This window comes from Dryobates pubescens, chromosome 11 (assembly GCF_014839835.1).
Source record: "Dryobates pubescens isolate bDryPub1 chromosome 11, bDryPub1.pri, whole genome shotgun sequence".
NCBI lineage: Eukaryota > Metazoa > Chordata > Aves > Piciformes > Picidae > Dryobates > Dryobates pubescens.
This window is the reverse complement of record NC_071622.1, coordinates 6,196,375-6,336,246: the sequence shown is the minus strand read 5'-3', so window position 1 is coordinate 6,336,246 and position 139,872 is coordinate 6,196,375. Positions and strand designations below refer to the sequence as shown.

Sequence of the window (139,872 nt, the reverse complement as noted above, 5' to 3'; positions counted from 1 at the left end):
GAGTCACATGGGAGAAGGGAAGAGGTCCAAGGGGCAGGCTTAGGGCAGAAGGGATGTGTTATTGTGAAGGCAGCATTTATCTGCTCTGGAGGAAGGAAGTGTGGGGGGGCTGGCTCCACTTCTGAGGGCAGGTGCATAGCTGAATTTATCAAGGGGAAGGAAACAGGGAAGGAAGTGAGCCCGGAGCGCGGGCCGGCTCCATCAGACCTCACGGGTGTGCATGGAAAGAGGCCCAACATGGCAAGGCAGCTTCCAGAGCTGGGCAGGACACAGCTCTGCTGGGGGGTGGGTGCAGTGAGCCTCCTGCAAGCCCCCCTGCAGCTGCAGCACCAGGCCAGGCTCCTCCTGGCCACACCATGCCCTGTGCAGTGAGCCTCCTGCAAGCCCCCCTGCAGCTGCAGCACCAGGCCAGGCTCCTCCTGGCCACACCATGCCCTGTGCAATGAGCCTCCTGCAAGCCCCCCTGCAGCTGCAGCACCGGGCCAGGCTCCTCCTGGCCACACCATGCCCTGTGCAGTGAGCCTCCTGCAAGCCCCCCTGCAGCTGCAGCACCGGGCCAGGCTCCTCCTGGCCACACCATGCCCTGTGCAGTGAGCCTCCTGCAAGCCCCCCTGCAGCTGCAGCACCAGGCCAGGCTCCTCCTGGCCACACCATGCCCTGTGCAGTGAGCCTCCTGTAAGCCCCCCTGCAGCTGCAGCACTGAGCCAGGCTCCTCCTGGCCACACCATGCCCTGTGCAGTGAGCCTCCTGCAAGCCCCCCTGCAGCTACAGCTCTGGGCCAGGCTCCTCCTGGCCATACCATGCCCTGTGCAGTGAGCCTCCTGCAAGCCCCCCTGCAGCTGCAGCACCGGGCCAGGCTCCTCCTGGCCACACCATGCCCTGTGCAGTGAGCCTCCTGCAAGCCCCCCTGCAGCTGCAGCACTGGGCCAGGCTCCTCCTGGCCACACCATGCCCTGTGCAGTGAGCCTCCTGCAAGCCCCCCTGCAGCTGCAGCACTGGGCCAGGCTCCTCCTGGCCACACCATGCACCTCACAGGCCTTCAGACTCCATGTGACAGCGGGATGCCTGTGCCCAGGCAGGGTCTGAAAGCTGTGCATGCCTGTGCAGACCACAGGACACAGCCAAAGGAGCAGTGGGTTTGCTCTGGTTATTCTCAGAGAGGTAATGGACGTGCCCAGAAAACTTTGCCTCGGCTTTGCAGTGTCAGGAACAGCCATCCCCCATCTCTGCTCCACCAAGCCCTACACAAGCTCAGAGGGAGGGAGGGAGAACTTCCTCAACCATGGATACTGGAGTCTTACCATTTTCTAAGGTACAGGGCAGGAAAAAAACCCCAGGCACAGATGACTAAAAGCACCAGAGTCAGCATCAGCAGTGAGGGGAAGAACATCACAGAACCACAGAATCAACAAGGTTGGAAAAGACCTCAAGGATCATCAAGTCCAACCTGTCACCCAACACCTCAGGACTACTAAACCATGGCACCAAGTGCCAATCCCCTCTTGAACACCTCCAGGGATGGTGACTCCACCACCTCCCTGGGCAGCACATTCCAATGGCTAACGACTCTCTCTGTAAAGAACTTTCACATCATCCTTCAGTCTCCACATCCCTGGCCCTGGGCTCTCCTCCAGCTGCAGGCAGACCACAGACACAATGGAGGGAAGAAAGTGGCTCCGAGAGAAGAGAGGAGAGAGAGAGGAGAGAGAGAGGAGAGGGAGAGGAGAGGGAGAGGAGAGGGAGAGGAGAGGGAGAGGAGAGGAGAGGGAGAGGAGAGGGAGAGGAGAGGGAGAGGAGAGGGAGAGGAGAGGGAGAGGAGAGGGAGAGGAGAGGGAGAGGAGAGGGAGAGGAGAGGGAGAGGAGAGGGAGAGGAGAGGGAGAGGAGAGGGAGAGGAGAGGGAGAGGAGAGGGAGAGGAGAGGGAGAGGAGAGGGAGAGGAGAGGGAGAGGAGAGGGAGAGGAGAGGGAGAGGAGAGGGAGAGGAGAGGGAGAGGAGAGGGAGAGGAGAGGGAGAGGAGAGGAAACAGAAACAGGTTGGAAGAGACCTTTGAATCATGGAGTCCAACCTATCACCCAACACCATCTAATCAACTAAACCATGGCACCAAGCACCCCATCCAGTCTCTTCCTAAACACCTCCAGGGATGGTGACTCCACCACCTCCCTGGGCAGCACATCCCAATGGCCAATCTCTCTTTCTATGAAGAACTTCTTCCTAACCTCCAGCCTAAACCTCCCCTGGCGCAGCTTGAGACTGTGTCCTCTTGTTCTGGTGCCAGCCCATGCTTCAGCCATGAAGTCCTTGCTGCAGAATGCTGCAGGGGCAGAAGCCTACTTAGGACCACGGGGAGGACTTGGGCTTCTCCATGAACATGGCCACTTGAGGGCTACTAGAGACAGATGCATCCAGCTGAGGAAGCCCCTGGCCCACAAATGGCTGGCAATCAGCAAAGTGGCCTGGAAAACTATTGCAGGACGTTTGCCCTCCCCAGGACAGCTCATCTTGGACACTAAGTCTAACTCACTGCAGCCCACCACATTGTCAACCTTATAGGAGCAGCCTGGGCACGTAAAGGTTTCTTTTTCCTCGGACAAAACTCATCCCAAGCTCACAAAGCTGATCAGAGAGGCTCACACAAGCTGTGTGCGCGCTGCTGGCTGCAGAACAAGCAGGCAAACCTTCCCTCTAGTGGCTGCAGGGCACAGGAGTCTCCCAGGGATCTTCTCTCCCCCCTGCCAAGACTAACAGGGTTATTTTCACTAGCCCTTGGGCTCCACACAGACCCTAAGTGCATCAAATCTCACAACCCCAGTGTGATTTTTCTCTGTGTGTGTGTGGTTTAAACCTGGCACAGCTGGCAGTTTGCACAAAACTACAGACAGACCCAGGGGGCTGTGTCTCCTCTGCCCATCCCCACAGCCAGCCCATGCTGAGGCTGTGACAGGCAGCCAGCAGTGCAGTGTGTGCCCAAGCACAACCTAGACACTGGGGAAGCCACACAGCCATGGAACACCACTGGCCTATTTCTGCAGCCAGGAAGGTTTTGTGGGGCAAATCAATCAGATGAGTGACTCCCTGCAGCAGCAATCGTTCCATGGGAGGGCAGATCAGGCCTAGAGTCTCTCTTGGGCCTTTTTATCATGGGGCTTTGTCCTTGTTTCAGCCAGATCACCACCACAGCAGCAGACCTGGGTGTGCTGTTCAGGTCCTAACTGTAGCAACAAGCACACACATTAGCAGAGGTGCCTCCAAAGTGCTCAAAGTTTCCACTTTTCCACTTACAAACTGACATTCACAGTGTCAAACCTGCACCTTACTGCTGGCCCACAAACCATTGAAGCAGCTCTGCTTTCCAAGACCAAAATGCTTTGGTTTGAAGATGCAGCATCTCAGACTAGCAGGCCATCTGCTCTTACAATCTGTATTCCTGCATGGCATACATACAGAGCACACAGGAGGAAATAGCTGTCTGAAGCCTCCAGGCTCACAAGAGCACTTCACTGGGGCAGTGTATCAGACTGGGGCAGTCCATCAGGCTGGGGCAGTCCATCAGGCTGGGGCAGTCCATCAGGCTGGGGCAGTCCATCAGGCTGGGGCAGTCCACCAGGCTGGGGCAGTCCATCAGGCTGGCTTCCTGGAGAAAACACAGCAGTACCACCTCCTGGAGCTGCAGCAAACCCCAACCCCAGCAGCAGATCTGGGAATACCACCCAGGGGAGATGTGGAACTTCCAGGTTTCTTAACCCTCTGTTATCTCCCTGCCATTGCACAGTGCTTGGCTCCTTGGGGTGATGTAATCCAGCACCAGAGCATTGCTACAAGTCAGTCACTTCTGTGCCAAGTCATCTCATCCCACCCCACACTGGGGTTAACATGTAGAATAGAACAGAAATAACCAGGTTGGAAAAGAACTTCTAGATCAAGTCCAACCTATCATCCAACACCATCTAATCAACTAAACCATGGCACCAAGCACCCCATCAAGTCTCCTCCTGAACACCTCCAGGGATGGGGACTCCACCACCTCCCTGGGCAGCACATTCCAATGGCCAATCTCTCTTTCTGGGAAGAATTTCTTCCTAACATCCAGCCTAAACCTCCCCTGGCACAGCTTGAGACTGTGTCCTCTTGTTCTGCTGCTGCTTGCCTGGGAGAAGAGACCAACCCCCACCTGGCTACAACCATCTTTCAGGTAGCTGTAGAGAGCAATAAGGTCTCCCCTGAGCCTCCTCTTCTCCAGGCTAAGCAACCCCAGCTCCCTCAGCCTCTCCTCACAGGGCTGTGCTCCAAACCCCTCCCCAGCTTTGTTGCCCTTCTCTGGACACCTTCCAGCAACTCAACATCTTTCCTAAACTGAGGGGCCCAGAACTGGACACAGGACTCAAGGTGTGGCCTCACCAGTGCTAAGTACAGAATGACCTCCCTGCTCCTGCTGGCCACACTGTTTCTGATCCAGGCCAGGATGCCATTGGCCTTCTTGGCCACCTGGGCACACTGCTGGCTCATGTTCAGCCTACTTTCAACCAGTACCCCCAGGTCCCTGTCAGCCTGGCTGCTCTCCAGCCACTCTGACCCCAGCCTGTAGCACTGCATGGGGTTGTTGTGGCCAATGTGTAGAACCTGGCACTTAGATGTGTTCAGTCTCATGCCCTTGGACTCTGCCCATCCACCCAGCCTGGCAAGGTCCCTCTGCAGAGCTCTCCTACCCTCTCAACTCCTGCCCCCAGCTTGGTGTCATCTGCAAATTTACTGATGACTGACTCAATCCCCTCATCCAGATCATCAGTAATGATATTGAACAGGATGGGGCCCAGCACTGACCTCTGGGGGACACCACTGGTGCCTGGCTGCCAGCTGGATATGGCACCAAAGGAAATGACTGTACCTGCAGAAACAAGCCCTTGCTCCCTTCATCAGTCCATGCCACCTCTGTCAGGATCAGAAAATGCTCCCTTTTGCCAAATGGCTCCAGGCTGTATGATCAATGTGCACTGTTCAGTTCCAGTCTTACTTAGAAATTGTTCCAATGCATGGAACAATGTTTCCCTTTTCTTGACTTTGCCATTTCTTCCTGCCTGAAACCCCTGGAGAAGCTCCTGCCTTGGGATTAATCACATGATGGATTGAAAAGTACAGGTAGTGACTGCTCCAGCATAACTCCAGAAACCCTGACCTTTCAAACTCAGAAACAGGGGCTGAGGTGCAGATTTGGAGGGCTTGCATTTCATTACTCATCCAGGGATGTTACATTATAGCTGTGTTACAAGAATGAATATGGTAACTTCGACTTCTTTGAAGCAGGAAGCAAATAATGAATCAAAACTACCCTTATTTCAGCTAAGAGAAAATGATAAATGGAGCACAAAGGCTATAAAGGGAGAAAGGCTCTTTAATAAAGGTGATTTGCTGCTCAGATTCTGAGAGCTCTAGCTACATCTCCTCCCATCAGTCCCCCGCTACGCACACGCTCGCAGAGCCTACACAATGGGAAACAAAAAGAAGGCATTACCAGGGAACATAACCATCTCCTTACAAAGCTCTGGGAGAAGATGTGCCTCTGCTGAAAGCATCTTCTCATTCCCTGAACAAGCAGGAGCTCACACCCAGCGTACCTCGAGTCCTGTGTCCAGTTCGGGGCCCCTCAGGTTAGGAAAGATGTTGAGCTGCTGGAAGGTGTCCAGAGAAGGGCAACAAAGCTGGGGAGGGGTTGGGAGCACAGCCCTCTGAGGAGAGGCTGAGGGAGCTGGGGTTGCTTAGCCTGGAAAAGAGGAGGCTCAGGGGAGACCTTCTTGCTCTCTACAACTATTCTATGTTGGAACAAAAATAGAAATGGGTAAACTCAGACTGGATGTTAGGGAGAAGTTTTTCCCCATGAGACACTGGCACAGGTTGCCCAGGGAGGTGGTGGAAGCCTCATCCCTGGAGGTTTTGAAGGCCAGGCTGGACGTGGCTCTGAGCAGGCTGATGTAGTGTGAGGTGTCCCTGCCCATGGCAGGGGGGTTGGAACTGGCTGATCCTTGAGGTCCCTTCCAACCCTGACAATTCTATCCTTCTGTGACAGTGCCTTTCCTGAAATGGCAACAAGAGCTATTTTCTATCCCTTCATACACACCCTGTGCAGAGCTGGCTGACTAGATACCAGTCTGAAAAAAAACCAGAAAAATCAGTTTTATAAAGCAAAACTACAGAACAATAAAGCAGTGTTCATAACCCAAGACAGCAAGAAGCCAAAATTACTAAGTCAATTCAGAAGGACACAATTCCCAGAACAGAAGTCACCCTGGTTTTTAATCCTGAATAAAGCACAGCCCACAGGTTCCTACATCTGCCTGAGGAACCTCACACTAAATAACACACAGGAGTCTGTTTATGGCCATCAGTGCTACTCTTTTTTCCTTGATGGACAAGGCTGTACAAATTCCACACAGATGACAAAAAAGCACTGGACCATGCAATTATAATGGGGGAGGGCACTGAAGAAGTGTTTACTGAGAAGAAATATTGATTGCTCTCCATCTCCTGATGCCACCACAGCCCATTACACAGCTCCCCTCCTGCCCATTTATTTCAGCTCCCATAAGCACAGCATGCAGCAGGAAGTTACAGGATGGGCAAACTGCCCATTCTGGTAGAGTTAGCCTGAAAGTACAGGGCTCCATTTAGGGTAATTCATTACTCTTGTTTAAAAGGCCCAAGCCCTCATCTTACATCAGGGCCAGGCAGGCTTGGCTATCACACCCCGAGGAGGTCTCCAGATCCTTCCTGTAGCCAAACTGAAACAAGAGGCAGGAAAACATCTGCCTGCTGCTGGCTCTCTTCACCTGCAAGCCAGGCTCTAGGACTTGTCAGAAGCCTGACTGGGCCTCAGTTCTCTTCCAAGCCCACTTTGCTCAAGCTCTGCTATGACTGCCATGTATTTGAACTCGCTGGATCTGTGGTTGAAGGTCTCCACTAGCTCATAGGTCTCGGAACGCTCCGTCGCGTAGAAGAGCGGAACCTGATTCGCCAAGCACTGCGCCTCGTGGACCACCTGGGAGTTAAAACAAAGACAGTGTTGCCATGAGTTTTTGTTCTGAGTTTCTCTCCTGGTTTGAGGCTGGACAGATCCTCTGCTGCCCCTGAGAGAGGGGCAAAACAACGACACTCACACCAATGGATTGCAGGTGATGGAAAGCTTACACGGAAGAGCACTTCAGCGGTTTACAGTGGTGAAGAATCCCAAAGCGTACAGAGTCCCTCACAGCACACCCAAAGGCCTCCAACACTTCCCTTCTCCCCACCTGAGGGTATACCCAAAACCCCCAGGGCTTTTTCTTTCCCCTCACCCCCCCCTTGGCTAGTCTCAGCCTGTCCAGGCCTGAGACTGCACCCCTCCACACCTCTCCTTTCTCCTCATGGCGTTAGGGGCCTTGAGATACTCCCTGACCATTACCCCACAGGAGCAGAGAGGGAAGAGAGAGGAAGAGAATGACTTTGCAGATGGACTTAAGGGCACAGGACTTATGGGTATGAAATAAGCTGTTTCCTATGTCCACCTACTGGGCTGGACACTTGGGACACCAGGGGTGTAACTTACAACAGGAGGCACCCAGCCTGAAGTGCCAGAGTTTCCCACTGAAAAAGGCTCTTCAGCAGCTGAAAGGCTGCAAGTGCTGCCCACTGAGTGACTCAATTCCAAGTCACCTTAGTTTGACCAATCTCTTAAAAACCACCTCCCTCTCCCTCCTGCCCCACTTCAGGATGCTTGGTTGCATGGTTTAGTTGATTGGGTAGTGTTGGGTGATAGGTTGGACACAATGATCTTGAAGGTCTCTTCCAACCTGGTTTATTCTATTCTATTCTATTCTATTCTATTCTATTCTATTCTATTCTATTCTATTCTATTCTATTCTATTCTATTCTATTCTATTCTATTCTATTCTATTCTAAATTCAATACTGTTTCAGAAGTGGTATAAGGAGGTCAGTTAGAGGTGGGATGCTTAGTTATCTGGTTCCACCAGTATAATCCCTGCTGCTCTTAGTCCTAGCACCAGGCTATTCCAGACATGCAAACAGCAGCACACCCACACAGAGAAAGCAGCAAAGGCAGGCAGAATCCCAGCACACAGCTCTGGAGGGCTCCTGACTTTGACAAGTGGTAACAAGCTTCAAAACTTGCTGGCAGGTGTCAACAGCTTTCATTCAAACTTGATTCCATTCCATTCTTTCTCTCACAACAACAAACTACAATACCCAAGGTAAGAATTCAGTGTATGCAGTGTGAGAACAAAAGAACAAACTGCAACAGCCAAAGTAAGACTTAAACTACAACAAAGGATTCAAGGATGCACAAGCTGACATCACCAGCCAGCCAAAGTACTGATTGTTCCCTCCTAGCTTTCCTTAGTATTAAGTAGATTAGGTTTCATGAAGCCCAGGAAGATTCCCCCTTCTTTGGGGAACTGCCTTTTGAAGGCTTCAGTTTGGCTTTAAGTCAAAACTGAAGGTGAAGTTGCAGCAGCAAAGGAAGGAAGCTAATGAGCAGATTTCTCTTACCAGGAACTTGGAGTCCATTTCTGCTGTCATGAGGACTATCCCTTTTTCCTGCTGCAGCTCAGGGTAATGGTACAAGACCAACTGGCTAGGAGCAGTTTCACCTTGGGTCTGAATGAGAAAAAGAAGCCTGTCAGTAGCCCATAAAGAGTTTCAGCTCTACTGCAGATTTGGCAGCTTGATTGCAACACTCTTCAGTATTAACTGCTATGGAAGCAGTCATTTTGGAGGGCTTAAGGGTCAGTTCTGATTAAAAGCTCATTATTCCTTGTATTTACATAAAACAAGGGAACTGGAGGGTTAGGCTGGGCTTTTCCTTAAGACCATTTTACATCTGAAAGATCCCAGAGTTTCCAGCAAGATGTTTCACCTTACAGTACCCACTGGGATTTGGCAGAAAAAGATCTAAAAAGCTTGGCTCTTGCCTTTGTTTTGTGACTAGTTGACTTCTGCCTCACTCTCCTTTACACTGGAGAGACACTTAATGCTTGTACATACATATGAGCCAGCAGTGTGCCCAGCTGGCCAAGAAAGCCAATGGCATCCTGGCCTGCATCAGGAATAGTGTGGCCAGCAGGAGCAGGGAAGTCATTGTGCCCCTGTACACAGCACTGGTTAGGCCACACCTTGAGTCCTGTGTCCAGTTCTGGGCCCCTCAGTTTAGGAAAGATGTTGACTTGCTGGAAGGTGTCCAGAGAAGGGCAACAAAGCTGGGGAGGGGTTTGGAGCACAGCCCTGTAAGGAGAGGCTGAGGGAGCTGGGGTTGCTTAGCCTGGAGAAGAGGAGGCTCAAAGGGAGACCTGATTGCTGTCTACAACTACCTGAAGGGAGGTTGTAGCCAGGTGGGGGTTGGTCTCTTCTCCCAGGCAAGCAGCAGCAGAACAAGAGGACACAGTCTCAAGCTGTGCCAGGGGAGGTTTAGACTGGATGTTAGGAAGAAATTCTTCATAGAGAGTGATTTGCCATTGGAATGTGCAGCCCAGGGAGGTGGTGGAGTCACCACCACTCACTGGAGGTGTTTAGAAGGAGACTTGATGGGGTGCTTGGTGCCATGGTTTAGTTGATTAGATGGTGTTGGATGATAGGTTGGACTCGATCTCAAAGGTCTCTTCCAACCTGGTCTGGTCTAGTCTAATTTACCCATAATTAAGAATCAAAGGGTTGGAAGGGACCTCAAGGATCACCTAGTTCCAACCCCCCTGCCATGGGCAGGGACACCTCACACTGCATCAGGTTGCTCAGAGCCACATCCAGCCTGGATCAGAGTTTATGGTTAATGAGAGCTCTTAGCTGCTAATTCAAATTAAGATAGACAACCTGGTTATGAAACCATCTAGCAAACAACACACATACTGCAAGATGCTGACATCTCTATCTGTACATTTCTAGATCCTAAGCCATTTTTGGACTTGAGTTTAACCACTCACCTGAATGTTTATTAGGGAAGTAAAGTGCAACTCTGTTCCTGACCATTGCCCCACAAAGAACTCATAGCCTTCTTTTCTTGGCAAAGCATATAAAAACTGCAGAGAAATGAGATAAAAAACACAATTGTCCCTTTTACAGCATAAAATGATGCTTATGACATAGTGGCCTGCAGCACAAACCACAAGAGGGAAAAACAAGAGTTTCTTTGCCCCACAAGGAGTGATAGCAGAGCAGAAACCCCACTTCAAAGCAGGTCATAAACTGGCATTGCTGCATCACTATTATTTCATTAGCAAATATGTTGGCACATATTTGTAGCAGTACTGTATAAGACAGACAAGGGGAAGGATGGGACAGCACAGAACATTCAGACTCTTGACAGTTATTCACTTCACAGAATCACAAAGGTTGGAAGAGACCTCAAAGACCATCAAGTCTAACCTGTTACCACAGACCTCATGACTAGACCATGGCACCAAGTGCCACGTCCAATCCCCTCTTGAACACCTCCAGGGATGGTGACTCCACCACCTCCCTGGGCAGCACATTCCAATGGCTAATGACTCTCTGTAAAGAACTTTCTCCTCACCTTGAGCCTAAACCTCCCCTGGAGCAGCTTGAGACTGTGTCCTCTTGTTCTGGTGCTGGTTGCCTGGAAGAAGAGACCAACTCCCTCCTGGCTACAACCTCTCTTCAGGTAGTTGTAGAGAGCAAAAAGGTCTCCCCTGAGCCTCCTCTTCTCCCGGCTAAGCAGCCCCAGCTCCCTCAGCCTCTCCTCACAGGGCTGTGCTCAAGGCCTCTCCCCAGCCTTGTTGCCCTTCTCTGGACATGTTCAAGTGTCTCAATGTCCTTCTTAAACTGAGGGGCCCAGAACTGGACACAGGACTCAAGGTGTGGCCTAACCAATGCAGAGTACAGGGGCACAATGACCTCCCTGCTCCTGCTAGCCACACTATTCCTAATGCAGGCCAGGATGCCATTGGCCCTCTTGGCCACCTGGGCACACTGCTGGCTCATGTTTAGGCAGCTATCAATCAGCACCCCCGGGTCCCTCTCCGTTTGGCAGCTCTCAGCCACTCTGACCCCAGCCTGTAGCTCTGCATGGGGTTGCCGTGGCCAAAGTGCAGCACCCAGCACTTGGACTTGTTGATTGCCATCCTGTTGGACTCTGCGCCTCTGTCCAGTCAGTCAAGGTCCCTCTGCAGAGCCCTTCTGCCCTCTAACAGATCAACTCCTGCCCCCAGCTTGGTGTCATCTGCAAATCTGCTGATGACTGACTCAATCCCCTCATCCAGATCATCACTTCTGGAAAACTAACAGCAGAAATGGGCAAATAGAAGGCAAGAGGCATTCAGAGTATTTTCATGTGTATTTCCACAACAGGCAGCAAGCATTTTTTTTCCCTCCAGAGATTTGCAGTCTCTTGGCTCTGTAGGCTAAGGACTTGTTTGTTTTCCCACATGGAAGGAAAGGAAAACATAGGAGCAGAAAAAGCATGCAGCACACCTGACTAAATGCCAAGGAACTGTACAGAAATGCACTTGAAGCTATAAATCCAAGCTCCAAGAAGCTCTATTTGAGCTTGCTCTTTGGCAAGTGAAACACACAGGACCAAGCCACCAATTCCTTAAAGCCTCCCATTCAGATCTAAAAACTACACCCCACTGCCCCTTCCCTCCCATCACAGCTGTTGAATTGTAATGCTCTGCAACAGAACTTACACAACTCAGTTGTGCAGTGCATGCTAGAGAGTCTTTGACAGCACACACTCCCTTACAAGACAGTGATGGATTGGCACAGTGCAGTACCTGCCTAGTATGGCTTCCATGCCAACAGCTCATGGTAGCTTACCAGTCTTCCCCCATCACAGATCACACCAGTGTGGTGAAGAAAGCACAGCCATGCACATTTATGATGAGGAACAGCAGGCCAAGAGAGAAGGGCAATGAGGCTGGGGAGAGGCCTCGAGCACAAGCCCTATGAGGAGAGCCTGAGGGAGCTGGGGTTGTTTAGCCTGGAGAAGAGGAGGCTCAGGGAAATCTTATTGCTGCCTACAACTACCTGAAGGGAGGTAGTAGCCAGGAGGGGGTTGGTCTCTTCCAGGTAACCAGAACCAGAACAAGAGGACACAGTCACAAACTGAGCCAGGGGAGGTTTAGGCTCGAGGTGAGGAGAAAGTTCTTCCCAGAGAGAGTTGTTAGCCATTGGAATGTGCTGCCCAGGGAGGTGGTGGAGTCACTGTCCCTGGAGATGTTCAAGGGGGAACTGGATGTGGCACTTGGTGCCATGGTTTAGTAGTCATGAGGTCTGTGGTGACAGGTTGGACTTGATGATCTTTGAGGTCTTTTCCAACCTTATTGATTCTATGACAAGGCTCAGCATTTTCTGTGGGCAGAACCCAAACGTACTGATCCCCTGTTTTTCCTTTCATAGAATCATAGAATCAACCAGGTTGGAAAAGACCTCAGAGATCATCAAGTCCAACCTATTACCCAATACTTAACTTTCAAATACTGCTGCCTGTCTCCACTGACAGTAAAGAAACAAAAAGAAAGGGGAGGATGGGGTGCTTGGTGCCATGGTTTAGTTGATTAGTTGTTGGATGATAGGTTGCACTCAATGATCTTGAAGGTCTCTTCCAACCTGGTTAATTCTATTCTATTCTATTCAACCATTAAGGCAAGGATGCTTTAACTAACAAGGAGATATATGTGGGAACATCATTGAAGCTGGCCTAACTCACTTCCCATCCCAGCACTGCAGAGGAGAGACTTAACCACAAGACATCAATTAATGGAAAACAAAGGCACGTAGCAACCCTGTTCCCTGGGAGACACTGTGCTCTCATTTCTGAGCCCTACATCTAGGTATCCAATAGCTAGGTCAGACTGTGCAATACATATGAAAAGCCATTGCTTTTATCTGATAACAAGTCTGAATACAGGAGGGTCAAAGGTGGATGAATTAGACTTTGAAGAGGAGAAATACAGCACAGCTACGCGTTACGCACTGCGAGGCTCTGCCATACATACCGATGGACAGCTCTGGGCTCTCTTCCACATTAGATCAAACTTCTTTGCCTTTGGGGAAGGAGAAAAAGAAATTTCAGTTTTCACAGCACAACTGTGGATGCAGTTATTTCATAATCATTAACCAGTGCAGGGTACAACTTCCATCTACAGAAGGTCTCACTGTGGGAACAGCTAACAAGTGCACGGAACGCTGCGTTTCCTTTCCCAGTCCCATTTGCTGTTTCCAAGGTGCAGCAGCAAGCTCCCTGGATTGAAAGCTTTATTCCCTGGAGGCCCAACATTTCAGGCTTACACTAAATCCCTTGTCAGCAATAGCTCCACTGGGTCATGCAGTGTCAACAGCTGAGCAAGATGACGTATCTCTGGCCCCAACCTGTGGATTTTGCATCACAGTCATCTGTTCTTCAGTAGTAAAATGCAGCCTAGATATTCACTGTAACCACAGCCTTAGGTTTATATGAAACCCATAAACTTATTTGGTCATGGCTGATGAAACCTGGCAATCTCATTCATGTGTTCCCTTGTGTGTCCCCAAGCCTTTTGCCTGCTCTTCTCTTCCCAGCACCACGTTATTAGTCCCTACTCTGAGGTGTTTGGGAAAGAAAACATATGCCCTTCATCAACATGAAATTCCCCCATGAGTGCTTTGGAGCACTGAAGAATTATGTGAGGCCCTTCTTCCAGCCAAAGAAATCTTCTGGCAAAGGACATTTTTTTTTAACCCCCCCCTGATGACACCATGGACTACCTCCTAATGTGCTTAGGATTTGGTTTGCATTCAAGCCTTCGAATCTTCCAAAGCTCTTTTAAAACTGTGCACCGAAGAACAGTGCCAGCCCCACTAATGCAAGGCCTCCATCATTTGAACTGGAGTCCCTGGCTGTGGCCCTCTGCTACAGCAAATGTGCAATTTCAAACTATTTTCACAGCCTCCACACCACTGGGAAAACTGAAACACGAAGCTGCTTGACTTCAAACCCCATGGCGTCACTTCCAGAGCATCCAGCGCCTCACACGTTTCCAATACTGCCTCCCACTGACTTCCACTGGCAGCTCAAAGGGTCAAGTACAATTGCAAACCAGACCCTGGATCTAAATGAAGTGTCAAGAGCTCAAGGAACACACTGGTTGTGCTCAGCTGTGAAAAGAGAGTTGTAAGAGAGCCACAATCACACAGGGACTCTGAGACAAAGAAGAGAAAGAAATCCCAAAAGCAGGAACAACTCCTTCAAGCCTAATACACATTAACAACAATTAACAGCTGGTAAAGCCATCAGGAATGGGAAGCATGATCTTATCACAGGAAGCACCACACACTCTCTCAATGAAAGGGAGCACTGCCAATAATTTCAGAGGTACCAAAGTCAGAAGTGATTAGCCACGTGCAAGTTATGAGCCAAGCGCTCTACTACTGCCACATGAAACTGGGGTGAGCAGTCTGTGCTGCAGGGCACAGGGGGAAGAAATGAGAAACCCTGAGGAAAAAATGGTGTGAAAATACAAACACAAAGGGACCTTGACAGGCTGGATAGATGGGCAGAGTCCAAGGGCATGAGATTGAACACATCTAAGTGCTGGGTTCTACACATTGGCCACAATAACCCCATGCAGTGCTACAGGCTGGGGTCAGAGCAGCTGGAGAGTGGCCAGGCAGAAAGGGACCTGGGGGTACTGGTTGATAGTAGGCTGAACATGAGCCAGCAGTGTGCCCAGGTGGCCAAGAAGGCCAAAGGCATCCTGGCCTGGATCAGGAATGGTGTGGCCAGCAGGAGCAGAGAGGTCATTCTGCCCCTGTACTCAGCACTTGTTAGGCCACACCTTGAGTCCTGTGTCCAGTTCTGAGCCCCTCAGTTTAGGAAAGATGTTGAGCTGCTGGAAGGTGTCCAGAGAAGGGCAACAAAGCTGGGGAGGGGTTTGGAGCACAGCCCTGTGAGGAGAGGCTGAAGGAGCTGGGGTTGCTTAGCCTGGAGAAGAGGAGGCTCAGGGGGACCTTATTGCTGTCTACAACTACCTGAAGGGAGGTTGTAGCCAGGTGGGGGTTGGTCTCTTCTCCCAGGCACCCAGCAGCAGAACAAGAGGACACAGTCTCAAGCTGTGCCAGGGGAGGTTTAAGCTGGATGTTAGGAAGAAATTCTTCCCAGAAAGAGATTGGCCATTGCAATGTGCTGCCCAGGGAGGTGGTGGGAGTCACCGTCACTGGAAGTGTTTAGGAAGAGACTGGCTGAGGCACTTGGTGCCATGGTTTAGTTGATTAGGTGGTGTTGGGTGATAGGTTGGACTCGATGATCTCAAAGATCTTTTCCAACCTGGTTAATTCTATTCTATTCTTAATGCTTCCTCAATACAACCTAGGGCCCTGCAAGCAGTACTGAGTATTCCCAATAAAAAATGCCTGGGAATTCAAGCCAGGAGTGCAGAAAACAAGTACTGGCTTCACTGAGACTGATGTGAGTGAGGAAAAAAAAATGGGATAAATACTTTTGGAAACAAAAAGTCTTTATCTGGGACAACAGAATCACTCAGTCCAGAAGGAAAGTTTGCTCTTGAAACCAGATTTTCCTTCAATGATTGCTTGCAAAAGTAACAGAACCACAGTTAGAAAGGAAAACTTTGCACACTGGCCTATCCAATGTGTAACTAGAGAACTACTCACAGGAATAACAGCATAAACTGTATCCTTTGCAGAGAAGTATTGATTCCAAATCTGTAGGAAACAAAGGAGATGAGACACAGTTCAAATCCAGCACCTAGCAAGACTACTAAAGGCTTTAAAAGTAAGTCAACTTGTCAACTAACAGCTGCAAGCACTTTGAGAAACCGTTATTTAGTCAAGCCTGATTGGCTTGGCTGCTAATGAAACTCATTTCCCCTAAGGTTCCAAAGTGCTTGTACCAAATGACAGCCTCCAGCCACGTAACAGACATGAGCTGTGGGCTCAGAGGTGCCTCAAGATTCACTATGCATCTGCTTACATTTATCCTAACAATCATGCTCATGATTTCTAGAGGGCCTGAGCTGTTGTTTGGTTGGGGTTTGTTGGTGTTTTGGGGTGTTTTTTGAGAACATGCAAAACATGTTCAATGCAAGGCAAGACTTACTGTAATGCTCCTCTGTGTCCACAACCCCTTTCTTCACCACAGCAGGATTGATGGTAGGCTGAACATGAGCCTGCAGTGTGCCCAGGCAGCCAGGAGGGCCAATGGCATCCTGGCCTGCATCAGGAACAGTGTGGCCAGCAGAAGCAGGGAGGTCATTCTGCCCCTGTACACTGCACTGGTTAGGCCACACCTCAAGTACTATGTCCAGTTCTGGGCTCCTTAGTTTAGGAAGGAGGTTGACTTGCTGGAACGAGTCCAGAGAAGGGCAACAAAGTTGGTGAGGGGCTTGGAACACAAGCCCTACAAGGAGAGGCTGAGGGAGCTGGGGTTGCTTAGCCTGGAGAAGAGGAGACTCAGGGGTGACCTTATTGCTCTCTACAACTACCTGAATGGAGGTTGTAGACAGGCAGAGGTTGGTCTCTTCTCCCAGGCTACCAGTACCAGAACAAGAGGACACAGTCTCAGACTGCACCAGGGGAGGTTTAGGCTGGAGGTTAGGAGGAAGTTCTACACAGAGAGAGTGATTGCCCATTGGAATGGGCTGCCTGGGGAGGTGGTGGAGTCACCATCACTGGAGGTGTTCAGGAGGAGACTTGATAGGGTGTTTGGTGCCATGGTTTAGTTGATTAGGTGGTGTTGGATGATAGGTTGGACGCAATGATCGTGAAGGTCTCTTCCAACCTGGTTAATTCTATTCTATTCTATTCTATTCTAATTCTAGGATGGCAACATCTACATGAAAACTCCCAAGTCCTTAATAAATGGACAAACACAGGTGAAAACCCAGAGTTCAGGACTTTTTCAGATGCTCTTCCCCAGTCCCTCATGAATAATGAGAATTGGCAGTATGAAACAGAAACAGAGGAACTCAAAGGTAACTCCTGAGTTACCAAATAAACTCCCTGCTACAACAGGTCACACATCATCCTCTGCAGAGCACATAACCACCTCTGTAAGTCTTGAGCTGTCAGGAAAGTAACTGGATTTCTGCTCTTTAAGTTGTGCCAGAAGGCTCCTTCAGGTATGCCTCTCCCTTTAAATTATCTGTTTCTTGGCATCCAGTCTGATAAGGAAAAAAGCTATCCAGGTCTGACTCCAGCTGCATCAGAAATGTGCAACAGATGTGACTTATTACTACATTTAAGGGAATAAAGTGCAAAGCCAAGCAGGTATTAGGAGAGAGGAACTTGATTCACACTGTTCTTCAAGCAAATAAAACAGTTCCACCCACCTCCTTCTTCCCCTAACCAACTTTAGTACGAGTTCAGAGGCACCTGAATGACAAATAACACAAACAGAGGTACAAGGTGGCAAAAGCTTTGGGTTTATTCCTGCAAAACAGATGGAGCATTATCCATATAAGCTACTGCTAGGATTTCCTTTCACCTGGCTCCAAACCTGACAGGAGCCTGCTAATGTAAATTCAACTGCCACACATGAAATGCCAACAGTAAGAACTACAGTAGAGACAGCTTCTAAGTAATCAAGTCTGGTCTGGTCTATTCTATTCTATTCTATTCTACTCTACTCTATTCTACTCTACTCTACTCTATTCTATTCTACTCTACTCTACTCTATTCTATTCTAGATGTATTGTTTAACAAGGGGGTACAACCTGGGTTGACTTCCCTGTATGGAGTACACTTTAACCTCCACCACTGCCATGCATGGGAATATGTTTTCTATACACAGCCACAGCCATGGGATTTTTCAGTCTAAGTCAAGATTCCCACCCTCACAGGCAGATTACTACACTAAGCAGAGCTGTGGAGCAAACTTTGTTCTATTTAAATGCATCACCTGTTTTATCTCCTCTGCTGATTTCTCTTTCACCATCTCAACATTAAGAATTGAATCAAGGGTCTGCAAGAGAAAGCAAAAGGAATCTGGCATGATGACAGTTCTCTGAGTCACATGGGAATCGAGGGTGAATGGATGCAATTATGTAGAACACAGTCAAGCTAGAGGAACTTAATTCAATTTACAGTGTGACTTAGTCCTCCTAATTGCCAAAGAAGCCAGTAAATCACAAGCAGCAACACACTGAGAAGTGGCTTCACACACTGAGGCAGAACAGAGGCCATTCTGTCAGGACACAGACCAGCCTTTGCTCCAGTTGTGCAGATCTCTGCTGAAGCTGCATGAGGTGCTGCAGCCTTTCACCTTCAGCCATCTGACACATGCTCTGTTGGCAGATATACACAGAACGCCTGCCAAGATACAAGACTGTGAAAGAGACCAGAAACATTCTCTTGTCCCCCTGCTGGCTGATCGTTAGAAATGTATTTATGTGCTGTTCAGGCTGCTTAATTCTTCCCATTTATTACCACGAGCACTTGGTACAGATCTAACTAGCAGGAACTTCCAGGGTCTAAGAGAGAAAGGACAGGATAATAAAACCAGAGTGCCAGAAGGTTTAGGACTGAACATGATCCCAACAGTAAATAAAACCATTGCACTCAAGTGTAGCATAAGGAACATTAATTTTATGCCAGGAAGGCCTTGGCTGAAGCACTCATAGCTGCAATATGTTAGTTTATATCCTTGATTCATGAGCACATCCTCTCCCTAACACTTAAATTTATAACCCTTACCTTATCCTTTGTGAATCCTCCCTTTGATGTCTTTGTGCCCAAGCCTTCTGCCTAGAAGAAAATATTCTTTAGTTTTTATAGCTGATGCTTCCATGCCATTTATTTGCCTTTCTTGCCATACATAACACACTTGCTGACAGAAACCTCAAGATACTTGATTGCTGCAGGGAGTTTCTAATAGATTATTGACTGAGAAATGCAAACAAGATGAGCAACAATGCAAATTAATACTTTCTGGCCTTGAAGGCCAGGAGGAGTCTCAGGGGAGACCTCATGCTCTCTACAACTACCTGAAGGGAGGTTGTAGCCAGGAGGGGGTTGGTCTCTTCTCCCAGGCAACCAGCACCAGAACAAGAGGACACAGTCTCAAGCTGCACCAGGGGAAGTTTAGGCCGGAGGTGAGGAGGAAGTTCTTCCCAGAAAGAGTTGTTGGCCATTGGGATGTGCTGCCCAGGGAGGTGGTGGAGTCACCATCCCTGGAGGTGTTCAAAAAGGGATTGGACATGGCACTTGAAGCCATGGTTTAGTTAGTCCTGAGGTGTTGGGTGACAGGTTGGACTTGATGATCTCTGAGGTCTTTTCCAACCTCACTGATTCTATGATTCTATGAAATTTAGAGGTAAAAGCAAACTACTATGCATGTTGGATCTAGTATTACCAAGCACTTTTCTTGCACTAAACCATTCTAAATGCAATATCATGTCACTCCATCTGGCCAAACTAATCTGCAACTAATAAAAGCCTTAAGACCTCAAGTACAGAGTTTGCAGTATATTAAAAAGGAAAAGAAAGGCTAAATACTACACTACTACTACTACAAAATACCAAACAAGACTTTTAGCCAACTATTAGCCCCAAATTCTGGGGCTCTTCATCAATCATAGACTCACAGACTCAATAAGGTTGGAAAAGACCTCAGAGATCATCCAGTGCAACCTATCACCCAACACCTCATGACTACTAAACCATGGCACCAAGTGCCACATCCAGTCCCTTTTTGAACACCTCCAGTGATGGTGACTCCACCACCTCCCTGGGCAGCCCATTCCAATGGCCAATCACTCTTTCTGGGAGGAACTTTCTCCTCACCTCCAGCCTAAAGTTCCCCTGGTGCCTCAACAGGGACACTGTATGTTTGTAGCATTATGCTGATCCTACATAACTGGCATCATAGCTTTAATATATGTGAATTACAAAGACCATAAATATGCCTTGCCTTTTCCTCCATGCACCTGATAAACTCTCCTTGTTTGGAGCGTCCCACGGGCTGCTTTTTCACCTCACTTCTTTTTTCCATCCGGGACTCAAACACCTCTGGACTGGATCTGAATCGGAAAAGGGAGGTTGCCATACCGGGTGATTAACACAGTCCTGCCTTTTTAACTGTTTGGTGGGGTGCTCCCTTAAAAACCAAAACATGTTTTACGAGTAAAACTCTTTATCAAGCTGATCAAGTCGGGAGAGGGCTTTCTCGTTTTGTCTTTGCCAACTCCATGTGAATGTCAAGGCAGTGTTTGGCCTAAACCAAGTGCACAAACCGAAAAATTACCTCCCTACGCCCAGAAGTGCCCAGCTCCCCGTCTCCCCCAAAGGCAGCCCCCACCACCACCGCCAGCCACCCTCCTGCCCCGTTCGTCCCCGCCAGGGCCCGGCGCTCCCCTGCCCGCAGCACCTCCGCAGCTCCTGGATCTTGTGCCGGTACTTCCCGTAGAAAGGGTTCTCCTCCAGCGCCGCTTCCCCCGAGCCCTGCCCCGGCCCCGGCCCGGCCAGCTCCCGGCACGGCGGGGCCAGCAGCCCCAGCGGGCGGAGAGCGGCACGGCTCCGCAGGGCCGCCCCCAGGCCCCAGGCCTGCAGCAGCGGCGCCGCCATGGCTCCCGCCTCCCCCCGCGGTCCGCCCGCCACAACGCTCCGCCCGCCGCCCCGGCCCCGCCGCCCCGTTCCGCCCCCGCAATGAAACGGCCGCCAGGCGCAGTGGGGAAAGCGAACTTTTATTGAGATCAATGTTACATGGTGAAAAGCGTGGAGGGCCGTAGCCGAAACCCGGCGGAGCAGCGAAGCACAATGCGCGGCCAGCACGCTGCGGGCTCAGCTCTCTGTAAGGGTCAGTAACCGAACCGAGACGCGCACTGGTCCCCACAGAGGTCACCCAAACCCCACAAACACAGGCTGAAAGCAAACCCAGAACCACAGCACAAGAGCCTGGGCCCCCTGTTTCATCGTGTTCTGAATTCAGACATGTTTCTCCGAAGACTCGCCACCCCAGAAGGCACAAGAAGCACACAGCCTCCTCAGGTCTGCCTCCAACCGCCCCTCTGGCACCCAACACTCTGCAGGTGTGAGCCACAGCGGAGAGCAGGTCCTGGCAGGTGTCTCTACTACATTCGCGGCTCTTACGCCCTCTACCACCTGCAGCATCACTAAAACCTAAAGCCAGCGTGAGGGCTTTCGCAAGCATGGGGGACGGAGACCAGCAGCAGAGCAGGCACACACCACGATCAGCTACCCTTGGCCAGACAGCAGCCACTGGGCTCAGGGACGATTGGCTTTTGTTAACTTGACAGCACAAGCTCATCCTACAACAGCAGCTGCTACAGCAATTACCGGTCAACTATGCTCTGGACATGCAAATTAAGCAGCACCAATGCACAGCCATGCCCCAGCGCCAGTTCCTGACCAGCTTGGCTCCCTGGCCACAGGCAGAGGACACGGGTGGCTGGAGCAGTACACGCTGTCTCTAAGCTGACAGTTTCACTACTGCTGTGGAAGAGCCTTCTGAAAACAAAGCAAGACTGCAACAAAACAAACCACCAACAGATTCACCTGACGATACAAGCATCCCTTGAACGTGAAGGTCAGTTAAATTCCATACAAATTAAACTTCCAAAAATATTTTGCAAACTCTGGCATACAGCTATGATACAGTATGTACACATCAAATACCAGAATGGTTACATTTTATTGCTCTCTTTTTCTTTTTTTTTTATAAACTTTTCTCTTTTATTTGGTTAAGGAGTTATACAGTAGTGTATAAAAGGGTGTGGGAAGTGGCAAGAAGCAGGTGTTGGCTTCTTGGCCTCTCAAAAAGCCAAGGTTGGTTGGTTTGGTTTTGGAAGTTCTACGATGTCAAAAGTCACATCCAAAGCATTTTCCTATTGGGTTATGGCTGCATTACCCAAACAGGACAGAAGAGCAACAGTGAAAGGAAGCCTAGGCAATGGGTAACAGGGTTCCATTTTGTACCTGTCTTCACCGATTCATACTTCCAGGATACCACCACTGAAAAGCACATCCAGCCTAAAGTTGTAGAAAAGTCAACAATTCTGAACCAAGCTCTGCCTAAGCTGATGTTTCATCAAGGTGGGCAACTTTTCACTGATCAGACAAAAAGCTCCCAACAAGATCAGTGGTATCTGGGAGAAAAATCATCCAACTTGGCCCGGATCTAGCCTGCAAGTGAACTCCTTCTGAAAAAGTCACCATCTACCATCCAGAAAGTTACAAACACACTCAATGTTTAGATCCACCAGAATAAGGAAATCCTCTCTAGTAAGGAAGCCTCACTTACAAAGCACATGGTCAACAGAGAATGACAAATGGGATTGCACACTCCTGTCCTGCTTTTCAGATCCCTCTGTTGGTGGGAGTACAAAAGTTGCAAGTGCCGAGAGGTGATCATGTTCCTATTAGTAAACAGCCCACAGGTCTACTCTCAGCCTACCCCATCCACTCACACTCCTACAGACCAGGAGCTTAACTCAGAACACTTCAGGGTGACCCAGACAATCATGGGTGAAAGGAACTGGCAACACCAGCAGCCCTGTTCAAAAGATCTCCAGTGACTAGTCAGTGACACCACCGGTACATCACCGAGTGCATCCGAGGCAAAAAACCAAATCAGGTGCTGCTCAGCAGGCTGCATTGTAGACTTTTACATTTCAAGCACCTGCTAAAAGTGAGTCAATACTTCATTTTATAGTTAAAAACCAAAACCAAACCCAGAGGGGCTCATCTCACAAAATGCAATATAGCAAAGCTAAAAGAATGCTGAAGTGAAAACCCAAGCACTTGGTAGATAATTGCTCCTGTAGGCTCATGACACAGAAATCCTAACATAGATGGCCATGATTTACCACTCTTGCTTTCCTCTGACTGAGTCTGAATTAATTCCTGGGTGTACTTAGTGAAAGTCAGGAATTTAGCTGAACCTCTTCACCACCCCTTTCAGGCTCAGCCTGTCACTAGCCACAGCTTAGTACCAACACAGCCCCTGACACAATCTTCCCCTTAAATAGGCATAATTCACTGTATCTCAAATATTTACAAGCAGAAGCAGCCCATCTTTACAAGATAGATTTGGGGTTTGTTTTCCCCCCCCCTTCTGCTCTACATAAAGTGCAGCTCTCTAATTTAAGGCAAATTTCAGTGAAATATAAAAAACCATAGTTTTATTTTAGTATGTACACATCTTAAATTAAAAACAAGGACTCCTCTGAAAAGGAAAGAAGCCATGAGAGGAAAATGTTTTCCAAGTTTGGGGCATTTTCTGGATTTTCCCACAGTTCCCAACACTATGCCCTAGTGACATATCCATTGGTAAATCTCTCTCCACTAAATGCAAATGAAAATAAAACCCAGAGGTGGCCACATGTGTGCACAGCAGTTTAGCTCCAAAGATCAGTAACACACTGGGAAAGTGCAGACTTAAGTTTTTCATGCCCCACAGTTTTCCTTCAGCTACAGCAGCATCCATCCATCTCACACTCCTAGATATGTATCCTAGACACCTAAAGCTAATCTCAGTTCTTGCAGTGAGTACTTCTCATCTCCATCTGTGTCAAATTCCTTCAAGCTCTGTGACTCTGGGGCTGCAGAGCCAAGCAGCTGTTGAAGATCCTCATAGGATAGTTTTCCATCAGCATCTTCAGCTGCTCTTTCAAACAAACTCTGAAGATCTGCAAAGAGAACAAGGATTGAAAAGGAGGTCCTTTGAGAACACAGGAGCAGCCTATAAGCTGCTCTTCCAGTTTTACTGCACTGTGTCTCACTACCTAGCAAAGCATCCCCCCCAAGTGTGCAATTTGTCACAAGCCATCAACAACCTTTTGGGAATAAAAGCAGCACCAACATTTCTGGGTTAAATTACAAAAAAGAGTAATCTCTTGTTTCTGGCCACAACTAATGGCCTGTTCTACAACCACTAACTGCATACAGCTGTAGTTATCCTCCAGAAAAGCAAACTCTGAATGGAGCACAGATGACATGAAGGGCTAATCACTTCCTGCTGCAAGAGTGTTGCCCTTCTGTAGCTGAAGAGATTGAACAGCAGGATCCAGAAACACACACTCATGTGACAAGGCTGTGTTCTCTTAAAAAACCAAAACAAACAGCAAACAAGCACAAACCCAAACAAGAAAACAAAACACAGGAGAAAAGGGATAAAAATAAAACCCAAACATACACACACCTGCTTCATAGTCCTTCAGCACCCTAATTCTGCCCTTCACTTCCCTTACAGTCTCTGGGATATAATATTTGCTGAGTGAGGAACTGGCTGGAGAATGGTGGTGAATGGTGCCACATCCAGCTGGCAGCCAGGCACTAGTGGTGTCCCACTGGAATCAGTGCTGGGCCCCACCCTGTTCAGTATCTTTATTGATGATCTGGATGAGGGGATTGAGTCAGTCATCAGCAAATTTGCAGATGACACCAAGTTGGGGGCAGGTGTTGATCTTTTAGAGGGTAGAAGGGCTCTCCAGAGGGACCTTGACAGAGGGGCAGAGTCCAACATGATGACATTCAACAAGTCCAAGTGCCGGGTGCTGCGCTTTAGCCACAACAACCCCATGCAGAGCTACAGGCTGGGGTTGGAGCAGCTAGAGGAGCCAGGCAGAAAGGGACTTGGGGGTACTGACAGCTGGCTGAACATGAGCCAGCAGTGTGCCCAGGTGGCCAATGGCATCCTGGCCTGTATCAGGAATAGTGTGGCCAGCAGGAGCAGGGAGGTCATTGTACTCAGCATTGGTTAGGCCACACCTTGAGTCCTGTGTCCAGTTCTGGGGCCCTCAGGTTAGGAAAGATGTTGAGACACTTGAATGTGTCCAGAGAAGGGCAACAAGGCTGGGGAGGGCTTGGGAGCACAGCCCTGTGAGGAGAGGCTGAGGGAGCTGGGGTTGTTTAGCCTGGAGAAGAGGAGGCTCAGGGGAGACCTTATTGCTGTCTACAGCTACCTGAAGGGAGGTTGCAGCCAGGAGGGGGTTGGTCTCTTCTCCCAGGCAACCAGCACCAGAACAAGAGGACACAGTCTCAAGCTGTGCCAGGGGAAGATTAAGCTGGAGATGAGGAGAAAGTTCTTCACAGAGAGAGTTGTTAGCCATTGGAATGTGCTGCCCAGGGAGGTGGTGGAGTCACCATCCCTGGAGGTGTTCAAGAGGGGACTGGTCATGGCACTTGGTGCCATGGTTTGGTAGTCATGAGGTGTTGGGTGACAGCTTGGCCTTGATGATCTTTGAGGCCCTTTTCCAACCTTATTGATTCTATGCTATGATATTTCAGCACTCAAAAAACTTACAGTTGATTTACAATGCATACTCCTGTTTCCATACCAGTTTCTTTTCTATCACATGGTAGCTATTCCCTCCTTTTAGGTGTTTGGGGGAGGGAGGGGGTTGGTGGTTGGGTTGGGTTGCCTTTTGTTATTCTTTGTCTCTCTTTGGGTTTTTTGTTTGCTTGCTTTTAATTGCAGCTCCCCCTCTTTTTCAGAACACCCAGAAACAGCAGCATAACTGATTAGACTTCTTAGCATTGACATGAACTAGTCAGAAAAAGACAAGGTCAGCCCAGAAAGGACATACCTTTGATGCTGGAAATTCCTGGTAAGGACAGATGTCTCTGCTGTCTGTCACTCTCTATGCTGCCATCAGCTGACCTTGATGTCACTCTTAAAAGGTCTGTGGGCTTTGCTGTAGCATTCAGACTACTTTCAACTGTTACAAAACAATTTCTCTTAGTCCTAGTAATTACAATTAGCAAAACCAACCCAAAACCAATTTCAACCCCCCCTACATTTATGTTATTCTTTTTTTTCTTGCATCATAGATGCCATAGGAGACAAGAATGCTGCAAAAATCATTTCAGTGTTGTCCCCTCTTATCAATAACTGCAAGGACAGAAGGAAGGAAACTTTTGTCTCCTTTGTTTTTTTTAACCAGTCATTCAGCTTTAATCTTGCATGCTGTACTAAGGTGCATTTGAAAGCCCCACATAAAGGCTACCTTGGAAGTGCTTTCTACTTCCTGGTCCTGAAAGTGCTGAGCAAGCCTTTAGTAAGCTAATTACACCTGCCCACCAGGCCTGCTTTTTCCTCTGACAAGTTTACCTCCCTCAACAGCAATGTCTACACTTCCAAGTTGCTGCTCAGCACATTAACAGCAAGCTCAGTTCTACTGAAATTAAGCATTTCAAATCTTCTCCTCAGCACTAACTGAATACATAGAGCAGAAGTGCAGAACTGAGACAAGTCACCAGAAATGCAGAGCCTTCCTCTATATGATTCTTGGGTTTTGAAGACAAAGATTAGAATAGATGTTCCAGGGTATAAATAATTACAGGTTTCTCCTGTATGCTTCATAGGCATATAATAGGGAATGGATTAAAGCTTGAGGAGGATAGATTTAGACTGGGCATTATGAGGAAATTCTTTACAGACACTGGAACAGGTTGCTCATGGATGCCCCCTCCCTGGAGGTGTTCAAGGCCAGGCTGGATGAGGCCTTAAGCAACCTGGTCTAGTGGAAGGTGTCCCTGCCCATGGCAACAGGGTTGGAACTAGATGATCATTAAGGTCCCTTCCAACCACACAACCAAAATCATTCTGTGAATCCATGAAACACAAGCTGGTGATACATGTGACTCTCCCCCTCTACTCTGCTCTGGTGAGACCCCACCTGGAGTACTGTGTCCAGTTCTGGAGCCCTTATCACAGGAAGGATCTGGAGGTGCTGGAAGATGTCCAGAGAAGGGCCACAAGGATGAGCAGAGGGCTGGAGCACCTCTCCTATGAGGACAGACTGAGGGAGCTGGGGCTGTTCAGTCTGGAGAAGGCCCTGAGGAGACCTAACTGTGGCCTTCCAGTATCTGAAGGGAGCCTACAAGAAAACTGGGGAGGGACTTTTGAGGGTGTCAAGGAGTGACAGGACTAGGGGGAATGGTAAAAAAATAGAAATGGATAGATTCAGATTGGATGTTAGGAAGAAGTTCTTCCCCATGAGGGTGGTGAGACGCAGGAACAGGTTGCCCAGGGAGGTGGTGGAAGCCTCATCCCTGGAGGTTTTTAAGGCCAGGCTGGATGTGGCTCTGAGCAACCTGATCTAGTGTGAGGTGTCCCTGCCCATGGCAGGGGGGTTGGAACTAGATGATCCTTGAGGTCCCTTCCAACCCAAAGACTTCTATGATTCTATGTGAATCCTGCTACACACATGGAAAGCTGCCTTCAAACTCTTGTAGCCAGGTTCAGAGCCACCAGTTTCCTACCACTTTAACTGAAGTAATTTTCACCACAATCATGGAGGAACAGTCCACATTTCCCACCTGCAGGAGTGACCCTTCGAGTTACACAGGGAACCTTCAGGTTGATGGACTACTATTATACAGCATTCTTACCATTCTTTGATGTCTCAGTGGGTCTGTCATTTACTGGCTTGCCTGGGAGAGCACTCATCATCTGAAGCTTCTCTCTTAGTTTTGATACCTGAGAATCTCTAGTTTCTGTTTCCTGCAGAGGTAGGAAAAAAAAAACAAACACCACCCAAATTCTTCAAAAGCACCCCTTCAAGAGATGGAGGAATCAGGAAAAAGTAGCCATTTAAAATACCAAAGTACAGATGTTGGTCAGTTAGAGGGCAGAAGGGCTCTGCAGAGGGACCTCGACCGACTGGGCAGAGTCCAACAGGATGGCATTCAACAAGTCCAAGTGCTGGGTGCTGCACTTTGGCCACAGCAACCCCATGCAGAGCTACAGGCTGGGGTCAGAGTGGCTGGAGAGCAGCCAGGCAGAAAAGGACCTGGGGGTACTGGTTTATAGTAGGCTGAACATGAACCAGCAGTGTGCCCAGGTGGCCAAGAAGGCCAATGGCATCCTGGCCTGCATCAGGAATAGTGTGGCCAGCAGGAGCAGGGAGGTCATTCTGCCCCTGTACTCAGTACTGGTTAGGCCACACCTTGAGTCCTGTGTCCAGTTCTGGACCCCTCAGTTTAGGAAAGATGTTGAGTTGCTGGAAGGTGTCCAGAGAAGGGCAACAAAGCTGGGGAGGGGTTTGGAGCACAGCCCTGTGAGGAGAGGCTGAGGGAGCTGGGGTTGCTTAGCCTGGAGAAGAGGAGGCTCAGGGGAGACCTCCTTGCTATCTACAACTACCTGAAGGGAGGTTGTAGCCAGGTGGGGGTTGGTCTCTTGTCCCAAGCAATCAGCATCAGAACAAGAGGACACAGTCTCCAGCTGTGGCAGGGGAAGTTTAGGCTGGAGGTGACTGAAAGAGTTGTTAGCCATTGGAATGTGCTGCCCAGGGAGGTGGTGGAGTCACCATCCCTGTTGCCATGGTCTAGTCATGAGGTCTGTGGTGACAGGTTGGACTCGATGATCCTTGAGGTCTCTTCCAACCTTACTGATACTGTGATACTTTTGTGTGACCTGGGAGAACTCCAGGCTGATCAAAGGTTTAAAATGTTAAGACTTGAAAATTTAAAACAACCCCCCCCAAACATATAAATAAAACCCCTCAAAACAATCTATGGAAAGGCCTAAGGAATAAATTTGCATGGTCTGTAAGACAAGCAGCACATCAGCACCTCAACCTGCCAAGGAAGGAACTGTTTTGCAGACACTGATTTCCTTAATCCAAACAAGCAGGATGCTGGAAAACTCATAACATAAAACCAGTCAAACATACCTGGAGCAAACAGGAACACATTAATTGAATTGCATCATTGTTTCAAATGTTTGCCTGCAGTACAGTCAACTACCTTAGTGCAGGAGCCACTGTATCTCTGTCCAAGTCAATCCAGCACATTTTTAATGAGGAGGAAATTCTGTTAGCTCCAAAATGTATGCAAGAATTAGTTTCTTATCTGGTTAGCTCAGTTAATTCAAGGTCAACTCCGTCCAGCACAGCTGTTGCTCAGAGAGACTGAAACAGACAGACTGAAAAAGACAGAACTGAACTGACTAAGATTCAAACTGAACTAAAGCTAACATTTAAGGTTGCATTCTACCAAGGAAATTAGTTTAGACTTCTCTTTGTTTTCATTCTTCCACCAAAAACATTCAGCCAGAGTGTTCCAGCAACTGTCCCTTCCTTAGAGGCACAGCCTAAAACTGTCACAGCTCCTTTGCTCCTTTTCTGAGTAGGTTCCAGGTGCTAGGTTGAATTCACATCAATCCAAGCCCAGAACTGACAGCGTGGCCACTTCATTCCCCTGCCTGCTTTCCAGGAGAAGAACACTAATCTCAGCAGCACTGCCTCCTATCTTCAGCCCACAACTGGCCATTCAGTGTTAAAATCACTCACAGCTGTTCATCAACTCATTACCAAGAGGCAGCTCTCATCAATTCCCTTGACTGGAATAGAATTAACCAGGTTGGAAGAGACCTTTGAGATCCAGCAGTGCAGAGTTCCTCTAAATCAGCCCAAGTTTCCCACCTGAATAAAAGCCATAACACATCTGTGGTATGAATCCACAACAGTTGGGCTAGCTTTGCTGAGAGCATGCCAATGGCTGCTCAAATGACCTGGCTGACACAGTTCCCTTTGGCCCCAGCAGACAATGTTCTGCATTTCTTCAGATTCTTTCAGCTCCACCACAAAGGATGTTGCTGCAGCTCTGTTATGTTATCCCACATGTAGTCAGAATGGCAAGACTAAACTTTTCTTCCATCCTGATTTGACTTCCTGTCCCCTAAATGGGAATGGATAAACTGTTGTTCTGCTCTGGACTTTTAAAAGGGGGGAAAAAATTCAATCCATCAGATTAGCCTGCTTGCAGACCTCTCCTCAATTAAGTCTCAATTCCAACATGGTTATACAGACAATTCCATGCTCCAGCACACCACTACTATTTGTGTTTCCTTTACCTCCAGTTCTTCATTTGGATTAGTTTCATTATCCAGTTGATCTTCATGTCCCTGTTTTGCAGAGGGAGGTAGATCATTCCCCTACAGGGAAAGAAAAATGAGGGAGAACCAAGTTTATTCATGTGCTTATTATCTTCTGCAATAGCTTCTTTCCTTCACATTTGGCAGGCATGGAGCAGGGGTGGAGGGAAAGAAATGGGAAGAAATGCAAACTAGAATCACAGTATCACTAAGGTTGGAAGAGACCTCGAGGATCATCGAGTCCAACCTGTCACCACAGACCTCATGACTAGACCATGGCACCAAGTGCCACGTCCAGTCTCCTCTTGAACACCTAAATAAACATGGAGACAGGGACTGACATGATTTACCACAGCAGCATCAACATGATCCTTATTGCTAAACACACAGAAGCTGTTCTCACAGACCTGCCCCAGTATGACATACAGAAAGCACTGGAAAGATTTACAAACATATTTAGCCTTTCCCCACCACCACCACCTTTGCCTTTGTGCTTTTTAACATGTAAAGTACTGCTGAACAATCCAGAGGCCCACCAAACTCCTCAGTGGTCTGAACAGACCCATGCCAGAAGGCCTTACTAAAACACAGTTCTGAATCCTATCCCATCTCATTAAGCAGTAACTCAAGTCTTAACTATCAGTGTTTTGTAGATGCTGCAGGGAGGAAATGAGTACATCAGAGAGACTCTTAACACTGGTCATCTCTTCAGGAAGATGGAACAAATTCCAGCCTTTGAAAATGTAACTGTTTCATGTTTAGAATAGAATTAACCAGGTTGGAAAAGACCTCAGAGATCATTGAGTCCAACCTATCACCCAACACCATCTAATAATCAACTAAACAATGGTACAAAGTGCCTCATCCAGTCTCCTCTTAAACACTTCCAGTGATGGTGGCTCCACCACCTCCCTGGGCAGCACATTCCAATGGCAAATCACTCTTTCTGGGAAGAACTTCTTCCTAACATCCAGGCTAAACCTCCCCTGGCACAGCTTGAGACTGTGTCCTCTTGTTCTGGTGCTGCTTGCCTGGGAGAAGAGACCAACCCCCACCTGGCTGCAACCTTCCTTCAGGGAGTTGTAGACAGCAAGGTGGTCTCCCCTGAGCCTCCTCCTCTCCAGGCTAAACAACCCCAGCTCCCTCAGCCTCTCCTCACAGGACTGTGCTCCAAACCCCTCCCCAGCTTTGTTGCCCTTCTCTGGACACATTCCAGCAACTCAACATCTTTCCTAAACTGAGAAGCCCAGAACTGGACACAGGACTCAAGGTGTGGCTTAACCAGTGCTGAGTACAGGGGCACAATGACCTCCCTGCTCCTGCTAGCCACACTATTCCTGATACAGGCCACCTGGGCACACTGCTGGCTCATGTTCAGCCTACTATCAACCAGTACCCCCAGGTCCCTTTCTGCCTGGCTGCTCTCCAGCCACTCTGCCTCCAGCCTGTAGCTCTGCATGGCGTTGTTGTGGCCAGTGTGCAGAACCCAGCACCTGGATGTGTTCAATCTCATGCCCTTGGACTCTGACCATCTGTCCAGCCTGGCAAGGTCCCTCTGCAGAGCTCTCTTACCCTCTAACAGATCAACTCCTGCCCTGAGCTTGCTGTCATCTGCAAATTTACTGCTGACAAACTCAACCCCCTCATCCAGATCATCAATAAAGATATTGAACAGGATGGGGCCCAGCACTGATCCCTGGGGCACACCACTGGTGCCTGGCTGCCAGCTGGCTGTGGCACCATTCCCCACCACTCTCTGGGCTCAGCCTTCCAGCCAGTTCCTAACCCAGCTCAGAGAGCTGCTGTCCAAGCCAGGGGCTGACAGTTTCATCCTGACATTTCCTACAGTTAGGGTTGAAAAGCTCTACCTGTGGTGTATACAAAATATTGAAACTACTAGCCTGAGGAGGCATCCTTGGTCAAAAAAAATAGACTTACCTCACTGCTAGACAAGTTCTCTCTTTTCTCCAGGTAACTGCCAGCAAGGGGAGAGTTTTCTAACCGTGTAACCCGCCGGCTAAGGTTGCCAAGGGCTGAATCCACATTTAGAAGCCTGATGTCATTCAACCTGTGGTACCCCACTGCAGTGTTATTTAGCTCTTCCAAAGCTGCTTGCAGTGACTGGTTGTCCTGAAATACAAAACCAGCTCGTGTCAGTTCACTTAACTTCCGCAGCACTCCTGCTATGAACAGCACAGCGACTCAGCCAGCTGAACTGGGCAGACTTCAGGCCTGGCTCTCCACTGAAACCACTGACAACATTCAGCTGGAAGCTTCCAGAAAGGTTACTTTAGCTTTCAAAGTTTGAAACAAATTATTCCTCAGGGCTAACCTCTTTGCTGCTAAGGTAAGCACTTCAGCTGTGCCAGCGAGCACAGAAAGCCTATTCATCTCATTTCCCAGGGCAAGCTTAGTAACCACACCGATTCTTTTGACCAAGAAAACAGCTACTAGTCCTGTTTATGCACAAGAGTCAGTTTTTTCACAAGGATACTGACCATCTCAAATGCAAATAAATGCAGTCACAGAATCAATAAGGTTGGAAGAGACCTCAAAGATCATCGAGTCCAACCTGTCACCCAACACCTCATGACTACTAAACCACGGCACCAAGTGCCACATCCAGTCCCCTCTTGAACACCTCCAGGGATGGGGACTCCACCACCTCCCTGGGCAGCACATTCCAACGGCTAACAATTCTCTCAGTGAAGAGCTTTGTCCTCACCTCCAGCCTAAACTTCCCCTGGTGTAGCTGGAGACTGTGTCCTCTTGTTCTGGTGCTGGTTACCTGGGAGGAGACCAACCCCTACCTGGCTACAACCACCCTTCAGGTAGGTGTAGACAGCAATAAGGTCACCCCTCAGCCTCCTCTTCTCCAGGCTAAGCAACCCCAACTCCCTCAGCGTCTCCTCACAGGGCTGTGCTCAAGGCCTCTCCCCAGCCTCATTGCCCTTCTCTGGACATGTTCAAGAGTCTCAAAGCCCTTCTTAAACTGAGGGGCCCAGAACTGGACACAGGACTCAAGGTGTGGCCTAACCAGTGCTGAGTACTCCATTCTAACCCTTCAGCTGAACACGTCCACTCCATCTCTTATTTTTCTGGTTGTTGAATCCCTGCTTTCCACACCTCAAATACACTGAGGGTGACTCAATACTTGCCACTCCCAAATTTGCTCAGCCAGGCAAGTACCTGCTGTAAAATCCACTTCATAAATAATCTATAGCTCCTTTCCATTTACATGAACAAAGTACACCCAGAATTTGCCAGATGTTCATTTCAGTCTTTTTACTCTTCATACAATCAATAAGGTTGGAAAAGGCCTCAGAGATCATCAATTCCAACTTACCACCCAACACCTCATGACTAACTAAACCATGGCTTCAAGTACCACATTCAATCCTGCTTTGAATACCTCCACAGATGGGAACTCCACCACCTCCCTGGGCAGCACATTCCAATGGCCAATCTCTCTTTCTGGGAAGAACTTTCTCCTCACCTCCAGCCTAAAGCTCCTAAGCTGGTGCAGTTTGAGACTGTGTCCTCTTGGTCTGGTGCTGGTTGCCTGGGAGAAGAGACCAACCCCCACCCGGCTACAACCTCCTTTCAAGTAGTTGTAGAGAGCAACAAGGTCTCCCCTGAGCCTCCTCTTCTCCAGGCTAAACAACCCCAGCTCCCTCAGCCACTCCTCACAGGGCTGTGCTCATGGCCCCTCCCCAGCCTCGTTGCCCTTCTCTGGACACCTTCAAGAGTCTCAATGTCCTTCCTAAACTGAGGGGCCCAGAACTGGACACAGGACTCAAGGTGTGGCCTAACCAGTGCTGAGTACAGGGGCAGAATGACCTCCCTGCTCCTGCTGGCTACACTATTCCTGATGCAGGCCAGGATGCCATTGGCCTTCTTGGCCACCTGGGCACACTGCTGGCTCATGTTCAGCCTACTACCAACCAGTACCCCCAGGTTCCTTTCTGCCTGGCTGCTCTCCAGTTACTCTGACCCCAGCCTGTAGCTCTGCATGGGGCTGTTGTGGCCAGTGTGTAGAACCCAGCACTTGGATGTGTTCAATCTCATGCCCTTGGACTCTGCCCATCTGTCCAGCCTGGCAAGGTGCCTCTGCAGAGCTCTCCTACCCTCTAACAGATCAACTCCTGCCCCCAGCTTGCTGTCATCTGCAAATTTACTGATGATGGACTCAACCCCCTCATCCAGATCATCAATGAAGATATTGAACAGCATGGGGCCCAGCACTGATCCCTGCTGGCTCCCGTTCAGCCTACTCTTAACCAGTACCCCCAGGTCCCTTTCTTCCTGGCTGCCAGTTAGAAGACAAAACACCCTCAAACTGGGATGCTTTCCTGTTAGCACATACATAGGAACAGCAAAATTATCATCTGTTTTGTTCTGCAGGATGGTATCTGTGCTGTCTGGACAAAAGCCACACTTGTTTGTACACTGCAGTACTGCAACACACACCAACAGCTACCTATCAGTGATATCTGCACCCATATTCATTATGCAAGGGAGAAAAATACCTTGTTGCAATTTTCTGTCTGGTTGGTCTCAGTTCTTGGCACAAGAGTGGAGGGCAGTGAAGGTATCTGTTTTAATTCCTTCTAAGGGCAAAAGCAGAAAATTATGTTAGCAAATGCTTGCAAAAAAAACCCAACCCAAACTAAGCTTCTAATAACTGGCAGGCTGTAGCTAAAGATGTTGTGCTGCAATTAGTCACTCATGTCTGTGGTGCATGCAGAATTTTAACTAAGCTAATACAGTGTTTTCTCTCTCAAACACACAAGGTCCCAATTTGGTTTAATGAAACCCTCCTAATTAGCTCTTTTCCCCTTAATGAAGTGTTATGGTACACATTTCCCTGCTACCACACACACTGCCACAGCTGCAACGTTCCTGTAGCACCCACTAACTGAACCAAGTCTTATCATGGGGCTACTTTAGATCTGTTCTGTATTGTTACTGAGCTGAAAATCTGTAATTATTGCCTCAGTTTGTTAACCCCCAAGGGGGAGGTCAGTAGAAGTCCAGTGAGTACTTCCTGGTAAAACTGGTCAGTAATTTCCCCCTCATGTGCATCCTCAACTGTCTCAACACTTCCACATTCACAATCCTAAGACAGTGCAGAGGAGCCATAAGCAGTAACCTGCACCACACAGAAGCAGAGATGCTCAAAGCTCCAAGTCTGTGTAGCAGGAAGCAAAAATCTGCAGAATAAGAAGTCTAGTAGGACCCAAAGTTCTGGCTGCAGAGAAATACATACTTGGCACTATATAGAATAGAAAAGAATTTACCAGGCTGCAAAAGACCTTCAAGATCATCAGGACCAACCTATCACCCAACACCATCTCATCAACTAAACCATGGCACTAAGTGCCTCATCCAGTCTCCTCCTAAACACCTCCAGTGATGGTGACTCCACCACCTTCCTGGACAGCACATTCCAGTGGCCAATCTCTCTTTCTGGGAAGAACTTTCTCACCTCAAGCCTAAATCTCCCCTGTCACATCTTGAGACTGTGTCCTCTTTTCTTCTGGTGCTGGTTGCCTGGGAGAAGAGACCAACCCCCACCTGGCTACAACCTCCCTTCAGGTAGTAGTAGACAGCAAGAAGGTCTCCCCTGAGCCTCCTCTTCTCCAGGCTAAGCAACCCCAGCCCCCTCAGCCTCTCCTCACAGGGCTGTGCTCCAAAACCCTCCCCAGTTTTGTTGCCCTTCTCTGGACACCTTCCAGCAACTCAACATCTTTCCTAAACTGAGGGGCCCAGAACTGGACACAGGACTCAAGGTGTGGCCTAACCAGTGATGAGTAAAGGGCAGAATGACCTCCCTGCTCCTGCTGGCCACACTGTTCCTGATGCAGACCAGGATGCCATTGGCCTTCTTGGCCACCTGGGCACACTGCTGGCTCATGTTCAGCCAGCTGTTAATCAGCACCCCCAGGTCCCTCTCTGGGAGCTCTCCAGCCACTCTGACCCCAGCCTGTAGCACTGCATGGGGTTGTTGTGGTCAATGTGCAGAACCTGGCACTTAGATGTGTTCAATCTCATGCCCTTGGACTCTGCCCATCTGTCCAACCTGGCAAGGTCCCTCTGCAGAGCTCTCCTACCCTCTAACAGATCAACTCCTGCCCCCAGCTTGCTGTCATCTGCAAATTTCCTGCTGATGGACTCAATCCCCTCATCCAGATCATTAATAAAGATACTGAACAGGATGGGGCCCAGCACTGATCCCTGGGGGTCACCACTAGTGAAGATAGCAGTTGCCACAGGAATGAGAAGATAACCTTATTCTTGAAACTTCAGAAGTATTTCAAAGGCATAAAGCAGAACTCCAAGCAGCTCTTAAACTTGCTCCACATTATGCAGGTCACTCTGAAAATGCAATATTTAAGCAGTACATTTTCTTACCACATCATTCTGGAGTGTTTCTATGGATTTCTTGTACTCTTCAATGGCTGTCTGTATGCTTTCAACATCATGAGACACACTGGTAAGCGTGCTGCCTATGTTTGCTACAGTCTGGAATGAAGAAGATGGCAAAAAAAAACCCCACATAAATCTCAGTCCTCCTCAAACTGCACCTTCCCAAAGAGTCAATCTGCTCAACAATGTTTTGTCAGTGGAACTGTAGGCAGGCTGCACACAAATGTCAAGGATTCAGAACTTCCTCTGCAGACAAAACTGCCAAGTTGTACCCATTGCATCTCCAGGCCAATAACCAAAGCCAGCCTCTGCACAATGAGACCTGAGACACAAGATACCGAACGCAGAATTAACCAGGTTGGAAAGGACCTTTGAGATCATCGAGTCCAACCTATCACCCAACACCTTCTCATCCAGTCTCTTTTTAAACACTTCCAGTGATGGTGACTCCACCACCCCACTGCACAACACATTCCAATGGCCAATCACTCTTTCTGTGAAGAATTTCTTTCTAACATCCAGCCTAAACCTCCCCTGGTGCAGCTTGAGACTGTGTCCTCTTGTTCTGGTGCTGCTTGCCTGAGAGAAAAGACCAACCCCCACCTGGCTACAGCCTCCCTTCAGGTAGCTGTAGAGAGCAAGAAGGTCTCCCCTGAGCCTCCTCTTCTCCAGGCTAAGCAACTCCAGCTCTCTCAGCCTCTCCTCACAGGGCTGTGCTCCAAACCCCTCCCCAGCTTTGTTGCCCTTCTCTGGACACATTCCAGCAACTCAACATCTTTCTAAACTGAGGGGCCCAGAACTGGACACAGGACTCAAGGTGTGGCCTAACCAGTGCTGAGTACAGGGGCACAATGACTTCCCGTTCCCAACCCCGCTGGCCAAGCTAGATAACCCAAATGATGGGCCTGCTGGGCCCACTCCCTAAGCAATACAAATGTTCTGGCATTAACTGAAATAAAAGTCAGATCCTGATATGAAGAGATCTTCCCTTCTCTCCACATGGAGCATTGGTGTTGAACACAGGAGTGCTGACATCACTGACTTTAGGCTGCTTCTTCAGGGCTACCCATCAGACATGACACACATTGTGTAACTAGCCTCCCAAAGGCTGCAGGTTAGATTGCCAAGCAAGTGCTGCCTTTTTTAATATGAAAGAACAGCTCTGAAGCATCAAGAAAGCCCCCATGAATTCTGTTAAGTGCAGTCACAGCACAGCCTTTGCTCCTGACTACTCCTCTCGTCCTTCCCTTGCCTTCACCTGTCTGAACTTCCCGTGTCCTCAGCTCTAACTTTAGAAAGGAACTCCTCTGTAAAGCTGCAATGGTGCTTTAGCAGCTGGCACCACAGCACCTATCAGTCAGGCTGACAGCTGGGATGTCCTCAAAGACTCATGGAAGTTAGAGTAAGAGGGCAGAAAATAGCTCTATGCTTCTCATTCCACTTTTAGAATAGAATAGAATTAACCAGGTTGGAAAAGACCTTTGAGATCATCGAGTCCAACCTATCACCCAACACCATCTCATCAACTAAACCATGGCACCAAGCACCCCATCCAGTCTCTTCCTAAACACCTCCAGTGATGGTGACTCCACCACCTCCCTGGGCAACACATTCCAATGGTCAATCACTCTTTCTATGAAGAACTTCTTCCTAACATCCAGCCTAAACCTGCCCTGGCACAGCTTGAGACTGTGTCCTCTTGTTCTGGTGCTGGCTGCCTGGCAGAAGAGACCAACCCCCATCTGGCCACAACCTCTCTTCAGGTAGTTTTGGACAGTTTAATAGTTTCTTCAATTATTAAAACAAACAGAAGCCATCTAAAAATCCCCTTTTCCCATGATCCTGCTATGCTCAAAAGCTCTGAAGGATCTGGAGGTGCTGGAAGGTGTCCAGAGAAAGGCCATGAGGATGATCAGAGGGCTGGAGCTCCTCTCCTATGAGGACAGACTGAGGAAGTTGGGGCTGTTCAGTCTGGAGAAGAGAAGGCTCTGAGGAGACCTAGTTGTGGCCTTCCAGTATGTGAAGAGGGCTACAAGAAAGCTGGAGAGGAACTTTTTAGGGTGTCAGGTAGTGATAGGACTAGGGGCAAGGAAAGAAAAATAGAAATGGGTAGATTCAGACTGGATGTTAGGAAGAAGTTTTTCTCCATGAGGGTGGTGAGACACTGGCACAGGTTGCCCAGGGAGGTGGTGGAAGCTTCATCCCTGGAGGTTTTTAAGGCCAGGCTGGATGTGGCTCTGAGCAGGCTGATCTAGTGTGAGGTGTCCCTGCCCATGGCAGGGAGGTTGGAACTAGATGATCCTTGAAGTCCCTTCCAACCCTAACAATTCAATGATTCTGAAGGCACTGACATGACCTTCTTGCTACCCAGACTATATCCAAACAAATAGAAATGCTGCTCCAGCTCTTCATTTTGCATGATTAGATGGTGTTGGGCGATAGGTTGGACTCGACGACCTCAAAGGTCTTTTCCAACCTGGTTAATTCTATTCTATTCTATGTCTGAACACAGGTTCAGTAACATCTCTCTGTTCTCCAGGACCTCACAAGACCTTTAGGTTATCCAGGGAGGCTGTGGATGCCTCCTCTCTGTGGGTGTTCAAGGCCAGGTTGGAAGAGGCCTTAAGCAGCCAAGTCTAGTTGAGAGACATTCCTGGCAACGGTGGGGAGGTTGAATTAGGTATCTCTAAGGTCCCTTCCAACCTAATCTATTCTATGATTCCCTGGTTTTACTGTATCAACCTTCCAAAACATAAAGCCAAGCAAGACCACATCCAGAAAGTAGTGGAAACAGATGCCACATCTAACTTAACTTACTTAGACTCAACAGCAGAGACTGGAAAGAACTCCAAAGTTCCCAAGATCTTTGATTTTTGTGATACAGGATGGGGCCTTGCTGCTCAGCAGACTGCTGAAAGCCCTAACACTTTGTCTTAACAGACCAAAGGCAGCAAGGTGACAAGATTTCCCTGTATGTTACATATACACATAAAGAAAGCAGGTGCAGGTTCCAGACTAGGTATTGCCTTCAGACTTCTGCTATGACACAGTAAAAATGCAGCATGCTAACAACAGTAAACTACAAAGAGCTTTGCACTCCTCCCAGAAAAAGAAATCCAAGCATCCTGACCAGCCAAACCACACTAATTGCTTTGCATATGACTGGTGATTATACCTTCATTTTGTAGGGGAGCAAATGAGAAGTGGAAACCCATAAAAGCCACAAAGGCTGGGCTGACACGAGGTGTGAGCCTGCGAGGGGTGCTCCTTGCTAAATAAGCAGAACTGCTGGGGAAGACACAGGGAAGTTTCAACAAGCCATTCTTCTTTGCCAGGCAAACAAGACAGTTCTTTAGTAAAAGACTGCTCAGCCAAAGCATAGAATAAGACACTTTCTTAACACAAGTCACTTCAGATGAGCTCTACTGGGTTGCAGAAACATCTGTCAAGGGACTGTCAGAAACCCATCCCAGTGCAATTCAGATTTTTCCACTCATGTAATGACCACCAAGAAAGCTCCCATGCTAATGTTTTTGGGCCCACTGCTCCCAAGTTAGACTCCTACCAGTCTCAAGAATGTAAGTGGAGGTGCAGAATGATACCCTGCTCAAGGTGAGGAAGTTTTCCAGAAAGCAATCCAAGTTCTTTGCCAATTACAGAAGCTAAACAAACCACCTCTGTGCAAGCACAAGTTGTGTAACTACAGCAGGACTCCTTGCAAGTGTTTTAAATCAGATTAAGATTAGCAATCTGAAGGAAACTAACCAGAAAGGTCAGATCCAAGGTAAAGGAGTGCTAACATAATACAAAGGCATCTCCAGAAAGGGACAAAACAAGACCTTCAAGTCATTCATCTCTCATACACTGTCATAGGATCATACAACACCAACTATATGAAGTCCAGATTCAGAACAAGAGAAGCACCTACTCCTCACATGTAATTCAGGTAACTCCTGCTGGCACCTGCTGTCTCCAAGAGCCCAGCTGCAGCACAGAACACATTTAGCCATAGCCACATTTACAGTACTTGCCTTCTGAAGCTTCTCTACTGTAAGAGGAAGAGAAATCAGATCAGAAGCAGACTTGATGTTGTTTTTGAGATGATTTACTGTTGAGGTCAACAGCAATATCTAAAACCAAAGAAGAGTATTTACAATTAGTCAACATAATCCCAACTCTGGCTTTCTCCAACACCAAGGACTTAACTTCTAACAAAAAACAAACCCATAAGGCAAGACAAAAATTATACATGCACCCAGAAAGGAAGCACACCTCTCTCTGGGTTACAAGTCCAGCTAGGCTGCATTAAAAATATCTGGCCTCTTGCAAGAGAAGCAAGGGCTTTATTACTTAACTGAATGAAAGCAATAGAAGCCCCTTCTTTTCAATAAGGTAGCCTCTGCCCATCTTATAGTCATACACTTGGAGAGAGAGGCTGTTACCCAAGAAAGACTTAAAAAAACCTGTGTAAGCAGCACTTACATGGAAGAAAACAGTCATCCCCTTCTGTATTTAGCAATCAAACTTGCCTGGTAAAACCCAGCAAGGCCATGCAACATCTGCAGGGGAGTGATGGGCAAAGAAGTTGCACCTATCACCCAAACCTCCTGCTAACTGAAGTGAAGCAGTGACAATGTAGAAAGAGCAGGTTAGCCCAGGGTGGTGGTTTTAGGCTGTGCCTTTACAAATTTTCACAGATCTTGACCAGAAAGTAGCAAAATGTTAAGTAAATCACTGTTGGGTGTAAACAGAAAAATTATGATAGCTCTTAACAATCCCATTGGAACAGATAAAGGACTTAAAACAGGTTGTACCAAACAGTCTCTCTCTCTTCTTTTCACTTCTTTGCTCTGGGAGAGATTAACTTGCTTCTGCTTGACCTTGGCTGCGTTGCTTTGGCTAAGTCTAACAAAAGCTCTCTCTGCTCCTTTCTCTTGTCCCTTTTGTGTATGAAGGGGTAAAGGGGGGGAGGGGGCAGAGGAAGAAGCTATTAGCTTCCCCTGGTCTTTGGCCAGGGGAGGTTCTTGTGCTGTTTATTAATTGTAAATACCTGTAAATATTGTAAATCCTGTATTATTTTGTACATATTCATTGCATGGCATTGTAGATTGTAGTTTTGCTTGTAAATGCAGCTTCCATTTGCTTCCAGCTGAGCTGGTCTGGCAAAGTTAACGTTGTGAGGGGGGATTTCCAACCCACCACACTCAAGTTCTGTCAACTGTTTGACCCAGACAGCAAGGAACTCAGAGGGTCTTCAGGATTACCTATTCATTCCAGCTAAGATATTGTCAAAACACCCAAACCAACATACAAACAACTACATGCCAGTCATTAACTACTAACACTATCCCCTTAAAATCAGTCTGTAGCCACCAGTAGTCAAAATGAAGAAAATGAATTTATTCTCACATTTGACTACAAAAGGTAGAGGATAAAACTCACTCCATCTGGTGAAGATAAAAAACAATGTTGTTTTGCAAGCTGAGGAAATAGGCAAAGTACTGCTTTTACATTAGGACAACACTGATCAGCTGGTGTGCAACCTTTACTTCCACAGCTGTGAATACTGGCTGAAAGAATTCCCAGAAGCCTATCCCAACAATACATGGAAAAATACCAGTAACTCAATTTGGATCACCAGAAGAGCTGCTTCAGACTCTAACCATACCCTGCAGTGACTCGAGGGTCTGCAGTAACCATGTGCAAGTATCTTTAGCATCAAGATGAAGATGATAGCAATTTAAAACAAGCACCTAAGTATCTGTGGATAATGCATACTGTCAGATGCCAAAGACAAGCCAAACTTTCAAACATATTTGTGTGCCCCATCAAGCACTTAACCAGTGTGTTGGACTGAAGAAAAAACAATGTGAGCATGCACTTCAGTACCCTTAAAAATGGAACCCAAAGTACCAGCTTCAGGGAAGATTCCCCACACACACCTCTTGACATCACTGCCTGTGAGCAGCTCTGAACATTGTTACCCTCCAAGGCAAGAATTTCAGTTAAGAGCCTTGCTGGAAGCTCTGTTTGAAGCATGAGTTAATGCAGCAGCTGAGGAATGAGCTTTCTGTTAAGTGGCTTAGCTGCAGCCACGTAAACAGGGCTAAGATTTACACCAGCTCAGATTCCAAGTGTGCATTATAATGCAGATTTCATATTCACAAGATACCAGTACTTCACTTGGAGCTACATCAACTTGCACTGATTCAGGTGACTCTCTTCCACACCTATGAAACATTTTCAAATGCTCTCAGGAGTCTGAAATGCCAAATCATAAACATCAGGGTTCTTTGACAGGAATATTAAGAACTGCACAGTCCTCAGGTTCTTCCAGGTTCTGCATTCAGCCTTTCCACCAGCTGCATAATTTCTCCTCTTTGCAATCAGTCTCCAGCCCAACTGGAGATGCTCAAAGCTTCTTTATTTTGCTTACACTCTATTTTAGCTTTCACTTTTTAAAGTTCAGCCTGTGGTCACAGAAGTCCCCAGCTGAAAGCTCAACGCTGCACTTGAAGTCAATTTCTTTGCAAACTCAAATCTGAACGGCCTCATTTTCTGCTTCTCAAAACCAAGCACTGCTCCTTCTCACCTGTTTGTTGATCTCTGTGATATTTATCCAAATCTTACTTAGTCCCAGCTCTCCAGTCTCAATTTGTTCTAGCTGCTTTTGCTTCTGCACCAAATCTTCATTCAGCTTAGGTATTTCTTGGAAGGATGTCTTTTGATTGGATTCCACTGAAGAAATGAAATGATAAATTAAATTTGGGTTGAAAACCAAAACCAAAGCACAAAGCAAACAAACAAACAAATCACAAACAAACAAAACAAAGCAAAAACCACCCAACAAAACTCCAGGTAGACGACACTGAAAAGCAGCAAACAAATTGCAAGCAGCAGCTTCTCCAGTTAGTGAAAGAAGGCAATAACAGTTGCAACATATGGGTTTATTGCCAATTCAGGATTAAATGTTTGCTCCAAATGACAGCTCTTTTTGTGTTTTAAGAGTACTAACATCTGCAGAGAGGACCCAGAGGGACCATACTAAATTTAACACTTTGCAATAGTACTGTTATTCTGGGAAGCCTCAGCAGATCTTTATTTGGTGAGGTTATTTTGCACTACTTCCACAGAGGCACATGAAAGAGTAATGAGACTGGGAGCAAGAGCTGCCAACAGCACCAGGGCAAAGGAAGCACCTGAAATGAACCTCAGTGCCCTTTTCAAGCCTGACAACGAAGTAAATTCCCATGAGATTAACGTGGTAACAGTTGCTCCATGTGACAGAAAGACAGCTGAAAACAGATTACACACCAGCATCTGTTGGTAAACAAATCAGTAAACAAGGTCCTTTGAAATCAAGTCAATTATTACTGCCATTAATACTACAGGGAGAGGAAATGTGCAGCTCAAACCAACACCAGTCAGCCTCAGAAATGCAGCTCTACCAGGTCTGCAGTGACTAAGCTGTTTAGCTGCAAGCGCCATTAGGCAAGCCCAAATCCCTAGGCCTACGAAACAAGCAGAGGTTTGGAGATGACAGCTCTCCAAAACCTGCACCTCCACCCTGGAACTGGAATGCTCCACAACAAACTGCCATAGCTCAGGCCAGACTGCCAAGAGCAGTGGGACCTACGTGGTATGCAGCTGGCAGCTCCCAGAGCAAATTCCCACATGTGACGCATCTGGTCGGATGGGGAAGCCTTCAGGAGTGCTTCATGCTCATGGAGTGCGAATGCCCAAAGAACACAACTGGATTGCCCTTGCATCTTCAAAACCCACTTCACTTTTCTTGAAGCAAGTCCTAGAACTCATTGCTTGGTACAGAGTAATCTGCATTGATCACCCAAGCCCCAAGCATGGCTTTTGGTTAAGAGCGAGCCTGAAAGGTGTATTTTAGCCAAGGTGTATTTCAGTTGTGTGCTTGACGCAAACAGTTTACACTGAATCTGATGTTCCAGAGAGTCTTGTAGGTAAATTATCTCCTGTTCTGCCACTCCCATTGCATACAGTGAAACTCCAGTTAGTTTTTAACAGTGCTAGGAAAGTGAAGCACTGTATGCACTCTTATCACTGCTAACAATTGAAGGAAAACACCACAATGACTTCCCCTTATCCAAACACTCAGCTCGAAAGACGTCTTCATTTGCAAAAAGCACTGATAACCATACTCCATTTGTGCAAAGCATGGCAGAACATCAACAAAGATCACCACAGGAATCTGTTCTCATATGGGGGGGGAAAAAAAGTCTGGCTGAAGAATCAGGAGGAACTTGCTGAAGGACAGACTGATCCCATGCCCTGTATTCTCCCTTCATCCACCTCTCTTGCCGAAGCGCAATGTTACCTCGCAGAACCAGGTTATTCTTACTGTCTGCTTTTGACTTGTTTTTCATGCTGTGCCTCATTATGAGGCTCCCATGCAGCTTCTAGGCATGCTATTACAGTGGCAAGAAAATCTGAGACTCTCTTATCACTAGATGAAGTATCACTTTTCCACCAGAACCATTAAGCAGAAAACAAGCACATCTGTAAAGCCCAGATGGTAAGCCGAAACAGAACAACTGCTTTAACAAAGAGGTCTGTGTTGAACAGGAGGGATGAAACTGAACTGCACCAAAGCCAGCAACTGTTGTCACCATGCAAAGCTTTGACTGTCAGTGCATACTTAAAGCAGACCAGTCCATGAAGAGCAGCAGTGTCAATCACAGCACAGAAACAGTGACTGCAGAGCTGTTGTGTGTGCTCACTGCCACAAAGCAGCACCTGTAACTGAAGCTATCCTCTGTTACCAGTGGCCACAGCAGTTACAGCTAACTTTCAGAGTTCAGTATCACTTAAAAGTCTCTGACTCCCAGCCAGCCAGTAGATTCTACCTTGGCAGACAACTCACCACCCCACAGAAGAGCTACATACCTGAACACCAACAGCAAAGAATATCTGCACACATTTCCTCAGTATCTCTTCCACCACAAGCAAATGAAACCCTCTGCTTACCTCCAGCCCTAAAAGCTTCTTAATTTTTGAGCTGATTTTACTGGCCTTATTTTTAAGGTCATCTTCATGTCTTGGGCACAGAAATTCTAAGACAAGGACCAAAGCTATGGGACAAAGTCAACAGCAGTGCTTTTCAGGCAAGACATAACTATCTAGCTTTCTTGAAGCAACTAAAGACTATCTGAATGCTTAAGCTCCACTCACACAGCTCCTCAGCTTATTCTTGCCTTTTTCAATATATAAGACTCTGAACACTACTGAAGTAAGAGACCAAAACATACCTTGTGTCCAGAGATGAGGTACAGAGAACTGAGAGCATAACCTCACCATCTGTTACATCTCAGCACTACGGAAGTTTTAATACTGAAATGTTACATGGACAAGGGGAAACCTGAGACCTACAAGCAAAATGCTTCACATACTCCCTACCTCCAAGTATTAAATATGATGTAATTCCACACCATATGCAACACAGCATAGAAGTTGAACAAGTCAATACAAGCAAGATAAACATTGAGAGGATATGAAGACATAATACTGAAGCAACATTCAAACTGCAATAACACTGTGGCAAGTATTAGAGGTTTTTGAAAGAGCTCAAGACATGAACACTGTTTTCCATTCACTTTATTTAAGGGATGCATCTAAATCCCCTAGACTGCCTTTACAGGGCTGATCATAACTTTTTCATTCTAAATAGGGGCCTTCTTCAGAACAAGGCACTCCCAAGTCAGCAGCTTTCTAAATGTATGTGCAAGCAACCACAGACACACCTAGTCCAGTGCTCCTGCACCTCAGAAGACACACAGCAGGCATATAACATTTGCCTTAGATTCACCCAGCTTCCAAGAGTTTTTAGCTCAGAGGAGTCCTCATTTCAGGAGCAGTTTGTCTACTCAGTGCTCTCAGACCTTGAATAAGCAGGCAATTAAAGCTCTTCACATTGCCCAAAGCAAACATGAAACAGTGGAGCTACATTTATACTTACTAGTTCGAAACTTTTCCTTTATTACATCGAGATCCTCCTTGAGAGCCACCTGCATCCAGACTAAGCCAACACAGGCCACCACACAGGCAGCCAGAATGACAAATGCACATAAGGGGTAACAGAATTTGCAGCATCGTAGATAATCTCCCCTGGGTAAAACAAGCACACACAAAAAAAACCCCAGATTGTGAACATGTAACAGTACCTAGAAAAGTCTGATTTTAAATGCTGTTCTATCAAAGTGAGGGATGCTGAAGGCACAGCACACGCTTTGGCTGACAAGAGCTAGCAAAAAGCTTGGCCAGGCATAAATGTGGCAATACACTGAGCTCAGAGCTGTTACTCTCTGATCAGTTTATCCTCAGGAGGCACATCTAGCATACTTAAGGGCAGCTGTCAGGTTTTGCTTACTGACATTTCCTGCTCTGCTCACATAAACTTGTTAGGAACATCTGCTGGGTAGCTCAGAAAGCAGGCTTCGAGGAAGGGCATTATCATAACATTAGGACAAATACTTCAGACTATCCTAAACTGCACGAGTCTCAGTTTTTCTGCTGCATGCCCACTTTCAGTACTTCTCAAAGACACGTTAATAATTCTGTTACTTAAAAGTGTATTTACTACCAAAAGCACATCACGTCCACAAGAAAACCAGTACTGTGTCAGCTCGCTGATATAGGACTGTGCCATGCTGAACACACACAGAGACAGGCAGCTGCCCTCGAGCTGCTCCAAGGACTTCAGTTTCGGCAGGTGTAGCAGACAAACCAAAAAGTAAAACGCCACAGGATGGCTCAGATCTGCTTCTGCCGCCAGCCAGGAGACCTGTTGGATCAGGCATAGCGCAACTCCAGCTCTTTCCTGGCAGTTCCCACCGCCCCACTACCGCGAAGCTGGCCCGCTCCAGGCATCGCAGCCCCTCCAGCTCCGTTCCCGAGACTGGCGCTGAGGTGACGGGCTCCCGCGGCGGCCCGAAGCCAGAGCCCAAAGCGGGTAGGACCAGGCAGGGGACTCGGCGGCAGTCTGGGGGAACTCACTTGCCGCAGCGGGTCCGCGCTCCAGCGAACTCGTCTTCCTCCGAGCTGGACTCGGAGTCGGAGGCGGGCGGCTCGGTGCGCAGCAGCCGGTGGCCGGAGCCCTTCTTGGCGGGCTTCTTCCTGCGGCCGTCGGCGGCCAAGCCAATAAGGGCGTTCAGCTCCTTCCGCTTCTTCATCCTCTTGTGGGCCGGCGGCGCGGCCGGCGGCTGGCTCCCGCCTCTCTCCTCTTCCTCTGCCGCCGCCAGCGCGCCCGGGCTTGCCAGCCTGCGGCCCGGCCGCGGCTACAGGCGCTCCGCGGGGCCGCGGCCGCTGCTATCCGGCCGGCCCCGCGGCGGCACGCCCGGCCCCGCTCCCTCCACCCGCCCCGCCCGCGCCATGGCTGCTCCCGGCCCCGCGGCGGCACACCCCCACCACCTGCCAGCAAGACACGCTCCCATTGGGCAGTGCCGGGCCGCCCCGCTCGGGGCTTAAAGGCCCAGGTGCGCCCGCCACGGAGGTCTGTGAACACCCTTGAGAACACGGGTTCGAGTCCTGCTAGCGGCGGGTCAGACGAGTGGTGAAGGTGACAGCCAGAAGCGGCTACCAAGGGGCCAGGGATCTGGCCTGTTAGTGGTGCCTGACTCTACAGTTACCCTCTGTCCCCTCTTGAGAAGCAGGCTCAGCGAGAGCCGTTGCTCCTAGAGATAACGGTGGCAAGGAAGCGATGTCGCCCGGCAGTTGCCCGTCCTCTGCCTGCCGCAGAGCTGCCGCGTTACCCAGGCTCAGGGCTTGCGGGGCACCACACGGCCAGCCCGGTGATGGAGTCATTGCCCTCTCTGCGGAGGAGACGTTGTCCCGGCCGCTTTTAAGATTCGGTGTAAAATGACAGGTCGCTCAGGAAGCCGGCAGCGGGACGGGAAGGACGAGGGGAGCTGCCAGCCGGCATGGCAATGGAAGGAGGCGGCGGCGAAGCTTTGAGAGGCAGGAATATGTGATGAAAGACCGCAGGGTGAAAAAGCCCAGGGTATGCCTGTTCCCTCCTTCAGCCTTGTGTGCCCTAAAAGCCTAAAGTGCTGCGTGTAAAGGAGCGCTATTCCCAAACGCCAGCTTCCCGGGGCCGCCGGGGTGGTCGTTACATACCCTCGCTCAGACAAACTCGTTTATTTTTCCTTCGCTAAAAGCCCCGATCACGCTCAGCCTTTGCCGCTGTCCCCGGTGGCAGGGGGCCGCGGGGTATGCGCGCACCCCTCCATCCGTGCCAAGGCCGTTCGGCGCAGGCAGGGGATCGCGGGGCCGGCACCCGGCGGGTGCCGCTCCACCGGCGGTGGGGCCGTGCTCACGGCTCTTCCCTCCCCAGCTCGGTCACATCCCCGACGGCGCCTGCGGCCTCCGGTGCGAGGGAAGCCGGTGCGGGGAAGACGGGCAGGCACCAGCTTGGAGCCCGTTCGGCGGTGCATTTCCCGAGGCCCCGCGGGATGCTCCCCTCCCAACAAGCGCTGCCGTGATTTGGCAGCCGCTCGGACTCTCAACCTGCCTCTCCGCCCTGCATTGGCTGAGCGCGGCCGCTGCCCGCCCGGGCGGGGACACAAGCCTCGCCTGAACCCGCCGGCAGCCGCCAGTCGCTGCTTCACTGCTGGTAGAGATGAAGCTCTTGTGGCTGGGCGTGGATGTTTCCCGGGTGCTGCACTTGGCGGCCGTCTTTTGCCTGACCTGCGTGCTGCTGAAGGCCATCCAGCTGTTCCACCGGCGGCGGGAGCTGATCCGGGCGCTGGCCGATTTCCCCGGCTACCCGACACACTGGCTCTTCGGCCACGTCCACGAGGTAGGGCAAGAGCCGGGTCTGTCTGGCCTGGGGGGAAGGAGGGACTGAGGGAAGCAATTGCCCTGCCTTGATGGAATGATGCTGATGGGAGTTGTCCCTGTGGTCCAGAAGAATTGCTGCTTCTGGTCTCCAAGGAAAGGTGGCCATCATTTTCCTCAGCCGTGCAGACTTCTTCCACAGCACAGGAAGGACATGGACCTGCTGGAGTGGGTCCAGAGGAGGGCCACAAAAGTGGTCAGAGGGTTGGAACACCTCTATTCTGAAGAAAGTGAGTGTTGGGGCTGATTAGCCTGGAGTAAGCTCTGAGGAAACCTTATTGCATCTTTTCAGTACTTAAAGGGGGCCTGCTGCAACAGGACAGGGTTTTGAACTAAGAGGGGGGAGATTCAGTCTTGATATAAGGAAGGCATTTTTTACAATGAGGGCTGTGAAACGCTGCAAGAGAATGCCCAGAGAGGTGGTTTTCATCCCTGAAAACATTAAAGATCAGGTTGGACAGAGCTCTGAGCAACCGGATGTGGTTGGAGAGAGCCCTACTCCCTACAAGGCAATTGGACTAGATGACCTTTAAAGCCCCCCTACAACCCAAAACATGCTATGATTCTTGTGATGCCTAGAGAAGAGCACATACAGGATGCTGCAGGATGCAGAGGAGGTGGTAACTGACTCGCAAGAAAGCGATACTGTAACTTAGAGTGGGCAAGGTTGTCCTAGGGTACGGCTCGGCATTGGTATTGGAGGCAGCAGAGCTGCACTGCTCTATCTTGGGGCTCCCATGAAAGTCAGGGCACAGCTGCCACAGCTGTCCTTGCGATACTGAATAGATGGACGCTGCTCCCAGCATCTGGAGGCACCTTCCCTCAAGGCTAGGTTGGACAGGTCTTTGAGTAGTATGATCTAGTGGATGGTGTCTCTGCCCATGGCAGGGGATTTGGAACTGGATCATCTTCAAGGTCGCTTCCAACCCAAACCATTCTGTGATTCTTTCCCTCCCCAGCTTGCACCAGTTCATGGCCAGGCGAGCAAGACAGGACACTGATCATATTGTGTCATGTTTAAGACATAAACCACAAGCCAGGTATCCCATCTGGCACAGGCAGCATGGATCTTTTTGAGGTAGCATTAAAGCCACAGCTACCTGAACATATGTACCTAAGCAAGCTTGTTCTAGGCACTTGTGGCACGGATAATTGTTTCCCAAGGTCTGCTTATGCCCACACAGATTGGCATGGCTGCCTTTGCAAGAGGATTTGCAGCAGCAGCTTCATGAGGAGTAACTGAGCTACCTGATGTGAAAGGCTTTTTTGTGCATGCTCAAGTTGACTTCAAATCACCCTGACCTGTCCTGGGCTCTGCTGATGCCAGATCTGTGATGCATTAAGTAACTAGTACTCTGAAAAGTAGCTGGCAAATCTGGAGGGGACCTCCTATGCCTTGTCTCTGTACCGTGGCAGCCCCAGTTCTGCTGCAGTGGATGGGACAGGCAGTCTTTTGGCAGTGTAAGCGTGAATGTGGGCCAGTTCAGGGCTTTGTTGTGCTGCCAATTAGACTTTAAAACTGTAACGAAATAAAGTATGTTTTCTTGTTTGTCAGCTGTGACGACTTAGCCTGGAATGGTATTTTAACTGTTTGTGCCAGCCACCAGCTCCCATCATGGCTAGGTTGTCCACAACTTGACTTTTCCCTCAGACAGTAATTTTTTTGGGAGGAATTCCTGGTTTGCCAATTGAATCACTGACTGAATTCCTTGGAGCCCAGCAGTTCATTGAGCCGGTGAGGAAACTGGCAGTGCTCTGAGCACATGCTGAATACAGAGTTTACTTGAACCTCCCAAGAGGACACAAGAGCTGTGTTCAGGGACATCACTGACATTTCCTCTTCTGCTGATTTTAAGAGATTCTCAGTTTTGATGCAGGTCAGTTTAATATCCCAAATGTATTTGTCATGCTTTGGGAACGTGTCACTTTCTGTTGAAACATTCTCAGGTATTAATCTTTGCTTATCCAAATCACTTTGTAGTATTAGATTAGGATATCAAGAGAAGTTGTGTAGAGCTGTTCAGTCTCACTGCAGCACCATGACTTACTTAAAACCACAAGCTGGCCAAACTGACTTCCCATGGCCACAGTCAGTGGGAAGTAGAGGACAGCAGAGGTCCCTGCGCTGCGGCCACAGGAAGATATCAGTCCCCTGCTTTGCCTGCATCTACCCTGCAGCTGCTGGTGGAGGGGAGCTAGCCTGGTTCTCACAGCATGGCACAGCTTGGTACTCAGATTTCAGCCCCTCTGTCTTCTATTTCATTTGCTATTATTGTGTAGTCTTCAAAAGCACCTTTAAGCTCCTCTACCCAGATGCTTTTAGTGTTGGATCCATTTCAAAACTTGCATTTCATGGTGAGATCACACAGTTTCCTTTCTTCCTTAGACTCGAGCTGGGGCTGTACTTTTCTTTCAAGCCCCCAAGGGAGGAAGAAGTAGAAGTGATGGAACTAGATAATCCTTGAGGTGCCTTCCAACCCTGACAATTCTATGATTCTATGACTTTCAGGCAGAGGCTGGTAGAGGGAGCCTTGGTTAAGAAGTTTTCTGTTCCTGTTCCTCCACAGCCCACAGAACTTTACACCCTGTGCCCCGGGAGTGCTCAGCACAACAGGTAGAGGTTACTCACCTTGTGGGTAACCTCTCGTCTCAAGATAAACCCATCCCACTGCAGGGCTGGGTCTTGATAGCACAAGACCAGGCACTCCAAAAGCAAGGTTGGATGCAAAGGCTTCTAGTGTTGGGACTTCTGCCAGCAAGGCTTGCTCAGCATCTCCCAATTACTTCCATTTATGTTTTCTGTGGTTTCACGATGGGAGGGAGCACAAGCAGATCTAGCTTCCACATGTTTGAGTGTTGCTAAAGGCGCTATGCTAAGCCACACTTCTGCTGGCATTGCCAAAGAGGTGGCTGCTGAAGAGAGCTGCCTCCTTTCACCCCAACACATGATCCCTACATCCAGAGAAATCAGTAGTTCTCTGTGATAAATCCAAACCTTGAACTTGAGCAAGAGAAGTTCAGAGATCACTTTCTAATGTAAATGATAACTGAATGTGGTTTGATGCTACACAGGGCATGCTGCAGGTACCCCTCTGGCTCACGGGGAAGGGAGGGTCAGTCCTGTGGCACAGAGCCCAGCTGTGCCCATGCACAGCCTGCAAAGACCCTGGCAGACACCCTCTGGCTCCTGAGCATCCTCTGACATGGTGACAATTTGAGTACAAGCCATCTCCCGAGTTGAGAAACAGCAGCCAAACAAAAGGTTGAGCTGAGCACCAAAGTGATTGAGCAAACATTCAGCAGATTCATTCAGTAGGGTGACCTGGACTTTGTGGCTGATCTCTGCAGATGTTGTTGCACTTCAAATCATCTCCCAGGTTGAGAAACAGCAGCCAGACAAAAGGTAGAGCTGAGCACCAAAGTGATTGAGCAAACATTCAGTTGATTCATCCAGTAGGGTGTCTTGGGCTTGGTGGCTGATCTCTGCAGATGCTGTTGAACCTCAAGCTTCATGTCAGAGTAGCCACAGCCATGCCAGCCCTAGCTCACCAAAATCCTTCCTCTTGCATATTCTGTCAGAGTAGTTTCTGTTCAAAGGAAAGGGAATTCTTACACAGTTCTGCCTTCATGATTTTTTTTTCTCTGCCTCTGTGACTTTGAATCTTTCCACTGACCTTTCCACTTGTTCTTTAAGAGTTATTGCCTGTTTAATATGCAACAAATCTGGCCATACAGGCAATAAAACAGTGATCACTTTTGAAGGGTGAACCCTCCAGTGATGCTAACATGAAATGATGCTCACTTTACTCCTCAGCATGCAGCTTCCAGGGACTGGAGAGGAACCTTGCTGGGAGCACCAGCTCTTCTTCACCTATTGAATTCAATTCCTGGAAATCAGCAAAGTCTTAATGTAATGATATTAACCAGTGTCCCCTCCTCTGTACACTCCATGTGGCCCAGGTTTTCTGGTCAGGAGGCATGGTTGCACTGGAGCAGACACAGCAGCAATGCCATTGGCTGCCGTGAAAGTGCTGCTGTATTTTCCCGTGGCTGCAGGGTGCTGATTGCTCAGCCATGTGCAAGTGAGAGCAAATCTGCATGCCACAGAATGCAGATGCCATCTGGGGCAAACCTGAGATGTCTTTGAGGTGGCCATGTAAAAAGACTAGGCAGCATACATGCACTGATAGGCTTGATCACTGTTTCTAAGGGCGTTCTCCATGGCTAGGGTCAGTTCATAAGGAAGAATTGTTTTATAGGAGGTTTAAAAGTAACAAGCATCTCTGCTTCTCATGCTCTGCAAACACAGAGGGACAACATCTTGTTTCCAGTCACCTGGTTCTGTGATGCAGAGAGATCTCTGAGCTTCTCTGATGTTTTGTGGGGGTTGGTCTCTTCTCCCAGGCAACCAGCACCAAAGCAAGAGGGCACAATCTCAAACTGTGCCAGGGGAGGTTTAGGCTGGATGTTAGGAAGAAGTTCTTCATAGAAAGAGTCATTGGCTATTGGAATGGGCTGCCCAGGGAGGTGGTGGAGTCACCATCACTGGAGGTGTTTAGAAAGAGACTGGATGGGGTGCTTGGTGCCATGGTTTAGTTGATTCGATGGTGTTGGATGGATGGTTGGACTCAATAATCTCAAAGGTCTCATCCAACCTGGTTAATTCTATTCTATTCTATTCTATTCTATTCTATTCTATTCTATTCTATTCTATTCTTCTCTTCTTTTTTGAGACAATAGTTTGGGAGAAGATTTATTTTTCCTTTTGAATCTAAGTGTTCTTTCTCTTTTTGCTTCACCCTCTGACCACAGTTTCTCAAGGAGGAAGAGATGCTGGACAAGGTGGAGGTCTGGGCACAGAAGTACCAAAACGCTCACCCTCTCTGGTTGGGGAATTTCTCAGCCTTCCTGGTTGTCACCCATCCTGACTATGCCAAGGCTGTGTTGGGCAGAGGAGGTGAGGAGATGATCCCTTCAGTTGTGGAGCCTGCAGATTTGCCACACCAGCTTAAAACTTCACAGCAAGGCAGGGTTTCACAGAGAGACTGCCTTGCAGAAATCATCTAAAGGCATGGAGAAACACCTCTCCTTCATGCCATGCTTCAGGCACAGGGCTATGGGGCTGACTGGGGACCCTCCAAATCTGGCAAAGCACACTTGAAAAGTGATCTTCTCGGTGCCTGACCCCAGCTGGAAGGTTTGTTTTTCTCAGCTCAGACCCCTGACTCCTACTGCTGAGGCGCATGTTCAGTGCACCCAGACAGAAAGGGGCTAAATGGCACTCTCTGGGAGGGTTAATCATTTGTCACACAGCACAGACTTTGGTCTACCAGTTCATTGCAGTCTGGGCATCTGCTTTTATATGTGTTTCTTGCACCTGGGCCAAACAATGTGGCTTTCTTGTGAATTATTGATGAATCTGTAGGGATGCCACCAGTTCTGCTTCATACCCAACCAAAAGTGAGAGCCCAGAGGGAGCTTTCAAGTGCAAACTAGGGCTTTGATGCCAATGAAACAGTTACCATTTAATTTTCTCTTTATTAATGATTTTTTTTACAGATCCCAAGGATAATGTGAGCTATAAACACCTTGTCCCATGGATTGGTATGTATCTGCAGGGCTTTGCCTACCAGGGATGATTCTAAAGTTAGTCAAGAGCATGCTAGAAATAAACATCATTGTGCTTGTTCCCTAATGCAGTTAGAGCTAAAAGCTTCCTGAAATGATTATGTTTCTTGGAAAATGTGCCAGATAATGCTAGTTTTGTGAGTCAAGGAAAGAAAATTCAGACATAGTCACACATACAAACGAGAGCCACTTACACATCTCTATAGAGCAAAGGGTGATGATGGAGGAGCTCAGATTCAGTGGAGGACTGGTGAAAAATGTGTCTGCTGAGCTGAACTTCTTGGCTCCAGCATTGTTGCTGTTTCCTTCTGGAGGCAGTGCTGTGTCACTTTGATGAGCAGGGCTCTGCTCAGCCCTGGGAGCCCTGAAGCTGACAGCAGCACCTGGAAACTTTCTCTCACAGAATCTCAAGACAGCAGATTTAATCACGCTCCTTGCGGGCAGAGGCTACGTCTGCAGGCAGGGGAAAGCAGGAGGCTGCTTGTGCCCAGAGAAAACCTGCCTTGCCTGTGTTTCCCCAGGGAGAGGGTTGCTGATCTTACATGGGCCAAAATGGCACCAGCATCGGAAACTCCTGACTCCAGGGTTTCATTACGACGTCCTGAAGCCATACGTGGCCCTGATGGCAGAGTCAACTACCGTGATGCTGGTAGGACTGATGCTCCTTTCTCTGTCCTGTTTTCTTTTCCCTGATCCTGTCTGGTTAGTAGATAAACCCTGGAGCAGGGTTTTCCTGCAGTGCCCTTACTCACAACCTGGTAATTTTAAGAGCAGGCTGTGCCTTAGTGGTCGAGGTTTTCCAGCCACCACAAATCCCTGCCCACAGACTGGAAGGAATGAGCAGATTGAGTCTCCCCACAGGGACTATGTCTCTGATAATGCTTTGGGCTCTGTGGCTAAGATTTGAGGATTAGGCTGTCCCCAGACTGTGCATAACAGCAGTCCCAACTACAGCTTCTTCTAGAAGAAGAACTGAAGGAAACAAAGGTTCATGATAAATCCTGGAAATACATAGGCTTGAGCAGAGCTATACTCTGACCTAAGATTAAAGGGTATCATTTCTGTCAACATACCCTTGACTGGATTGCAATATCTTCCTTGCCTAATACACAGTGAAACTACACTGTTCTCCCATGCATCAGTGCTGGGATTGATGGAAACCAGTGCAAATTACAGGTGAGAGGCACTGGCCTTTATGCACATGGAGCAGCAGCAGCCTGGGTGTCAGATCTATTCCTTCTTCTTTGCCTCCTTCAGTCCAATTTCCCCAGCAGCTTCACATGGATCCTGGGTGTCCTCCTTCCCACCATCCCAGGAAGCAGCCAGGAGCTAGGGGCTGGAGATCTAGGAGAGCTTTTGCAATGTACACTGGTGCCTGGCAGCTTACAGTTCCTTGCAGGCAATACAGAGTGCCTATTATGGGCACCCATGCCACCAGGTGGCAATCATTGTACATGCTAAGGACATAAGTCTGTCCCTATGAGCCTAGTTTCCCAGCCTGTTTTCTTGTTGTTTCTTGTTGTGAGAGTTCAGATGTGACTGTGTTCCTCCATCTCCTCCCTTTCTCAGCTTTTGAGCCCTCTGGTTCCTTACAGCTATGAAGGGACAGAGGATTCAATATGTCTTTTAGGCAAGAGAGACACTACAGCTTGTCTAGGGATCCCTTATGGAAAATGCTGAACAAGAGCTCCTGTATTATATGCTGGAAAAACATGGTGGGAGAGAGATCATGGGATGGAAGCTTGCATCTTAGACACCAAAGGGACAGAACTATATGTGCTTGTGAGAGACAGACAGCAAACACAGTCAGTGAAGCTGCTCTTTTGCAGGAAACACACTGCACCCTAAGAAATGCTTTGGTAACATGTCCCCTCCCCCAGCAACACACCAATCCTGGGCTTTTCTAGGGTGCTTTTGCCCCAGGATAGGTTGTACCAGGGCTCACCACTGCCAGGGTTTGAGAGTAGCAGTTGCCTGAGGCAAATCTTGTATTAGTCCTCCCTCTCATGATATCCCTCCTCCAGGATTCTGACAGCAACTGAGAGGTCCTTTCCTGTTTTCCATTCCTCTGAGCTGAGCACTCAGTAACCAGAAGGTGAGCACAGACACAGAGAAAACTGTTCCATGCCTTCTCATCTCTGTTTCCTTTGCACCCTAGGACAAGTGGGAGCAGCAGGTTACAGAGGGGAAACCAGTGGAGCTCTTCGAGCATGTTAGCTTGATGACTCTTGATATCATCATGAAGTGTGCCTTTAGTTATCACAGCAACTGCCAGACCAACAGGTCAGTGCTGGCTGCTCCAAACCCCTGGCAGAAAGTTTGCAGCTCCCAAGGGAAGCAGGCAAATTGCTTGTCATGATACTCCCAAAGTTACAAACTTCCACCCTTCCCTACTCCCCAGGGAAAACATCTACATCCAGGCTGTCTATGACCTCTGCCTCATGGTGCACCAGCGCCTCCGCATCTTCCCATACCACAATGACATCATCTACTGGCTCAGCCCCCATGGATATCGGTTCAGGAAGGCCTGCCAGCTCGCTCATGACCACACAGGTATTCCCTGCCTTAATCCTTCCCCAAAGCTGTTGAGTGGGTTGGGTGATGGTTGACCAGAGGCAGCTGAGTTACCTCTTGCCAAAGCAGTGATGCCACCTGGAGGCTTGGAGCCAGGCTCCAAGCAGAGTGTCAGCTTGCAGCAAACGGTCCAATCTAGGCATGAAGCAAGCTCCTGGGTTTTAAACTGGATTAACAGAGAGGTTCCCTTCTGGGAACCCTGCTGTTAAATGACCAGAGACCAGTGAGAAAAGAGATGGGTGCTGCATGCAACATCAACACAGATTGAACACATCTAAGTGCCAGGTTCTACACATTGGCCACAACAACCCCATGCAGTGCTACAGGCTGGGCTCAGAGTGGCTGGAGAGCAGCCAGGCAGAAAGGGACATGGGGGTGCTGGTTGATAGTAGGCTGAACATGAGCCAGCAGTGTGCCCAGGTGGCCTAGAAGGCCAATGGCATCCTGGCCTGAATCAGGAACAGTGTGGCCAGCAGGAGCAGGGAAGTCATTCTGCTCCTGCACTCAGCACTGGTTAGGCCACACCTTGAGTCCTGTGTCCAGTTCTGGGCCCCTCAGGTTAGGAAAGATGTTGAGTTGCTGGAAGGTGTCCAGAGAAGGGAAACAAAGCTGGGGAGGGGTCTGGAGCACAGCCCTGTGAGGAGAGGCTGAGGGAACTGGGGTTGCTTAGCCTGGAGAAGGGGAGGCTCAGGGGAGACCTTATTGCTCTCTACAACTAACTGAAGGGAGGTTGTAGCCAGGTGGGGGTTGGTCTCTTCTCCCATGCAACCAGCACCAGAACAAGAGGACACAGTCTCAAGCTGTGCCAGGGGAGGTTTAGGCTGGATGTTAGGAAGAAGTTCTTCATAGAGAGAGTGATTGGCCATTGGAATGTGCTGCCCAGGGAGGTGGTGGAGTCACCATCCCTGGAGTGTTTAGGAAGAGACTGGATGGGGTGCTTGGTGCCATGGTTTAGTTGATTAGGTGGTGTTGGGTGATAGGTTGGACTTGATGATCTCAAAGGTCTTTTCCAACCTGGTCTATTCTATTCTATTCTATTCCATTCCATTCCACTCCACTCCATTCCACTCCACTCCATTCCACTCCACTCCATTCCACTCCACTCCATTCCACTCCACTCCATTCCACAGTCCTGGTATGACTTTATGTTGGAGGATTGGGCAGAACAGGCTGAGGAGTCTTTGTCCTGGACAAAGAAGTTTGCAGAACAGGATGGCAATGTCTGTGGCATTTGTTGCCATGGTGCTGGAGAAGCCAAACTGTCTGGGATGCAGAACCAGGTGTCATTGCGTGGTAATAAACTGAGAAGTGGTCACTCCCTTTGAATGAGCTTTGCTTTGGCAGAACAATCCTGCAGCTCATCATCTCCTGTCCCTGCTGAACCCCTAACTCTTTCTTCCCCAGACAAGGTGATCCAAGAGCGAAAGGAGTCCTTTAAAGACGAACGGGAGTTTGAAAAGATCCAGAAGAAGAGACATTTGGACTTCCTGGACATTCTGCTGTGTGCCAAAGTGAGTGCTGAAGAGCAGGTGTGTGGCAGGGCAGCTGGCTGCAAAAACCAGTCAGTGTTGTCAGGGCTGCCTCAAACCACCAGAGATCCTCAGGCCTGAACAAGGCGTTAAACAAAGTTAGCCCAGTCCTGCCCACTAGAAGAGGAGCCAAGGTGATCCACTCTTCCATCACTGAAATGTTGGTAGCATCTGTTGGGGAATACATCATGCTGAAGGATTTCATAGTCCTGGTGGTTTAATATTGGGGGAGTGGGGGGGGGGGATAAAGGGCTTTAGAAGTGAAGGCAAAATGGTTTTGAATTCAGCCTGAACAGAGACTGATTTTGTTTATTGATATTCTAGGGGCATCACCACCCCACTCTGCAACAGCTGAAAGAATATAATGGTCCCTCCTGGGACATTATGTATTTTTTATCTATCTATCTGTCTATCTATCTATCTATCTATCTATCTATCTATCTATCTATCTATCCATCTGTCTGTTTATCTATCTATCTATCTATCTATCTATCTATCCATCCATCCATCCATCTATCTGTCTGCTTAAGTATCATAGTATCAGTCAGGGTTGGAAGGGACCACAAGGATCATCTAGTTCCAACCCCCCTGCCATGGGCAGGGACACCCCACACTAGATCAGGCTGGCCAGAGCCTCATCCAGCCTGGTCTTAAACACCTCCAGGGATGGGGCCCCAACCACCTCCCTGGACAACCCATTCCAGGGCTTCACCACTCTCATGGTGAAGAACTTCTTCCTCATATCCAGTCTGAATCTCCCCACCTCCAGCTTCATTCCATTCCCACTAGTCCTATCATTACCTGATATCCTGTGAAGTCCCTCCCCAGCCTTCTTGTAGGCCCCCTTCAGATACTGGAAGGCCACAATTAGGTCACCTCAGAGCCTTCTCTTCTCCAGACTGAACAGCCCCAGCTCCTTCAGCCTGTCCCCGTAGGAGAGGTCTATCTATCTATCTATCTATCTATCTATCTATCTATCTGTCTATCTATCTATCTATCTTTCTATCTATCTACCTGTATATCTACCTGTATATCTAATCTCTCTCTCTCTCTCTCTCTCTCTCTCTCTCTATCTATCTCCAAACCTACCTATCTATCTATCTTGTCTATCTATGGACCATTATAATATATATATATATAATCTACTGTATAGGAAGAGATACCTAAAATACAATATAAATATAATGTATATAATAATATAAACTAGTATATGTTCCATATATAACCTAATTATAATGTATAGATAATCTATATTACCTGCATGATGCATATTATCTGTATTTTTCTGTATATAGAGTGTATTATTTGTGTGTGTATATGTATATGTATGGGCTACTGAAAATGTCTCTGGACTCTTAGGATGAGAATGGAGCTGGACTGTCTGATGAGGACCTGCGTGCTGAGGTGGACACATTCATGTTTGAGGGCCATGACACCACAGCCAGTGGGGTCTCCTGGCTCTTGTACTGCCTGGCATCACACCCAGAGCACCAGGCACGGTGCCGGGAGGAGATCCAGGGGATCCTGGGGGACCGGAAGACACTTCAGTGGTAAAGTTGCACATTTCCTCAGCTGGTAACTTCTTCCCCTTGTTGCTGGTATTTCTAAGTGAGCAACATCTTCAAGGCTCAAAAGCTGGGCTGCTAAAGGACTGATTGCTGCATGCGTGGGGACTGGATAGGATGGAGTAGATATTGCATCCTTCCACTAAATCTGCCTCCCTGCCCTTCAGGGCTCCTATTGCCAGGACAGACACAAGAGAAAACCACCTCAGCCCAGAAGAGATGTGCTGGATGCTATGCCAAGATCTGGGCCAAATACTGCCTTCTGGTCTCTCCTGTTTTCTCATCACAGGACATTGTAGTCTCCGTTTTTTGCCTTTTGCTGTCACTTTGCACTTGATCTTGTTCAAGTATTAGAATAGAATAGAATAGAATAGAATAGAATAGAATAGAATAGAATAGAATAGAATAGAATAGAATAGAATAGAATAGAATAGGATAGGATAGGATTAACCAGGTTGGAAAAGACCTTTGAGATCATTGTGTCCAACCTATCACCCAACACCATCTAATCAACTAAACCATAGCACCAAGTGCCCCAACCAGTCTCTTCCTAAACACCTCCAGTGACGGTGACCCCAGCACCTCCCTGGGCAGCACATTCCAATGGCAAGTCACTCCTATGAAGAGCTTCTTCCTAACATCCAGCCTAAACCTCCCCTGGTGCAGCTTGAGGCTGTGTCCTCTTGTTTTGGTGCTGGTTGCCTGGGAGAAGAGACCAACCCCCACCTGTTAAGTTTGTGCCAAGGTGCCCTGGGGTCCCCAGCTCGCAGCTGCCTGTGGTTGATGTCATGGGTCCCTGTGTATGCCCCAGGTGGGCCGGACTGGGTTAACTTTGTTCAGTCCATGCCCAGGAGGCTGCTGGCCATGGGACAAGGGGGCTCCCTGGCACAGGACAATGTGGGGAGCATGGGATTCAGCCAGCCTCTGTCCTGGCAGGGAGGACCTGGGCAAGATGACTTACAGCACCATGTGCATCAAGGAGAGCCTTCGCCTTTACCCACCAGTGCCTGGCGTGTCCCGGCAGCTCAGCAAACCAATCACCTTCCCTGACGGACGCACCTTGCCAGAAGGTCTGTAAGCCCCATTCCCACTTCACAAAGCTGTACTCATGGACATCTCGCTGCCTGTGGCAGAGCAAAGGCAACAGCCCTGCTTCTGTGACTTGCTTCTTGCCAGCACAGACTGTCAGAGAGCACCGTGCAGGTACTGACATCCCACTGATAAACTGAGGTCTGGGCTGGATGGTGGCATCCCTGCGACATCCTTCCTGCCACCACTGCTACAGGGCAGCTATGCCAAAAGCCTCTTGTCATCCTGGCCAAACACAAGCTCATGGTTCACTCAGTGTGGCAGACTTCAGGCATAAGGAGATGGGAACCATTCCCATCCTGACTTGCAGCATGGCAGTTGGCCTGAGCTGCACCATTCTTTCTCTGATTTGGCAAAGCAGGCAGCAACATGCTGATGGTGATGGTGCCTTCCTTGTGTGTTCCACCTTTGGCCTGTTTAGAACTAAGCAAATGGAGAATGTTTAGTTTCCTCTGGAGCAAAACTCTCACTGTTTTCCAGCTGGTAAATGATGATTTAGGAAGACCTTTGTATGAGCACACTGCAGCCTTCTCTTTAATTTCTTTGTCACTGAGCCCTTTTCTCCTGCTTGATTTCTTCACAGGCAGTAACATTGCAATAAGCATTTATGCCATACACAGAAACCCTGAAGTATGGAAAGACCCTTCGGTGAGTTCTTGGGTTTTTTGGCCCTTCTTGTATTTTCTCTGCTTTATGCTGTGCCTCTTCCAATGTCCCCTTCACCTGTTTGCAGGAGAGCACAGCCCCCTCTCGCTTCCAAATGCCTTTGCCTGTGGGAATCTCCACGGGAACTGACTGCCTTGTGTTAGTGTCAACCAACTGTGGCACAGGGCAGCCAGACAGCAGCATTAGGGCTGGGTGCTGCCCAAATAAAGTGCTGAAGAGCTTGTATGAGTAGAGTAGAGTAGAGTAGAGTAGAGTAGAGTAGAATAGAATAGAATAGAATAGAATTAACCAGGTTGGAAAATACCTTCATAGAATCATACAATCAATAAGGCTGGAAAAGACCTCAAAGATCATCAGGTCCAATCTATCATCCAACACCACTGAATCAACTAAACCATGGTGCCAAGCACCCTATCAAGTCTCTTCCTAAACATGGTATCGCAGTATCACCAGGGCTGGAAGAGACCTCAAGGATCATCGAGTCCAACCTGTCACCACAGGCCTCATGACTAGACCATGGCACCAAGTGCCACGTCCAATCCCCTCTTGAACACCACCAGGGATGGTGACTCCACCACCTCCCTGGGCAGCACATTCCAATGGCAAATCACTCTATGAAGAACTTCTTCCTAACCTCCCCTGGTGCAGGGAGTGCCCTCTTGTTCTGGTGCTGGTTGCCTGGGAGAAGAGGCCAACCCCCACCTTCCCTTCAGGTAGTTGTAGGGAGCAATAAGGTCTCCCCTGAGCCTCCTCTTCTCCAGGCTAAGCAACCCCAGCTCCCTCAGCCTCTCCTCCCAGGGCTGTGCTCCAGACCCCTCCCCAGCTTTGTTGCCCTTCTCTGGACACCTTCCAGCAGCTCAACATCTTTCCTAAACTGAGGGCCCCAGAACTGGACACAGGACTCAAGGTGTGGCCTAACCAGTGCTGAGCACAGGAGCAGAATGACTTCCCTGTTCCTGCTGGCCACACTGTTCCTGATCCAGGCCACCTTGGCACACTGATGGCTCACGTTCAGCCTACTACCAACCAGTACCCCCAAGTCCCTTTCCACCTGGCTGCTCTCCAGCCACTCTGACCCCAGCCTGTAGCACTGCATGGGGCTGTTGTGGCCAGTGTGTAGAACCCAGCACTTACATGTGTTAAACCTCATACCATTGGTCTCTGCCCATCTGTCCAGCCTGTCAAAGTCCCTCTGCAGAGCAATCCTACCCTCCAGCAGATCAACTCCTGCCCCCAGCTTGGTGTCATCTGCAATTTTACTGATGATAGACTCAATCCTCTCATCCAGATCCTCAATAAAGATATTGAACAGGATGTGGCCCAACACTGATCCCTGGGGGGGCACCACTAATGACTGTGATTTATCATTTTTGCTCAGCACACAGGTGGAGAACTGAATCCCACCTCCCCAGATTTCCTCATATCTGTGTCTGGTTTATCCTGGCAAGCCCATTGCCAGGTTCAGTGTAAAGCAAGGCAGTTTAGTGTTTGAGTTTCAGCCCATCTCAAAATGAATGCTCTCTCCAGTCTGGCTTTTCAGGAATGATGGGGTGTCATGTTTCTGGAGGTACTGTGTTCCATAAGTAATCACATGCTCCTCGTTTCCAGGTTTTTGACCCTTGCCGGTTTTCCCCAGAGAACATCTCTGGCAGACACTCTCATGCCTTCCTGCCTTTTTCTGCTGGATTGAGGTAAAGTGTATTGAATGCTGAAGGAGCAGGGAGGAGAGAAAATACATGTCTCTGGGAACTGCTCAGCCCAGGAATTGTGTGCTGCTTTCATAACTCTTGTCAGGGAAGCACTCACAGAGTCCCTTCAGAAACCACTCCCTGAAGCCCTGGCCCTGCAGCCTTAAAAACACACTACTGTGCCCCAGAGGGGCTGTGATACCAGCAAGCAAAATGGGAAGGAAACAACACTTGGCCCTTCATGAGGACAGGCAACGGGGTCCCAAATCTGCAGAGCATCTTCCTGGCATCACAGGGGGAGGCTGCAGCATCCTGGGCTCACCTGCTTTACTCCCCTCTCATTCCCCGCCCTTTGATTCCCCCTTCTCCCCTTCTCCCAGTCCTGTCCTTCACCCTCTGCTCACCCTGCCAAGGCATACACAATGAAGACCCTCCTGCTTGGAGAGCTACAGCCTTGACTCTGCTGACCTCTCCTTTGGCTTCCTCATCTTCCCTCCCCCTCCATGCTCATACCCCAGAGTCCACCTGCTCAGCCCACGCCCCTGCTTTTGCCACCCAAAAAGCTGCCTGGAGGCCCCAGAGCTGCGGAGGGTTGTGTGCCCACGCGAGATGGCTGGGAGCCAGCTGTGGAGATTTCCTGTGCCCAGCACTGAGAGCAGGTGGCTGAGCTGCTCTGTTTTACCCCCAGGAACTGCATCGGGCAGCAGTTCGCCATGAACGAGATGAAGGTGGCTCTGGCCCTGACCCTGCTCCGCTTTGAGCTCTCGGCCGACCCCAGCAAGCCTCCCTGCAAGATACCTCGGATCATCCTTCGCTCCAAGAATGGGATTCACTTGCACCTGAAGAGAATCCGCTGAAGCTGGAAAACACCCTGCCTTTGCCAGAGGGGGGAACAGAGCAGATGACAGGACAGTGTTTCTCTGGGGCAAAAGGTGCAGGGCAGGGGTTGGGGATGAGGATTTCTGTGCTGCTTCCACCAACTGAAAGCCCAGGTAGCCTGGATGGCATTGCACAGACCTGTTGCCATCTGCTCAGCAAGCATTGGTCTCAGAACAGCTGGGCATGGCCATGCCTCTTTGCTGGTGGTCCTCTTGCCCTGTTGTAAGAGCTGGCTTGGCCTGGGAACATCTGCAGGCCCCGCCAGCTTCCTCCTTGCCAAAGCCTGCCTTCACACTCATGTCCTGGCTGAATCCATGACTGTCCCCAGCCATGCTCTGTCATCAGCACCTTCCTCAGTGCCTAGAGGTCAGCCCTTCCAGCAGGGACAGCCTGTGGCAGACCTCTGTCTCTCTTCTCACACTCAAATGTGTCTCTGTTTTGTTGAAAGCACTGATTCCAGTTTGGGCTCTGAAATTCTGCCTAAACTGCACTAGAGCCTGTAATTTTTCTGTTAATAAACCTGTAATTATTGCTGTAACAGCAGCTGCATTGGTTTTTATTACTGGTGCTGGCTTGCTTCTATCCCAGTTCCTCCCAAGGCCTCTTGGTAATTAGGATATGTGCTTTGTTATCAGCAAACTGTTACAAGTTCTGAGATAAAAGTGATTAACTCTTTCTCTTCAATCCCCACAATCACTCACACCTCCTCTAATTAGAGCTGTACCCACAGCTACCACCAAGCCCCCTACACCCCTCTCCTGTGTCCTCTCCACTGTGCCAGCACATCCAGCTGCCATCAATAAAACCTGCCTGCCATGGGGTGCTCATTTAGCCAAGCAGCTTTGAGAAGACACATCCAAGAGCCAGCTTCGCCTCCAATCTCCATACCTCATGGTGCCCCAGCCACCCAAGCCTCACACAAGCAAAACCTCCAGCTGCCCTGAAGTAGCTGTTATGATTCAGTATCAAGGTTCCACCTCAACAGAAAGGGGGGAACTTCTTTACTGTAAGGGTCACAGAGCACTGGAACAGGCTCCCCAGAGAGGTTGTGGAGTCTCCTTCTCTGGAGACTCTCAAGGCCCATCTGGACGTGTTCTTCTGTGACCTGAGCTAGATTGTGTGGTCCTGCTCTGGCAGGGGGGTTGGACTCGAGGCCACACCTTGAGTACTGTGTCCAGTTCTGGGCCCCTCCATTTAAGAAGGTCATTGAGACACTTGACCATGTCCAGAGAAGGGCAGCAAGGCTGGTGACAGGACTCCAGCACAAGTCCTATGAGGAAAGGCTGAGGGAGCTGGGGTTGTTTAGCCTGGGGAAGAGGAGGCTCAGGGGAGACCTTATTGCTGTCTCCAACTATCTGAAGGGAGGTTGTAGCCAGGTGGGGGTTGGTCTCTGGAGGTGAGGAGAAAGTTCTTCCCAGAAAGAGTAATTGGCCATTGGAATGTGCTGCCCACGGAGGTGGTGGAGTCCCTGTCCCTGGAGGTGTTCAAAAAGGGACTGGACATGGCCCTTGAAGCCATGGTTTAGTTAGTCATGAGGTATTGGGTGATAGGTTGGACTTGATGATCTTTGAGGTCTTTTCCAACCTGGTTGATTCTATGATCTTTTTGGGTCCCTTCCAACCCCTGTGACCATCCAATTTTGGAACAAATGGTGAAAGAAAGCAGCCACCTGCCTGCATAGGTCTCAAGAAGGACACAGCTGCATCACCCAGCTTCACTCTGAACTGAGTTACAACTTTGACAAGCCTGAGTACACATAAAATACCAAAGTATTTCCATCCTGACGTGGATTTGTATCCACAGCTTGTGATGAGAAAAGCTTGGGGTCGCTCTCTATCCTGGAATAAGTGAAAGGGAAACAATGATTTATCTCCAGGAGTAAAGCAGCAAATGCACCTGGCTCCAAGCTGCTCAGTCACAGACTCTAGTGATGTGGATAATTGCCAGCTTCCTCAGTTATTTTCAATTGTCTTTCAGGGTCACTGAGTAAAAACTCATTGGGGAAAAGATGCAAACTCCCCTCCCCTCGGTTATGAAACATACCAGGGGTGATGTCAATATTCCCATGCAGACCCCCTGTCATCCTTGTATCCTGAAGAGACCCAGTGTGGTGGAGCTCAGCACAGGAGAGCCCAGCAGAGAGCTGTCACAGCGAGAGCAGGAGGGCTGTGCATGAAGCACATATGGAAATGGCTGTGTAGGAAAGCACTAGAAGGAATAACACAATCAAAGACTGATAAAACAGCCTCTATTGGTGACCAAGGACACAAGTGGCAGCAGTAAAACTGATAAGTGGTGTTTATATGAAGGCAAATGGCTCCATGCCAAGAAGGCCATACCACAGATGGCTCCCCAGCAAGAGACCTGTGCTCTGATTGTGATAAGATGGATCAAGGTTGTCCCACCTGCCATTTCTCTCCCTGCCTTTCATGGACTGTAATCCCTTAACTTAGCATCTCAAGTGAGACCTGAGCTATAGAATGGAATGGAATGGAATGGAATGGAATGGAATGGAATGGAATGGAATGGAATAGCATAGAATAGAATAGAATAGAATAGAATAGAATTGAATTGAATTGAATTGAATTGAATTGAATTGAATTGAATTGAATTGAATTGAATTGAATTGAATTGAATTAACCAGGTTGGAAAATACCTTTGAGATCATTAAATCCAACCTACCATCCAACACCTATCATCAAACTTGCTGTTCCTTTGAAAGCCAGGACCTTTTGGAGGTAAAGTTTTCCAGGAAGAAAAATGTTTTCTGAAGGAAAAAACAAACCCAGGACCATTCTGAACCCCATATTCTAATCTGAGTGGTGATGCTCCTCTCCTTCTTTGTCATGAACTCCATCAAAACAACAATCTGAGGATTTGAGGAAGGGATCTTTTGAAGACACATTTAAGCTCATGCATAAAAGCAGTCCTTGTCAAGTGGCAGCTCAGTCAGCACACAGCCTTCATGGTTGCCCTTACTTATAGACATAAGCCACTTCCTTAGCAAAGCAGTTTGCCATGTGCTTTCTTTTCTTTTCTTTTCTTTTCTTTTCTTTTCTTTTCTTTTCTTTTCTTTTCTTTTCTTTTCTTTTCTTTTCTTTTCTTTTCTTTTCTTTTCTTTTCTTTTCTTTTCTTTTCTTTTCTTTTCTTTTCTTTTCTTTTCTTTTCTTTTCTTTTCTTTTCTTTTCTTTTCTTTTCTTTTCTTTTCTTTTTTCTTTTCTTTTCTTTTTTCTTCTTTTCTTTTCCTCTTCTTTTCTTTTCCCCTTCTCTTCTTTTTCCCTTATCTTCTTTTCTTTTCCTCTTCTCTTCTCTTCTGTCTCTATTTCTGCCCTTCAGCAGTAGGCGTTTTGCCTATGCCAGAAAAACTGAATCCCACTTCAACTTATTTTTTTTGCTTCCAAGTTAATCCAATTTATTTTGGCCTGAGTCAGCTCCTCTCAAAGAGCTGGGAAGATCGACACGACGAGGCAGCACCGGCTTGCAGGGGATGCTTGCTGGGGCTGCAGCTGCTCAGGCAGATGCCCACATGCTCCAGCTGTTTGTCCCTTCTTTGAACACAAGGTGCAGCTCTTGAGTCGAAAGCAGAGGTGTCCAGGTCTTGGAGAGAGACAGGGCATGCTTATTAAAATGTAAAATAACGTTGAGATAGAACAGAACAGAATAGAACAGAACAGAACAGAATAGAACAGAACAGAACAGAATAGAATAGAATAGGGTAGGGTAGGGTAGGATAGGATAGGATAGGATAGGATAGGATAGGATAGGATAGGATAGGATAGGATAGGATAGGATAGGATAGGATAGGATAGAATAGGATAGACCAGGTTGGAAGAGACCTTTGAGATCACCGCATCCAACCCATCATCCAACACCATCTAATCAACTAAACCATGGCACCAAGCACCCCATCCAGTCTCGTCCTAAACGCCTCCAGAGATGGTGACTCCACCACCCCCCTGGGCAGCACATTCCAATGGCCAATCACTCTTTCTGGGAAGAATTTTCTCCTCACCTCCAGCCTAAACCTCCCCTGGTACAGCTTGAGACTGTGCCCTCTTGTCCCAGGCTGGTTGCCTGGGAGAAGAGACCAACCTCCACCTGGCTACAACCTCCCTTCAGTTAGTTGTAGAGAGTAATAAGGTCTCCCCTGAGCCTCCCCTTCTCCAGGCTAAGCAACCCCAGCTCCCTCAGCCTCTCCTCATAGGGCTTGTGTTCCAAACCCCTCCCCAGCTTTGTTGCCCTTCTCTGGACGCCTTCCAGCATTTCAACATCTTTCCTAACCTGAGGGGCCCAGAACTGGACACAGGACTCAAGGTGTGGCCTAACCAGTGTTGAACTTTAGTGTGCAAATGTGAAAGATTAAAGCATGAACTGATGAGCAAGAGCACAAAGCTGAAATCGTGGTCTGCCTACTGAAAGGGGGTAGGTAAAAAAAGGACTTGAATTAGGGCAACTTGGAACAGTCTTCATGTAAACAAATGACAGCTGCTAAACTGCACTGAGGTAGACACAGATTACAGAGCATTAAGCACTTCCTAAGGTCTCTTAAGACCTAACACAGGTCACTGGAGGTGTTTAGAAAGAGACTGGATGGGGTGCTCAGTGCCATGGTTTAGATGGTGTTGGGTGATAGGTTGGACTCAATGATCTCAAAGGTCTCTTCCAACCTGGTTAATTCTATTCTATTTTAGTCTATAGGTTGCCTGGAGTATCTGCATTTGAACTTTAAAGAGCAGTTCATCACTTTTGCTGCATAATCCAAAAGCCTAAATAAGGCAATGAATGTGGTTTCTGGCTACAGCAGGGTACCCCTGGTTTCATTTCTGGGAGCAGACTGAATCAGGGGTAGAGGAAAAGCTGCACTGCTGCTGTCCCAACTGGGTCATCTAATATTTGAATGCTCCTGGCCCCAGAACCAGCCTGTTTGCTCCTGCCTTCACCCTGCTCACCCACTGGCCACTTCTAGGTTTCACTAAAAGTCTGCCTCTACATATCTAAAGAGGAAAAGTGTCCTGCAGCATTCCCATCCTACTCTCTGTGGTGTACCTGTGGTTTTTTGGCACAGGAAGGGAGCAGATCCTGCTTCCCCCTCAGTCTCACACCCAAACCCAACACCAGATCCACACACTAAGTTTTCCTTGGTGCTAACACCCTCTGAGGTGAGGAACTGAAGTGACACTCTTCTAAACAGCACCACCCATAATAGCCCAGCTCCCAAGTCTCCCTGAGCCACACGGGCCAGCACTGCATGCCAGGCCAGACACCGATGTCCTGCATCCCATATCCCATGTCCTGCATCATGCATCTCACATCCTGCATCATCCCATATCCCACATCTTGTATCCTGCATCCCATATGTCATATCCTGTATCCTGCCTCCAACATCCTGCATCATCCCACATTCCTCATCTTCAATAGCTGCTCTGGTTTTGAACTGGAAAGCTGGGCTGAGGCTGCAACAGGGTTTCTGGGGTGACTGTGTCCCAGTGCCAGAGCAAGGCAGGTCTTTACAAAACCCTAATTTCTGAGAGCACCTTCCCACAGTTACTTTTGCCCTCTTAGATAGTAGAGACCTGGTCATGAGGGATGTGTAACTCAGCAATAAAGCCAGTATCACAGTATCACTAAGGTTGGAAGAGACCTTGAGGATCATCGTGTCCAACCTGACAGGGCAAGATGCAGAGAGGTGACCTCGTTCTTTAATCCTTCCCTACTTTGTGCAGAAATTGCATTGATGATGAACTGATGATGAACTGTCCTTGGAGTGCCTGATTCAGACTTTCAGCCATGGTTTAGTTAGTCATAAGGTGTTAGGTAATAGGTTGGACTCGGTGTTATCTGAGGTCTTTTCCAGCCTGGTTGTTTCTATGATTCTGTGATAACTAAATTACCATGAACTCCTGAGAGGAGTCATGTGGGGCATACGAGGGTAAGGCTTTGTTTCCATCAAACAAATCTTGCTGTCTGCAGCTACCTGAAGGGAGGTTGTAGCCAGGTGGTGGTTGGTCTCTTCTCCCAGGCAACCAGCACCAGAACAAGAGGACACAGTCTCAAACTGTGCCAGGGGAAGTTTAAGCTTGAGCTGAAGAGAAAGTTCTTCACAGAGAGAGTTGTTAGCCATTGGAATGTGCTGCCCAGGGAGGTGGTGGAGTCACCATCCCTGGAGGTCTTCAAGAGGGGATTGGATGTGGCACTTGGTTTAGTAGTCATGAGGTGTTGGGTGGCAGGTTGGACTTGATGATCTTTGAGGTCTTTTCCTACCTTATTGATTCTACGATTCTGTGATCTTGGATGTTTCTGATTGCCACAGCTGAGGCATTTCAGAAGGGCAAAGACAGCAGTTGTTCCTTTCTTCACAGAGCCAGACATAATACCTGCACAACAACATCCCAGTCACACAAAGGGCACCTGTCCACAGCAGCCTGGTGGTGGTGCTTCCCCACAAACTGCCAAGCATGACAGGAGCAACAAGAACCAGCAGCGAGAGCAGCTTGGTGATGTGGTCCTCATGCAGATCCACAGCACACTGCAGGCAAACTCTTTATCAGATGGTGCCAGCAATTTTCATCTAAACCCCACAGGGATTTCACACTGGAAGCTGCCTGTGAATTCAATAAGCACTGCAATATATTTGCAAGACAGCTGTATTAAATGCTTCCAGACAGAAATTCATCCTCATGACATGTGTGGTCAGATGAGATCCAGGCAGCTCACATTACTCTGCAACACTTGCTGGGCTCTTGCCATGATTTCCTCATATATCATGTCTTTGGAAGCTTGAAAGGGTTTTGTTTTGTTTTGCTTTGCTCTTTTGGCATTACAGCCCCATTTCATCCATCAGCACTAAGCACTGCAGGAACACACAGGGACAGATGGGCCAGGACTCTTCTTCCTCTCTGAATAAACATAAGCACAACTGGAGAAAGCAGCTGCTGCAGGGTCACTCCCTGGGGCAAAGCACCAATTTGCCACCTAACTTTCACCTGCTCAGTAAACCAGTTCCTCTGCAATGAATGCCAACAGTTAGAGTTAAATCAGTGAGGAAGATCCCCTCCTTCTCCTGTTTAGGTGCCTCAATGAAGTGGAGAAATTCCCAAGACCCTAAAAGCAACATCCACAGCCTGATGTGTCCGTGGTTGTGATACAAATGGGAACTCAGTGTAATAGGTTTTCTCATCTGTGGCCTGACCTGCCATGGCATACACTGCCAACATGTGGGCATTCACAGCATCGAGCCAACCATGCCAGAGGCTCTTTGCTAACACTTGTCAACCTTCCAAGCACCCTTTAACCCATAGCTGTAGTTTTGCCAGCCCCAGATGTCCACAAAGTCAAGTCAAGCTTCTGTTCACACTGCTAACCTCCCTAGACCTCTCTGATAAGCAGAAGAACCTTGCAGCTTGCTGGAATGTGTCCAGAGAAGAGCAACAAAGCTGGGGAGAGGTTTGGAGCACAAGCCCTATGAGGAGAGGCTGAGGGAGCTGGGGTTGTTTAGCCTGGAGAAGAGGAGGCTCAGGGGAGACCTTATTGATGTCCACAACTACCTGAAGGGAGGTTGTAGCCAAGTAGGGGTTGGTCTCTTCTCCTAGGCAACCAACACCAGAACAAGAGGACACAGTCTCAAGCTGTGCCAGGGGAAGTTTAGGCTGGAGGTGAGGAGAAAGTTCTTCCCAGAAAGAGTGATTGGCCATTGGAATGTGCTGCCCAGGGAGGTGGTGGAGTCACCATCCCTGGAGGTGTTCAAAACAGGATTGGATGTGGAACGTGAAGCCATGGTTTAGTTAGTCATGAGGTATCACAGTATCACAGTATCACAGTATAACTAAGGTTGGAAGAGACCCCAAGGATCATCAAGTCTAACCTGTCCCAACAGACCTCACAACTAGACCATGGCACCAAGTGCCACGTCCAATCTCCCCTTGAACACCTCCAGGGACGGCGACTCCACCACCTCCCTGGGCAGCACATTCCAATGACGAATGACTCTCTCAGTGAAGAACTTTTTCCTCACCTCGAGTCTAAACCTCCCCTGGCACAGCTTGAGAGGTGTTAGGTATTAGGTAATAGGTTGGACTTGATGATCTCTGGGGTCTTTTCCAACCTGGTTGATTCTATCATTCTATGATTCTATGAAATGCCCTCAGGCATGTGGCATATTACTGTGAGTTTCCAAGAAGGATTAAGAGCTCAGAGAAGTTACATGCAAGGTTTTCAGGTGAAAGGGGAGCTGCTTTAACAACACTTCTTCCTGAGGAGTGCCCTGCACCACACCTGAACTTCCCTGTCATCTGTTCATTTTTCTCTCATGGGGTGCAGGATGAGTCCAGGTGCCACAGCTGAGGACCTTCCCGTACTGCACTCACATCTCACGACCTTCAACTCGTTTCCCCAGAGCAATACATCACAATGGTTGAACAGTAGCAACAATCCCTCACCTGCTGCCAGATACTCCTTGAGTCTGAAACAGAAGTGGTACTTTGTGTACCTACAGCTTTGTCTTTGTGATTATTAATTAACTTATAGGCCACAAGCCAGATGAGGGGAAAGTTAACTAATTTCACTCACTTTCAGGCCTGGAATCACATAATTCCCATGCAGTGAGTCTCCTAAGACTTTTTCTTGTCTTTTTTTTTCTGTCTGAAAAGGTCACTTTTTTTTTGTTGCTGGAGCTGTGAAGATTCCCTTCAGCCAACAATCTCCATGTCTCTATTGCTATAAAAAGGGTAGACCTGGGCAATGGACATCAAATGAACAGTAAGGTTTATTCAGTAAAATGGTTCTACTAATAGAAAACATCAGTGGCCATGTCATAATGTAGACTAGAAACTAAAGGAGAATGATCAACCATCAGAAGGCCTTTGTCTCAGAGATCATAGAATTGTTAGGCTTGGAAGGGACCTCAAGGATCATCTAGTTCCAACCCCCCTGCCATGGGCAAGGACACCTCACACTAGATCAGGTTGCTCAGAGCCACATCCAGCCTGGCCTTCAAAACACCCTAAAAAGTCCCTCCCGAGCTTTCTTGTAGCCCACTTCAGATACTGGAAGGCCACAATTAGGTCTCCTCAGAGTCTTCTCTTCTCCAGACTGAACAGCCCCAACTCCCTCAGTCTGTTCTCATAGCAGAGGGGCTCCAGCCCTCTGCTCATCCTCGTGGCCCTTCTCTGGACACCTTCCAGCATCTCCAGGTCCTTCCAGTAATAGGGGCTCCAGAACTGGACGCAGTACTCCAGGTGGGGTCTCAGCAGAATGGAGCAGAGGGGGAGAATCATCTCCCTCGAGCTGCTGGCTCTGCTTCTCTTGATGCAGCCTAGGATGTGATTGGCTTTCTGGGCTGCAAGTGCACACTGCTGACTCATGTTGAGCTTCTCATCCACCACATAATTCAGCATCCCCTGTGTAGTGGCCCATCAGACTACCATGTTCAGCAGCTGATAACCCATTTGATGCTCATAACATCCCAACACCCAAAAAGAGAAATCATTCTAGCACATGTTACTCACATTATGACTGGAAGTTACCCATATGCAAAGTTCCAGTCCAAGTCCTCCACCACCACCACAATTCTCTCCAAGCCATTCCAGGACTCTCTGCCTACAGAATGTGAGCCCAGGTGACCAGCAGGATCTGTTCAGGGATTGCTAGAAGGGGTTCTACCCGAGGTTCAACTAAGCACTGTGATGAAGACATAACTGTGGTGATGTGGGGCCTTCCCTGGAGGATAGTGAGATGCCACATAGACAGGGAAAGGAAGACTAATCAAGCTGTAGAGGGAACATGACCTTACCATAATGCCTCACCATCAGGTTAAACATACTCTCCATCCTGCTGCAGCTCATTTTATTGCTCTGCTGCTCTTCCTCTCTTTGCCTGGCACCAAAGCCAGTTCAGGTTGGATGGCTGCTTCTTGTGAGATGTGTCCTCCACTCTTTTGGGCAGTTCTTGCTGTAATAATCTCTATAACATACAACTCAAATCATGGGTTAGCTCCATTACAATCTCCAGCCCTGGTGCCTTTGGGCCAGATTATCAGGTTTAATATCACACTGAACTCCTCCTCTTGATTCCAGCCTGACCAGCCACAAAGGGTTCTTGCTATAGTAATTCCCCTAGTGTGCAACTTAAACTCCAGGTTACAGCAATTTAAAGGTACAACACACTTGTCTATAGAAGGATCTCTTGGAGAACAGCATTAGTGTGTGCTCATAGGGCTATGGGCCTTATCTTGATACCAGTTCAGTGGCTCTGTGTGTGTTGCAGTCACTCAGAGCATTTCTTTTACAGCTGGAGGCAGCTGGATCCATCCAGAACATGTGCTGGGCAGAGATGGGCTCTTTGTTCCTCACTTCATGCAGGCAGATGAATGCCTTCCAGACCTGAATCCTAGAGCCTAAGCCTGGCAGCTTCTCACCTTGTTCCTTCTATCATTTCATCCACAGGAGCAACAGAACAAGAGGACACAGTCTCAAGTTGCACCGGGGGAGGTTTAAGCTGGATGTTAGGAAGAAATTCTTCACAGAAAGAGAGACTGGCCATTGGAATGTGCTGCCCAGGGAGGTGGTGGAGTCACCATCAGTGGAGGTGTTTAGGAGGAGACTGGAGGAGACACATGGTGCCATGGTTTAGTTGATTCAGTGGTGTTGGGTGATAGGCTGGACTGGATGATCTCAAAGGTCTTTACCAACCTGGTTAATTCTATTCTATAAAGATAAATTGTTGGCATGGATACCTGTGAGTGGTTTCACTCTATTCTGGGGTGTATGGGCCTTGAAAGAAAGCAGCAGATACATACTGGCTGTTCATTAACTAGCTATTTCTGTTTACAAGCTGTGGGTCAAAGTTAAATGGTGAATCCAAGCAGCAGGCAATCAGGTTGCCACCCAAGATAACATGTTGCACAATATGATGTTCCTGCTCCTTTAAATTGCTGCCAGCAGAGCTTCACCAGGATCACCTCCAGTGAGAGCAGGAGAGAGAGGATTTTTACCTGCACCTGCTCCCCTTTAAGCACAAGCACAGGAGCAGCAGAAGAGGAGCAGGCAGCGTCAGGCATCCTGGACACACAGCCAGCATGGCTTCTCTGCTGGACAACATAGCCAGACCTTCTGCTATTGTTTTGCAGCTGTCTGCGGTGCTTGGTGTCATTTTTGTGCTCCTGAAGGTGGCACAGTTCTACCAGGAGAGGAAGAAAATCGCCAAAGCGATGGAGGCGTTCCCTGGTCCCCCAAAACACTGGCTCTATGGACACAATCACCTGGTAAGAAGGGAGCTGGGCTCAGTCAGGGTGGGTTTTTCACAGCCAATGTTCAAGATACCAGGCAGGATCCGAGAGGGCTTTGGATGGGGTGTGCACATCTCCTGCTCATGTTGCCTTTTACAGGAGCTGACCTCTTCGCACAGGGAGCTCCAAGGATTTTGTAGGGCAGGCAGAAAGGGTGCCTGGGTATGAGCTGGAGATCATTCTGGGGGGGAATGAAAAATAAGAGACATGTTGCTTGGGATCATGTGCTTAAACATGGAATCAGGTGATTTCTGGGACTTACACATGATGTGTTCCTGTGTGACCTGTGCTAGATTCTATGGTCCTGCTCTGACAGGGGGGGTGGACTCAAAGGTCTTGGACTGCATCAGAAATAGTGTGGCCAGCAGGAGCAGGGAAGTCATTCTGCCCCTGTACTCAGCACTGGTTAGGCTGCACCTTGAGTCCTGTGTCCAGTTCTGGGCTCCTCAAGTTAAGAAGGACATTGAGACTCTTGAACATGTCCAGAGAAGGGCAGCGAGGCTGGGGGGAGGTTTGGAGCACAGCCCTATGAGGAGAGGCTGAGGGAGCTGGGGTTGCTTAGCCTGGAGAAGAGGAGGCTCAGGGGAGACCTTATTGCTGTCTACAGCTACCTGAAGGGAGGTCGTAGCCAGGAGGGGGTTGGTCTCTTCTTGCAGGCAAGCAGCACCAGAACAAGAGGACACAGTCTCAAGCTGCCCCAGGGGAGGTTTAGGCTGGACGTTAGGAAGAAATTCTTCCCAGCCAGAGAGATTGGCCATTGGAATGTGCTGCCCAGGGAGGTGGTGCTGCTTGCCTGGGAGAAGAGACCAGCCCCTGCCTGTCTACGACCGCCCTTCAAGTAGTTGTAGAGAGCAATGAGGTCTCCCCTGAGCCTCCTCTTCTCCAGGCTAAGCAACCCCAGCTCCTTCAGCCTCTCTTCATAGGGCTTGTGCTCCAAACCCCTCAGCAACTTTGTTGCCCTTCTCTGGAGTGTGTTATTTGCTGATTGTAAATATCTGCTCAATATTGTAAATCCTGTCTATTTTGTACATATTCATTGCATTCCATTGTAGAGTGTGGGTTTGCTTGTAAATAACAGCTTCCATTAGCTTCCAACCGAGCTGGTGTGGCAAAGTTAATGTTGTGGGGGGAAATCTCAACCCACCACACTCTTTCTCTGTGTAAATTCAGTCCCTTCTTTATTGTCATTGCAGGTAGCTGCTGATAAAATATTAGAACAGTTTGTGTCATGGGCAGAAGAATACCCCTATGCCTTTGCCAGATGGTTTGGACCAGTCATGCCTGTTCTAGTAGTCCACCATCCTGAGTATGCCAAAACTGTACTTGGACAAACAGGTGAGTGCCTACAGCTCGTTTTGGGAAGTCATGATCCTGACAATTCCCTAGGGAGGGAAAGGAAAAGGAAAAGGGAAAGGGAAAAAAAGGAAAAGAAGAGAAAGGAAATTCTTCCCAGCAAGAGAGATTGGCCATTGGAATGTGCTGCCCAGGGAGATGGTGGAGTCACCATCACTGGAAGTGTTTAAAAAGAGGCTGGATGAGGCACTTAGTGCCATGGTTTAATTGATGAGATGGTGTTGGGTGATAGGTTGGACTTGATGATCTCTGAGTTCTTTGCCAACCTGGTTAATTCTGTATCCCATGTATGCTCTGTTCCACAGATAGCAAGCCCAGCTTTCCCTACAATTTCATAGTTCCCTGGATTGGTAAGTCATTCTCTTCTGTTATTCCTTTCAGCTGTGTTGCACATTTCACAGCAGCTTCTCTTTTGCCTTCTATTCTAAAACCAGAGCTTTTAAATGAGAGAGTTTGAGTGTCAGCATTAGTACCAGTGGTGCTACCAGTACCTGGTTGTGGAGCACATCAGGTGGCTTTGCCCTGGATCACACACCCTGCCCTACTGAATACTATTGTGGATAACTGGAGTGAGATACACTAAGGACAGGGAAGTTCATGGCTTACACACAGCTTTGTGGTAGCCATAGTTTAGTAGTCATGAGGTCTTGGGTGACAGGTTGGACTTGATGTTCTTTGAGATCTCTTCCAACCTTATTGATTCTGTGATTCTATGATTCCAGTGTCCTGCTAACAACAGTCATTGCTGCACAAGGCACCCATGTATTTCATTTAGGGCAGAAAATTCCACCTGAGAGAGCAAGTCCTGTGTCTTTGCCATAATAGGTTTGGTTTGAGGGTAGATTAGGTGTGCTCAGCCAGCTGCAATGAAGGACATGTAGGCATGCTTGTCCTCCATCCAAAGAACACTGAAGTGAGGGGCCTCAGAGAAGCTGGAGAGAAGGCTCCATCACCAACTCTTCCTTCTCCTAGACCCTGTATGCTTGTCCATTCCTGGCCAAAAGAAGTAGTAAAGCTGCCAGAGATGTGATTGGAGTCTGGAGGAGCTGATTGCACTTCTGCTGTTTGTGTCTCCAGGGAAGGGGCTGTTGATCTTGAATGGAGCCAAATGGTTCCAGCACCGGAAGATGCTCACCCCAGCCTTTCACTATGATGTGCTGAAACCTTATGTACACATGGTGTCAGATTCAGTCAAAGTGATGCTGGTAAGGATCACCTCTCCTACTAGTTTTACCTGTCAACCATGCACCTGCAAAAATAACCATGTCTGGGAATGACTGGTGGAAAGATGCTGGACTTAGATGGTTTAGTTGGTTGGTTGGTTGGATGATAGGTTGGACACAATGATCTTGAGGGTCTCTTCCAACCTGGTTTATTCTACTCTACTCTACTCTACTCTACTCTACTCTACTTTACTCTACTCTACTATATTCTAGTCTAGTCTAGTCTAGTCTATTCTAGTCTATTCTCTAGAGTTTCACCAAATGTTTTGGGTAATTTTGAAGCTCTGAAACTGCTCCCCTCACCATCCTCTGGCCATTCCACTTTTTCTTTCATTTATCTGCTTGCCAGTAAAATCAACCACTGCTAGAATGTCCTTTCCTAGCCCACTAATGGTAAATCCAGAAAGAGAAATGTATAGAAGAGTTTGATTACATTCACTGAACCTACAGTGAAAAGATAGTAATTAGCAGTGTGGATCTGGTAAGAGGGACAGGAAAATATGACCTGGTCATATGGCTTCATAGTCTATCCTTCATTACCTCTGTTTCCCATACTAGGATAAGTGGGAAAAGAAGAGCACAGAGTCAGTAGAGATCTTTCAGGATGTTAGCTTGATGACACTGGACAGCATCATGAAATGTGCCTTCAGTTGTAAGAGCAACTGTCAGACTCAGAGGTCAGTGCCTGAGCTCTCAAATTCTGCTTTCAGATTCAGGAGCAAGTGCTCCTGTTTCCCCACTTAGGTTGCTAACACCCCCTTGGTCTCCTTACAGCAACTCAGACTCTTACATCCAAGCTGTTTTTGATCTGAGCCGCCTCACGAGTGACAGGGTGCGGAATTTCACTTACAAGGATGTCTTCTATGACCTGACTGGCAAGGGCCGTGAGTTTCAGGAGGCCTGCAAGGTGGCCCATATCCACACAGGTATTTTCCCCCAGCCCTGTCTCCCAGTGTCTCCCCCACTTGCATCTGGAGCAGCTCAGAGCGGGGTTGCAGCATGCACTGGACAGAGTTAGGCTTTAAATGAACTCCAACCTGCTGACTGAGTAGATGTGGCAGTTTTAGGCTATGCCTTTAAAATTTAGATGCAGCTTTTGAGCAGAAAAGTAGAAAAATATAAACAAGTCACTATTGGGTGTAAAAAGGAAAACCAAAAGATTATTCTAAACAAATTCATTGGATGGAAGTCTGGGGTAAAAAGAAGCTGCATCAACAACCCTTCACATTTCACTTCCATTCCCATTCCTTTCCTTTTCTCCGGCTTGGCTGCTCTGCTCCACTCAGGAGATAATAACGCTTCTGGCTGGCCTTGAGAAAGATAAACTAACCTGTTTTTCTCTCAACATCTCTCTTTTTTCTCTTTGGTACAAAAGGGAAGGGGGAGGAGGCTTGGGGTGGGCAGTGGAGCAGCCTCCCTGGTCGCTGGGGGAACCAGAGGGAGGCCATGGGGGTTTCCATGTTATTTTCTAATTGTAAATATCTGCATAATATTGTAAACACTGTATATTTTGTACATACTCATTGCATTCCATTGGTAAGTGTAGCTTTTGCTTTCATTTGCTTCTAACTGAGTTAGTCTGGCTGGAGTTAGTGCTGGATGGGAAAATTCAACCCATTACACAAAATCATCGGTGCCCAACGTGGGGCTCGAACCCATGACCCTGAGAGCCCTGAGTCAGTACACAAGTGCATGAGGTCTCTGACGTGGCAGGGTGCATCTAACTGAGCTCTATTCTATGCAGATAAGGTCATAAAAGAAAGAAAGATGTTGCTCAGCAATGAGAAGGAACTTGACAAGATCCAGAAGAAGAGACACCTGGATTTTCTGGACATTCTTCTTTGTGTCAAGGTGAATGTTTGAAACTGCTTCATCAGTTCTGGGCCTCTCCATTATAAGAACCATGGCTTCAAGTGTCACATCCAATCCTGTTTTGAACACCTCCAGGGACAGGGACTCCACCACCTCCCTGGCCAGCACATTCCAATGGCCAATCACTCTTTCTGGGAAGAACTTCTTCCTAACATCCAGCCTAAACCTCCCCTGGCACAGCTTGAGACTGTGTCCTCTTGTTCTGGTGCTGGTTGCCTGGGAGAAGAGACCAACCCCCACCTGGCTACAACCTCCCTTCAGTTAGTTGCAGAGAGCAAGGAGGTCTCCTCTGAGCCTCCTCTTCTCCAGGCTAAGCAACCCCAGCTCCCTCAGGCTCTCCTCACAGGGCTTGTGCTCGAGACCTCTCCCCACCCTCGTTGCCCTTTCCTGGACATGTCCAAGAGTCTCAATGTCCTTCTTAAATTGAGGAGCTCAGAACTGGACACAGGACTCAAGGTGTGGCCTAATCAGTGCTGAGTACAGGGCAGAATGACTGCCCTGCTCCTGCTGGCCACACTATTCCTGATGTAGGCCAGGATGCCATTTGCCTTCTTGGCCACCTGGGCACACTGCTGGATCATGTATTCAGATGCTCTGGCCAGAAGCTGCCATTTGGTGTTCAGGTCTGAGACAGTCTGTGCTCATTCTCACTTTCTGGAGCCACTTCTTTCTTTTGTGTCTCCATCTAATCCAAAAGTTGTTAGAACCAAACTACTGAAAAACATGACAAGGACCCTTGATACAGGATCAAAAAGCGTGTCCTTCTAGAGGTCTGGGATCTATATCCACAGAATCAGAGAATCATAGAATTGTTAGGGTTGGAAGGGACATCAAGGGTCATCTAGTTCCAAACCCTCTTGCCATGGGCAGGGACACCTCACACTACATCAGGTTGCCCAGAGCCACATCCAGCCTGGCCTTAAAAACCTCCATGTCTGAGGCTTCCACCACCTCCCTGGGCAACCTGTTCCAGTGTCTCACCACCCTCATGGGGAAGAACTTCTTCCTAACATCCAATCTGAATCTATCCATTTCTAGTTTTTTCCCATTCCCCCTAGTCCTATCACTCCCTGACACCCTAAAATGTCCCTCCCCAGCTTTCTTGTAGGCCCCCTTCAGAAGCCCAACTCTGGAGCTGCTGACTGCAAAGTCAGCAATCAGTGGGTTTGACTGTTCTCACATGTATTGGATGTGCTTTCTACTGGCTTGCTTCCTGACGTACAGGGAAATACAAGAGATCCCAAACTGGATCCTCCTTCATCAGCATCTGGGGTTGTTTTTGTGCCCAGCAGAGCGAGTCCAATCGGGGTGCACTTGCAAATGAAATGCTCTTTTCCTTCGTAGGATGCAAATGGAGTTGGGCTATCCGATGAGGATCTGCGGGCCGAGGTGGACACATTCATGTTTGCTGGCCATGATACCACAGCCAGTGGGATCTCCTGGCTCTTCTATTGCCTGGCAATGCATCCAGAGTACCAGCAACAGTGCAAGCAGGAGATCCAGGAGATTTTGGGAGACCGCGATACCGTGGAGTGGTAAGCTAGGGCTTCGTACTCTTTTTCTTTGAACCCTTCTCACTCATCCTGGGAAGGGTACTTCACCCACTGGTGTGGTGGGTTGAAAGTTTCCCCCCAACATTAACTTTGCCAGGCCAGCTCAGCTGGAAGCAAATGAAAGCTGTATTTACAGGCAAAACTAAAATCTGCAGTGGAATGCAGTGATTATGTATTATATTCACTGCATTCTGTATTACATGTAGACGTTATTGCTGTCTGCAGACCATATTGCTGTCTACAGACCTTACTGCTGTCTATAACTACCTGGAGGTTGCAGCCAGATGGGAGCTGGTCTCTTCTCCCAGGCAAGCAGCACCAGAACAAGAGGACACAGTCTCAAGCTGTGCCAGGGGAGGTTTAGGCTGGATGTTAGGAAGAACTTCTTCATAGAAAGATTAATTGGCCATTGGAATGTGCTGTCCAGGGAGGTGGTGGAGTCAGCATCACTGGGAGTGTTTAGGAGGAGACTGGATGGGGCACTTGGTGCCATGGTTTAGCTGATTAGACGGTGTTGGGCGATAGGTTGGACTTGATGATCTCAAAGGCCTCTTCCAACCTGGTTAATTCTATTCTGTTGCACAAATAGACAGTATTTACAATATTTACAATTGACAAACAGCACAAGAACCCCTCTGGTCAAGCATCAGGGGAAGCTACTAGCTGCTCCTTTTTCTGCCCCCACAACCCCCTGGTACAAAAGAGAGAGAGAGGAGCAGTGAAAGTTGCTGTTAGACTTAGCCAAAACAATGCAGCCAAGATCAAGCAGAAGCAAGTTAGTATCTCTCTAGAGTTGGGGAGAGGAGAGGAGACTCAAGGAGAGGAGAGGGAGACTCGAGGAGAGGAGAGGGAGACTCGAGGAGAGGAGAGGGAGAGGAGAGGGAGAGGAGAGGGAGAGGAGAGGGAGAGGAGAGGGAGAGGAGAGGGAGAGGAGAGGGAGAGGAGAGGAGAGGAGAGGAGAGGAGAGGAGAGGAGAGGAGAGGAGAAGAGAGGAGAGGAGAGGAGAGGAGAGGAGAGGAGAGGAGAGGAGAGGAGAGGAGAGGAGAGGAGAGGAGAGGAGAGGAGAGGAGAGGAGAGGTGTTTGGGTACAACCAGTCTTATGGCAGATACCTCTCCAACTGAATTGGTTAGAATTATCTCTGGTTTTCCTTTTCACACCCAACAGTGACTTACTTACATTTTACTACTTTTCTGCTCAAGATCTGTGAAAAAATTGTAAAGGCATAGCCTGAAACTACCACACCCCTTACATTACCTCTGCACAGGGGCATGCTGCTTTCCACGTAGCGCAGGGAGAACTAGCAGGAAGAAAAGCCCCAACAGGAGATGGAAGACATTGTAGTCTAGCCCACCCTTTGCTAGTGTCCTCATTGCTGCCACTGAAACACAGGCTGACCCTGTGGGGTTGTTTTTTTTCCAGGGAGGACCTTGGGAAGATGACTTACTGCACAATGTGCATCAAAGAGAGCCTGCGCCTGTTCCCGCCGGTCCCTGCCGTCTCCCGGCACGTCTCCAAACCCCTCACGTTTTTCGACGGACGCAGCTTGCCAGCAGGTCGGTTGAGTTCACTCATCCTTCACACTGCTGTGCAGGACAAGCTGGGCATCCTTGCTAGGGCTGTGCAGAGTGGCCGGTGGGGAATTCCGACTACTCTGGCCTGCACAGTGCCCTCACAGCACTTCCAGGAAGGTGGCTGGAAAGTGTTGAACACATCCAAGTTCTACACATTGGCCACAACAACCCCATGCAGTGCCACAGGCTGGGGACAGAGTGGCTGGAGAGCAGCCAGGCAGAGAGGGACCTGGGGGTACTGGTTGATAGTAGGCTGAACATGAGCCAGCAGTGTGCCCAGGTGGCCTAGAAGGCCAATGGCATCCTGGCCTGCATCAGGAATAGTGTGGCCAGCAGGAACAGGGAAGTCATTGTGCCCTGTACTCAGCACTGGATAGGCCACTCCTTAAGTCCTGTGTCCAGCTCTGGGCCCCTCAGTTTAGGAAAGATGTTGAGATGCTGGAAGGTGTCCAGAGAAGGGCAACAAAGCTGGGGACAGATCTCGAGCACAAACCCTATGAGGAGAGGCTGAGGGAGCTGGGGTTGCTTAGCCTGGAGAAGAGGAGGCTCAGAGGAGACCTTCTTGCTGTCTACAACTACCTGAAGGGAGGTTGTAGCCAGGTGGGGGGTTGGTCTCTTCTCCCAGGCAACCAGCACCAGAACAAGAGGACACAGTCTCAAGCTGCACCAGAGGAGGTTTAGGCTGGATGTTAGGAAGAAGTTCTTCCCAGAAAGCGTGATTGGCCATTGGAATGTGCTGCCCAGGGAGGTGGTGGAGTCACCATCACTGGAAGTATTTAGGAAGAGACTGGATGGGGTGCTTGGTGCCATGGTTTAGTTGATGAGATGGTGTTGGGTGATAGGTTGGACTTGATCTCAGAAGTATTTTCTAACCTGGTTAATTCTATTCTATTCTATTCTACAACCCCTGCAGAGCCCAGGGAGGGATAGCATCCCACAGACATGTCTCTTGGGTCTTCATTCTGAGGTGTCATGAGCTTGTTCTCACTTTTGTTTTGCAGGCTGCCTGGCTTCTGTGAACATTTTCAGCATTCACAGGAACCGGGATGTGTGGAAGGACCCCGAGGTAATTCACTTCTATTCATTCACTTCCACTGAGAAGAGGAAGATGATCTCTGATCCACTCTCTTTGAACAAGGCAGTCTGTGCCTCTCTCTGCCATGGTTTTTTTCATCTCTCTTATTCCAGCAGTCCATATCTAAGAGCAAAGTTCAAGGAAGTTGCCAAATATCCCAAGGCTTTGAACGTGCCAAAGTGCTGGGAAAGGGTGTTGAATAGTCTGTCTCTGTGTATGGTGACACAGGGACACTCACACTGCTTTCAGCTGCCCTGGAGAGACTCAGGTCCCAGCATGGTATGAGAAGTTTCAAGCCCTCCAGGCAGTGTGTGATTTGAAGCTGTTGTCTTAGAAGCCTCAGGGAAAGAAATGTCTGGGAAACTTGAAGGAGGGTGTGCATCTGCCTCTCTCCAGTGGCAGTTTGGAGAGCCAGGATCAGGCAGCTCATGACTGGAGAGAGTCTGACTGGATCATTGCTGCCATGAATGAGAAAACACCTGCAGGCATATTGGGTGCTGTAGTGAGTGACTTGGGTGCCTTCAGGGTGAAGATCCACACAGCAACCAATGTCCTCTTCTCATCCACTCAGTGGCTTTGTAGTGAGATGCCTACAGCAGTAGAGGCCAAATCTAGCCCTACCTTGGGAACTTGGGAATCACAGAATCACAAAATATTAGAGATTGGAAGGGACCTCCAAAAAGCACCTAGTCCAACCCTCCTCCCAGGGTAGAGTAGGTCACACAGGAAAGCATCCAGGTGGGTTTTGAGTGTCTCCAGAGAAGGAGACTCCACAACCTCTCTGGGAACTTCTCTGTTCCAGTGTTTTGTCACCCTCACAGTGAAAAAGATGTTCCTTATGTTCACATGGAACCTTCTATGCTCCAGCCTGCACACATTGCACCTTGTCCTATCACTGAGCATCTCTGAGCAGAGCCTGGCTCCATCCTCCTGACACTTGGCCTTCACATATTTATAAACATGAGGTCACCTCTCAGTCTCCTCTTCTCCAAGCTAAAGAGCCCCAGCTCCCTCAGCCTTTCCTCATAAGGGAGATGTTCCACTCTCTAAATCATCTTTGAGACTCTGCACTGAGACTCTTTCAAGCAGTTCCCTGTCCTTCTTGATGGTGCCCAGGGAAGTCATTCTGCCCTGTACTCTGCATTGGTTAGGCTGCACCTTCAGTACTGTGTCCAGTTCTGGGGCCCTCAGTTTAAGAAGGACATTAAGACTCTTGATCATGTCCAGAGAAGAGCAGCAAAGCTGGTGAGGGGTTTGGAGCACAGCCCTGTGAGGAGGGGCTGAAGAAGCTGAGATTGCTTAGTCTGGAGAAGAGGAGGCTCAGGGGAGACCTTATTGCTGTCTACAATTACCTGAAGGGAGGTTGTAGCCAGGAGGGGGTTGGTCTCTTCTCCAGGCAACCAGCACCAGAACAAGAGGACACAGTCTCAAGCTGTACCAGGGGAAGTTTAGGCTCGAGGTGAGGAGAAAGTTCTTCACAAAGAGAGTTGTTAGGCATTGGAATGGGCTGCCCAGGGAGGTGGTGGAGTCACCATCCCTGGAGGTGTTCAAGAGAGGATTGGACGTGGCACTTGGTGCCACGGTTTAGTAATCATGAGGCCTTGGGTGACAGGTTGGACTTGATGATCTTTGAGGTCTTTTCCAACCTTATTGATTCTATGTTTCTATGAGTCTATATCAGGCCAAACACTGACCAAATGGACTTTGCTGCTCCCACAGGTTTATGATCCCCTGAGGTTTTCTCCAGAGAACTCAGCAGAGAGACATTCCCATGCTTTCCTGCCTTTCTCTGCTGGATCCAGGTGAGAGATCTTCATCCCCCTCCTTCCCCATAGGCTGCCTCACATGGGAGACCTAGCCCAGAGCCAAGCCAACCCTTCCTCAGTGCCAGTGAGCCAAGTTGACCTGTCCAACTCAAGCAGGCTTTCCACAGCATGAACTCCACCACTCTCAGTTCTAAAGTGTTTCCTGCACCCCAAGTTTTGTGGTCACTGAAAGGTTTCACACACCTTTCTTGTGGATTTGTGGAGATGGTTGCATTGTCTGTTGCCTACACTGGTGGGAGCACAGGCTCCCTGATTTAGGGATGAATACCCAGGTCAACTCAAAGTCAGCTGAGTCCAAGTTTTTGTAGTTCCCCTTTTGTATCAACAGACAGATGTGTGATAGTCAGGTCTCAGCAGCTTGCAAGAGGAGATACTCCACATAGAACCAAAAAGAACCTTTCAGAGCCGTCTGGGGTTTTAGCTGGATCCATGCAGCGCTTTCCAGTGAAGTAAGCTCCAGTTCTCTCAACCTCATATCTCTTTTTGATGCTTATTAGCAAAAACCTAGCAATACCCTACTGCAAAGCTGGGTGCATTTTGATGTGGCCTCAGGGGATTGCATTTTGAAGTGGCCTCAGATAAGATGTGACATCATCACCCGAGGTCCCCCAGCTCACACATGGGCTGAGCCCAGCTAAGGGTCCAGCAGGGATGAAGGCTGCAGTAGGAGCATTTGTCATCTTGTTCTCAGGAACTGCATCGGGCAGCAGTTTGCCATGAACGAGATGAAAGTGGCTCTGGCCCTGACCCTGCTCCGCTTTGAGCTCCGTCCTGACGCGGCCAGGCCTCCCACGCTCATACCACAGATGATCCTCAGGTCCAGCTGTGGGATCCACCTGCGTCTGAAGAAGATCTGCTGACCCTGTGGGGCACCGTGGTGAGAGGCAAGCACTTTTCAAGGACTATGCTTCTCCCAGAATTTTAAGAGGGTAACACCAAACAGCCTCACCCTGGCCACCTCAGACCTCTCTCACACTGATTTCCCTCCATGCTTGCCAGCCAGAGGGGCGTGCTGAGCCCCCTCAGACACACACACCCAACTCAGTAGGTCCAGGTCCCATCTTTGCACAGGGAGCAACACTGCCAAGGGGGTTTTGCAACGTGGCTGTGTCTCAGCCTTCATCCCCACGGGCATCCTTGTGTGTCCTACTCATCTCCTCACCTCAACCCTGCCCTTGAAAACTGCTGGGCAAGACTTTTGTCCCCAGCTCATGTATTTGCAGCAGCGTTGCCAGCTTCCTGCTCAGGCACAGGTGTGAACAATGCTGGTGTGGTTTGCACAGGTGTATAAAGCCTGGACACTGTCTGAGCATGATGTCCCTCCCCTGCCTCCAGCCTGGGTGTGCTAGGGCAGGAGGACTTGCTCCTCCCTGCAGCCACATGACATCCTCACACACCACCCTCAATCCATCCTGGGGCTGGCATCGTGCCCACCATTATGGAGACAAATTCCAGTGGGTTTTTCTGCCCCAGCAATGAATTTCCTTCAGCTAAGGGTGCACAGGAGCTGGCACACATCACCAGCGAACCTGGAGAAAGCCCTCACGGCCCTCAAACGAGTGTGTAATGCGCCCTGCCCTCCGCTTCTCTCGGGAAGGAGAATAAAGCCCTGTGGAGATGCTCCCCAAGCATGCCTAGAGCTTCCTTTGCATTTGGGGGCCAAAGGGATACAGGATGAGTCCTGACAACCCAGAGGCAAGGCTGTGCAGCCCTTTGAGTGTTTTCTCAAGCCTTAAAGGCTGGTCTGGCAGCTTTACCTCCCCATAATCCCCACCTAGCCGGAGGAGCCTGTTTCCACCCCTTCCACACCATGGGTCAACATTCACTCACCTCTGCCTCTGGGAGTTTCTGTGGTGAACAACTGAAATCATCTGGGGTCAAACAAAGCACATGATGGTGGCAAGAGCAAAATCACCTTGGGGGGGGGGGGGGGGTAAAAGTCCAAAGAAGGATCATGAGTCCATCTCAAGTCCTTTTCTGCCCTTGCTGAGAACTGACCACTCAGTACACGAGTGAGGTGCCCAAGGGGTGCGGGTGGGCACTGGCCCTGTGGCCAGACTTGTTTTGGGTGTGCAGCGACCCATTGCAGTCCCTCATCCCACCACAGGCCGAGAGACCATCTGGGTGAGCTGCAGCTCCGGGGTGGGAAACAGATCGCTAGGTGGCAGTGAAAGACCCAGAAAAACCCCGGGTCCTCCCTGGTCCCTGGCAAAATCCCTTGGGCTTGGCAGGGAGCATGGCAAGCCCCAGTGGGGCAGCTGATGGGCTCTACCCCTGGGGCACCCCCATTGCCACCCCCTGTGCCATCACAAAGCACCCACAGCCGTGCAGGGCAGCAGAGATGGCACTGCTCCATCACAGTGCCCAGCCCAATGGTGGTGTTACCCACAGCATAGTCAAAGCTTGGCAGTGCAAGTGCCTGAGCACTCAGGCATGGAGGGCTGCATGCTCACCATGGTGAGAGACAAGGCTGTTTGCCCAGTGTTCACCCATGCTATAGCATCACCAGCATCACTTCGGGTGCTGACATAGCCAAGCTGTGTCCAGTCTGTCTGGGCAGCTCATCTTTGCTGATGGCTAGACCAGGACAACCAAATCTGAGCACCTCCACATCTGGACAAAGCCCCATTCCTCATCTCCACCACCTGCTGCATCCTCAGTTTGAGAATGCTGGATCCAGGCCTTTGTTTTAGCTGTCTCTGTACCTAACAGGACAGGGATGCTGTGAACATCCAGCAAGGTGTAGCTTGCATTTAGTTTGCAAGGCAGCTGGAGACTGGAGCTACTCTTCTCTTGAGCCTCCAATTCTACTTCCAAAAAGAAACTGGGTGCAGGTTGCATAGGTGCTGATGACACCAGCCTTACACCACTGCTAGACTCAAGCTGTTTTCAAAGGTCAGACTACAGATCTCCTCCTCTGCTCCAGCACAGTGAGGCTGTTGGAGGGCAGCAGTTTGATACAGCTTTTCACTTCCAGCTCTATTTGTCAGACATTTCAGCCACCCAGCCAGGAATAAGCAAGGCACACTGCAGCTCTGATCATCCACTCCCTGGCTTGTGATCCAAGCAACAGGTCTGGGGAACATTTGGCCACAAAGAGCCATCCCTTTGTCCTAGGTGGTGGGTTGCAAAGGAAACTAGGTGGCGGGTTGCAAAGGAAACTAGGTGGCACTTGAAGATGTTCCTACAGCATCTTCTGGTTTGGGCCTGGATTAACAAGGGCAGAGCAGAAGTTAGATCTGATGCCCATCCCTCTCTCCATATGATCATAGAATCAATAAGGCTGGAAAAGACCTCGGAGATCATCAAGTCCAACCTGTCACCCAACACCTCAGGACTAACTAAACCATGGCTTCGAGCGCCACATCCAATCCCTTTTGGAACACCTCCAGGGACGGGGACTCCGCCACCTCCCTGGGCAGCACATTCCAATGGGCAACCACTCTTTGTTGGAATAACTTTCTCCTCGCCTCCAGCCTACACTTCCCCTGGCACAGCTTGAGACTTGTGTCCTCTTGGTCTGGTGCTGGTTGCCTGGGAGAAGAGACCAACCCCCACCTGGCTACAACCTGCCTTCAGTTAGTTGTAGACAGCAAGAAGGTCTCCCCTGAGCCTTCTCTTCTCCAGGCTAAACAACCCCAGCTCCCTCAGCCTCTCCTCATAGGGCTTGTGCTCAAGGCCTCTCCCCAGCCTCATTGCCCTTCTCTGGACACATTCAAGAATCTCAATGTCCTTCTTAAATTGAGGGGCCCAGAACTGGACACAGTACTCAAGGTGTGGCCTAACCAGTGCCCTGCTTGTTCTCCCAGCCCTGTGTTTTGAGGCTCTCACCCCATGAACTGCCATGACCAAGGCTTCTTGTTGGGTTTCCAAGAGTCCTCCTGACTGTTATGAACGGCCAAACCCCAACCACTTCCAGCAGAGACCTCCCCTGGAAAAACCACTCTGGGAAATACACAGGAAAGTGAAGAGAAACTACTGCCATTTTTAATGCAGTAGTTCTGACAATAATTGAGGCAACTGGAGCCACACACCTTATAAAGTCTCTCCCCATTAAGAATCACCTGTATCCCAGGTTTGCAGTCTGAAGTACCAAAGCTTTGGGGGGAAGATCTTGCAGCACCAATACACCAGGGAGCCGTAACGCAGTGGTAACCAGAAGAAAATTCTGCTGCTTTCCACCTTATCCAGGTCAAACCAGGCAAGCCAAACACCCCCTCCACACACACTCCTGCCTTCAAATACTGGCACTTTCTGGACAGCAGCGTGTTCAAGATAACCTCCTCTGCCGAGCCACCGCTAAACAGCTTCGCGAACAGCAAACGGCGGCGCGAAGATCCCGGCAGCACCCAGCGACACAGATCTAATCAGCCGAGCGCTGGCCCCAAACGTCTCCCTCCCAGGCAGTGACATTTCTGCGCTGTCTTGGCTCTCTCCCTCCATCACCATGGCTACAGCAGCCACCAATCCACACACGAGTCCTTCCAGGGTGCAGCACCAAACCCTCTGGGAGATGCTACAAGAGCCAGCCCCTTTGGCAGGAAGACACTTCAGGGACCCGAGGACAGCCCGGAGCACCAAAAATTCCCCTTTTCATTTCATTTTGGTGGGTTTGTTTTTTTTTTTCTTTTCCTTCTTTCCCTCCTCCTTTTTATTTTATTTTTCTTCTTCTCCTTCTTCTTCTTTTCTGAAGCACAAACAATGGAGCTAAAAGGTTGGGTATCAGGCCGATAATCGTGAATGACGTGTCGTTATTACACACCGCACGTTCATTATCTCCCACTCCAGCCATGTCACAGGCGGCTGGAGGAGGGCAGATAACGGGGTGCCTTCATGCAGATGGCTTATTATCAGGATGTTCCAGGAGGGGCTTTAAGACAGTTAGTGATGCTGTTTGCCAGTTAAAGATTAGAGACCCCAGAGAATAATTAACAATCCCCAAACCCAGTTTTTCTGCTGGATTCTTCTGCTTTCTCTCTGCCTGCCCCCCCTCCCCCCCCCTTTCCCTCCCCTCCTCCCCCCCATCCTCTTTAATCTATTCACTCTAGCAGGTGTAATAAAGCGATAAGGACAGGCTCCAGGGATGTTTGTTTGGCTACTATGGGTGTATAAACCAACAATGGATGGTATTCTACTCCTGCCTTTCAGTGCCTTGAATCGAGACCAAAAACTTTGCAGCCCCCTTGCCCACCCACAGCCACCCCTACACAGCATTCTCCCTGCTCCCACCTGGGTGACTGGGCTCCTTCCCTGGCCTAAAGGACTGCAGGGGTGGGAGAGGCTCTTTTTTTTCCTTCTGGAGCTCCAAATTACATCGTTTTGGGGTAAAGGCACCTGATGCCAGGACATAAAGCCAAGGCTATGTTGTTCAGGGACAGAGCTAGAGCTGGTGGTCCTTCCAGAAGCAGTTTACTTGCACACAGCAAGTTTTTAATTAAACCACCTTGGAACAATTCCTTTATCCTCAGGGCCAGGCAGTGCCAACCAGCCTTTGCCAGTGATTTAATGCAGCTATGCCCATTGGTCTGTGCATGGACATCCAAGGAATGAGGTAGGTGTCTGTCTGCCCAAGCTGCTCCAGGGTTATAGAACGGAACGCAATAGAATAGAATAGAATAGAATAGAATAGAATAGAATAGAATAGAATAGACCAGGTTGGAAGAGACCTTCAAGATCATCAAGTCCAACCCATCATCCAACACTATCTAATCAACTAAACCATAGCACCAAGCACCCCATCAAGTCTCCTCCTAAACACCTCCAGTGATGGTGACTCCACCACCTCCATGGGCAGCACATTCCAATGGCCAATCACTCTCTCTATGATGAATTTCATCCTAACATCCAGCCTAAATCTCCCCTGGCACAGCTTGAGACTGTGTCCTCTTGTTCTGGTGCTGGTTGCATGGGAGAAGAGACCAACCCCCACCTGGCTACAACATTTCTTCAGGTAGTTGTAGACAGCAATAAGGTCTCCCCTGAACCTGTTGTTCTCCAGGCTAAGCAACCCCAGCTCCTTCAGCCTCTCCTCACAGGGCTGTGCTCCAAACCCCTCCCCAGCTTTGTTGCCCTTCTCTGGACACATTCCAGCAAGTCAACATCTTCCCTAAACTGAGGGCCCCAGAACTGGACACAGGACTCAAGCTGTGGCCTAACCAGTGCTGAGTACAGTCACAGCTACAGCAGAAACATAGAATGCATCAAATTGGAAGAGACCCTCAAAGATCATGCTGTCCACCACTCCCTGCAATGAGCAGGGACTTCTTTAACTAGATCTGGTTGCTCAGGATCCCACCAAGTTTGACCATAAGCCTCTGTGGATGAAGAGCCTCGCTAACCTCAAGACTGGGGATGCCTCAGGGTAAAGGTGCTTTCCAATATGCCTGTTACCTTGGGTGACCAGGAGATGAGTTTTCCCCTCCTAATCCCCAAACAAAAGCTCTGATAGATCTTGTAACAAGGTGGTAATGTAAAAATACCACTCTGTCTTCTGCCCCAAAGGAGACTATTCAGTCCACAGCAGGTCCCAATCCTGAACATCTTCCTGAAGCCCACTTCTCAGAGATACTGGCATTAATGAGTGAGGGGTAGGATAGGGTACCCATGAGTGTCCTTCCCCTTTACAGGTGGGCATGGGGTGACTTGTAGAGCACATGATCATTCCCAAACCTGTGTGGACAGAGGTGCTGGAGAGCATTTGTCCCTAAATCAGGTTGGCCCTGAGCCTTTCAGAAAGGCCACTGAGGCTGTTGGAGATACACATAGGATCACAGAATGACAGAATCAGTCAGGGTTGGAAGGGACCACAAGGATCATCTAGTTCCAACCCCACTGCCATGGGCAGGGACACCTCACACTAGATCAGGCTGGCCAGAGCCTCATCCAGCCTGGTCTTAAACACCTCCAGGGATGGGGCCTCAACCACCTCCCTGGACAACCCATTCCAGGGCTTCACCACTCTCATGGTGAAGACCTTCTTCCTTGCATCAGGTGCAGTTCTGGCTCTGGAGGGTATCCCCCAGCTCACAGGATCAGCGTGGTGGCTGTGAGCACTGGTATGACAGAAGTTGTCTTCCTGATCACACTCATCCTGCCAGGGAGGGATGAGACAGCATTGTTCTTGAAAGAGCATCCCCGACCCTATCAGCAAGAGATGAGATATCCTAATTATGGCAGCACAGGCGAGGATCCAGGCCGTATCAGCCAGCACAGAAAGGTAAACAAGCAATATAACAATGGACCCTTAACACTCATTAGCTGTGTCAGATAATACCTCACTTTTTCTCCCTTTGGGGCTTAAAATCTAATTAAGATTTCCCAACAATAAATTTCAGTTATGCTCGCTCCCTTTTGTTCTTTTTAGGATCACACCAAGAAGCAGCCACGAGCTGGCTGCACGGCTCCCGGGAAGGCAGCCCCACCGTGCTCAGCCAGCCCCACCGTGCTCAGCCAGCCTAACTCACAGGCTTGATGGACAAGGGAGACGGAGGCAGGCTGGCACCACCAGCTGCGCAGAGGTCAGCTCCCCCCGCGGAGCTGACACCGTGGCTCTTGCAAAGGATGTTTTCCCCAGGATAGTGAACTCCCAAGGGGAACTCGCTGGGATAAGACCAAGCATCAAGCTTCCCAGGTTAGCAGAAAAGCCCCATCCCTCTGCTTGCTTGGAGCTACCACTGCAGGAGGGATCCATGGGGAAGAGACCCACCGAGCCCCCGGCGCTCCAAACCCAGGCACTGCTGGGGGAATGACTCAGGTGTTGTCGGGGTGTGTGCAGGGCAGGGAATAAACTCCCGCTGTTACTCATTATAAGGATGTTGTTTCTAACTCCTTTTGCAACAGAGAGGTAAAAATTAATGGGTTCCCCCCTCCTCTCACCACACCCCCAGCCCCCAGCCCGAGTGCTGACGCGGCAGGAGCAGGCAATGACTAATCCTCCTTAAACCCTGCTGAGCGAAGCATTACTGCTCGGCTCCCGGGAGCTTGTTTTTAACAAACCAGCCTGAGGTCTGGCACCTGCGAGAGAACAGCCAGGGGAGCAGCACCCATCAGGGGCACGAGTGCAGAGGGCCAGGACACAGTCTGGGGCTGGCCCGACCTCCAGCTGCCCGAGGGAAGGTGGTAGACGGCTCTGCCTCGATGTTGGGGACGGCAGCTGTCATGCCTCTGCACCCGGAGGCTTCACCCCTCCAACCCTTCTGCCTGCTTTCTTCTACCCCCATTCAGTTTCTCCGCCAGAGCTGTGATCTCTCAAAGATGAGTCTTGAGGGTGTTTTCAAAACCTTTGCCTCCGTGAGGCTCTTTGGGGAAATGCCTTTCAGGGTAGGTCTGTTACTGGAAGGCTCCTCTTTTACTTCCAAACCTGCTTTTTTGGGTCACCACCAAGTGCTCTTGGCCACTGAGTTACACCTGCAAGAAGCATGGCAGCAGCTTGTAGTAGCACCAGGATGCAGCTCCAGACTTCAGCTCCACCCGGGAGGGTTGCCAGCAGTGGGAAGTGGCCTGTTTTCAACTGAGCTCCCCAGCAGGACTGTTACAGCTTTGCTTCAGGGAATATCCAGCAGGTTTTGGCAGTTTAGGAAAACAGAATGTTTTGCAAGCCCCTGCCTGGGGAAGAATCCTGGGCAGCACCTTCTCCAGGAAAGGCTCAGGGCTTTTAAGGTCACTGGCAAGCACAGAGGAGAAGGGGACAGCCTTTGCAGCAGGAAAGCTTGGTTAAGGTTGAGAGAAAACAGAGCAAGAGCTCTGCTAGTGAGAGGCAAAGAGGTACCTTCAGCCCCAACAGCCCCTTGCCTGTTTCTGGCATCACTGCCTGCAAATGGGCTTCCAAAGCACCTCCTGAGCAGAGACCAGGACTCTTCCCAGATCCAAACCCTTCACAGCAGGTCTACCATTTCCCCTTGCTTTGATGCTCAGCAAAAAGCAAGAGGTGGCTCAAGCACCTGATATCCTCATGACTTGCAATCCTGACACCTCCTTCACCTTGCATTTACACAGCACTAAGCAAAACAGAGCCCCCAAAATGCCCCTTCTTATAAGCCCTTCATCCCATCCCTCGCAGTCCTGCTCCACTTGCAGCCCCTCATTTTTCTCACTGGTCAAGGGGAGGACTCTGCACACTACTTATGCAACTCTTGTCCCAGGAAAGGCCAAGGTATTCAGTATTCAGTATCACTAAGGTTGGAAGAGACCTCAAAGATCATGTTACAGGTCTCTCTCTTTTAGCTGTAAATGCTGTGATTTGGCAGCACTCATGGCTGCTCTCATGGTGTGCCCAGTGCTACCCACACCACAGCAGAAAATGGAGTGGTTAATGAACAGCCTGGCAGGAGCAGGTTGCACCATGGCCAGCTGCCCTGAGGAGACCCAGCACTGTCCAGAGCAGCCCCCAGCCACATCCTGGCAACTCTGGTAAGTAATTGGCATTCACAGTCTCCAGCCTTGGGAATGGTCTCCTGTTGGCTGTGGCCAGTAGAGCACTGCCTTTTATTCATTAAGCTGTGCTGGGATGTGCTGGGTTGGTGCCTTTGTCTCAGGTTCCCCTCCTGGCAAATGGATGGGAATGATGCCTGCTTCCACATACAGGTCTTTGTGGCTTTGGGGTGGTCCAAATGCTGAGTAAAAAGGAAATAGCTCCACATTTTCTTTCCCCTGTTGACACAAAAACACACACACAAAGTGCTCTTGGCTGAGCTGGATCCTACCCAGAAGAGATCACTGGGGAAGATCATAGAAGAATGGGATAGAATGGAATAGAATAGACCAGGTTGGAAAAGACCTTCGGGATCATCACATCCAAGCCATCATCCAACACCATCTAATCAACTAAACCATGGCACCAAGCACCCCATCAAGTCTCCTTCTAAACATCTCCAGGGATGGTGACTCCACCACCTCCCTGGGCAGCACATTCCAATGGCCAATCACTCTTTCTGGGGAGAACTTCTTCCTAACATCCAGCCTAAACCTTCCCTGGCACAGCTTGAGACTGTGTCCTCTTGTTCTGGTGCTGATTGCCTGGGAGAAGAGACCAGCACCCACCTTGCTACAACCTCCCTTCAGGTAGTTGTAGATGGCAATAAGGTCTCCCCTGAGCCTCCCCTTCTCCAGGCTAAGCAACCCCAGCTCCCTCAGCCTCTCCTCACAGGGTTTGTGCTCCAGACCCCTCCCCAGCTTTGTTGCCCTTCTCTGGGCACCTTCCAGCATCTCAACATCTTTCCTAAACTGAGGGGCCCAGAACTGGACACAGGACTCAAGCTGTGGCCTGACCAGTGCTGAGTACAAGGGCACAATGACTTCCCTGCTCCTGCTGGCCGCACTACTCCTGATCCAGGCCAGGATGCCATTGGCCTTCTTGGCCGCCTGGGTTGGAAGAGCTCTTTAAAGATCACCTAGCCCAACCCTACTGCAGGGAGCAGAGACATCTTCGATAAGATCAGGTTGCACAGAGCCCCATCTAACCTGACCTTGAAGGTTTCCAGAGCCAGGCTCTTCTCACTGATGTCCAATGACAGGACAAGGGGCAACGGGTGCAAGCTGGAGCGCACAAGGTGCCATGTGAACACAAGGGAGAACTTTTCCACTGTGAAGGTGACACAGCCCTGGAACAGGCTGCCCAGACAGGTTGTGGAATCTCTGTCTCTGGAGGCATTCAAAACCTGCCTAGATGCATTCCTGCCTGACCTATTCTAGGTGATCCTGCTCTGGCACCAGAGTTGGACTGGATGATCTTTCAGGGTCCCTTCTAACCTCTAACATTCTGTGATGAGGGCTTCTACCACCTCTCTGGGCAACTTGTTCCAGTGTTTCACCCCTCTCACTGTAAAAAAAATTTTCTTCCTTATCTCTAGTCTAAATCTCCTCTTTTATAGCTTTAAACCATCACCCCTTGTCCTGTTGGAACAGGTCATGATAAAAAGACCATCCCCAAACCTTCTTGTAAGCGTTCTTTAAGTATTCAATGCCCCCTAGAGAAGGTCTCCCCAAAGCCTTCTCTTCTCCAGGCTGAGCAAGCCCAACTCTCTCAACCTTTCTTCACAGGAGAGGTGTTCCAGTCATCTGATCATTTCTATGGCCCTCCTCTCAACCTGCTCCAACAGGTTCATATCTCAGTCTAAGCACCCTTCTCACTCTTACACCACCTTCCACTGCCTGAAGGCTGGGAGGGCTGGGAGATGCCAGAAAGTCCTTTGGATCATTAGCAGAACCATTCTCTTTGCTGTCATACGGGCAACAATTCTCTTTATTGCTCACAGGGGAGATATATACAGGGGAGAAGGTTTGTTCTGACATTAAAATGCATGGTGTAGGTCACAAAAAGGAGGGTGAAACGGGGAGAAAGAAGTGGGGTTTCCATTAGCAGCTTCTCAGAGGGTGGCTGGGGGTGCAGGGAAGTCCCAGGCATTCAGTAAGGACTCTTGCATTTCTGGAGCAGGTCAGCACCCCACTGGAAACAGGGACATCAACCTCACCAACCAGATGGGGTGACTGGCTGGATAGGAGAGGTGGCACCTCTAGACCTCTCCTGGGGGCCAATACCCACATGGATTCCAGCTCCTGAGGCAGAAGAGCACATTCCAGAGGTGGGAAGGGAAAAGATCAGGAGATGATGGTGCCATGGAGAGACTGGGGAGCTGCTGCACACAGCGGGTGCCAGTGCCCATTGCCACAGCAGGAAGTGAGAGGAGGAAGGAGGGCAGCCAGCCAGGGCCTCTGCTACATGGCCGTGGTGATCACCTTCTCCTCAGGCTCCAGGGTGTTCTCATAGGCATGCTGGTTCTCTTTGGACCTGCAAAAGAAGAGAGCAGCACAGCAGTGAGCTCACCTCCAGCAGAAGCAGCCTCCCCAGATTCGCCACTGGGGGCCTGACCTTGCTGGTGCTAGCCATGCATTGAGCAAAGCATGAGGTGGGGAGGGAGGGAGGGAAGGGTTCCCTTGCCAGGAGGAGAGCCAAGGGTGGGGTAGGAATTGCTCTGATTTCCAGTAAGGGCTGTTTTGGCATTCAGCGTCTGTGTGGTGACCTACAGCCACTTTTGGTGGTTTCCTCTGTTTAAAAGGTGTGATGTAGTGCAAGACAAATGTGGTGCGGCAGGCTGCAAGGTGGTGGGTGGGCCATGGGGCTCAGCTGCAGTAATGAGGAGATACTGCAGGGAGAAGGGGATGCTCCCTCACCGTCTTCTCCTTAGCCCCTGGAGGGGACAGAAGCCCCAAAGCCAGGTGCATGGGACATGTGAAACCCCTGAGTGGGAGAACTTTGTGTGTTTGAGCCATCCCCATGGGGATGGAATAGAGCCTGGGAGCCATAGGGAGGAGGTCTGAAGCAAGTCCTTCACCTGAAGTCAGCTGCAGAACTTAGGTATTTCCCTTCGTGGCCGTTGGACATGACAGCCTCCGGCTTCTCCTCAACACTCACCACTGTCTCAGCATTTTCCCTGGAGGAGAAGAGGAGAAGGGCTGAGGCAGATCAACAGAGGGGCTGTGTTGGGGAGCAGCTTGCAATGGTGATGGTAGAGAAGAAGGGACTGCTCCAATGCTACAGAGAGACAATAAGGGACCTGGATACGTGATCCTAGCCTTGGACACCCAGCCCAGCCCTCTTCCCAACCCAGGACATGGAAAGACACCCTCATGGAAAGTTTGCAGGGGCTATGTTTGGATACCAAGTGCCAACCCCTGTCTGCAGGTGGTACTGCCAATGCTAGGCTGGCAGCCAGCAAGACTCACTTGTTAATAGATGGCATTGTTTTGTCCCACTAACTGGTTTTTCCAGTCATCTCCTGAGTAATCTGTTGCAAAATAGTCCCTTATGGGTCCCAACAGACACCAAGCAAAGCACTGAGGCACTGCTGGTGCTTCAGCCCTGGCTCAGGAGGGGTGTGCACCTGCACGTCCACACCTGCAAAGCTGAGCTGCTTACTCTCAGATGGGAGACTGGATCACCCACAGAAGCAGCCATGAGGCAGGGACCAGGTGTTCAACCTCAACCTAAGTCTAAAGGATCAGCTCTGGAGCAAGCCTGCAGATCAAATGGTGCTAGGGGGGTTTAGCTGTGGAGTGTGTGCATATCCCTGCCTCCCCCAGTGCTCACCCAAGGGCAATTTCAGAGGTTTTTCCAAGGAGCAGACTGGCATAAACAGCCAATATCTTGAGCTGATAGCTGCTGTCACAGTGACAGCCCGAGGCTGGCAGTGTGCCAGGCTGCCGAGCCTCGCTGCCCACTCTTCTGAAGAGAGGCCAGCTTAATTAAAACAAGCCTCCATTCCTCCTCAAGCCCTTCTCAGCATCCTCTGCCTCTGGACTGGGAAGAGGCAGCCAGACACAGGCAGAGGTGGGAAACACTATGGAGCAGGAGGCAGCAATGGACTGGGGCTCCTCCAGTTTGAGGACAAAGCTTTCTCTTTGGGAGACAAAGACAGCAGGTACAAATTAGATGCCAATCTGCTGAGCATCAGGGTACACCCCAAGCCCCCACTTCCTCAGCCTGGAGAGGCCTCAAGGATGTGCAGAAACAAAGAGACTTCTTCACCTTTGGGTGCAAAGCCTAAAGTGCCTTTTCTGGGGCAAAGGAACCAGGAACCAGGCTACAGTGCACTTTAGATCTTCATCCCCAGCTGACTTTGGGCTCAGGTTCAAGATCAAGTTACTGAGGCTTAGTCAGGTAGCCTGGGTCAGCTGAGCAGGGGCAGCAGCCTGTGGCTTTGCTTGGTGGCAGTGGGCAAGAGGCAACTGGTCCCACAGAGCCTTTTCCTGACCAATAAGGCAACCTTTTTGCCTGTGCCATGGGCTTCAGGTGGAGAGTACTGCCACACCTTGGCTACCTCCCTCTTCTCCTTGCTCTTTCCAAAGCCTCCTGATGACCTGACTCAGTCTGCTTTGCCAATGAAGCTGTCTGGGGCTTGTTTTCCCACAAATATAAAGCACCTGGGAACTGCACCCCCAAATCCATAGGATACCAGGCTCAGGCCAGCCCCCTGAGGCATGTGCCCACGTGAACCAGCAGCAGTGCTGCAGCTCTCCCGTCCCCAGTGCAGGGCATCCTCATGACGGCATGGATGGTGCAAGCTCACACCTGGCAATAAGTAACAGGGAGCAAAGACTAGGACAGGGAGAAGAGGACAGGAAGATCAGGACAGGGAATCTTTGCTCTCCCTACCCATCTCCCGGCACAGGGATCACAGTGTTCCGAGCCCTGGCATAGGGACAGAGGCAGATGGAAGTGACCTGCGCAGAGGCAGCTAAACCCAACCCAAAGCAACCCCCAGGGCTCCCCCACTTACACTTTCTTCTTACACCAGAACCTGTTGACCACAAAAACAATGGCCACCAGGACTAGAAACACAACCACTGCAATGACACCCTGTGACCACGGCTGGAGTCTGCCCCGGGCTGCGGAAAGAAAAGAGGACAGATGTTAGAAACCCATCCTCAGGCTTTACCTGCCAAGCTTCTGCCATCCAGCTTCAGCAAGGCCCAGCCAAGAGCTTGGTCCTGCACAATCAGGCACAGGGTGGGTGATAGCAATGAAATAAAGTGCAAACAACAGCAGTTTTACTTCCATTTCCTTCGGGAGCACAGTGCCTTTCAGCTTTGAGGCCCTGTGTGTGCATACATACCTGCAGATGACTCCGGGATGGGGGGCAAAGGGCTGGGGGGGTCATAGAGGGAGGATGTTTGCCCAAAATGGCAGGGGAAAGAAGGCAGAGGTGTTTCAACAAACTGTTGATTTTCCATCCCCAGATGCCACAGACATTGTTCTCAGGTTATTTTCCAAGCACTGCTCAGTGAAACAAGGGTCCCGTGACAAGGAGAGCGTACAACTCGGTTGTCACCCTCCCAGCAAACAGTTGCTGGCATGGATTTCAGTAAAATGCACCATTCAACGAGTTTCCAGAGCAGCAAACTGATTTATGACGGGAAATTGAAGGCTAAAGCGCTCAGAGCAACAGCCCTCAGCGCAAAGGCCAGGCAGGACTGGCAGGGGGCCAGGCAGTGAGGGGAGCAGTGGCGGGTGGCTTGGAGCTGGCCACAGCATCCCCAGCCCCCACCCCCCTCCAGGGTGGGACAGACTCACAGGTTCATTTTTCTCTAGGCAGACCTAAGCAGTGGTCCAGGCCACAGGTGGGAAGGCTGTGAGATGTATCCTGGACTCAAAAGGAACTCAAGGAACCCTTTCTAGGACAGCTGCTCCTCGTCTCCCACCAGCTTTGGGGCAACAGAGCTTCAGATGTAGTCAAATCCATCCGCAAGTGTTGTCACACCGACACAAAAGGAGACCTTATCCACACAGACATATCCATTTGGGATTTAATTACTGTTTATTCAAGCACAGCTTTTTCTCTTTCTGCTGATGGAAACACCAGCCCTTGCACATAGATGAGGCCCCCGTGTGTGGGCAGATGGTCTGGATGGAGGATGCTCTCTACCAGCCTCAGCACCAGCCTTGCACCACTCAGACTCAGCCCCTGGCACCAACACCCCATGAATCCAAGCTGACCAGGATGGTACTTTGGTCTGATTTGGGAGCCTCATGTACTTCATCTGGCTCACAACACAGCTCTCTGCTATCAAGAGGAAATAATCTTCACTAGCAGCAATGAAGGTGGGCTTTGTGCTCCTCATCCACAACCACGCTGGCTCCACTGCTGACAGCCCTCACCTCCTTACTCTGGTTTTAGGGTAGGGAAATTGTCCTTTGGTAAGACCTACAAGCTCCTTGAAGCCTTACTGCAAGGGGCTTTTCTTTTTAAGGCAAAACAAAACTCTTTTTCCCTCCTGCAAGTGAAGTCAGCCAGGCCAACTGACTGCCTTTGCCAGTCTGGAAGGCGGTGGCACTCCTGGGTGAGCAGCTGGGAGACCAGCCCTGAACAATGGCCTTCAGCTCCCCTCCTCCCCCCCCCCAACCTCCCTGCAGAGACACTTTCCATGTTCACTGCAAGGTCCTGTGGCCAAAAACTCAAGAAGGAGGAATTCAGGTGGAAATTCCCTCTTGTATCAGTGTGTTTCAGCTGAGATCCCATCCCATCAGCAGACTACTTGGGTGGGGGAAGTGGGTACTGAGGGTGTGTTGGCAGTGAGGAAGAGCAGAGCTTCATCCCCTCTTACCCATGATGCCCACCACTCCCATGGGTGCAGCACTTACTGCCTCCAGGCTGAGCTTTGGCTGCTTTGCTTCCTCACTCTGCCCTGGGCTATTATCTCAGCCACAATTACTTAGTAGTTGTGGTTTATTTTTTCTGCAGAGGCCAGGGTTTCCAGCCTAAGCCTAGGAGGGGATGGTCAGATCCAGCCTTCAGTGAGGTTTCTGCTGGGGTTAAGGGAGTTCAAGGTCAACCGGGGAATGAAGTCAGCAGTGACTGAAATGGCCAAATTTGCATCTTGTGACCTTCAAGCAAAGGAGGTGAGAAGATAAGTGGAAGGAAACCTCCTCCAAGCAGCCATGCTCAGGAGGTACTGCATGTTTTCAGAAGAGACACCTCACACAGAAGTTTTCACCAGCTTTCAGAGCATCCAAAGACAAAAGCAAACCACACCAGACTAAGATCAAGCAGATCAGGCTTTGAAAGACCACATAAAACCTAGCTGCAAGGGAAGATGAGGAGGGCAGGGAGAATGACAGCTGCCTCCACATTGGGCTGAAATGCCCCTGTGGGTGGGCACAGGGGACTTACATGGGCATAAGAGAGGAGGAATGGGAACCAGGTGAAGACAAGACCTTGACAGCATCTTCTCATGGAGTGAGTATGCAGATGGCAGCCATGGGGGTCACCACCTGGCTGGAGCCCCACTGGAGCATGCCTTGCTGCCCAGCTAGGATGGATGGCCAAAAAATATGAGTGTCACCCGAGGAAGTGGGGCTGTGTTCCTGGAAAAATGCTCTGCCAGGGATGTCCCTCCTGGAAGAGCCTGGCCCTTGGGTTCTACCATGTCCTTTCCATTTTGCCCCATAGCAATGATGAGTTGTTACCTCCCATATTCAAGGCCTGGTTTGAAGTCACCAACCTACGTTTCGATATATCTTCCCTGAATGCTTGGAAAGCACTGGCTGGCTCCTGTCTTTTCTCCTCTCTGAGGAAGCTGTGCCAGGCTCTGAATCCTCATTAGAGGCTTTTTTTTTCTTTCTTTCTTTTTTTTTCCCCTCCCAAGGCAACAGCAAAACTTTCAATCCTGCTGACAGTAGAGACCCCAGACTGTTAAATCCTCATCAAGTTGGTAAACAAATACAGGAAGAGCGGTCAGGGCTGGGGCATCAGGAGGAGAAAAGGGGAGGGAATTTTCCAGGACTTTGGCAGCATCAGATGAGTTTTAATTACTCCTCCTTATTTCTAGCATTAGACAAAGTCCTTCCACGAAATTTCCTAAAAATAACGCCCTAGCCATAGGAAGTTTCTCTCTTAAGTCTTCAGGAAGGGGACAGGAGGGCAATCTGCAGGGGGGAAAAAAATATTTGCTCTCTCACCTCAGCAGTGATCAAAATTACAGATTAACAGGAAAACCTGGGAGCTTCAGGGAACAACCCAACACAACACTCACAGAGGGATGAGAAAGGGAGGACAGAAAGAAAAGGAAAGGGGGGGTACAGAAAGAAAAGGAAGGGGGGGGGACAGAAAGAAAAGGAAAGGGGGAGGACAGAAAGAAAAGGAAAGGGGGGGACAGAAAGAAAAGGAAAGGGGGAGGACAGAAAGAAAAGGAAAGGGGGAGGACAGAAAGAAAAGGAAAGGGGGAGGACAGAAAGAAAAGGAAAGGGGGGAGGACAGAAAGAAAAGGAAAGGGGGAGGACAGAAAGAAAAGGAAAGGGGGGGGACAGAAAGAAAAGGAAAGGGGGGGGACAGAAAGAAAAGAAGGTTAAAAATAAAACCAAACCCAAACGTTTAAGAAGACAGATTGCTCATCTCAGTGCACAGCCCTGCCAGAGAAGAATCACAACTGCTTTATCTCCATGCGAGCAGGTAAGATACCCTCGGACAGCAGTTGCAGTCTTCAGCAACACAGGTAGAAGGTCTCCAAGACCTCCCAGCTCACTGGACACCCACCCATCCCTATCTCCCACTGATGTGAAGCTGGGACTGGAGCTTAGGCAGGAGCTGGGATGGTTTTTTTCCCCTTCCCAAAAGGCTCTTTCACAGTTGTCCCTCGTTTCCCAAGCCACCCCGCTGAGCAGATCCTGCGCGCCTGGGTCTCAGCACACCTTCCTGCCTTCCCCCCCGCCTCACTTTCCCTGGGAAGCCACTTACCTTCCTGGCAGCAGGCAGGCTCCGGCAGCAGGAGCAGTCCCAGGAGGAGGAAGAGGAGGCAGTGGGCAGGCATGGCGGCAGGCAGGGCCGCAGGTTCTCGGGGTGCGGAGGAGCAGCGGAGCGGGGCTCCTCCTGGCAGGACGCTGCGCCTGGGCACGCCGCCCTCCCGCAGGAATGAGCGCTTGGTCAATTATCAAACGCATTAACGAGGGAGGCAGATGCTCACACCTGGTTATTCAAATCCTGCTGCGGGAAGGGGTGGAAGAAGGCGCCTCTTGCTTTTTTTTTCCCCTCCTGCAGAGGCTGGCTGGGAATTTGGGGCACGGTGACTTGAACGTGACAGTCCCCTTAGGGTGTGACAGCCGCAGGACATTTGCATAGGCCCAGGATGAAGAGATGACGCCCAGCTGGGTAAATCTCTTTCCGTGGTTGGGGAATGTGGCTGAACAGGACCTAGGTGTCCCTCGGATTCCCCCTCCCCAGCAGAGGAGCCAGGGAGTTCGATGATCAGGGCAATCCCAAGCGCTGATACAGGTTGGGCAGCAATTGGCTTGAGAGCAGCCCTGAAGAAAAGGACCTGGGGGTGCTCGTGGATGAGAAGCTCAACATGACCACCAGTGTGCACTTACAGCCCAGAAAGCCAATCACGTCCTGGGCTGCATCAAGAGAAGCAGAGCCAGCAGATCGAGGGAGATGATTCTCACCCTCTGCTCCCCTCTGGTGAGACCACACCTGGAGTACTGTGTCCAGTTCTGGAGCCTCTATTACAGGAAGGATCTGGAGGTGCTGGAAGGTGTCCAGAGAAGGACCATGAGGATGAGCAGAGGACTGGAGCACCTCTGCTATGGAGACTGAGGGAGTTGAGGTTTTTCAGTCTGGAGAAGAGAAGGCTCCCAGAAGACCTAATTGTGGCCTTGCAGTATCTAAAGGGGGTTACAAGAAAGCTGGGGAGGGGCTTTTTAGCATGCCAGGGAGTGATAGGACTAGGGGGAATGGAAAAAAAACTAGAAATGAGTGGATTCAGATTGGACGTTAGGAAGAAGTTCTTCCCCATGAGGGTGGTGAGACCTGCCCATAATAAGGTCCTTATAAAAGCAATCTAATTCTGTTATGGAGTAAAATTAGTGTAGTTGATTAGATGGTGCTGGGTGATAGGTTGGACTTGATGATCTCAAATGTCTTTTCCAACCTGGGTAATTCTGTATAGTGTATTCTGCCAAATTAATAACTTGTGAAGAAATAAAAATGAGAGTGGACTTTGGGTTCCTGGTGGCTTGCTTCCACATTGTCTATTCAGGAAGGCATGCAGAACTTGAGGTCTTTGCAAAAGCCTAGCAAAAAAACCCCACACCATAAACCAAACCCTAACTGTTTAAAGCAGGGGACTTTATCAGCATATCAGAAGTCCTAGAGAAGCTGGCCCTGCTGCTACCCTTGGAAATTCAAGGTCCCTTGGAAATTCAAGGTTTGAGATAACTCTCTGCTATCGCTATCCATCCCCAAGTCATGCCTCGGGCTGCAGCAGGTTGCTCACAGGATTCCTTCTGGTCCATGCATACTCCAGCTTGTCTTCTCACCCCAGGGCCCTCTGCCCAGCCCAGATCCCACCCCTGGGCTGATTTGAGAAGAACAGCGACATCTCAAGGATCCACCTGAATTCTACAGGGTGTGTTGGGGGCACAGAACATGACAAACCAGACCAAGACCAAGACAAACCAAACTAAGACCAAGGCAGGGTTACTATACCTCCCAGACAGGGATCTTGGCGGTCAGCTCCCTCCCAAGGAGCAAATAACACTTTACCATGACACATTCCCACATTTATTAGAAAATGTAAGGAAATCTAGTTGTTCAACTGTTCTGGCCTTGCTGGTGAGGCCAGAGAATTGCTCCCTTGCTTATCTCAAGCCTTCCCTGTGCATCATCTTTAGCCCACAACAGCTATTAGGAAGGTATGTGCTCTTGCAGCCTAAAGCCTCTGTGGCACCTGCTCCATTGCATGTCACTGGGCCCAGCCTAGGGGGGATGGGAAATACCATCTCACTGTAATGGCAGCAGTCTTGTTGCAGGGACAAAGTCTGACATTGCAGCAAATAATTTGCCATCCAGCTTCTCCTTTTGCCAATCTGGACATGGCTTGGGTGCTGCAGAGATGAGAAGCTAGGTAGTCCCGCTGCAGCACAATGGCAAGCTTGCTTTCTCTCTCATCTTAGAATCATAGAATCATAGAATCAGTCAGGGTTGGAAGGGACCACAAGGAGCATCTAGTTCCAACCCCCCTGCCGTGGGCAGGGACACCTCACACTAGGTCAGGCTGGCCAGAGCCTCGTCCAGCCTGGGCTTAAACACCTCCAGGGACGGGGCCCCAACCACCTCCCTGGACAACCCATTCCAGGGCTTCACCACTCTCATGGTGAAGAACTTCTTCCTCATGTCCAGTCTGAATCTCCCCACCTCCAGCTTCATTCCATTCCCCCTAGTCCTATCACTACCTGATATTCTAAGAAGTCCCTCCCCAGCTTTCTTGTAGGCCCCCTTCAGATACTGGAAGGCCACAATTAGGTCACCTCGGAGCCTTCTTTTCTCCAGACTGAACAGCCCCAACTGCTTCAGTCTGTCCTCATAGGAGAGGTGCTCCAGCCCTCTTAGCCTTCAGCATCACCCATGGTGAGCTGAAGGCCTAAAGGTCCATTTTATGGGTGAGGGAAACTGAGGCACAGAAGGGGCAAATCACCTTGGCAGCATTTAGTTAAACCCAGACCTGGCTCAGGTCTCTTCCAGTGACTCGTGTGAGCAGTTGCCCGTACAAAGAGGTCACACAAAGCAGGCCTTGACAGTTCAAGGTTTATGCTGATAGCCTCCAAAAATCAGCTTTTTTTTGTTGTTGTTTTGCCCTTCCAAGAAATATGTAGGTTTTAACCAACATTATTGCTTGCTCAAAGCAACATTCCTGAGCCTACAATGTGTTCCTGGGCGATAGGGCTCAAAACACAGATGCCAGTTCCTCTTTGAAAAACGTTGTGGGACTCTGTGTTTTGATGGAGGTTGTTTTTCTTTCTCCACTTCCTTCCTTCCTTCCTCCCTCCCTCCCTTCTTCCATCCTTCATCCTTTCCATCTACTTCTGCTCTCTCAGAAAGAGCCATAAAAATAAAGACAACATATGAGAGCGAGGCTGATCACTCCCTAAAGAAGAGATTGTATTTTTCCCTGGGGATGGGGGGGAAAGTTAATTATGAGCTTGTTCCATTTCAACAGCTGCTCTAAAAAGAAAAGAATGGGGAAAAAAAAATATATGAAACCCACAACCCAAAATTTTAATTGCTTGTTTCTTTTTGACATTTGCCATTGGAGACTTGATGGGGTCCTTGGTTGCATGGTTTAGTTGATTAGATGGTGTTGGATGATGGGGTGGATGCGATGATCTTGAAGGTCTCTTCCAACCTGGTTCTATTCTATTCTATTCTATTCTATTCTATTCTATTCTACTCTATTCTACTCTATATGTCACATATTCCTTGCTTGTCCCAGAATTCTCTCATTTCCTAGGGACACTGGCTTTCAAATCCTGCCTGGGATGGATGCTTCCAAGGGAGAGCCAGGAGCTACCACCTCAGTGAAAAGAGCATTTTCTTGGCCCAGTGTGCCAGTGTGGATAAACAGCAGCAGAAGCAGCTTTTTGTCCATCATAGCTCTGTGCTCTCACTTTCACTCTTTGAATATGCCTTTAAACAGAATCACAGAATCACCAAGGTTGGAAGAGACCTCAAAGATCATCAAGTCCAAGATATTTTCTTACTTATGTGCTGTTGAAAACCCCTGTGGCAATGATGTGGCAGTGGGGCGCTGTCCCACACTGGCCCCATCCTCCCTGCTTCAGCCTGGGGTTCAGCTGGGCCATTTGCTCCCCTCCTGCACACACACAGAGCCAAGAAAAGAAAAGCTCAAACAACTCTGAGCATTTTATTAGGGTATTCCTGAGTCCCCTAGGGCTGATGCTGATTGCAAGCATTGAATAAGGGGCAAGGAGAAGGTGGCGGCGTGGTGGTGACCATGATCCCTCCTGGACCTCCGTTTGGAGAGGATATGGGGTTTCCCCTTCTCCTCCCAGATAGTCTGAGACAGCCAGGACCACTTCTGGCCAGACACTCGCTTGGAGCTGCTACCCAGCAGTCATTTGAGATGGGGCCCAGGCATGGCACCAGTATCTGGCACCAGATATGCCCCCTGAGATCTTCTCTGTAGCATCACAGTGGCCCATGTGTATTTCATGGGACCCTCTGGATGACACTTCTTACCTCAGATGGTTTTTGGCATGCACCTCTGGGCAGCATTCACACCAGCCACCAGCTATGCTGATGCTTCACATACATCAGGGCAGCAGTGGGCTCTCTCCTCTACCCAACCGCCTGTCTGCACACAGCTGCCAGGATTTGTCCTCTTTAAGCTCCCTGCTCCTCTGTCCCTGGAATCAATAGCTGCCAGGGGTCTGACAGTGTGTTCATATCAGCCTCAGGCCCTGCAACCTTGGAAAACTAGGCTGAGAAAACACTTCATCTGTTCCACCTTGTCATGGATTGGGAGGCATCAAACTACAAACCCCTGGAATAAAAAGAACATCCACCTGCCTCTGGCCTGCCTGACTGCTGGGGGATGAGCCTGCCTCCGTGATTGCTCCTTGGCTTTCCCGCCTGCTCAGCCGACACGTTGGCTCACCCCCTAACCATTGCTGAGGCAGGGGTACGTGCCACCGCATTGCTGGGGTGGCAGATAGCTGGGATCCCAATACATGATGCTGAGACAGGGAGAAGGGAGCTGACTTTGCTCTGGATATTCTCTCCTGCCCAGCAATATCGAATGGAATGAATAATTCACTATCCGATCATCTCTAATCTTCGTCTCATAAAATCAGCAGCAAGCTGGGAGGGTTTTTGAAGCCTCCAGCTGCATTCACTGATAAGACATGAGGCAAGAAAGATTGGAAGCCCATTAAAATGATAATCTCGGGCTTCGGCGTAACTTGGTGGAAGGGTTTTCTCCTGTCCTTTCATTAAGGATGGATTTCATGATCTTCCTTAAAATAACAACAAGCCTTCTCATGAGGAATCTCCCACCTGAAAAGCTGATTGCATCTTCATTAGGAAGCTGAAGGCCAAGGAGCCAGTAAAAAATAGTTGGAACACAGGTTAGCATAAGGGCTAAGGCCCTGTGAATGGCAGCTGCCTCCATGGGGTGGGAGGAAATGGGGGGGATTAGAAGTGGTTTTTGAACACACAGTGAAGCTTTAGGCACGAGGGCTCTGCCTGGGAGAGTCAAGCACCAGCACAGTGCCAGGTTGGTAGCCACAAGCCTTATCATGACCCTGGCTATAGAGCAAAGCCCCATCCTCCTCATCCTGCAGCTACTCAGTATGAAGAGAATGGAATGGAATGGAATGGAATGGAATGGAATGGAATGGAATGGAATAGAATAGAATAGAGTAGAATGGAATGGAATGGAATGGAATGGAATGGAATGGAATGGAATGGAATGGAATGGAATGGAATGGAATGGAATAGAATGGAATAGAATAGAGTAGAATAGAATGGAATGGAATGGAATGGAATGGAATGGAATGGAATGGAATAGAATAGAATAGAATAGAATAGAATAGAATAGAATAGAATAGAATAGAATAGAATAGAATTAACCAGGTTAGAAAAGACCTTTGAGATCATCAAGTCCAACCTATCACCCAACACCATCTAACCAACTAAACCATGGCACCAAGCATCCCATCCAATCTCTTCCTAAACACCTCCAGTGATGGTGACTCCACCACCTCCCTGGGCAGCACATTCCAATGGCCAATCACTCTTTCTATGAAGAACTTCTTCCTAACATCCAACCTAAACCTCCCCTGGTGCAGCTTGAGACTGTGTCCTCTTGTTCTGGTGCTGGTTGCTGGGAGAAGCAGCATGTCTCATTTCAGTCTGGATTGGTACAGCACCCTCCTCTCTGGCCCCAAATTCAGTGAGTCTGATGCTTGCCTGGGAGAAGAAGGGAGAGGGAAAAAAACCCAACTCATCACACATTTCCATCTGAATATCAACCAAGATGGCCAGGAGGAAGAGCAGGAACGAGCTGTCTGGCTTCAGAGGGGTGGATAGTTTCAGGAAATAATTATCCCAGATACCCAAATAGGGGAAAATTAAGAGTGTAAACTCTAATCAGATGTTAAGTTGCTTTTTCTTCTGCTAATTGAAATAATGTTTTCTCTGCTACCCACCACTCTACCCCTTTCAGATGCTAATCCCTATCAAACACTGACTCACAATTACAAATTCACAGGCATCTTTCCCAGGAGCAGAAATTGCTTTGCCCTGTAACCTCTAAGATGAGGTCTTAATAGGAATTCACGAGCAGTCGCTGGTAAAGCTTCATTAGCTGGAGAGAATAGACAAGGGCAAGTTGCAGTGCTCCCTAACCACTCTAGGGAAAAATTAATTTAAATTACTTTGTAAAGTAACAAGGCCAGATAATGTGTTTCCTCCTCGGATTATTGTTTTCCAACACCCTAATGCGTTCGTAGATTAGGGTTGCCTTGCCTGTCTTGGTGGTGGTCCATGCTAAGATGTGGTTGATGGGGAGCAGCAGCTTTTAGAAGGAGAGGGTTAGAGGGTAGGAGAGCTCTGCAGAGGGACCTTGCCAGGCTGGACAGATGGGCAGAGTCCAAGGGCATGAGATTGAACACATCTAAGTAGTTGGGTTCTACACACTGGCCACGACAACCCCGTGCAGAGCTACAGGCTGGGGTCAGAGTGGCTGGAGAGCAGCCAGGGGAAAATGGTTGATAGTAGGCTGAACATGAGCCCACACTGTGCCCAGGTGGCCAAGAAGGCCAATGGCATCCTGGCCTGGATCAGGAATAGTGTGGCCAGTAGGAGCAGGGAAGTCATTGTGCCCCTGTACTCAGCACTGCTCAGGCCACACCTTGAGTCCTGTGTCCAGTTCTGAGCCCCTCAGTTTAGGGAAGATGTTGAGTTGCTGGAAGGTGTCCAGAGAAGGGCAACAAAGCTGGGGAGGGGTTTGGAGCACAGCCCTGTGAGGAGAGGCTGAGGGAGCTGGGGTTGCTTAGCCTGCAGAAGAGGAGGCTCAGAGGAGATCTTATTGCTGTCTACAACTCCCTGAAGGGAGGTTGTAGCCAGGTGGGGGTTGGTCTCTTCTCCCATGCACCCAGCAGCAGAACAAGAGGACACAATCTCAAGCTGCACCAAGGGAAGGTTTAGGCTGGAAGTTAGGAAGAAATTCTCCACAGAAAGAGACTGGCAATTGGAATGTGCTGCCCAGGGAGGTGGTGGGAGTCACCATCACTGGAAGTGTTTAATAAGAGCATCTAATCAACTAAACCGTGGCACCAAGTGCCTCATCCAGTCTGTTTTAAAACACTTCCAGGGATGGTGACTCCACCACCTCCCTGGGCAGCACATTCCAATGGCCAATCTCTTTCTGGGAAGAACTTCTTCCTAACATCCAGCCTAAACTAGCAATCATCCCTCAGCAAATGCACCATTCTCAACCAACTAAAACTTTAAATGCACTAAAATATGCTGTAAGCCAAACCTGCACCCCCAGGATGGGGGGGACTGTGATTTCACACCTCTCCTCCAGCCCTGGCTGAGCCTTCCCAAAAAGAGCTATTATTCTCTTACCCTGTCACCAGTCTAGATATTCTTCATGTTGGGCTTGCAATTTGGTGTGGCCTTATGGAGCCTGCAGCCAGACAAGTGAGATAGATAGATAAGGGCTTGGCAGAGGGGCTCCCAGCACTCTGGGCTTGCCAGCCGGGCTTCAGTGGGTGCTGGCAGCACCGGGTGTCATTAACCTGGGAGCTGTCACACAGAATGGGCCGATCTGGCTAAATCCTCAGGGGCTGAGGGCATCATTCATGGGGAGAGACAAAGAGTTCAAAGGGCCTTTAGGCAACAAACAGTGCTGATCATTTCAGCTGATTAAATAGGTTCCCAACAGATCCAGGGGTCCTAGGAGACCAAACTGAAGCTAGGAAGATTTATGGGGAGCTACCTGAATTGGAGAGGGAATATATTGATTTCATTCCTGGCTTCTGAAGGGCATTCGGGGGGGGGGGGGGGTTGGTTTGGGGTTTTTTTTAAGAGCAAAGATAAGGCTGAAGAGAGATGCATCAAAACAGAGGGGTAGATGGGTAAGTAGTGGGATGGATGGACAGAAACCAAACTCATCTCATTATTTTCTTGTCTCCACTTACTTCAGCGAAGATAAAAAACCCCATGGCACCCAGACCTACCATCTGCCATCCTCCCACCCAAAGCTGCAACCTTTCAAAATGGGATTGTAGCTCCCAAGGAGAAAGTTGTATGTCAGCCCTGCTCCTTCAATCACTTGAAATTCTCTCACCTTCAGCAGCAGCTCGTTGCCCTCCAATCCCTGACAAAGTCTGGGCCACCTTTGCTGGTGACAAGCTCTTCGTTTCAACAGCTCCAAGCATGATTAAGTGCACCCTTGAGTCCTCGGCTTTTCTGTCTCACAGCAGGCAGGACCTCGCCTCCTGGAAAGCAGGAAAGCACATCCCATGAGGGCACCCCTGCATGACCCTCTGGGTCCCCAAAGGGTAGAGAAAAGCCTGGTTTCCATAGCATACCCCTGCTCAGCACTACCTCAGGAAGGTGCTTTCCTTTCTACAGCCCCCACAGCCTTACTGGGGCAAAGGGCAGGCCCAGGGCAGAGTGAGGAGCATTTCCAATACAGGAGATTAGCCTGAGCATCCTTGAAGCAAGGGGTTCAACCTGCCAGAGCCTTGCTAGCAGGCACCAACTCTATTTATTTCCACCCTCATCAGCAAACCCAGCATGTTTTCAGGTGTCATCTCTCTCCTCTTCCTTCTTAGTGCTGAAGCTTTTACGTAGGATCCGAAGGGGGGGGTGGGGAATAATGGGGCCATCAGCAGCAAGCAAAAAGCACCGAATAACCTCCACTTCTTTTCAACAAGCTCCAGTTGTTGCTTTACAAGTGTACTCCAGCCCCAGCAAGTGCCAAACAAAAGCTCCCCTCTCCTCCTCAGTGCCTGTTAAACAGCCTTATTATTTCGGCGAGCTGCATCTGCTGGGTGGCAGCCGTGATTACCATAACACAGGGGCAGGATTTGGTCTGGATGCTTCACCCTCAGCTCTGCAACAGGCAAGAGCGTTAGGCTGGTTGGAAAATAAACTAAAAAAAAAATAAAGGAGAGAAAAGAACAAGCAAACAAACAAACAAACTAAAAAGAGAATGTATGAAGTCACTTTTCTGGCTGCCACCCAAACAAACAGATGCAGGTAGCAGAGACGATGGGGAAAATCGTTTCATCTTCTGCTCTGAGCAACAGCTTCTGTTGCTGGGTAAGGGAGTGGGAGGGACGTGCAAAGGCCAGAAAGGTTTCATGTGAGTCCAAGAGGCAAAAAGAGCTTTTTTAGGAGCCTTGACCCATTCCTGGAGCCTTCGAGGCTGCCAGCCATGGTGGGATGCTGTCACTGCTGAGCTGAGTACCATGAGATGGGGACAAGAAGCCAGGGCTCCCACGGGAAGGACAGGATGCATAAGAAAAGGCTGAACAATGCTGAGCCATGCCGTTGTGTCATGGTGCTTGATAAAAAGCTGCCCTCAAATTCAGCCCTGAATAGGTTTTGAGGACAAAATGTGAAGACCCCTGAGAGATGCTTCTGCCTGGGACTGAGACAGAAAGGCTGTTTCCAGGACTGTGCAGGCTATTAATTAAAAATAACATTAAAAAAAATTAAAACAAGCAGGGCATTGGCACAGCCAACAGTATTCCCAGCAGGAAGTGCAAGCCTTCACAGAGTCACCTTGTCCCTGCCAAAATCCCAAGGGACTCAGCAGCCTGTGCCCCCTTTACAGAGCCAATGGGGAGCCAGCGATCATAGGCACAGAGCCCATCGCCCCCACATCCCAGGGAGCAAGGACCTGCAGGGCAACACCAAGACTTCCAGGACCTGGATGAGCTGGAGGGAACAGCTGTCCTAAGCTATCTCTATGCCTTCCCACTCCAAAGTACCACACTCTTCAGGAAAATAGCTTAAGTGTCCAAATTGAATAGTTTTAGCATAATGGGACAGGCCACCTTTTACCCATGGTCTGGCAGCGTTGCATTAATTGTTGGACTTGATGATCATAGAATCATATAATGCATTGGGTTGGAAGAGAGCCTCAATGGTCATCTTGTCCAACTGTTCTGCAGTGAGGAGAGACATCTTTAGCTAAATAGACTGCTCAGGATCCCATCAAGTTTGACCTTGAACGTCTCCAGGGATGGGGCCTCTTGGTTCCATGGTTTAGTTGATTGGGTAGTGTTGGATGATAGGTTGGACACGATGATCTCGAAGGTCTCTTCCAACCTGGTTTATTCTATTCTATTCTATTCTATTCTATTCTATTCTATTCTATTCTATTCTATTCTATTCTATTCTATCTCTGGGCAATCTGTTCCACTAATTTCTCCTAACTTTATGGTAAAGAACTTCCTCCTTATGTCTAACCGAGATTTACCCTGTTCTAGTTTGAAACTGTTGACCTTTGTCCTATCACTACATGCTCTCCTAGAGGATCTTAAGGATTTTTTTCCAACCTAAATGATTCTATAATTGTTGGTCTATGGTAACCTCATAGAAACTTGGTGAAGGAAAGGAGAGCAGAGGAGAGGGAAAAGGGAAAGAAGAGGGGAAACGAAAAGGTAGAGAGGGAAGAGGAAGAGGAAAAAGGGAAAGGAAAAGGGAAAGGAAAAGGGAAAGGAAAAGGAAAAGGAAAAGGAAAAGGAAAAGGAAAAGGAAAAGGAAAAGGAAAAGGAAAAGGAAAAGGAAAAGGAAAAGGAAAAGGAAAAGGAAAAGGAAAAGGAAAAGGAAAAGGAAAAGGAAAAGGAAAAGGAAAAGGAAAAGGAAAAGGAAAAGGAGGGAAAGGGTTGCCTTTAACACACTTTATTTGGCAATTCCTTTTGACAGACCCAGCTTCCCCAGCGCCTCAGCCCGGCGCTCTCCCTCACCCGCCCCTGCGCTCCCGCCGGGCGTGGTGGGGCAGCGGGACGGCGCCGCCTGGCGGACAGGGGCGACGCTGCAGTTTGCGGGCCCGGGGGGCCGGCGGGCGCGGTGGCCGGGTCCGCGGCAGTGGCGGCGGCGGCGGCGGTGGCGGGTGGGGAGGAGCGGCCCCGCCTGCTCCGGCTGCAGCTCTGGCTTCGGCTCCGTCTGCTCAGCGCTGGCAGGAAGCGCTGGTGCTGCGGTCGCCTTTGATCTGCCGTTTATCTGCGACAAAGGGTTCCCCGAGACCTGTTCAAAGGAGGCGGCTGCCTGAGGGGAGTGCCAGCGGCCGCCTTGGCTCAGAGATGGTGAGAGAACGGGACCCCCACCGGACCGTAGTACTGCGAGGACATCGACGCAGAGCTCCTGCTGGAGAGCAGCACTGAGCATACAGGGTGGTGGCGATGGATGTCACCATCCTTGTGTCAACGTCACCATGCTTGGGACGGTGCTTTGACCCCATGGAGGGAGCAAAACATGCCTCTGCTCACATGCCCCTAGCGCTGTCTGCCCAGAGGGCTGCGGGATGTTCGGCTGCTCTCCAGCCCCTCAATGTCTGCACGTGGCAAGATAGAGGGGGAGCAGCTCAGAGCAGGGAGAGAGATGGCTGGATGGTGGCCCTCAGAGACCAGGCAGACAGCCCTCCCACCCAGTGCCAGCCGAGATAGGGGCAACGGCTGTCACCTCTGGCACACTGGCTGAGCCCAGCCGTCCCTGCCACCCCAAAGAAAGCATCTGATACCTGCTTGTAACAATTTGGTGCTGCCTGACCTTAAAAGAAGGGGAAAGGCAGCTCAGAGCTTGCTAGGCAAGGGAGCACTTTGGGAGTGATTCCTGATGGTGCAACCAAGTGCAAAACCACCCTGGTGTTTTATAGAGGATGGTAACAACCAGCAGGGCAGCGTGCAAGAGGCAGGGGACACACGTGTGTGCGTGTGGTGGGTTTGGATGACCTGAAGACATATGCAGGGCGGGGTGTTGACATCCAGCCAAATATGTGAGGTCTTTTCCAACCTTCTTGATTCTATGATTCTATGATTCTATGTCCTCAAGAGGTACAACCATGGATGTGCCCATAGATGTGGGACATGTGAAGATGAGCCTGTGTGTTTGTGAGTGTGTTAGTGCACCATGACACACATAAGAACCCATGTGCCTTGCATTTGCAGCATGCACGCTTCCCTGCTGCATGTGTGAGCTCCTGCACCACAGGCATGTGTGGGGTGTACACTGGTGATGCCTTGTGAACAGAAGACTCCTTGCTGATGACTGCTAGCACACCTCCTGTGATGCCCCACATTGGAGCCACAGCCAGGCTTTTTTCCTCTCTTGCTTTTGGCTACACATCTGCAGGGCACCCGTTCATCAGCTGCAAAAAGAAAGCACTCCTGAGCCCAAGCAGCAGCTTCCCACCCACAGCACCTGCAGCAGCACATTGATAACCAGTTCCAGCCACCCTAGGCCACCCCCACCAGCCCTCAGCTCCCATTTCAACACCATTCCCAGGGATGGGGCAGACTGGGTGCTCAGAGGATCAATGCCGTGTTGCTGAATGATTGCAAGACACAGGACTGGGACAGTGTTGATATGTTTTGTTGTGGCACATGAAGAGATGTATCACTGGTGGGGTGCAAGTGAAGTGCTCTGGAGATGGGACAACTGTTGTGAAGTTTCCCCTGGCACAAGTGCCTTCCTAGGCAACACTGAATGGGCAGCAGGTGAGGCCATGACTATAGCCTCACCTCTGGTCTCTGGGCAAGCCCTGCAGCAGCATGAGGGTGGTGAGACACTGGAACAGGTTGCCCAGGGAGGTGGTGCAAGCCCCATCTCTGGAGGTTTTTAAGGCCAGGCTGGATGTGGCTCTGAGCAGCCTGATGTAGTGTGAGGTGTCCCTGCCCATGTCAGGGGGGGTTGGAACTAGATGATCCTTGAGGTCCCTTCCAACCCTAACAATTCTATGATTCTATGATTCAATTCCTGCCCCAGAGGCTGTGCTGTGGGTGGTGACAGTAATGGAAGCAGGACAGCTGCCAGAAAGGGCTGGGCCCACTACCCTTCCTAGGGATTGACCATCTCTCCTGCTGTATCTCTGGGATTAGATGATCTAGTATTCCCTGCCACAAACACAGGGTGAGCAAGGCATGCAGGGAGTCGTGCTCTCCTAGCCACTCTAGACTGTGATGCTTTGCATTTCTGGAGCTACTTTACTCCCCACAAGCCCAGCTCAAGGTCACACATCAGGAAGGATCATGACTTAACAGTACCTCACATGAAGACCTGATGCCTCTGCCTGCTGTCAAACTGTCCATTTCACGTGATGCAACCCAGGATGCTCTGCCACAGCAAGCCCCAAAACCTTTCCCAGCCCAGTCAGCAAGTCACCTCTTCCCCTCATTGCCAGCATCCCTTAAGCAACGCAATGCCAGCAGAAAGCTTGCACTGTACACACCCTGAGGAGCACAGTGCCTCTGCAGCTCTGTTGGCCTCTTTGCAGAAAGCCCCTTTCTACAGGACCCGTTCCCACTTTGGCACGGGTGGGTTAAGCCAGTGCCATGCGGGACTTACCGGGGGGACGGGCAGGGAGCGATGCCCCTGGATCCACCGTGCTGCTGGCCGGGCTCAGCCCAGCACATCAAAGCGCCGGGGCAGTTTGAACCATACTCCAGACACTCCCTCCCATTTCCTGCTGGATTCCCGTCTCGCTCCCTGCGCCCACATCAGCAAAACAGAGTGTAAAAATAGAGGCTGGGCTTCACCAAAACACAATAGTAAATTGTTCCCCGGAAAGGTCACCGGGGCGGATGAGAATAGTTCCAGGAGCAGGGGAAAAGGAATGTCTACCGGGGGGCGAAATTGCAAGTGTCTGCTGGAGCCCTCATGGGAGGTTTCCTGCATCCTCAGCAGTGGTGTGGGTCTCTGCTCCTGGGCTCCGGGGGAGCTGTCAAAGCATCCTCAGCTTTACTCTGTCCAGTTCTGGGCCCCTCAGTTTAGGAAAGATGTTGAGCTGCTGCAAGGTGTCCAGAGAAGGGCAACCAAGCTGGGGAGGGGTTTGGAGCACAAGCCCTGTGAGGAGAGGCTGAGGGAGCTGGGGTTGCTTAGCCTGGAGAACAACAGGCTCAGGGGAGACCTTCTTGCAGTCTACAACTACCTGAAGGGTAGTTGTAGCCAGGTGGGGGTTGGTCTCTTCTCCCAGGCAACCAGCACCAGAACAAGAGGACACAGTCTCATGCTGCACCAGGGGAGGTTCAAGCTGGGTGTTAGGATGTTCTTCACAGAAAGAGAGATTGGCCATTGGAATGTGCTGCCCAGGGAGGTGGTGGAGTCACCATCCCTGGAGGTGTTTAGGAAGAGACTGGATGAGGCACTTGGTGCCATGGTTTAGTTGATTAGATGGTGTTGGATGATGGGTTGGACTCAATGATCTCGAAGGTCTTTTCCAACCTGGTTAATTCTATTCTATTCTATTCTATTCTATTCTATTCTATTCTATTCTATTCTATTCTATTCTATTCTATTCTATTCTATTCCTATTCCTATTCCTATTCCTATTCTATTCTATTCTATTCTATTCTATTCTATTCTATTCTATTCTATTCTATTCTATTCTATTCTATTCTATCTTCTCCCATCCATCCACAGCCCCACAGAGCTCTCTCAGTTCCCTCATCACAGCAGCACCCATTTTCAGATGGAAACTGGAGGGGGGGGGGAGAAAAAAACCACCAGGGAGCAAGAATAAAAGTGAAAGCAAAGGCAGGAGGACCAGAGGATAAGAAAAGGGCTGGGAGGAGAAAGAGGCTCCTGCTCTCTGGCAGTGTGTGACAGCAGGGTGTCCCCTGGGCACCACTGGCCGGCTGCAGCCTTTGTGTGGCGGTGGGAACACGGAGGATGAGCCCCGGGATGAGGAGCGTATCGAGCAGTGCCAGAGAGCCATAAATTATTCCCTCCTGTTGTCAGTGGCCTGTAAGCCTGAAGAGGCAAAGCTTTCTCATCAGCTGCCAGAGTGGGAATGTTTGGGTCCTGTCGTTTCTGTGAGCATATTTAATTCAATAATGTGGGAATGCCCTTAATGAAGCAGGTCCTGGCTCTTGGCTTTGATGGTGTTCCCAGGCAGGGGCGCTGGTGCAGGCTACCCTCAACATGGCTTTGCCACAAAGGCTGTGAATAAAACCAGATAATGAGACTTGGGGGGGGGGAAAAAATGAAAGCTGCTTAAATTTGGGACAATTTTGTTTTCTGCTGTTCCTTGTTTTGTTGTCTTGGATACACACACGTCCCTCCCACCTTCTCTTTCTTCTTTTTATTTTTAATTCAATTTTATCTCACTGCCACTTCCCCTCTGTTCTCACTCCCCAGCGTCATGTGTGCAGTGGGAAGGGATATTTTCTGTCCTCAGGAGCCTGAATGTCACCAGTTTCCTGGAACACATTAGAAACATGGGTGAACAAAATACCTTTGAATGCACTTGCTTCAAGTTTGTGAAGAAACCACCCTCTGCCAGAAAGTTTTCTGCAGTAGGAGACAGACCAGAACCTCCAGCACCTTGTGAGAGAATAGAATAGAATAGAATAGAATAGAATAGAATAGAATAGAATAGAATAGAATAGAATAGAATAGAATAGAATAGAATAGAATTAACCAGGTTGGAAAAGACCTTTGAGATCATCAAGTCCAACGTATCACCCAACACCATCTCATCAACTAAACCATGGCACCAATTACCCCATCCAGTCTCTTCCTAAACACTTCCAGTGATGATGACTCCACCACCTCCCTGGGCAGCGCATTCCAAAGGGCAATCTCTCTTTCTGTGAAGAACTTCTTTCTAACATCCAGCCTAAACCTCGCCTGGTGCAGCTTGAGACTGTGTCCTCTTGTTCTGTCACAGGTTTCCTGGGAGAAGAGACCAACCCCCACCTGGCTACAACCTCCCTTCAGGTAGTTGTAGACATCAATGAGGTCTCCCCTCAGCCTCCTCTTCTCCAAGCTAAGCAATCCCAGCTCCCTCAGTCTCTCCTCACAGGACTTGTGCTCCAGATCTCTCACCAGCTTTGTGATGCCACCAATGAGATCAGAACCCCAGCCCTAGCCCAGCTAAGGGCAACATCACCCACACTATCACCCTCCCAATACTGTGCAGTGGAGGGCAGGACACTAAGGGACTTTTCCCAACTTTCTCCTCTGTTATGCATAACAGAGAAAAAAACAACAGATTGGATTGGGTTGGTGTTTTCCTGTACATTTGAATCCACAGAGCAGTCTCAAGCTGTGCCAGGGGAGGGTTAGGCTGGATCTTAGGAAGAAGTTCTTCCCAGAAAGAGTGATTTGCCATTGGGACGTGCTGCCCAGGGAGGTGGTGGAGTCACCATCACTGGAGGTGTTTAGGAGGAGACTGGATGGCTTGCTTGGTGCCATGGTTTAGTTGATTAGATGGTGTTGGGTGATAGGTTGGACTCCATGATTCAAAGGTCTCTTCCAACCTGGTTAATTCTATTCTATTCTATTCTATTCTATTCTATTCTATTCTATTCTATTCTATTCTATTCTCTCACAAGGTACTGGAGGTTCTGGTCTGTCTCCTACTGCAGAAAACTTTCTGGCAGAGAGTGGTTTCTTGCCCCGGAGAGGTGGCAGATGCCCCATCCCTGTAAACGTTCATGTTTGGGTTGGATGAGGCTCTCAGTAACCTGACCTGATAGAAAATGTCCCTACTCACTGCAGAAGGGTTGGACTAGTTGAGCTTTAAAGGTCTCTTCCAAACATCTTATGATTCTATGTTTCTGCATTAAATATATACATATATATATATACACACACACACGTGCAGGGAGTGGCTTGAAAACTTCACCTGAAGATGTCCTTCCCTTTGCATGGCAGAGTCTGTGTGGCCATGAAGGATGTTCTAACTGAAGAAGGTAAAGAAGCTTCAGAGAAGTGGAAGAAGAATTGTACTGGTGATGAAAGGAGGGAGGGAGATGGATGGGAGGTGGAAGGGAGAGATAAACGGTGGATGAGCTATCAGCTCTCACCAGGCTGGCAGCAGGACAGGGGATGAGGGTTAAAGCAGAGGTGCAGCCCTGGTTGCTCAACCCCAGATAAACACTCAGCAGTCACACACCCCATCCCATGCCTTGGTCCAGCATCCAGGATGGAAGTCAGCCCATTCCCAGCTGCAGGGGCTTTGCTCTGCCTGGCTTTGGGGGGATCTCCCTGTGTTCCAGGCAGGTCTCTCCACCATGTGAGTTGGAACCTAGGAGGGGGAGCCCTCTATCACCCCTGGGGAAATGTCACCCAGAAACTTTAAAAGCTCGTGGGCTGCTGAGCATGGGGGGATTTTAGCAGCTAGGCTTTTGGGAGGGGTGTTCTAAAAAAGTAGGGGGTGCTCTGGAAGACCCTGTTTGAATAGGTAATGACTCTGAAACAGAAAGTAAAGAAAATACTTGTTGACTTGCTGGAACGAGTCCAGAGAAGAGCAACAAAGTTGGTGAGGGGTTTGGAACACAAGCCCTATGAGGAGAGGCTGAGGGAGCTGGGGTTGCTTAGCCTGGAGAAGAGGAGACTCGGGGGTGACCTTATCACTCTCTACAACTACCTGAAGGGAGGTTGTAGACAGAAGGATGTTGGTCTCTTCTCCCAGGCAGCCAGTACCAGAACAAGAGGACACAGTCTCAGGCTGCGCCAGGGGAGGTTCAGGCTAGATGTTAGGAAAAAGTTCTATACAGAAAGAGTGATTGCCCATTGGAATGGGCTGCCTGGGGAGGTGGTGGAGTCGCCATCATTGAAGGTGTTCAGGAGGAGACTTGATGGGGTGCTTGGTGCCGTGGGTTAGTTGTTTAGGTGGTGTTGGATTGGTTGATGGGTTGGACGCGATGATCTTGAAGGTCTCTTCCAACCTGGTTTATTCTAAGTAAGTAAATTCTAAGTAATACCTGCAGTGCCACTCCTGTTCACCTGCTCCATGCTATGGGTATGGTGATGGCCACCATCAGCAGCATGATGCTGTAGTTTTACATATATATATATACACATATATATATATATATATGTTAAAACACACATATACACACATATGTCCAAGGGATCATTTAGCCTGTATACACTCCCTAGTTAATGTTACCAGCTCACTTGGTTTTTAAAGTGTTTCTGCACATGGCTGTGCCAACAACTTCTTTTTCTTGTCCTTTTTTTTTTTTTAAGGAAAAAGGATAAAGGAAAAAAGGAAAAGGAAAAGGGAAAAAGGAAAATGAAAAGGAAAGGGAAAAACAGAGAAAAAGAAACATAAGAAAAACAAAAAAGAAAAAGAAAAAGAAAAAGAAAAAGAAAAAGAAAAAGAAAAAGAAAAAGAAAAAGAAAAAGAAAAAGAAAAAGAAAAAGAAAAAGAGGAAAAGAAGAAGAAAAAGAAAAGAAAAAGAAAAAAAAAAGAAAAAGAAAAAAAAAAAGAAAAAGAAAAAGAGGAAAAGAAGAAGAAAGAAAAAAAGAAAAAGAAAAAGAGGAAAAGAAGAAGAAAGGAAAAAAAGAAAAATAAAAAAGGGGAAAGAAAGAAAGGGGGGAAAAAAGGGAAAAGAAAAAGAAAGAAAAAATAAAAAGAAAAAAGGGAAAAGAAAGAAAAAGAAAAAGAGGAAAAGAAAAAGAGGAAAAAGAAAAAGCAAAAGCAAAAGAAAAAGAAAAAGAAAAAGATAAAAATAAAAGGAAAAGAAAAGGAAAAAGAGGGAAAAAATTAAAGAAAAAGGAAAAAGAAAAAGAGGAATTACTGCTATTGCCTATTAAATTGGGACCAAACACTGCCAGGGTGTAAAGCGGAAGCAGCACTGCCCCCAGCAGCCCCCTCCCCGCACCATCCCCCTCCCTGAAAGAGAGGAAAAGGCAGCGAGAGCCTTTAGAGGGCCCGCAATTAGCGTGCTGGGGGTAAGGCCGTGGCGGCTGGTAACGCTCGCCTGTGGCAGGGGGATTGCTTCACCGCCCATCTTCCTTCCTGCCAGCCCCACGCGTTCTTCCTCCCGCTTGCTCTCTCTGCAAAAGCCCTGCCCAGGCTGGACGGGGTGAGCAAAGCGAGAAGACGAAAAAATAATCAGCAGAGCCTTTTGCAAGGTTTTTGCTGCCTGCTTACGGCTCTTGACGGCTGGGGATGGGAGGCGCCAGCATCCTCACCCCCATAGTGTCTATGAATGGAATGCTGAAGCAGAGCTGGATCCGAGCAAGGAGGTGGGAGACAGCAAGGGGAGGGTGCTTTGCAAAACTTTATTTAGAAATATTCTTGATATATTCATTATATATATATATTTATATATACACACACATTACAACAAATGTGTTTTCTAAATAGCACATCCACAGTGGGTCAAGACTGAGGGTACCAGGTCTGGTTACTTCCATTTCTGCAGAAAAAATGCAGAAATCCAAGAGAAGGGTGGCAGAGAAAGGGGTGGGGCTGGAACCCCCCCACCCCCCACCCCCCAAAATGGTAAGGCAGGAATTCACTCACGCAGTCATGACATTGCCCCAAAGCGCTGCTCCCAGCAGAAAACAGAAGGCAACGGTCCCCACAGCGAGAGGTGAAGCAGGCAGGAGGAGAGGTGGGCAGAGGACATGTACCATTCAAATCACAATTGAAGTACAACTGTACATACCCCCGGAGACCTACAGCACACTCTGCTGAGTGCTACGGAGCAGGCATGCCTGTACATGGGGGCTTTAGGGGGGGTGCCACCAAGGTTGTACCATTTTGCCAACTGTTCAGATACCAAAAAAAAAAGAGGTTTTAGAATAATGACATTGTGGGGAATCAGGAATTTCTGAGTGTCAGGGATTCTTTCTTCTTTTTTCCCTTGCAACAGTTTCATACAAAGGGTGTAGAAGCCTCACCCACCCCAGCCTGGGCTCGTTTCAAATGCTGAAAACCTTTACCTGTGTGACAGCATCACCCTCATTTCCCAGAGGGCTCCTACCTGTCAGCCCTCACCACCTACCTCTCCTACCCCTGGCACTTGGAGCAGCCCAAACCTCTTCCTCAGCTTTGCACCATGACCTGCTGTCACCTCTCCCCTGGCCAGCCCTGGGGGTAACCCCTTTTAGTAAAACCTCCCAGAATAGATGATCTGGACCCGGGAAGGTCTTTTCTCCTTTCCCCCAATTTAAAGCTGGTGCTTTAGAAGTGTTTGTGATCTATGCTGGAAACCTTGGGCCAGGACCCCTTCCCAGGCAACTAATTCCACCTAATGTGCCAACCTTCCATTTATTATTTACAAAGAGGCATTAAAGTAAGTGGGAATGGAAATGACAGGGCTCTGACTTAAGCCAGGAGGGGCTTGCAGACCACCTGCCAAAATCCTCTGTGTTTCCTTGTACCTCGGCACCCCTGAAAAGGAACAAGAGCAGTGGAAGTGTCCCTGCTCAAAGGACTTTTTCCCTTCCAAAGGATGTTTGTGGGTATTGGGGTGGGTTTTTTTTTACTGTAAAATAGTAAATATTTCTGTGCCTTGACATCTCTGCAGAGGGAGATGATGAGCTTGGGGAAACTGCTCCATCAGGCATCAGGTGTTGGGGTGAGAGATGGGCCTGATGCAGCAATGATGGCATGATGTGGTCATCAGCTCCCAGCCATTGCAGCAGCAGCAGCCTCCTGCTACCCAGTCCTGTTTTCCAAATGCCCTCCCTTGGGGGGCAGCAGGGATCAGAGGATCAGCTTAGTGGTAGGGATCAAATGTTGCACCAATCTGAGCACTCAGGAACGGAGGCTAATCCCACCACCGCTTTTAGTGCTTCCCTAGAAGATTTGGAGAGGTTGTGGGCTCCTACCAGCCTCAAGCAGACGAGGACTCTCCTAACCCTGGATTACATCCAGCACTGTAGTCCAGCCTTCTGGCATTGGCACATCTGAACCACCACCACCACCATTTTCACACAATAAAACCAAAAAATTCAAAGCATACCATTAAAACCTTTTTATAACCCTATGTACACACACACACACACACTGTTGATGCATCATCAACTCTTTTTGCTTTTTTTGTTGCTTTTGGAATTGAAAATATCCTCCAGTCCTAAGGGCTGCTTCACTAGCAAATGGGGGGGTTTTTTGTTTTCCCTTACCAATTCTGAAATTCATCTTCCTTGAGAGAAGCTCCAGCCCTACAGACACTGCTGGGAAAACTCCAGGAGACCACAACAGGCTTAGAGCTCACCTAAGGAGTGTTGCCAGCAGAGGAATCAGGGACCGGGAGGGCAGCAGAAAACACCTATGTACCTTTTTGTTCAGTGGATACTGCATGACAGTGTTGAACAGAAGTAATCCCACATCATAAATACAACAACCCCAAATGATGCAAAGTTAGGTAGAGGGGAAAGAAAGAAAGGGGGGTGGGGAAGAAGAAGAAAAGAAAAGGAGAGAAGAGGAAATAGTCTTAATCCTTTTAATAGTTCTTTTGCTGAAGGTATTTTTTTTTTCACCCCTTTAAAAAGATACAGTCAAAAACTCTGGGCCAACAGGAACACGTGGCCCCAGCTCCTGCCACAGGCTGTAGAAATGCTGCAGCACTGCAGGTTTCAGCAGTCTCCAGCGCCACACGGAGCTGGAAAGCATCGGTGGCCTCTGTCGGCAGTGAAAAAGGAGTTCAATGCCTCAACCCAGCGACTGAAAAGCGACAGCTGTCAAACGGTCTGAAAATCCTCTAAATGCTGGAGAGATGCTGGCCACGTCTCCTTCCCCTCTCCAGGATCACAATCACGAGCAGTATGTACAATGAAGATGACTTCAACGCTTTTCTTCTTTGTACGATCACGTACCTAAATACCGAATGTCCATCTGGTGTGGTCTTGTCCTTGGCCAACACGCCAGCCGCTCCACCCCGGGCTGGGGAGGACAGGGGGCCCGAGCTCCTGGGGAAAGGCAGGATCACAAATCCCACGGGCACAAGTTCCAGCATCTGCGCGCTCAGGTCTCACCTCCCCGCTTAATACTTCGGGAGCGACGCGGAAGGTCATCACCGCTGTGCGTTGCCTTCTACGGGGAGAATGGCGTGGTGGAGGCTCCGCGTGTGCTTGGAATCTAGGGTTTCATGCTCTTCTGTGAAGCTGTCTGGACTCGCTGCTCCATCTAAAGAACTTCCACAGCTAGAGTTAGGTGACAACATGTCCTGCAGGAGGTCTTCCTGGACTATCCCAGAGTCTTTGTTCGCTTTGCCCCTTTGGTTTCCTTCTTCTTCCTGGTCGTTGAGCAGCTTGGCGAGGAAGTTGATGTATTTCATAGCCAGGCGCAGGATCTCGTTCTTGCTCAGTTTCTTGTCGGGCGGGTGGGTGGGGATGAGCTTGCGAAGCTCTGCGAAGGCTCCGTTGACGTTCTGCTGCCTCCACCTCTCCCGGCTGTTGGTAAAAATGCGACGAACCACCTTCGTGTGAGGACCTGCGGTGGAGAGCGTGCAGAAGCGAGAGCAGAGCGTTAACAGGGCCTTCAGCGCTCTGCTGAACAGCTCGCCCTTCCCCGCGTTAACCAACCTACTGCAGTGGCAACAGCAAGGCAGTGAAACACTTTCCAGCTCGCCTGATGAGCTGAGGTTGCCCTAACTTCTGTTCAACCCAGTGGAAGGGAAACGTGAAGTTAGAGCTTTTTAGGGGTCTCCTGAGATGCCTAAATTAGAATCATAGAATCAACAAGGTTGGAAAAGACCTCAAAGATCATCAAGTCCAACCTGTCACCAACCTTTCACCCAAGACCTCATGAGGAAAGCTTAGACCATGACAGATGTACAGAAGCTTGCTGTATTTTTAAGGTATCTCAGATCATCAACAAGGTATCTCAGGGTCTTATTAAAAGCCTGTCTCACCAGATGATTTTAATTCCATCACGAAAGTGTCTTAAGGATGTAACATTGGGAAGGCAGCTTGAGCAGAGTCTTTTGACAAGTCTAAGATCCAGAGATCTTCCTTAAAGTAGGCAAGATTCAGAGCTGATAGAGACCGTGGGATTGCCACCAGCCTTCTGGGTGGTTTGCATGAAACAAGGTAGATCCCTATTTCAATGAGGACAGGCAGCAATGCAACCCAGGGGGTAAAAGCAGAGTCCCTGCTGGAAGGGTGATCATGGGTGGAGGATGAAGCAGTTTCACAGCTGACTTGAGGAGCACCTGCTCTCTCTGCACATCAGTGCTGCAGGGGAAAGGCTCCCTAGCTGACACTAACTGGGGAAGGAATTCTGAATTGCTGCAGTTGTCCATTTGGTTCAGTTACATGTGATCCCTGTAATTTTACAGCCATATTCCTGATGGGACATGTTAAACAAGATGGACACACAAAACACACCAATCCTTTCAGATCACTAGGTTAACTCCTGTTGGCCTCTGTTGTAGGGGAGACCAAAAAGCATGTCTGTCTGGAAGAGCTGTGCTGCAGGAATAGCAACACTTCAAGTAAGGACTGCAGGCCCTTGGGAAAATAGTTCATGTAAATAGACACTACAATAAGATGCTTTTGTCGTGAATAACCTTTTTATCCACACCTCCAGAGGACACCAACAATGGAAGGACACAGTGATCTCATGAAACTGTAGGAGAAAGACCATGGCAGAAACCCCATAGGATGAAGACAGGGTGAAGATCATCACAAAGTATGAAGCAAAGACTTGAAGATACCACATTGGTGATTCTCTCCCCTGTAACCCCCACTCTGAGACACTTGCCTAACTATTTCCTTCTGGCAGGAGCAAGTCCTGGGCCGTAGCAAAGAGCTTAAATCACATTTCTGGCATCACCCAGTGAAACCAGCATCCTGGGAGTCATTAAAACATCATTATTCATTCTTACAGAGCAAAACTCTTGGCTGCTTTGACTGCTGCAGCGCAGCCAAACAGTTGTGATTTTAGAGACATCCAAGTCAGGCTGCACCTTGACAGACCCTACCTGGCATGACATGTTCCAGCTGATTGACCACCATCACACTTCCCTCCCTTCAGGGAGAACTGAGACCCTTTGGTCCAGTGCATCACACAAAAGTATTCCCCACTGCAGAGTTTGTGTGGGACACTCTCCCAAACAGCCACATTAAAGCTCTCAGCTTCTCCAGTGTGTGAGCAACCATACAACTCACTTCTCCTCACAGTGTGCTCAAGAGCAGGGAGTCCCCCAAAACTGCTGAGTCCCTGGGAGAAGCTGAAGCATATTAAAATGAGAAGCTCATCTCTGACCTCCAAGATCCCAGCCCGACACTTTAACGAAGGCAATTTTTCACTCCCAAACAGCACATAAATGCCTTTTGTATGAATTTATGTGTTCATGGAAAGGGAAGGTTTCTTCTCCCTGATGTGCACAACTCCCTGTGCCATGAGGTCACAGAGAAGGTGGTGGGGACCAAGGGGACCTCAACACCACAAGCGTGTGCTGCACTACCAAGAAGGCAGTGGAGACTGTGCGGCAGCCTACTACAGTAATACAACGGTTTCAACACTTAATTGTTCTTTCCAGGCAAGGCAAAGCAACCATCCTTGAATCCAGAAGGAGATGCAGCCTAAAACCTTTTTACTCCCATTAAGGGAGTGTAAGGGTATAAGAAAAAATCACCTTGGATACAGTTTATTGGGAAAAAAAGGCAAATGTCAGAAAGCTTCTAATCTTCACAGGCTTCAAACATGCACTTCTATTCACTGAAGGACTAACTGTTGATTAAAAGGCATCTATTCATAAACACATCAGAAACCAGAATGAGAAAGAGCTCTTCATTTTCTTCTGGGGCACCCAAACCTAGCTCCAGTATATAGCACAATTTCTAACATCATTGGAGTTCTTGATTCCTGCATCAATTGAATTGAATATATATATATATATGAGAAAAAGATCAGGGGTTTGGACAAAATATGTCAAGCAATGGAGACATTTAAAATGCCCCATAGCAGAACAGATTTATTTCTCATAGAGAAACTTGCCTTGTGATTAATTCAAGCAATAGGTTGAGAATTTCTGCCTGCATTTTGTTCTAATTGACTGATTGAGGCTTTTTTTTTAAACTGTAATTAAGGAACTGAGAAAAAAAAAACCCCAATACAAAGATGAGCTTCCTGAGTTCCACAATATCCTTGCAGATACTTCTTTAACATTTTTAGCTCCATTTCTATCTATTTTGAAATAAATTATTCAAGGCACCAAACTTTCCCCAAAGTGGAGGAGGGGGAAGCCTGCCACTCATTTCCTGACAGAGGAAACCAAACACCAAGTACCCAGCAAGACCCTCCTGCCCTTCTGCTGAGGACCCTCAGAAGCAGTGGTTTTGTGAGCTGCAGTGGCACCTGGCAGGCGACCATCACAACCCTGAGCAAAGCCCAGCAGACCAAGCAGGCATGAGATGCACATTGCTACAAATTGCTCCTGTTCAAACAGCATCATCTGGACCTATTTTCCCCCACCAAAAAAAAAAAAAAACCCAACCAAAAAACAGTTCTGAGGCTAGTCTTGGAAAGAGGCTGAGCCAGAACCTGCAGGATTGGACTCCATCTATATACCTGCATTAAAGCGCGTATACAAAAACTTGGTTACAACCAAGTATCTCCAAAAAAACCTTGATTACAACCAAGTATGTCTGTAATCCTTACTATCTAATTCAACAGCAAGTCAAAAGCTCTAGTCAGTCACCATGATTTGATGGACTTTGGGCAGCTAAGCCTCTGAATCGAAGCCCAGACAAAAAGATCTTCTTGTGCCGGGGCTGGAGACAGCCTGCGCCCCACGGGGCTATAGGCTGAAAGGACCGGGCAGACGGAGGAGGGCAGGGATGGGGGAGAGAGGGGCTGATGAATGCAGATAACGCCTTGAGCCCGTCATTCCGTAGCGAGTTATTTGGGAGTGATGTGGATTATGATTTGATCTGATTTAGGCTTATCCGGGGAGCAGGAAAGGGACAGCTAGCTAGGAAGAAGGAAGATTAATTGTCTAGCGATTGAAATGCAGCGTTTACAGTCGCTGAAGAGAAAATACATTTCAATGGAACTCATTTGTAGAGGCTGTTAACTCTGCAGATAAACGGGTCAGCCTTCCAGGCTGCAGACACCCCTCTGCCTGGGGAGCCCCGCAGGCTCCCGCAGCCCATGCCTGGGAGCGGGATCCTGTTCTGCGCTCCCTGCCTTCACCTCTTGAAATTATCCTGCCAGTCCAGCAGGGATCCCGGCATCTGGGATCTCCAGTCCGACACCAGGCTATCGCCCTCCGCTCTGCTCCAGGGCTTTGCCACAAGACGCGACATGGTGTTATTTCTTCACAGCGGGCTGCAGCAGGCTGCGGGTAAATACGGAATCAAGGGTGCAGACAGGCTGGCAAAGGGACTGGACCCCATCCTGCTGTGACCCTACAGACTTTAGCACAGGTTTAGCTTTTTGCTTCAAGGCAGTTTAAAGGCAGGTGGGATCTTTATGCTCGAGGTTGCGATCTGCATTAGGACAGTCTCCTGGCTGAAAAGGTTTGCAAACACAGCACGTCATCGCAATGGCCCTGGTCCAGCCTCTGCACTTCAACAAAGACTTAAAATTTAGTGGTTTCCTTTGGATTTAGTCTTTAAGCAATTTGCAGAACAGGGGTGTAATTAACCATACGCTGAACTGCTTTGCTGCGTGACAGCAAATCCACCACCACACTGCTGGTCCTTAGGACGGACCTGGGCTCTGCTAGCACAGCTTTACCAGGGGAAGCTCCTCTGCCCCTACATATATCCTATGCGCCTTTTAGAATTTGGGATTTAATCCCCAGCACGTGGCACCGTGCTCCTTTCAGCAAATGGGGACCCCCCCCCTCCCAAGAGACAGTGCAGAGTCGAACATCTCTCACCGTCGGTGATCTCCATCTCGTAGGGAGAGGGTCTCCTCTTCACCCGATTGCTGCCGTACATAGAGAAGGAGTCCGGTTCACCGAAAAAGCCGCTGCAAAGGAAAGGCAAAAGAGGCCATAAGGACGCGCCGGCATTCCCCCGGCATGGCCGGGTCCCCGTGGGAGGGAAGCTCCCGGAGCAGGCGGGAAGTCGAGCTACTCCGTGACCACGGAAAGAGCTGACAGCTCACGAATCCGAGCCTGGCGTCGTGTGAACACACGACACGCAGCCGCCCGGGGACACGCAGAGGGGGACGCCAGCCCTATGTGGACCGGGGGATGTGGTAGCCCGGGGCACCCGGGACAGCGGGACTTGGGCAAAGCTTACACCGTTCCCCGCGGCTCTCCAGCCCGGATCGATTCCGCACCGCAGCCTACCCTGGGGCAGGAGCTGGCAGAACGAGTCCCTGTTCCCGCTTTCTCTGTCCCTTATTGCAGGACTCATCCAAGCGCAGGGAGCGCCTGGATCGCTCCGGGGATCTAATACAGCTCCCGACCGGTACCCCCTTTCTTGACGGACCCGTTGCTCTGGCCGGGACATTTCTACCGTGAATATATATTTTTTTTTTTTCCTAGGAACGACAGTTTTTCGTTTCGGGTTAATTCCTCCCCCCTTTCTTCCTTTGAGAAGTTGCATGCAAACCCGCGATGACTAAGCGCTCCGTGGAAGGGATACTGATGCCGCCCCCCCCACCCTCCCTCCCTCCCTCCCTCCTCAGCACCAAGTCCCTCAGCCGAACGGGGGACCCCTCGGGGACCCCCTCCGGGGCTGGGGTGGGAGACACACGGACCTGTTGATGGCGGCAAGCGGCTGGCCCAGGTTGTAGAGCATGGCCCTGCCGGGGGGCTGCAACGGCAGCGCGGGGGGACTCAGCTGCACCATGCGGGCCTCGCAGGCGGCCTCGGCTGCGCGGCACGGCTCGGCGCCCGGCGCTCTCTGCATCGCCTCCCCTGCCGCTTCCCGGCTTTTTATGTCCAAAGAGCCCCCCCGACGCACCAGCTCGATGACGGGCACGGGCACGGGGGCGGAGGGGGGCCCAGGGGAGGGCCGGCCCGCCTCCTTGGACGCCCCATTGAGCAGCAGCTGGGGGTCGGCCGGCGCCTCCATGCCCCCACGGCTGCTCTCCGGATCGCTCGTGGTCTCCGCTTCCGAGTCGTGCCGCCGGGGAGGGCGGGCATCGCGGGGGTCACTGGGGGGCGGCGGGGCGGGAGGCCTGTCCATCGTCCTGCAGAGAGAGATAGTGGTGAAGGGCGGCCCCAGCTTGGGGGGGATACCCCATCCAGGGCACCGCCCCGACGGGGTGGGGGCGCTTCAAGAGTCGGGCTTCGAAGGCGAGAAATGGGGGAAAGTTGGGGGGAGGCACTAATATCCCAAAATCCGTTGGAGTTTGGCCGGGGGGGAGGGCAAGGGAGGCACCGATCACGCCAAAACCACCGGAGTTTGCCCGGGGGAGGGCGGAGGAAGCACTGATCACCCCAAATGCACTGGAGTTTGCCGGAGGGACGAGCCTCGGCATCACTGCGAGAGGGTCCGGGGGTCCGTGGGGTCACACAGCCGAGCCGTGCTGTGACGTCACGACAGGGCCGAGGCGCTCCGTGACGTCAAGGAACCCCTCGGAGCAGCGGCGCTGTGACGTACCACAGCGCCCAGGCCCTGCCCGACGCACCGCGCAGGGGGCAGCAGGGCCGGACCCCACCGTGCTCCCTTCCGCAGCCGCGCTGATTAGCGACTCTACACGCGGAAGGTTGACAGCGGCAAGTGTAGCGAAACCAGCGCCCGGAGTGACGCGGTGTCTGCGTGTGAAATCATGCGGCCAAATTACGTCCGGGAAGGCTCAGCACAACCCTCCGCTCCGCTGTGGGGGAATTTATCCCCGAATTGGGGACCCCGGTGGTGTTCGCCGCCCCGTGGAACCATCCCATCAAGGCCCTGCCCCCCAGCAGCGGCCTCAGTTTGAGGGTTGACCGCCTCTCCTCCCGTTTTCGTTTGTGGCTATTATTTCTAAAACACTGAACTATACCCGAAGCCACTTTTTCCTTTGAGGGAGGGGGTTAAAGCAGCCCATAGCGGAGTCAATACCCCCGCGTACTCGGCGCCGCAGGAAGAAGGAAGGGGCCCGGCGAGGAGCAGCCCTCCACCCGCGGCCCTCATTGTCCCGCTTCTGCCGTGGAACGAATAATGCCTCGACAGGCTACCTCTCGCCGAGGGCAGGAAGCCATATCGCGACTATCGCCATGCTGTTTCTCCCACACCTCGCTCAGTTGTGTGGGGTTTTTTTTCCTCCTGTAAATAAGAGGCTTCGCGGAGCGGGGGGCTGCCACACACCGGCTCTCCTCCCTATTCTGCTCAGTGCTTTGCCTTGGGTAATCTATATTTATTATAGATATAATACATATATAATGCTTTGGGTTTTCGTTTTTGTTGGGCAGAATTACGAGAGAAACCCCATTTTTTTCTCCATATCTCGCCAATCTCTCTTTAAAAAAGCCCACACCAAAACAAAACAACCACCCAACGTAAAGCACAAGCTCTCTGCCTCTCCTCCAGCCTCCTCCCCGCCAGCCCTCTAGAAAGAAAAATCTAATTGCCTATTCCGATATTGTATAGGAAGAGATTACTCACATGTGTCATATTTAAGTAGGGACACCGCAAGTCTCTCCTGTTTCAACAAAAGCGCTCTCAGTGTCAGGCTGAATTTACTCCTCCCACCTCAAGGTACTTACGACTTTACAGAGAGGAAGGACACCCGCATCGGGATAAAACTGCTAAATCCTGGGAGGAAGAGAAGGGGGGGACAAGAAGAGGAGAGGGTGGATCTTGTGGGCCCGGACTGCCAGAGATCAGAGGGGTGCAGCGGAGAGGGAAGGAGGGGACGGCACCCCGGGGCGGCCCCCGTTTAGCGGGGACAGCGGCCACCCCCAGTGTCCCCCTTGCGCTGCGCAGCCGTGAGCCACCGCCTCGCACAGGGGGGCCACCGGGCGCGGCGGCCACGGCCTGGCGTGGAAAAAAGAAGTCAACCCAAAAATAAAATAAATATTTTTTTTTTTAAAGAAAAAAATAATTCCTCTATTTGCAGCGAATTCGGTGGGGATTTTTGACACGTCCCAAGCCCGGTCTCCCCGGGAGGAAATCCCAGACGGAGTTGTTTTTCTCCCGATGCGCTCGTAAAGAGCGGCAGCGGCGGCTTCTTCCACGCCCGTCTGGAAAAATTTAATTCCTAACCGGGCAAATTTAATTCCTAACGGGGCCGGTTACTGGCAGCTCTCCCGGCCGAGGTGCCGCGATGGCCGGGGCCGGGTGGCCGGAGGGGTGAGCCCGCTCCCGGCCGCGTATCAACAGGAAGGCGAGGACGTTTCCCCCCCGCCGCCACGAAATCATGCAAAAAAAATTAATGCGTTGTCCTTCGTTAAAAGCGAAGTAATCCCGACGGTGACTTCTCTCGCTTTCGTTAACAAACGAAATGCACCAAGCCGCAAAAATCCCCGCAGTGTTTTGCCTTCGTTTGGGGGCGAATTCGTTTAGAAAAATGGAGGGGGGAGGGTATTAATTCCCCGCCTGTTGGTTTCTATTCCGCAAAATCCTTTTGTTTTCCAGCAGCAGATCGGCAGGAAATTTGCAGCCCAGAAACGCACCTCTCCCGCGGGCCTTTTTATGGGGAAATCACCCCAAAGCGGACGGACGGGCGGGAGGGAGCGGTATATGGGGGAGCTCCCCCCTGGAACAAGCGAGCAGGCCCGTAGCGGCCAGGCCGGGTCCTGCTGTGTCCCCCCGGGGAAAGGCTGGCGGCAGCCGGGCCCGGCGGGTGCTTCACCCACGGCGGGTCCCACCCACGCCCTCGCTGCCGCAGCCCACCCCGGGGGGCCCGGGGTGGGGTGAGAAGCGCACCTCATCTTTTCAAAGAAGAAAGCGTCTCATCATCATCATCATCATCCACCCGGCGTTAAAGAATTAACAAAAAATATCATAACCCAACCGCGGAAAAGCCTTGGGATTTATTTTGTTTTTACCCCCTCACCTGTCACCCGATTGGGATAGAAGCCCCTCAAGTACCCCTGGCTGCCACCTGAAACCCCCACCCCCCAAACCCCCGGTTCCCCGCTGGCAGGGCCGGATTCCTGCCTACTCACCATTTGCTTTTCATTGGGAAAAGTGAGTGGAGCCATTTTGTGGCCTACGCATCGCGGCTATATTTGTAGTAAGTGTTGGGTGGCTTCAGCTGGGTAGGCTCTAATTCCACATCACGTCCAGTTTCCTATTTAGTATGGAGAGCGGAACACTACTGCAATGTGGCCGAGAGAGATAAAGCCCCAGCAGTGGCCCGCCTGCCCTGATAAGCTTCTAAACCCATTATTTATGAAATGATTCATTATTATTTGGCAATTTTATCGAAGGAAAGCGGAAAATTATTGCAGGGATATGCATAGGAATAACTCCGGAATGCATGCCTTCTAGCTTTTTATGTGTGTGTGCTTAGATGCTCTTAAAAAGACACTGCAAAAAAAAAAAAAAAAAAAAAAAAGGAAAAAAAAAAAAGGAGAGAGAGAGAAAAAAAAAAGAGTAATAAAAAATTGCACTGTGGCTGCCCGCATCTGAATAGCGATTCTTTATTTTAGTCCTCTTGGAGGTTATTATGCCCCTGGTTTGTTTTTGTGTTTAGTTAGGGGTTTTGTTTCTTTTTTTTTCCTTCCTTTTTTGGGTGTTTTTTTTTTCTCTCTCTCTCTCTTTTTTTTCCTCTTTTTTTTTTCTCTCTTTTTTTCTCTCCTTTTTTTATCTCTCTTTTTTTTTTCCTCTCTTTTTTTTCCCTCTTCTTTCCCCCCCCCCCTTTTATTTTTTTTTCGTTTATTAAATATGGAACACCTACTCCGTTCTTAATTAAATTTAATGAGCCAAAATAAATTGTTGGGAGGCACCGAGAGAGAGGGAAGGGGTGTGGGCTGCTTTGGGACAAGAGGAGGTAAATAAAAGCACACCAAGAGCAGATTGTTTGTTTTATTTTTTAAGTTGGGTAAGTTTGGGTTTGTTTTTTGAGAGAAGTGGTCCTATCCCCAGCCTTCCCTCCCCTCACACCTTGCGTTTTCATTGAAGGGCTAAATGGGGGCCAGCTCCCTGTCTTGTCTCCCGTGCTGGGGCAGGGGGAGGCCGAGCATCGTTACAGAGCTGGAGGGACACTGAAGGGCAGGGAACAGAGCGGGTATCCAGCCACCAACCTTCACCCTCGAGAAATTTGGGGTGTAAGATGAGGTTAGAGCTCGATGTCGGGGTCAGGGCCAAGACTGCAGAAATGGGACCTATGGGAAGGACGAAAGGACCCTCGGACTCGCCCGTAGCAGTTCGGGGCAACCAGCGGGTTTGGAGGCCGGCACAGGCTGCGCGCCCCGTCGAGGCTGGGGTTCGGCCCGGCCACGGCGGGTTCCGGGAGAACGGGGAGAGACCTGGCCTTCGCCAAAGCCGCCGTGCAAACCCAGCGGCTGCTGGGGCCGGTGGGGCCGGTGCTGGGGGTCGCGGGCGCGGGAAGGCGACGGGACGCGTCCGGAGCCCTCCCCAGACTGCCAGAGGGTCCCAGCAAAGCAAAGAGGCAGAGCCGAGGATGGCTGGAGGGTCCTAGGCCTGTTCCTCCGCACACCCACAGATAAAGCGGTTCTAAAGACAGTGGCGGAGAGCGGTTTTCGGTAGCTCCGCGAATCGGCCCGCCCGTGCAGCCGAAAATCAACGAAATCTCTGCCGTAACGGGGCAGAGAGGACGGGGCCGGGACTGAGAACCTCCCGGGACATCCCGCGGTCCCCTGCTGCGAGGCTGGGGCAAGATTTTGTTTCCCGGCCTTCCGCGAACCCGGGGCCAGGGTGCGAAGCCGCTGCCCCGTCTGCAGCCGGGGCGATGCGAGGCGGCCGCACCTGCTGGGCGGCTCTTGGGGCGGGGGGAACACGGCGAAACTGGAGGTGCGGGGGTCGCTATTGTCTCCCCACCACCTGCACACCCTCCTGCGGGGGGAAATGCCGGAGCTGTTATTCTTCCTTTCACTCCTTCCCCTCAACCTCCTGCTCTGGACGCGGCCGTGGGAGAGGTTTCCACAAACCCTCCTGGCTTCCCCCTCCAGCCCCGGGGTCGGGCCCCGGCAGGCAGGAGCCCGCACGATGCCGGCAACGTGCGTGGGGCGGCGGGGCAGGGCCGGTCACGACGCGGCGGAGAGCCCGCCGTGCCTCCCGCCAGGAAACACGACCATTTTCAAGCCGGCTCCTCTCACCAACAGGAAGCGTTAAAGATAGAACAGCCGGGGCTGGGCGGGGAAGATTAGGAAGCCGAGCATCTTCTGTGCACCCAGAGCCGCTGCGAGACCATTCCCACCCGCGCCTGCCCCCGCCATGGTAGGAGCCGTGCCCGTGGTCAGCCCACCTCGTCCCACACAGCTGCCCCTCGCTGGGCAATTCTATCGTTGGGCTGGTGTGGCAGGTAACAGGCCTCCATTCCCACAGCACTGCCCTGCCACGTGTGGGCTTCCTGGTGACACCAAACGACCCACAGCTTGCCCCCATCCCCACACTTTCTCGAGAGAAAGAGGCAGCAAACCCTGCACCAATGACCACCACAATTATACAGAATAAAGAGGTCAGTGATGCTCCAAGCACGCCCAAGACCTTCTGAGCAGACACTAGAAGTATTTTCCTTTAACTAGAACAGCAGATAGCCAGACAAGTGAAGAAACAAACAAACCAAACCCTAAAAAAGGTAAAAACCAAAAAAAGAAGATGAAAACAACAATAAAGCCTTTAATTGTGCTGCCCTTCCACGCATGTCATCTCCTGAACAAGGGATGGAGCCAGCACTCCTCTTGGTCCCTGATGCTCAGATTTAACAAAGCCAGATCTGGATTTCCATGTGTTTTTTAACTTGGAGCTGCAGTAGACTCTTCAGGAAAGAAAAAAAACCAACCCCAACAACCCAGCAGTCTTGAAATTACTCAGCACTACACTCTGAAAGGAAAATGCTGCTTTAGGGAAGGGTGGGTTTTTTTTGTTGTTGTTTTGGTCAAATAAATGAATGTTTTGCTGGCTCAGAGGAGGCTGTCCAGGATTATGTGATTTGTGTAACTCAATATAACACCACACCCTTGTCCTGAGCTGCGTGCAAGGAGCTTGGCCTTTGTTTTCAAGTTGTTTCAAGCCCTCCAGCATTTGAAGAAAGTCTTTAAAATACTAACCCATGCAACTGTCATCTTCCTGTGTTTCCAGACATTTTACAATAGGAAACAAAGGACAAAACCCTGCAACAATAGCTCAGAGGTATGAATTGCCTCATTCATCTCACTGGAATGTTCAAAAACATTAACTGTTTTTTGCCTGATTCAGCAGAAAATGTGCTGCCAGAGAATAAGCTTGTGCCTGATCCAGGGGAGATTCAGGGGCTCAAAGGTTTTACTTCTCAGCACCTTTCCTGAAAGGAAGCAAATACTCTTGTTGCTGGAAGGGGCTTCGTGAGAGGAGAGACTCTGACACAGCTTGAGGGGAGCTGCTGCCTTCCTCTCACTCTGTGATGGCTCTGAAAGAGCAAACGGCTTATCTCACCTCCATTCTTAATCTACAAAGGCTCACCAAGAGTAGTAGATGCTGGAAAAGACTCTGGTGTCACTGTAATAAATTAATTGGTAATTAGTGCCCATTCAAGCACACCATGAACTACCAGTGCAGCCCTTTGGATTTCAAGGGGAAAGGGCCAGGACTTCAGTGTGGGGTGTTTTCGTCTCTAATTCAGCACTCTTGGAGCCGGAAAGACAAGGTCAGCACGGCAGGCTGAACTTCTGTTGAGTCAATGCCATCATTAAAACAAAGTTTGGTCAAACTCCCATTAAAACATGTTGATGCATTACAGCCAGTGAGAAAACAGATGGTTTGACTGTCACTCGGCACAGTCCTCCCCTCAGGAATGGTGGGAACTTGACTGAATCGCTGCTTCCAGTGCTGATGTCTCATTTCCAAGACCAAGAGGTCAGGAGAGAGGTGTGTTACACCACAGCCAAGCTTGCCAGACTGTGTCCTCAAAGGAGGGCAGAGCTGCCACAGCCAGCACCTGGGTTTTGCAGCACCAGCAGGTTACTAACCACAAACGCATCTACTACACCCCAACCCCAAACAAACAAACACAAACCAAAGTCTTAACAGAAGTGGAATAATTAAACAATCAACTGCTGAATTCCCCAACTTGGAATCAGAGAATCCTTTTGCATGGAAAACATTCTTAAGAT

At 49.6% G+C, this 139,872-nt stretch overlaps 6 protein-coding genes across 7 annotated transcripts; 2 read left to right on the top strand and 4 right to left on the bottom strand.

Moving 5' to 3' along the window:
• Positions 1-6,414: 6,414 nt before the first annotated feature.
• On the bottom strand, positions 6,415-20,590 carry ATPAF1 (ATP synthase mitochondrial F1 complex assembly factor 1). Its single transcript, XM_009909027.2, has 9 exons — positions 20,359-20,590; positions 19,903-20,011; positions 18,687-18,737; positions 17,893-17,955; positions 15,648-15,698; positions 12,995-13,042; positions 9,962-10,057; positions 8,538-8,645; positions 6,415-7,030 (listed from the first exon to the last, which is right to left on the bottom strand). Exons 1-9 carry the CDS (start codon positions 20,553-20,555, stop codon positions 6,836-6,838), a joined length of 918 nt encoding a protein of 305 aa, XP_009907329.2. The 5' UTR covers positions 20,556-20,590; the 3' UTR covers positions 6,415-6,835.
• Positions 20,591-23,200: 2,610 nt separating this feature from the next.
• EFCAB14 (EF-hand calcium binding domain 14) lies at positions 23,201-47,672 on the bottom strand. The gene is made up of 11 exons (XM_054165598.1): positions 47,281-47,672; positions 46,244-46,392; positions 42,851-42,996; positions 40,290-40,388; positions 36,244-36,354; positions 34,359-34,439; positions 31,768-31,959; positions 29,809-29,889; positions 27,345-27,456; positions 25,538-25,669; positions 23,201-23,638 (listed from the first exon to the last, which is right to left on the bottom strand). The coding sequence occupies exons 1-11, from the start codon at positions 47,454-47,456 to the stop codon at positions 23,463-23,465; spliced, it is 1,455 nt and encodes a 484-aa protein (XP_054021573.1). The 5' UTR covers positions 47,457-47,672; the 3' UTR covers positions 23,201-23,462.
• Positions 47,673-48,860: 1,188 nt separating this feature from the next.
• Positions 48,861-65,275, top strand: LOC104307902 (cytochrome P450 4B1). The gene is made up of 12 exons (XM_009909008.2): positions 48,861-49,081; positions 53,932-54,076; positions 54,679-54,723; positions 55,269-55,396; positions 56,906-57,030; positions 57,149-57,300; positions 58,726-58,832; positions 60,210-60,400; positions 61,352-61,485; positions 62,088-62,152; positions 63,779-63,861; positions 64,547-65,275. The coding sequence occupies exons 1-12, from the start codon at positions 48,902-48,904 to the stop codon at positions 64,713-64,715; spliced, it is 1,524 nt and encodes a 507-aa protein (XP_009907310.2). The 5' UTR covers positions 48,861-48,901; the 3' UTR covers positions 64,716-65,275.
• Positions 65,276-75,808: 10,533 nt separating this feature from the next.
• LOC104307903 (cytochrome P450 4A25) lies at positions 75,809-87,641 on the top strand. Its single transcript, XM_054165148.1, has 12 exons — positions 75,809-75,994; positions 77,212-77,353; positions 77,677-77,721; positions 78,449-78,576; positions 79,153-79,271; positions 79,369-79,520; positions 80,339-80,445; positions 81,811-82,001; positions 83,440-83,573; positions 84,593-84,657; positions 86,386-86,468; positions 87,184-87,641. Exons 1-12 carry the CDS (start codon positions 75,809-75,811, stop codon positions 87,350-87,352), a joined length of 1,521 nt encoding a protein of 506 aa, XP_054021123.1. The 3' UTR covers positions 87,353-87,641.
• Positions 87,642-97,750: 10,109 nt separating this feature from the next.
• Positions 97,751-105,066, bottom strand: PDZK1IP1 (PDZK1 interacting protein 1). The gene is made up of 4 exons (XM_009909010.2): positions 104,720-105,066; positions 100,766-100,874; positions 98,822-98,920; positions 97,751-98,277 (listed from the first exon to the last, which is right to left on the bottom strand). Exons 1-4 carry the CDS (start codon positions 104,790-104,792, stop codon positions 98,205-98,207), a joined length of 354 nt encoding a protein of 117 aa, XP_009907312.2. The 5' UTR covers positions 104,793-105,066; the 3' UTR covers positions 97,751-98,204.
• A 21,089-nt stretch (positions 105,067-126,155) lies between these two features.
• TAL1 (TAL bHLH transcription factor 1, erythroid differentiation factor) lies at positions 126,156-135,885 on the bottom strand. 2 transcript variants are annotated; one of them, XM_054165450.1, is made up of 5 exons: positions 135,763-135,885; positions 134,258-134,407; positions 132,426-132,860; positions 131,596-131,687; positions 126,156-127,196 (listed from the first exon to the last, which is right to left on the bottom strand). In XM_054165450.1, coding segments are annotated over exons 2-5 (948 nt in total). In that variant the 5' UTR covers positions 134,260-134,407; positions 135,763-135,885; the 3' UTR covers positions 126,156-126,777. The 2 variants fall into 2 exon arrangements, with proteins under 2 accessions (XP_054021425.1, XP_054021424.1); XM_054165449.1 differs by lacking the exon at positions 134,258-134,407.
• Positions 135,886-139,872: the final 3,987 nt, after the last annotated feature.

Excerpts from the sequence above, each read along its gene's own strand:
- ATPAF1 (XM_009909027.2), bottom strand. The coding sequence starts at position 20,555 with ATGGCGGCGCCGCTGCTGCAGGCCTGGGGCCTGGGGGCGGCCCTGCGG. Across the intron at positions 13,043-15,647 it reads CAGTTTATGCTGTTATTCCT|GCAAAGAAGTTTGATCTAAT; the intron begins GTGAGTAGTTCT and ends CCTTCCCCAAAG. Across the intron at positions 8,646-9,961 it reads CTTCCCTAATAAACATTCAG|ACCCAAGGTGAAACTGCTCC; the intron begins GTGAGTGGTTAA and ends TTTCTCATTCAG.
- EFCAB14 (XM_054165598.1), bottom strand. The coding sequence starts at position 47,456 with ATGAAGAAGCGGAAGGAGCTGAACGCCCTTATTGGCTTGGCCGCCGAC. Across the intron at positions 42,997-46,243 it reads AAAGGAAAAGTTTCGAACTA|TGGAATCCAATCAAAAGACA; the intron begins GTAAGTATAAAT and ends TCATTTCTTCAG. Across the intron at positions 36,355-40,289 it reads CAGTAGAGAAGCTTCAGAAG|ACTGTAGCAAACATAGGCAG; the intron begins GCAAGTACTGTA and ends TCTTCATTCCAG.
- LOC104307902 (XM_009909008.2), top strand. The coding sequence starts at position 48,902 with ATGAAGCTCTTGTGGCTGGGCGTGGATGTTTCCCGGGTGCTGCACTTG. Across the intron at positions 61,486-62,087 it reads CGGACGCACCTTGCCAGAAG|GCAGTAACATTGCAATAAGC; the intron begins GTCTGTAAGCCC and ends ATTTCTTCACAG. Across the intron at positions 62,153-63,778 it reads AAGTATGGAAAGACCCTTCG|GTTTTTGACCCTTGCCGGTT; the intron begins GTGAGTTCTTGG and ends CCTCGTTTCCAG.
- LOC104307903 (XM_054165148.1), top strand. The coding sequence starts at position 75,809 with ATGGCTTCTCTGCTGGACAACATAGCCAGACCTTCTGCTATTGTTTTG. Across the intron at positions 79,272-79,368 it reads AGCAACTGTCAGACTCAGAG|CAACTCAGACTCTTACATCC; the intron begins GTCAGTGCCTGA and ends GTCTCCTTACAG. Across the intron at positions 83,574-84,592 it reads CGGACGCAGCTTGCCAGCAG|GCTGCCTGGCTTCTGTGAAC; the intron begins GTCGGTTGAGTT and ends TTTGTTTTGCAG.
- PDZK1IP1 (XM_009909010.2), bottom strand. The coding sequence starts at position 104,792 with ATGCCTGCCCACTGCCTCCTCTTCCTCCTCCTGGGACTGCTCCTGCTG. Across the intron at positions 98,921-100,765 it reads TTCTGGTGTAAGAAGAAAGT|GGAAAATGCTGAGACAGTGG; the intron begins GTAAGTGGGGGA and ends CTTCTCCTCCAG. Across the intron at positions 98,278-98,821 it reads AGTTCTGCAGCTGACTTCAG|GTCCAAAGAGAACCAGCATG; the intron begins GTGAAGGACTTG and ends CTTCTTTTGCAG.
- TAL1 (XM_054165449.1), bottom strand. Across the intron at positions 131,688-132,425 it reads CCGCTTGCCGCCATCAACAG|CGGCTTTTTCGGTGAACCGG; the intron begins GTCCGTGTGTCT and ends TTTCCTTTGCAG. Across the intron at positions 127,197-131,595 it reads CGAGATGGAGATCACCGACG|GTCCTCACACGAAGGTGGTT; the intron begins GTGAGAGATGTT and ends TCTCCACCGCAG.